Source organism: Leuciscus leuciscus (assembly GCF_965113295.1).
Source record: "Leuciscus leuciscus genome assembly, chromosome: 6".
Lineage (NCBI taxonomy): Eukaryota > Metazoa > Chordata > Actinopteri > Cypriniformes > Leuciscidae > Leuciscus > Leuciscus leuciscus.
Window position 1 is genome coordinate 12,505,841 of NC_138730.1, and position 122,847 is coordinate 12,628,687.

General features: G+C 38.6%; 3 protein-coding genes and 4 long non-coding RNA genes across 11 annotated transcripts; 3 read left to right on the forward strand and 4 right to left on the reverse strand.

Moving 5' to 3' along the window:
* Positions 1-17,927: 17,927 nt before the first annotated feature.
* On the forward strand, positions 17,928-100,499 carry rock1 (Rho-associated, coiled-coil containing protein kinase 1). 4 transcript variants are annotated; one of them, XR_014206540.1, is made up of 34 exons: positions 17,928-18,798; positions 53,353-53,434; positions 57,617-57,717; positions 60,663-60,800; positions 62,964-63,139; positions 63,232-63,316; positions 64,588-64,732; positions 68,022-68,160; positions 68,306-68,397; positions 70,831-70,990; positions 71,083-71,146; positions 71,256-71,344; positions 71,756-71,804; positions 71,979-72,114; positions 74,096-74,175; positions 74,860-75,106; positions 78,243-78,349; positions 79,532-79,682; positions 80,481-80,641; positions 80,739-80,923; positions 82,384-82,453; positions 83,763-83,866; positions 83,992-84,157; positions 84,347-84,440; positions 84,516-84,604; positions 85,085-85,276; positions 85,492-85,657; positions 90,365-90,435; positions 90,545-90,633; positions 90,766-90,844; positions 92,013-92,274; positions 94,204-94,411; positions 95,870-97,427; positions 97,878-100,499. XR_014206540.1 is itself a non-coding variant. In XM_082171882.1 (33 exons), exons 1-33 carry the CDS (start codon positions 18,700-18,702, stop codon positions 95,919-95,921), a joined length of 4,128 nt encoding a protein of 1,375 aa, XP_082028008.1. In that variant the 5' UTR covers positions 17,928-18,699; the 3' UTR covers positions 95,922-100,499. The 4 variants fall into 4 exon arrangements, 2 of the variants coding, with proteins under 2 accessions (XP_082028008.1, XP_082028009.1); XR_014206541.1 differs by having other exon boundaries at positions 97,916-100,499; XM_082171882.1 differs by having other exon boundaries at positions 95,870-100,499.
* Positions 20,481-24,809, reverse strand: LOC309500314. The gene is made up of 3 exons (XR_014206542.1): positions 23,662-24,809; positions 20,546-22,011; positions 20,481-20,495 (listed from the first exon to the last, which is right to left on the reverse strand). It is a non-coding gene; the product is annotated as an uncharacterized lncRNA (long non-coding RNA).
* On the forward strand, positions 22,152-22,535 carry LOC309500315. The gene is made up of 2 exons (XR_014206543.1): positions 22,152-22,394; positions 22,436-22,535. It is a non-coding gene; the product is annotated as an uncharacterized lncRNA (long non-coding RNA).
* Positions 33,703-38,071, reverse strand: LOC309501620. The gene is made up of 2 exons (XR_014206964.1): positions 37,598-38,071; positions 33,703-37,209 (listed from the first exon to the last, which is right to left on the reverse strand). It is a non-coding gene; the product is annotated as an uncharacterized lncRNA (long non-coding RNA).
* On the reverse strand, positions 44,701-51,796 carry LOC309500316. Its single transcript, XR_014206544.1, has 2 exons — positions 49,820-51,796; positions 44,701-49,774 (listed from the first exon to the last, which is right to left on the reverse strand). It is a non-coding gene; the product is annotated as an uncharacterized lncRNA (long non-coding RNA).
* Positions 100,500-104,455: 3,956 nt separating the features above from the next.
* On the forward strand, positions 104,456-114,608 carry eif2b5 (eukaryotic translation initiation factor 2B, subunit 5 epsilon). The gene is made up of 16 exons (XM_082173996.1): positions 104,456-104,695; positions 105,878-106,002; positions 106,091-106,276; positions 106,364-106,541; positions 108,777-108,857; positions 108,942-109,019; positions 109,097-109,409; positions 109,506-109,651; positions 111,033-111,177; positions 111,617-111,718; positions 111,814-111,921; positions 112,023-112,113; positions 112,280-112,403; positions 113,341-113,466; positions 113,552-113,662; positions 114,337-114,608. Exons 1-16 carry the CDS (start codon positions 104,555-104,557, stop codon positions 114,394-114,396), a joined length of 2,115 nt encoding a protein of 704 aa, XP_082030122.1. The 5' UTR covers positions 104,456-104,554; the 3' UTR covers positions 114,397-114,608.
* A 2-nt stretch (positions 114,609-114,610) lies between these two features.
* Positions 114,611-117,882, reverse strand: mul3 (mitochondrial E3 ubiquitin protein ligase 3). Of its 2 annotated transcripts, none has more exons than XM_082174104.1 (5): positions 117,678-117,882; positions 116,781-116,899; positions 116,445-116,532; positions 116,248-116,368; positions 114,611-115,322 (listed from the first exon to the last, which is right to left on the reverse strand). In XM_082174104.1, exons 2-5 carry the CDS (start codon positions 116,895-116,897, stop codon positions 114,839-114,841), a joined length of 810 nt encoding a protein of 269 aa, XP_082030230.1. In that variant the 5' UTR covers positions 116,898-116,899; positions 117,678-117,882; the 3' UTR covers positions 114,611-114,838. The 2 variants fall into 2 exon arrangements, with proteins under 2 accessions (XP_082030230.1, XP_082030229.1); XM_082174103.1 differs by having other exon boundaries at positions 116,781-116,904.
* Between the last annotated feature and the right edge of the window lie 4,965 nt (positions 117,883-122,847).

Genomic DNA, 122,847 nt, shown 5'->3' on the forward strand with positions numbered 1-122,847 from the left:
TCCATGTTCATATACTTCCAGCTTGTCCAGTTCCCTATCTATAAAACGACTCTGTGGGCTGAAGTCCTTCAGCTTGCAACGCAATGGCTTTCCTCCGGACAACTTACACTGCAACACTGGTCCAATGTGTGGGTCGTCTTCCTGATCTTGTCAGATTTGTGCTGGTGCCAGTGAAGCTACGACGGTGCTCTGAGGCACAAATACATCCTCAGCAGATATGGCCATTGACCATGTTGCAGTCATCTCTGACTGTAATCCTACCGACTGCACGGTAGCTCCTACTACATCATATGAGATTTCCTCTGTGAAGTCATCCAGCCCTGTCTCTGCATCTAATGGCATCCTCGATGAGAAATCAGCATCTGTGTTTTCCTTGCCTGGGCGGTACTTAATAGTAAAGTTGAAGTCAGCTAATTCTGCCACCCATCTACTTCCTGTAGCATTTAACTTAGCGGTGGACAGGACATATGTTATGGCGCTTTTCCATTACCAGTACCAGCTCAACTCGACTCGACTCGACTCAGCTCGGCTCGGCTCGGCTAGGCTCGCTTTTCGCTCCGTTTTCCATTGCAGATAGTACCTCCACAATAGTACCTGGTCGTCATAGCGATGCCGCAGGAAACTGCCGTGACTTAATCTTTTACGCGAGACGCGCGAGACACACCTGCTACCCACACACACAGGACAATGGAGGAAATCGAGTGTATGCTGTTTTTGGATGTTTTTGCTGTTTTTTTTTCAGGATACTCCGTCTGGCGCGTGCAATGATGACGCAGTGAATAGTGACGATTCTCTCTGACCAATCAGCAGTCTGCCGTGTTTTCACGTCACATTTTAGTATCGCCTCAGCTCGCCTAGAACCTCGCCGGAGGTGGTACGAAAAAAAGTACCTGGAAGCAGGTACAGGTACAACTTTTACACAGTGGAAAACCAAACAGAGCTGAGTCGAGTCGAGTCGAGGCGAGCCGAGGCGAGCTGGTACTGTGTAGTGGAAAAGCGCCATTAGTGGATTATTGTCACTGTAGACTGTGAAGAAGGGTGCTTAATAAAGGAAGTCACGGAACCCATTTATCGCCCATTTAAGAGCAAGAAATTCCAATTTACCTGAGTGGAGGTAATCGTTTTTCTCAGATTTTGTTAACGCTCGTGATCCATATGCAATTACACAGAGCTTCCCATCTTGTTGCTGATATAATACAGCTCCTCCAAGTCCCTTGTTAGAAGCGTCTGTGTGTAACACAAATGGCTTAGAAAAGTCTTGGAATGCAAGAAATGGGGGTTGAACCAGGCAATCTACCAGTTTCTCAAGAATCTGTTGATGGGAATCAGTCCATTCAATGAGTGTATGTGATGGCACTATGCTTACAATTCTCTTTCTATTGGATGTCCATTGGATTTTGGGTGCAGCTTTTGGGCACCTTTCTCCTCTGTTGCCACACTAGGCCCTTTAGTTAAATCATACAGGGGACCGACAATGCGGGAAAAGTCTTTCACGTAGTGACGATAATAACTTAATAACCCTATCACTTGTCTCAACTCACCAACTGTGCTTGGTCTCTTCTCTTTCAGAATCCTGATGTCCATTTTGTTTCCTTTGGCAGACACTATCCTTCCCTGGTAACGAATCTCAATTCTGAATAGCTCACATTTACTGGGTTTTAATATGATGCCGTACTACCTCAGTCTTTGTAACACGTTTCTGACAGCTTCAACATGACTCTGAAATGTTTTACTGAAAACAAGAGTGTTGTCTAGGTATGGAACGCAGATCTTGTCACGGAGGCCCTCTAAGCACTCCTCTATACAGCGCTGAAAAGGCTGTCAAGTGTTTGTTGTCCTTTGTCATGAACCCCTGGTGATAGGCTTTTCCTTGGTCTAATAGTGAGAACATAGTGTTGCCTCCAAGGCCATCTATCACATCCTGAACTCTAGGGATTGGCTGCCTGTCAGGGTGTGACTTGCGATTTAACTCTCTATAATCAATGCACAAGCGGAGAGAACCACATTTTTTCCTGACACACACTACCGGGGTGTGCAGAATGAGATTTCTCTATCCACCCTTGTGCTATTAGATCAAGTAAGTAATATTTCATTTCCTCAAATAAGGGCTTGTTGGGGACTGACATGTAGGTCCATGCCACTGGTTCTTGGTCTTTCAATGAAATCTTGAGCTGCAACTTTTCAATACAGCCTATGTCGCTATCACATCGGGAAAAACAGCCTGACTCTTCCCGCAGCATCTCACAAACTATCTGTCTCTTGTCTTCTTCTAGGTGGCTTATATCGATTGGGGGGGTCCCAAAGGTCTGCATCCGCTTTCTGGTCTTTAGCATGTTCAATCTAAATACTGCTTACTTCAACAGGTGAGTGTGTGTGTGAGGGTGTACTAAGTGGACACACAGACGCTGGACAGTGCCAATAGTGATTTTACCTGTCAGCATAATATCATGGGTGGTTGAATTTTGCACAATGAGGGTGATGTGGTGGTGGTGGCGCAATGGATAAGACACATGCCTTTGGTGTGAGAGACCCGGGTTCGAATCCACTGTGAGACACCAATGTGTCCCTGAGCAAGACACTTAACCCCTAGTTGCTCCAGAGGCGTGCGACCTCTGACATATATAGCAATTGTAAGTCGCTTTGGATAAAAGCGTCAGCTAAATGAATAAATGTAAATGTGTGTGGGGGGGGGGGGCTCCCTTTTTAATCTCAACTAGGGTATCACAAACTCAAGTCCATCTGGCCACTGGCCGTTGTCATCAGGCTCAAAAACTAACACAGTGTCCTCTTTCAGTGGCTTAGTTTGTACTCTGCACTTAACTTGCATAATACTGTGGCTCGGTACATTCACTCCATGACATGCTGTTCTCACAAGATATTCACTGGTACGTTCAATACTCGCTGCCTTAATGAATGCTCTGGCCATTTTTTTCTGCAGGTTAGGGAAAGCCTTAGTCACCATTGTAATTAGTCAACATTTTCAACATTTCCTTCCTTTGTTTGACTGTTGGTCACAACAAGCTCAATCACCTGAAGCCGATTATAGGGCGTGGCTGTTGGTTGCCCTTCATGACAAGCATAGGAACATGAAATTCTGCAGCACTGCCAACAAGTCTAATGGTCACTTCTACCCAACCTACATATGGCATATTTGTGCCATTAGCTTCTTCAATTTGCAAGGGGTTATCTGGGTCGACTGTCTCTGCTATGTCTCTCAATCCAATGTCTGGTAAGTTGTCAGCTTCCACATCTCATCAATAGCAGATACCTGTGAGCCGGTGTCCAAAAGCACATGAGTTCTCTGTCCCTGTCTGTAGCAGTTGACGAGACACTTCTTCCCAACCAAATTCAGGTACTGTCGAATATTTTTTCGTCACAACATTTCTCCTTTTGTCAGTGATAGTTTTGCATGAGTGTGTTTGCTGATTTCTTGGATGTGTGCGTAAGCTCTGGGTTTTTCTTTGTTCTGACCTATTTCTCTCTGTACCGCAGCTGACAATTCTATGGGACATTCTAGTCAGCTCAGCTACTCCCTGTCCCTCGGGGGCAGCCACTGTCCATTTAAATGAGCCTCTGTCAGCCCATGTCAGGTTGTCTCTGATATCTCCTGCCACCAGTACGGAAATGTTCGCCACTTCCACACCTGTAACAATGCTGGCAGTATTCTTCCCCTCGCTGCTGGCACCCAAAACACCTAAGCCTAGGACGGGGCATGGGGTATCTCTGTGGTGCAAATCTCTGCTGAAACTGGGCCGCCGCCACAACTCGCCGCGGACATGTGTCAAACCAGAATGTGAGGTTCTTAATTATACCAGCATTTAGTTTCTCCACTGACAGGAAAAGGACAGCAACCACTTCTAGAATTGATACAATTTATTTAATAATTACAATTATAAAATAGGCAACAGGATAAAAAAGTAAAGGCAACTCACTGGTCAGTTAACGCTACAGCACAATTCAACACAATTCATCAGCTTACATTCATAATCCAAATCCTGTCCTATATCAGTATATAAAATCATTAACCAAGCATAAAAATCCAGAATATAAAATGCATTGAAAGAAAATTTTGGCAGTCTTTAGTCAAATCCCAATCCACATTCAAGGTCCATTGGCCTTATATGGAAGTCTGATAGACGAGCGGGCCGCGGAAGGGGGGGCTGATTCAGATGAGGCTGTCTAGTTAGTTCGTCCCTTCACCCAGCTCTGTGATCCAATATAAGCAGCGGCAGCACTGAAGAGGAGTAAAAGCAGCCCTTAGTCTCACGCAAAATACTGGCCCAGCTCTCACACACACACATAAGTTGATAGGCAGGACAACTTTCCTTTACTTATCTCCATTAATGCGTTGTAATCTATGCCCACTGCTCGTCTGGCTGTGACTTTCTGTAATCAATCGCAGCGATCGGTGTTCCTGCCCGTAGGTTCGGCTCGTGGTGTGCGTGCATTCCCCTGCACACCTTCACTCTGCCCCACTCTCCCCTCCATTTCTTGCTTGTCTCTTCTTATCATGCAATCTGCCGCACCTGTCCTTAATCAACAATCCATTAGTCCGAGCAGCGCTGCCAATGCCGCCAATGTCAGAGAGAGAGGGAGTATTTAGGCCCACAAGGGGTGGGGGACTCTCCACAACGGGACTCTTCTGCAGGAACAGGCTGAAGTGGATTGTCGCACAGGCAATCTTCTGCAAGACGGACAATGGTAGGTATTCGCCCAGCAAATCCTCCTCAAGTTAGACAATGACAAGCAGTCGCTCCGTAGGTCCGGCTGGGAACGGACAATGACAACTAGATGCACAGCAGGGCCTTTCCCAGGCAGGCAGTGAGTAGTGGACACACCACGGCTCATCTTCAGAACAGACAACGGTAAGTATTCGCACAGCGATTACTCCTCGAGGGGAACAATGATAAGAGGACGCTCCTGAATGAAGGTAGGCAGTGGCAGAGGTAAGCGCAGCGAAGTCTCTCCAAGGCGAACCGTGGATAGTGATCACACGATAGCTCCTCTCCAGGGCAGGCAATGGTAAGTATGCGCTCAGCGAATCCTCCTCAAGGTGAACAATGACAAGAGGACGCTCCGTAGAGCCTGAATGAAGGTAGGCCGTGGCAGAGGAAAGCGCAGCGAAGTCTCTCCAAGACGGACAGTAAGTAACAGTCACACAGCAGCTACTCTTCAACTGTACCAGTATGACAAGGAGGAGACTGAATCTCTGGGTGGAAATAGTAAGCGATCTCACAGCAGGTCCTCTTCGAATAAACCAGTAGCAGTGAGAGAGAGACTGAATCTCTAGATGACAATGGTAAGTGATCTCTCAACAAGTCCTCTTCGAATAAACCAGTATGGCAGGGAAAGAGACTGAATCTCAGGACAGCAGTGGTCAACGATCTCGCAATAAATCCTCTTCAAACGTACCAGTATGGCCGGGAGGAGACTGAATCTCGGGATGGCAATGATAAGCGATCTCACAGCAGATCCTCTTCGAGTAAACCAGTATGGCAGGGAAAGAGACTGAATCTCAGGACAGCAGTGGTCAACGATCTCGAAATAAATCCTCTTCAAACGTACCAGTATGGCCGGGAGGAGACTGAATCTCGGGAGAGCAATGATAAGCGATCTCACAGCAGATCCTCTTCGAGTAAACCAGTAGCAGTGAGAGAGAGACTGAATCTCTGGATGATAATGGTAAGCGATCTCTCAACAAGTCCTCTTCGAATAAACCAGTATGGCAGGGAAGAGACTGAATCTCAGGACAGCAGTGGTCAACGATCTCACAGCAAATCCTCTTCAAACGTACCAGTATGGCCGGGAGGAGACTGAATTTCGGGAAGGCAATGATAAGCGATCTCACAGCAGATCCTCTTCGAGTAAACCAGTAGCAGTGAGAGAGAGACTGAATCTCTAGATGACAATGGTAAGCGATCTCACCATAAATCCTCTTCGGGCATACCAGTATGACGGGAAGAGACTGATTCTCTGGACAGCAGTGATGAACTGGTTCCTGTTTCGTGTACACTCAACACACAACAGTCATCAATATTACTTGACACTTCCCAACATAGACAAGGCCAGCAAGTAGGACTACGAGTGGAGGTAGAATTTAGAATCCCACACTCGTGCATGCATCCAAACACTTCACACTTTCACATGTGCTCGTTTTCCACACTAGACACTGCAATCCACGATACCTCACAGTGAGCTAAGCCTCCATTCGTCTCTTCGCCGAAATCCCCTGTGTAGCTGGGTTCAAGGTATCCAGGCTGTGTGGGAAAGGAGCGTACCACAGACACCACAAACTTCGAGAAAATCAGCCAGTATTGGGTTAGTTTCACATCTCAAATCACCCGCTTGATGCACTCCAGCCAGAACTGATTACCACAACCATCACCATTAGACATAGACCAGGCACTTAACTTCTTCTCATTCACGTAATCCTCTCTGGTGAAAGCGCGCCTCCCAGTGCTCAACTCTCTGTCAGAACTCTGTCTTGTTTCCTCGCTTTTCTCTCCCCCTGCTCTGCCCATCCCTTCCTCTCCTGAGTATGTCCTTTTTATACTCTAGCTTGGAGAGCATGCTTCCAATCAAGCTCTAACTCCTCCTCTTCAACACCTGCCGCTCCTTTCTCATTAGTCACACTGTGACACATGCACCGCCACGGTAGTCCTGTATTAGCCTGCCTTGATGAAGAGCAGTAGGGCTCTCTGTGTTCCAAGGGGCAAACTGAGGCTGAGAATTCATTGGTTGTTGGGCTGACTCACAGTCCATTTCCCTGTTGCCAGAAGAGTTCTATCCTGTAGCATGATCTGTCTTTTGGATGGTCTCTCGGATCTGCGCCATCTCGGTTTTGAGGTCTTTTAACAATTCCATATCTGCTTTGAGACCCTTTAAATCTGACAACACATCTGGGGGCAAAGTAACAGTGTGCTGCTGAGCTGTCTGTTTTCTATCTCCACTGGCATCAATAGACTGTACAATGTGCATACCTCCTGACCGCTGTGGTGTCTGCCGCCTTTTATCTTGTCTCTCTTTCTCATGCCCACATGCTACATTCAGTCTCTCTAGAAGCAACTCATCTGAGGTGGTCGGTTGCAACAGGTAGGGTTGGAGGTCACTTTTGATTTTATCACTCTGCAGACCTGTAAGTAGTGTGCATGAACATGCTCTGTACGAGTACCGGATCATACTTCATATTCGACTCTGCCTCTTGTGATGCGAACAATATTTTTTGCCTAAGGTCCATCGCTCGAATTAAATAGTTCTACGGGGTCTCCTTATTGTTCTGCACTTTGGTGGTAAGCTGTTTATAAAGCTCTGTGGCACTCCGTTCCTGATTGTGTGAACGGAGAATTCTCCTAAGTGTAGGCAGAGATAGATCACTTTTACCTTCAAGGTAGCTTTGCAGTTGCAGACCAAGTACAATGGCCCTGATAACAGCATCCACTATTTCTGCCTCTGAATACTCTCTGCTCAGGCCATTCTCAATTTGACGCTCTAAACTGGACAACGTGAGTCGGTCCTTTTGGCCCGGTTCACCAATCTGGCCTGAGATTTTATAGTCTTTTCGGCATGTGAGGCTATTTACCTGGGTTGTTGGTAGGTTTCTCTGGAACAATTCACCATCACCTCTGCTTTTCATTTCCCTTGTTGTCAATTCCTGCATTTTTTATTTCCTTTTATTGGACTGCCAATTTTAAACTCTCTAATTCTTTAATTAATTTGGATTGTTCATCTACAGTATTTTAACCTCTTCCTCTTTGGTGTTTTCACGAAAGAAAGGCAAGCCTTTGACAATGACCAATAAGCTCAACAGTTCCACCATGCCCTCATCTTCGAGTTCGGCTATTTCATCACGGTCAATATACTGACTGACATAAGAAACAAGAGAGCTTCGGCTTTTATCTGCAATCTTTTCCCTGTCAACTCCTGATATTTTCAAAAAGTCACTTACTCGCATCAACTGTTCAATAGTGAGCTGAAATAACAATCCTTTAATTTCAAATTGCAAGTTCTCAATCTCTGACTCCATTTTGGCAGATGAATAATGGGTTGGACTATGGGTTAGTGTTTTGCCTTGCCTGGTCGTTGTTGTTGCCTCCCTAGTGAATAAAGCACCTTGGGGCGGACGGGGCCACCACCACTTCCGTAGCCAACACACTGCACTGTCTACCATCTGGGTCGATTTTGGAGAATGGTCGATGTGTGGTCAGTTCCTCTGTTACAGGACACCAACCTCATTTCGAACATCCCAGCTCTCCAGCTCATCCCAGACTCCAAATGTAGTCTCCCTGAAAAGGGAAACATAGAAATATTAAAATACAGGCAGACACTTGTTGCGTTTCCCTCAGTCTCTGTATTATGAGTGGGGGAAGGGAACCGTGTGCCTGATAATAACTCTCTATGCTCGCCCCAATCCAATCATAACAATAATATTCTCTTCTCAATACCTGATACAAAAGCAGTCGTGTGTTTATTAGTCATGTTTAATCAATCAAAGCGTTTCAATCTTCTGTTTATTCAGTCACAGCGATCGTATGATGCCCATATTTCCTGGAATGACATGCGTTATCTTCTTCTGCGGCAAGGCATATTTGGAGTTTCTGCGCCAGAGTGCCCTCTGACTTTCAGACGGAGCATTTACTACTGATCACAGAGCCGTACTGCACTGACAAGCTGCGCATAAAATAATCGCAGCCTTTGCCAAATCGCGTGCGATTTAATTGTGATTTATCGCGATTATCGTGCAGCCCTATTGGTAATGTTAATTTCTTCATTACTTGATTCTTATAGATGGAGGAGGATGAAAATAAGAGAGGATGCAAATGAAGGATCACTGATTGTTTCCAAGGGTAAGGATTGGTCTGGAAATGCTGCCCAAACAAAAAAGGAAGAAAATTACCCTGAAGGACAAGCTGATAGCCTAAGTCATTGTTTTTAGATTTTTTTTTAAATCAGGCAATGGATAGCCTATAAAGTCTACCAAGCATTGTTGTTATATGATTTTTGGATAATGAATTGAACAATAAATATTTAGTACTGGGTAATTAACTGGGTAATTTGCGCTGTGATGTACTATAAAAATGACTTATTTGGCCTGATGCAGAGCAGATTGCGTTCTCCATTTTTACAGTTGCAGTCATCATGATTTGATCTGAAGTGACTCTTAGTACCACTTTTCAAATTCCATATTTTCACCATGATTAGGGGAATAAAAGCAGCCCAGGTCATAGCCCAGAGAAGCATCAGTAGAAGCATCGCAGCCCAATATCAGCAGCTCAGCCCAGCTCAGTCCAGCATCAGCACCACTGCACAGCTCAGCAGCAACCCAGCGGCCCAGCCTAGCAGTAGCAGCACAGGCCAGTAACAGCGTAGCCCAAAGCAGCATCAACACCACAGCCCAAAACAGTACCAGTAGCCTAACCCAAAGCAGTAGCAGTAGCCTAACCCAAAGCAGTAGCAGTAGCCTAACCCAAAGCAGTAGTACTCAAATAGAACAGAATTCGCCAGATTGTTGGGGAATTTCTCAATATGAATATTTCAATCAAGCATACCCATTTATCTATGTCTCTAACAAGAAGTTAGGGTGTTCCGTGTGCAAAAGTGCCACATTACTTGGTGTTTACAGACAAGGATCTCAAAGGTACACTTTTTCCAGTGAATGGCAAAACTGTAAAATGTCCCCATATGGAAGAACAAAAACCAAACAAATGGCATCACTGCGGAAGAATATACATCAACACAAGTCATCGCAAAGTCACATACAGGCAGTTGCAATACTGAAAAAGATATCAGAAAAGCAGTTAGACTCAAGTTTACTTGTGGCACAACCTCCTCTACAATGTCAGTATTCAGAACAGCTTATTACATTGCAAAACGTAATAAACCCTTCACAGATCACCCGAACTTCTTGACTTGCAAAAGGCAAATGGGGTCAACATCGGCAGAGTACATTGTTTAAACCATAGACATTAGCTGGCGGTTGGGGATGCTGTTAAGCAGTGCACAGAAATGAATAATTCAAGTTTCATGGACAAATTGTATTGTCTGTACCACCAATCCCCCAAGAATCAAAGGGAGATCAGTTCTGCCGTCTCAGAATTAGGAATTGTGGTTAAAAAGATTGGCAGAGTCCTGAGTGTGAGATGGGTGGCCTCATCACACAGAACAGTGAAGGCAGTGTGGACAATGCATGAGGCGCTTTATGCTCACTTCTGCAAAGCCAGTCATGATGCTGAACGCAGTCCAAATGAGAGATGCATGTTTCATGGTCTTGCAACAAAGCTCTCATCAGGGGACTTTATAAAGAACATGGGTCTCATGCTTGATGCTTTGGAGGAGCTTAAAGATTTATCTGAAAGTTTGCAGTCAAGGGACATATAACCCTAGACCCTAGGGTAAAACCAGTTGATCCTCAAAAAATGTATAAATCTCTGGCTGAAAGTGTGCGCTCAAGAATGGTGACTAAAAGTGAATAGTCACTTTTTGACAAAATGAATGTTCTTGTGCCAGAAGCCTGGCCATCACCGTTGGATGAGATAAGAGAGCTCTGTGACCTTTTTGACATCAGCTTTTCTGGTGTCAGAGTCAGACAGAGATTCAGAGATTTCAAAGAGCATCCAGAAATTCCTGTAACTGATGGGCTGCTAAAACTGCAGCAGGCAGTGAAATCACTTGCTGTTAGCAGTGCTGACTGTGAAAGAGGATTCTCTGAAATGAACATCACAATAACACCACTAAGAGCTCAACTAAAAATCCTCAAGGTGTCAGCACTGATGTTAATTTTTTGCTTGGGGCGTCCTGTGAATCAGTGAAATCCACAGAAATATGTAAAGAAATGGGGGCTCTTTGGGGGCTCAAGCCCCTGCCCTTTTTCAAAATTAATCAAAAGTGCCCATCTCAAACAAATATCAATGATAATATTGTGGTCAATAAAACAAAATGCATTTGATTATAATTAACATGACAATGTGTACAAAACTATAAATATTGCTATATTTCACTACTATATGGGATCATGCACAAAATATGCCATAATTTAAAGCTCAATAGGATTTGAAAACAATGACTTACAGTCATAAAACCAACTGTGAAGTGTTCATCTAGGTGTCAGGTATGATGCACACCTTTTATATTTTTGACATGCATTAAAATAAAAAGTCAAATCATACGAAATATTGCTATGTATTTCACCACTGTATAGGATGTAATTTGCTATAATATGTTCCATAACTATATTATGTCTGTGTTAAAAAATACAGACAGGATCATGGGAGAAGTTTTGTAAAGTGCTTGCTATGATTTGACTATACAACAACTGATGCCATATGACCTGGTGGAGGCAAATTCTTGGCTTACAGCCAAAAGTCTCAACAGCTTTTTGAGTAATTCACAGAGTTTCAAGTACAAATAAATATTGTTATTGACAAAACCATTTTAAAAATACAATGGTACATAAAAAAAAAAAAATATATATATATATACTTTTATATATAAAAGTACACTTCATTAGAAACATCTTAGCATCAATCTATTGCCCTATACGTGATAACCAACACAGATAATCAACATCAACTGCCTTTAGAATGACATAACCACACATGACTGAGCACAACAGACAATAGCCTACATGTATCATTGAATGAGTAAAATTATTTTGGACTTTCCTGTCCGTATCCGAGGCTTAAAGGGATAGTTCACTCAAAAATTTAAATTCTGTTATCATTTCCACTATGCAGACAATACTTAGGTATTTCTTCCAGGCTAGATACAATTTCTAAATCCAAGTGTTTAAGACATTAAAGACTGGATGACCGGTAATTTTCTTCTATTCAATTCTGATAAAAAATATTATTAATTAGACCAAAATCCTCTACACAAAAGCTTTTAACTTATCAACTTATCTTTTGAAATTCATATTTACCATGTTATAAAAACAGCATTTTTCGCACCTTAGAAACTCCTCCTGGAGGATCCACAACACTGCACATTTTGATGTCTCTCTTTTCTATCACACATGTTTGTGGTTTTGGAGTCTTTACTGAGCCTTACACTTATTAGTGAGAAATCTAAAATGTGCTGTGCTGGGGATACTCCACGACCAGGATTGGGAACCAATACCTAAACGGTCTAGCTGTTTTGTCCTTAACAGATCTCATATGCTAGCCTACAATCCATCATACTCCTTTAAGGTTACAATACTCTGCGATTTTGATAGGACCAAGGAAATCAAAGTCTACTAAAGGAGGTAGAACCGTTTCACATTTGGCTCCTAAATTCTGGAATAGCCTTCTTGAAAATAGTCGGAGCTCAGGCACACTCTCTCTATTTAAATCTAGATTAAAGACACATTTCTTTAGCCAAGCATTCCCTTAAACTTGTAATACAGTTATATCCTATTAAATAGTACCAAATTCACATGATCATCTATTTTCTGAAATGCTATGAACAGCAGCCATGCTAAATTTTCTCTTTTCATTTTCTTGCATCCCGTAGTAACTACAGATTGAGATCCAGAGTTTGGATCTTGCCTTTGCAAAGGCTTTAGACGATGCCAACACTTGTGAAGATTCCAGATAATGCCAACTTTGGATCATACAAAAATGTCAAATGTTATCCTTAAATTGTTATCATTACAAGCACAAAATGTAATCACTGACTAACATGATCGTTGTGTCTTGCTAACTGACTTTGACAGGTCTGGTTGTCTCAAAGGAAAGTAGGAAGAGGGGGCTGTATGTAGTACGTCTTTTTATTTATTGGAAATGATGAAAACAACAAAATGTGCTTTTCAGCATAGGACAAATTTCTCATGGGACACACTCACAGCGGTTCCCTAGTCCGGCTCTTTCTCTCCTCCCATGGACAGTCAGCTTTTATTCCATCTCTTCTGACTCACTGCAATTGATAACAGCTGTTAGTAATTTTTCAACAAATTCTCCCTTACCATTCACTTCCGCCACTCGGGAGATCACATTAAACAGAACTTCCGCAAAAATTTTGTGCCGACACGTTGCAAAGAAGTACTGCCTCGGGGTATTGTGTTTCATAATCCACTATACTGACGAGTACAAAGTGATGCCAACAAGCTGATCGTTCTAATGGCCTGGAGATGTTGTCCCAATTCTTTCTAAGGGGACCTCAATTAATGGGAGAGGGCACAATGGTGCTTTAGGAGTGGCCGGGGGATTCACCAGCTGACATTCACGGCTAAAAGAAACAGGCAATGAGACGATTTAGTGATTTTTGTTGCCTGAGGTGTCCAGCCATTGGATTATGTTGAGTCACCTAGAATAACATTTCCCGACGGCTCTTCTAAGAGTTGTGTTGTATCATCTTTTGTTTGTCAATCTATCCGTGATCCTAGAAAAATAGGAATAAGTGCGCGCTGTACTGCTACAATAACAGTGAAAATCTGGCCAATTAATGCCCAAGATCAGGGGGTTATTGAGGTGGAGATTAACCACTGCCTCCACTATATGCTTTTGGCCCCTAACATGAATTATGGCTATTACTAGTGGGTACCTAAGAGGGGAGAGAGGGAAATAGGAAAAGGGAAGCTCTTAAGGACTAGGGGACTTCCCCCATGAGGAGCTGGTCTGGGATGAGGAGAGGTCTCTGATGTTGGCGCTCCTCGCCCCTGAGGTGTCGACTACAGTACGAGAAAAAGAGAGGAGAGAGGAAACACTCTGGGACTCGTCAGCCTCTGAAAACACCATCACATGTTCCTCAGCCAGTCAAGTGGTGGCACTACACCCACTCTACGGTCTCCTTGGGCAGACGGGTGACAAACTGTTCCAGCACCACAAGATTGACAATGACCTCGATCCCTCGGGTCTCCACCACTAACCACCATCCACAGGGATCACAAAGATGTTGGGACAACACAAAATGGTGTTAGCTTTCTCCCAGGCTCAAGAAACAGAAGCTCTGGCAATGTTGTGAAGTGTTGTGGCCCACCACCACCAGGATGGCCCTGGAAGTTCTGGACCCGCGATCTGTGTTTTCCCGGACAGCAGCGGGATGAAGAGCACTAATCACTGTGCACTCTGCCAGCCATTTTTTCAAAAAGATCTATGAAGGCTTCAGGATCATCATGCAGGATTGTACCGCCTCTCCTCTCCCTGCTCATCCAGCTCCGTAATACCTTTTGGCCATTTGCACGACAACGATATGCTTAAAACTGTAAAGTTTTTCCTTTGAATTTTCTGCATACATACGACACCATTGTCAAAACGATCCCCATTCACACGGATCCGCGAAAATGACTGAAAACACTAAACACTATAGACTGAACACGTAATACAAATGTGCATGATGTCATCGTCTTCAGAGATTCACGTTTTAGGCTGTTTACACAGAGACTGTTTTCAAAAACTTGCACTTTGAAACCCGTTTTCAAAAGTTCACGTTATACCAACAAAGGTCTTTGCTCAAGTGATGGTGGTTACTCCATGCCAACTCACAGGAGAGAAAGCGTAGGAGTAGGAGTGTACAAACCTGTGTTTTATATAACCATATGCAAAATAATTAATGACTATCTGTATTTACAGCAGAAATAGTAGCTATTATGATTGCAATGGATGGAAGAAGTAAGGCCTAAGAGAGATGTCATTTGTTCATGATGAAAATATTGATGATAATGCTGAGAACACAAAGAATTGAAAAAAATGAAACTTTTGTTTGCTTCCTGATCATGTTGTGTGGAGGGCAATGAGAGTGAAGATTGAATCTGCCTCTTCAAGATTAAAAAATCAACCCTTTTATATCAGAGGTCTTCAACCCTGCTGGGGACCCAACAGGGTCCTGCAAAGTTTAGCTCAAACCCTAACCAGCTAATCAAGCCCTTCAGGATCGCTTGGAAATCACAGGCAGGTGAGCTAAAGCAGGTTGGAGAAGAACTTTGCAAGACAGTGGGTTTCCAGGAGCAGGGTAGAAGACCTCTGCTTTATATAATGACAAAAGGGATATCAGATTAATGTGATGTTTATAATGTTCCTGAAAACGTTGAGCATGTGTGATAGGATCTATGAGCTAGAATGAGAATGGAGTTTGCAGGGAATTTGGGGGATGGATGAGAAAATAAGGGAATCTAATCTCTCTTTATTTTTCTTAAAGTCACCATAAAATTGAAATGGACAATTCTTATTTTTTTAATATAATATTGCAGTGTTTATTTTAAATGATTTATTCATGCACATCTTTTTTTAATTCATGTGCCATCGTATTCTTTAACCAAAAAAACTTTCCCTTCCTCTACAATAACCTCAACAACTGTCGAATCAATTCCGGATGGACAAATTCAAATCCTGCCCTACATTTTTTTCTTGTTCGAGAAGCCATTTTACTCAGATATAAGTCACAATAAGTCACAATCACAGCAAGGTAGCTGTCAGATCTAATACAGTTGGCTGCTAGAGAGTTTTATGTGAGCTCTCCACTACATCATGCCAATATAGAAGTCAAACGCTCCGAACAAAAATATAATCCACTAATGTGATCTGGGACGCCATTAAAAATAAACCCTCCACAAGTGGGTGCAGAGTCGCAAATGAGCTGTTTAAAACAGAATGCTTTAAAGCAAGCATTATTTTACTCTTCCATTTGTCCTGTTGTCAGCAGACTCATGCATGTAGAGTGTAAATTTAACGGGCATCTGTATACTGTATCTAGTGTAGACAGCATCAGTGATTATAATGGGTTCTGTTTGCTTTTGTAGACTGGTGCAGCCATTAAGCGAAGGAATGCCAGTGGGTGGGGCATATGGTGCAATGATGTTTTAAGCAGTATGTATAACTATTCGTTGATGTCTGGTTCTAGAGGCAGTCTCATGCAAATGTTTTTGCCCCTGTGACATCACAGATCCCATAATATCTAAACAAACCATTTTTGAGCTTTGTTAAATAAATGCTTTGTTTATAATGTGAGGGGAATATTTTAAGCTGTGAAACTTGCAGGATGTTTTAATAGTAAAAAGACCTCTTATATGTCAAAAGATCAAGGGAAATTTGAGTATTTTCTCCTTAAAACTGCAGTGAACCAAAGAAAGTCTCAAAAATGCGGTTTGAAATCGCTGGTGTTTCTGACGTCACAAACTACCTTGTAACCAATTAGGTCAACGTGTGATCGTCAACGTGTGGACCCTCTGAGCTGCTGTGAGTGAGCGGAGGCGGGGCTCATTTGCATATTTATAGTACCACGTATACTAAATGAAGCAAGGGTGTAGAGTTACATTAAGGCATGGAGAAATCTTTTTCAAGGAAAAAACGTTTAAACGTCATTTTGGTGATCAAAGATGAGTTTTAAGGGATATAATTATTGACTACAGGGGGACTTTAAAAAACTGAATCTGTGCACGTCTTTCAATTTTAAACATCAAAATGGGCATACCACAGGTATACTTGGTCCTTTGCTGTTCAGTCTTTTTATAAATATCTTACCATTAAACTGTTCAGGTGCCAGCTTCCAGCTCTATGCAGACGATACAGTTCTTTATCACCGCCAAGTCACCGGAGCTGGCTGCTGATGTACTGTCTACATGTCACACAGTGGCTCAATCAAAATCAGTTGGTGCTAAATCTTACAAAGACAGTCTCCATGTGTTTTTCTATTAAGAATCTTTATCCAAACAAAAGATTTAAAATGAACTTACAAAATGAAAGAATTCACTCTGTTACAGAATTTAAATATCTTGGGATTGGTCCTAGATCCTCAACTTAAATTTACTAAACATATAGAAAATCTCTAAAACAATACAAGGTCATCTTAACTGTTTTAAACTAATCAGAAATTATATGCCAAACCAGGCAGCCCTGCTTTACAGTCTTTTCACATATTTCAGTATTTCATACTGCATGACAGTTTGGGCGCAAGCAGCTCCGTCTGCAACAAAACACATTGGTTCACTTTACAATCAAGCAATAAAAATGATGGATAAAAAGCCAAATACCATCACTGTCACATCCTCAAGAAATATAATATATTAAGCTTTGAAAGCTTCAGTAATTTATGTTTTCTTAAATAAATTTTCAAGTGTATTCATAATTTACCACCTGAGACATTTATTCAATTTATTACATTTTATTCAAATACGGAACAGCAAAAGAATTGCCATAACTGTACAACACCGCACTGCAGAACAAGCTTCACACAGACAGCCTTTTCTGGTAAGAGCTGTAAACTCTGAAAATTGTTACCATTTGACATTAAGACCATATCTGACTTCACTTCCAGGCTTAAGTTCACTTCCAGGCTTTAGTTGTGGCTAAAGACAAACCACAATTGTAGCCATTTTTAAATTGATTAATTTTCCTGTTTGTTTGAGTGAGTGAGTGAATAAGTTAATGTTTGAAGAAATGTGATTGTTTTATACTTATATATATACACACACACACATTTGACTTCTAAATGGCTGCTGGCCTGGTGTTATAAACCAGAGAAACAAAAAAAATAAAATAAAAAATAAAAATATATATATATACAACAGGTTACATGAACTTCACAGTACAGTGGTTAAAAATATTGTCAAAACGCACTGTTTATGTATTTGTTAATCTTGGTTAATATAGTTTAAGCATTTATTCATATTTTTTAATACAACATTGTATATTCTACTTCATGCAATGTGAGCAACGAACTATTATGTTTGTATCCATTAACTTTAAACATGATTACTATGTGTAAAAAAAAAAAAAAAAAAAAAAAAAAAAAATGCTCGTTATAAATCATGAAACATGCATGTACGATTTGAAAAGTGACCGCATTTAAACGGAAGCTTTTGTAGAGACTGGCCTGGAGCTGCTGTCCTGGCCTGGAGCTGCTGTCCTGCAAGCGGATACTACTACAACACGAGACACGACCCGCCATTGTACTCATGTGTGTGTGTGTGAGAGAGAGAGCGAGTGAGCTTCTGCGCATGCGCAGTCAGAGAGGTTTCGAAGTTGACTCTCTCCGGGGTGTTTCAACAGGAAGGCGGACATGTTGGTCAGGCAGTGGGAGAAAATCGGGCACCCAGTCTTTCTTTTTTTTTTTTTTTTATAATAACATCGATTAAAGCTTGAACTATCCTTACAGTTACAGCACAGCGGATTACATACTTTTTTTGGAAAAGTAGAAGCCGGCGTGCGGACTCGGAGATGTTTATTGCAGAAGAACCGTAAAGGATCGTTTTAACCAGGATCTTGTTTTAACTGATCGAAATTTGTAAGGCGAAGTTTTTTTTCTCGCCACTTCTCACTTTGCAGCTGTCAGACTCGTTTGGCCTGGCAGGCATTTATGGACAGAGGCCTGGAGAAACTTCATTTCATGTGGCCGCATGCTAACTCTGCAACATTTATTTTATCCCTTCTTCTTTTTGCGCGGATATGATCTGTTCGTCTGTTTTAAAAGAGCTTGTTCTCCACATATCTCCTGAAGCTAAATTAGCTTAGCGCACTATAATCTGTTGCTGCTGCTTTTGTGTTTGCCAAGTTGTCATGGACTAATCCGACTCCTTGTCTTGTTGTTGTTTTGTTTTTGAAAATGTGGCTTTTCGTCACCTCTCGGTGTTGTACACGTTTCAACGAGAGCGATAATAAGACTGTAAGACACAAAACGCTGCTTTGATCAAACTAGTGCTTGCTTTGTGAGGGCAGAGGAAGTTGGCGAGTTAATTTGCTAACCTTAGCCAGTAGACTCGCATCTCTTTCATACGTCTGAATCGGATCAGTTATGAATATGTCTGCTGGAGAAAGTTTGACAGCTCGCTTCGAGAAGATCGATGCTATGCTGAAGGATCCCAAATCGGAGATCAACACAGACTGTCTGCTGGTGAGTTCATCAGATTTATTGGAACTCTGTTGTTGCTTTTATAAGGAGTTTGTTTGCTTAATTGTTACTAAGGTAGGCACAATCTAATATAAATCTTGAAATGCATGCATACAGAACAGTACAGTACAATAATACGCTATATACGCTGTAAATATGCAAAACAGCGGAATCATGCTTAAGTTAATGACATTGCAATGCACGCGCCAGCCTGTAATCACTTGTGTACAAGTCAGACTTGGTAAGCGATGCTGAATTTAAATTTGAATATTTTTTTCTAGATTCTTACTGATTGTAACTATCTTGATTACATTTTTTTTTTCATGAATTACGATAATTACTGTATTAATTATTGCTATTTCATAGTTAGCCGTTTGAATTTGGAGTACAAACACAGTCATTGCAGGACCACTGGCCCCGGAACCAGCAGGTTCAGTTTCTTATTAAAGGAGGGAAAGTAATAGTTCATGCCTACGTTTTCAGGGTTGAACCTACAACCTTTTGGTAACCAGCAGGGTCTTTAACCACTAGGCCTCAACACCCATATTCCATGCTCAGATTTTTCAATAAACTTAAATTTGATCTGCATTTGTTCTCTGGGTTTACCCGTCATGAAATGTGCCATTTGTAAAGTGATTTCTTACATTTGAGCATCTATTTCTTTAGGAATTTCAGCCCTCCTGACTCCTGTGAGTTGACGTTGCATACTCAGGCACACTGATTGTGTGTGTTATAGTTATAGATCTTGCCTTACATTAAGAGCATTCACTGAGAGCTTCGATTATTAATAGTGACATCAATGACACTTCATATGTACTCTTTCTGTGTAGTCTCGAGTCTCACAGGCTTTGACAACCACTGTAGTAAATACAGGTCACAGGATTTCACAGTATAGTAATGTATTGAATCAGACAGCTATAAATTATATGTGTGTGTATAAATGCATATTTATACATGACTGCAGCCATTCATAACCCTTTTCGGTTGATAAATTACAAGTGTGTTTGTTTTTAAAACAGAGTTTCGTTTCGTCAACTTAAAAATGTAAGTACAATATGATTAAAGTAACAAACATTAGGCTATCTTTATGAACCATCTGGTTAAAAAAGTTCTATTCCAATAAGTGCGCCACACCTGAAGTGATCAACATGGTGTAAATGTAAAACAAATGACTTATTTGTTAAATATATTTGCAGAAAATATGCTTGAAATATGAAGGCAAATATTATACAAACTTATCTAAAACATATATACTCAGAAATAATATAAAATAAGAAAAATGCTGAATATTTCTTAGCTAACAAGTAGACATTGAGTTTTAGAGGTCAACCCAAAAAGTCAAGGCCATTCAAATTCAAAATGACTATAAGTATAACACCAGTAATAGGCCATTAGTAACAGCAAATGCTTTGTAAAAACAAAATAACAGCACCTTTCAGCCTGTCACCATCATACAAACATGAAATATTAAACATAGAGTAGTTCTTTACATGTTTTTGCATTCCATTGTGCTGCTTTTCTATAGTTTTTATGTTTGGCGGACGTGTTTGGCTGTTGCACTCGTGTCTTTTGCAGCGTCCCAACCATGAAACGCCATTTTAAAAAAGCGGCGCTCAAGTTAGAAGTTCAACTCGTGTCTAATAACTTTGCTTTTTTAGTCATCATTGCCGTGTTGTCAACATTTGTAATTGTAATGTTTGCTAACATGTATTCAAAACTGCAATTTCTCAATTTAAAAATAATAAAAGGCAAAACATTAAATTCGAATTAATTGAAAAAATCTGAAAAATCGCCATAGTAAAATCTCCAATAAAATAACAGCTGTGACAGAAAGAGCTGTTACCACACCATAGACTATATCTATGCTTATAGCAACTTGCTTTGCATTCAGGTATGCATTTTATCAGTTAATTCTGCTGTTCATGCAGCTGTTGGAGCTACAAGAAGGCTATACAGTTATATACTAGAAATGTTTTTTTGTGTGTGGTAATTATTGTTTTAGAATATAGGTCTTTGAATGGTTTTATCATATACCTCATGTTGTGGACATGTTGTAGTGCTATTTAACATGAAAACCACATGTCTGTCACTTAATCTGAACCATTTTAATATATGAAGAATTCATCTACAAAGCACTGTAAGGTAGTGTTCCATACTGGAATACCTTGAAAAATATCAATATTTTATCAATATCAGGGAAAGCTGCCATTTATACTGCCATATAGATATTTTTATTATTATCTCATTATTTTTTTTTATCATTTGGGTAATTTTGTTGGAATTGCTTTCACACAGCACAGGGAGGCTTTATTTGAAACTTTGAACTGAGTTTACAAAAAAGACAAGTAAACATGAGTAATAAAATAAGAAAAAATAAAGAAATTGCAAATGATAGCACAATTACATACAATAGAATAAATAGACAAATTAAATAAATGTGGCTTTACATTTTTCAGGTAAGTCTAACAGTAGTATTCAGGTAAGAAATACTACAGAAATTAAATAAAGTAATCAAATGTGATAGTCTCCATTGTAAAAATTATACCTATTAATGCTTGCAATTAAAGTTACAAAAGTTATTCAGTCAAAAGCCGCAAGTGATTTTCTCTTTGTCTTTTGTTCTTTGATTAGCATGACAGAAAGCAGCTGGTTTATTAGGCTGCTGTCACTTTAAGAGCTTAATATGCACAGGTTCAATTTAATGTTACACAACATGCAATTTCTTTACAATTGAACTATTAGGCTAAAAGGGAATATTTTGTATTTACCTGTGGAGTAGACATGCCACGTTATAATAATTTTCATAGCGGTGTTCAAACTGGCAATACAAGTATTAGTGTTGTACTGGTTGGATGCTAAGTTGTGATATGGGATGAGTTTCGTTGCTCAGTTGCCTACACAATGATGCAAGGCAGTTTGACTCAAAACTTATTTGAATACTTTTTTTTTAAGTAGTCAACCGATATATCGCCAAGGCCGATATGTTGGCCGATATTTGACATTTTTCAAATTTTAGCATCAGGCTGATAGGGATTCTGTTTGGCCGATGTGTCTGAAGCAGGACTTTTATTTTGACGATGCTGAGAACGCCTGAGCACACAGCGCATCCATTCTCTGTCTTCATTAGTTTATGGTCTCTGTTTAACAGTTTATTACATTATTGGATAAACAAAGAAATTAAAAGGTAGGCTATATGAAAAAGTATTAGCTTATAGCCTATAGGGCTGCAACAAACGATTATTTTGATAGTCGATTAATCTAACGATTAGAACGATTAATCGACTAATCGTCGATTATTTTGCCGACTAATCAGTACGTTTGGAACGGTTATTCAGCTTTTTCAATTAGTTAAAATACTGAGTTACACATATTCTAACTATAATATAAAAAAAAAAAAAAATCACTTCAGCTTTTGAAATGGTTGTTTTAATGAACTTTGAGCCAAACAGGTCATTCTCTTTAAGTTCCCAGATTTCTGTCCAACTCAAATCACACACAAATGCTCTCTAAGCATTGGTTAAATATTCTGTTCTCTTTCAATAGAAAAAAATAAACAAAAATTAATCAGCTGCACTACAGAAAAACTTAATCTGCAAACAGTTATTATAAGAATAAAATAAAATAAAAATTGACAATTGAGCTGACAGAGACACTCTCATTCACCTTTTAATTTACAGTATGAAAAAGTAACTGACATGATATTCTTCATAACATCTCCTTTTGTAAGTCTTCATGAATATGGAACAAAATAAAGGCAAGTGATAAGCCTGTTATACCTAACGTTAATAGTGTTACAATGATAAAAACAGCCCTGACTCCTAAGCTCGATCAAGCTTTATTCTATGCAAAAATAAATCATCGTATTACTGTAATTATATTATTATTGTTAATATTGTTGCTATTATTAGTAGTATTGCATTGTCTAATAAAGAGATTTACTGCTAGTTATTTAGCTCCAGCTGGAGAACATTCACCTCTCACCGGCTCATCTTGTTTCCTCTTTAAAGTCGGCATGAAACGGAAGTTGAGATTGTCATTTTTTCCTTGTTGTGATGTATATCCGAGTGAAACGGCTTCTGAAATTAGAAAAAAATGTAGGGCGGGGCTTGATTTCGTCCATCGGGAATTGATTGGATGGTTGGAGGTTGGGCGTTGCAAACAAAATGGAGGCAGATTTGAATGCCAGTTTACATTCAGTTGTGGAGGATTTCTCTCCACCGGACTCCCCCGCCGTTACCCTCCCATGAAGGATTTTTTATTGAGGAGCCCGGCGACGAGAACGAAGACGAGTAGCTAAATTTTCAGGCAGGAATCAGCCCATTTTTATATGAGCCTCCCGCGAAACGAGACAGACACCGATAGCCGCACCCTCATCGGCTCTGGCCGCACCCTTTCGCCATGGCACGTGACCGAAAGAGAAGAGAGGTCGTTTCGAGGGGGGAGGGAAGGGTAATGTATTTGATTAAAGATAATAAGGGTACATGAATTTAAAATTTGATTTCATGCCGACTTTAAGTGCTTTAACATGCATGTTGTGCTCCCGTGAAAAGCAAGTTACGCCTAGCATGTATTGCACACGACAGAATTCTTGGTTTGAAGTTTTGTGAAACTTTACACACCTTGCTAGTTCGGATTCGTTTGCACTCCGTCAGATCATAATTTGCGCTGTGTTTTCTTCTACCGCAATAGCATTTGTAACATTACTCTCTAGCGCTACAGCGCCGTAGCGGTCAAATCGCGATATTGCAGGCCCTTACATTAGGTCACGTGAGCTCAAACGACTACTCGACAACAAGATATTTTGTCGACAATTTTTTATTGTCGACGTTGTCGACAACGTCGACTAATCGTTTCAGCCCTAATAGCCTATAGCCTTTATATTATCAGTAATAACAAGGAAAACACTATAATACTTTCTCATTTACTGTCAACATTCAGCAAATGCATTTATAACATGTAATAAGTAAGCAATAAGCCCCACGAAGCCGTGTTTTACAGTGGATTACAGCGTCGTAGCTAACAACGGCCCTTAGCGGAGTCCACTGTAATCCACTGTAAAACACGACTTCAAGGGGCTTATTGCTTTTATAAAACGGTTACACCATACAAATATTCATTATTCATAAAATAAACACCAGCAACAAAAATATAACGTTATAACACATTTATTCCTCCGCTAAGCAATGCAGTTCCAAAGAGGTTGCTAAGCAACACATGCAGCAACAAAGAATCACAAACAGCAGTTGCGCAGTAACACTAATGTAATGCGGACACAGGTGTGTGTTTGTTGAGTCATTTACAACGGCTTCGAACGCGGCTCAACCAATCAGAATCAAGGACTGGAACTATCCGTTTTATAAACAAGTCTTTGAATATCTAATAAACATTTACAAACCTTACAGACTTAGTTGAACCCAGTTGTGAGATGTTCTGAAGTGCGCATGTGTATCCTGCATGAATGCGTGTGCTGTGTGTGTGAACTGAATGCAGACAAGAGAGTTCAGCTTCACTGGAGGCTCACGATCGACACTTTAAACCCTTGATTTCAATGCTCAGGATCCATTCAGCCACTGTCATATTCATGTCATTTTCACCGTGTGCTGTATGTAGAATTAGTGTTTATACTGAGTGCCCTGTTGGTTACAGTGTTTACTTCCTTTTATTCATATTTTTTGTCCCTGTGGTGAAACCCAAGTTTTTAATGTTGTTTATATCATGTCTATGTGGTGATTTTAATATGCTTAAAAAGTCAACACCATTGCTGCTTAAAACTGCAGTGAACCAAAGACAGTCTCTAAAATACGGTTTGAAATCGCTGGTGTTTCTGACATCACAAACTACTCTGTAACCAATCAGGTCACCGTGTGATCGTTGCTGTGAGTGAGTGGAGGCAGGGCTCATTTGCATATTCATAGAACCACGTAAACTAAATGAGGCAAGGGTGTAGAGATACATTCAAGCTATTTTAAAGCATGAAGACATTTTCTTTCAAGGAAAACCCATTTAAATGTGTAATTTTGAAAGACTACAGGGTTAAAGTCAGGGTTAAATTGATTAAAGTCCTTTAACAATTTCTTTATTTGTGAAAATACTGTAATAGGATTACAGAATCAAGAAGTTTTAATCTAAAGTATAAGTACTAATATTTAGTGATAGCCTTAGATGGAGGTTATTTTCAAGCGCTGCCACAAGCAGGTATTGTTGTTCGCTACCATGTCCTTGTTGAATACGCTAAGTATGAAATAGGGACGTGTGCAAAAAAATATATTTTTCAGTTTTCAGGTCCAATCAGATCCCAAAAGCAAACTACAAATGGTAGTAATATACACGCACACAATGCTGTTGTTAGGGCTGTTCCGACACGTCATTCCACACAAATTGACGTATTTTCATAATCAACGTCACCGATTATTTGTGTGCAATACGCATGTGTCTCACTGTTTATGTTCATCCCTAATCCCCTGTCTTGTTTCACAAAACAAGACTTACCTAGAGCAGATGCTCATGACTAGAAGTGCAGAGTAGTTTTTTACGACTGTGAACCGCGTTCTGTAACCGAACTGACACCTGCACGTTTTCAGGACTCAGAACCACATTCTCGACAAACCCGCACTGAATGAACGGAACCACCCTAAACAACTAGTTATCTGCCTCACCATATAATGGGGCTGCGACAAATGATTATTTTGATAATCGATTAATCAAATGATTATAAGAACGATTAATCGACTAATCATTGATTATTTCACCAATTAATGAGAAAGCTTTGATCGATTATTTAGCATTTTCAATTAGTTAAAATATTGAGTTGTACCTATTCTAACTAAATAAATATATCAAGGAAATCACTTCAGTGTTTGGAAGTGTCTTTTTATTGAACTTGACCAGTCTCCTTCCGGTTTTCTGTCCTCCTCGGAAATCATCAATAGTCCACTGCTACAATTACTGGTACTGTGTTTTTGAGGCTGGACATTGACACACATTTTCGTAAAAATAAGCATAAGTTTGTGATTCGATTCCGATATAGATTCAGTTTGATTCATTTGGATAAATATAAGGTACAGTACATAATTTTTCTCAAGGAAAAAAACTTTCAAAATGCTTTCAACTATACAGAGAACCCAGTCAGCTGGTACATATAATATTAAAGGTTAAAATTAACAACTTATTTGTATACAATTCCATAAAGGGCTGGGCGATATGGCTAAAAATATTATCACTATATTTTTTCCATATCATACGATATCGATATTTATCACGAATCGTGATTCACGATATTCATTTACCATTCGTGGGGAAGCAAATGCTTTCCACATACAGTATTTGTTAGACCTTTGTTCACAATTAAACTCCACAGAATTACTACTTTTAAATGTAGGGCCCCATGAAATCCATGTTATCCCCCCCTAATTCTCTTTTCATTTAATTTGTTAAAACAAAACATTGCATTTTTAATTTTGTCAAATAAGATGCTGCACAACAGAACTGCATAAATTTAAAACACGGATGAAAAAATATCTTGGCTGTATGATGTTACTTAGAAATAAAAAGATTATTATTATTACTTTGAGAAGTGCATTTTATGCTCTAAATGTAATTCTATACTCACTAGTATACTTTAGTATATTTCTGTGACATCATTTCTTGAAGTTAAACCAAACTTTTATTTTGACGGTTTGTTGTGAAGATCTTTCAGTTTTATTTTCAGTTTCAGTGTGTATTTGATGCTAGTTTTTCTCAAATGAAACGGTGAAAAGCCTGTGAAGTGACTTTCAAAGCCGTTCTGGAGATGAAGTTCATGTGTTCATGTCCTCATATATTGAGACGACAGACGCTGAAAACACTTAAAGGGTTAGTTCGCCCAAAAATGAAAATTCTGTCAGTAGTTTCTCACCCTCATGTTGTTCCAACCCCGTAAGACTTTCGTTCATCTCCGGAACACAAATTAAAATATTTTTGATGAAATCTGAGAGCTGTCTCACTCCTCCATAGGCTGCTAGGTAATTTAAACTTGCCGGCCCAGAAAGTTAGTAAAGACAATGTTTAAAATAGTCCAAGTGACTACTGTGTCTCAACCATAAGTTTATCAAGCGACGAGAATACTTTTTGTGCGCAAAAAAACAAACAAAAATAACGACTTCATTCAACTCTTCATTTCTTCTGTGTGGGCCTCTGAGTGAGTTCACGAGAGCGTCACGACGCATGCGAGTGACGTAACAAGAACTGAGAAGAACTGAGAAGATGGGTCTCGATGTAGTGTTTAAAATGGTTCTAAAGTGTGCATTTCCTGCATGTCCGAATGAGTGGCTTACCTTTCACACTTTCCCATAAATTGATCGTGAGCGTCATCTTCTCAGTTCTCGTGCATGCATCGTGGTGCTCTCGTGATTACATGAACTGTGTGTGTGTGTGTGCGTGTGAGAGAGACTGTATGGAATTGCTGTAATACCACCTATAATCTTGTGCAAATATTGCACCTCTGAAGTTGGCAAACTATGTGATCAGGATATAAAAAAAAAACATTTTCTATTCAGTTGTTTGTGCTCATGAAATAAAAGCATTCTGAGAAATCCATATTTGAGAAATCAAACAAACAATTCATGCTGGTATTAACATACTTATCAAATGTCCTGGCCAACTTTACTAAGGTTATAACTTACACTAAACTGGTGCAACTTACCTTAAAAAATAATTGATTCTCTGTAGGTTTATATTATCTATCTGTTCTATAGGGTAAATAATTTTCTGCTCTGAGATGCTTCATCACTTGGAAGTTATTATCACAGCTATCTGGGGCTTCTGCCCTTTACGTTTTTCAAACTCCCAGTAAATAAACACCACATGATGAGGGTCAACATGAATAACTCCACCGTCACGCATAAATAACTCCTGGGGTCCATATTAAATTAAATATAAAATGTAATTATGTCTAGTATTCCAACCACAATACATTATACATACTTAAATAAATTGTTACATTTAAATTATGCGATATATATCGGTTGGGTTGGGTTGGGTTGGGTTGGGTGCTTGGAACCGTACTGGAAAACATGAGGATGAAAAACTCCTTCACAGTGAATGAATGGTAATGCGGTTTCTGTAGATTAGAATCGGTGGGTTTATAAAAAGATCCTGTTAGATTGGCTGTGAATTACATGGCACAAGTGATTGATAAATTCAAATGCCTTTCAGTTGTACACATTTGTATGGGTTTACGCCTTGTGTTTGCTCTCTCGAAGAGCAAACAGAAAGAGTAGAGTCGCTTTTGTTTTATTCATCTGAAGCTTTCACCTCTGGCCAGTTTTTTCCATGTGTATCGTCTTCGCCTGTCCCCGTATCCGCCTCTAATGCTTCCTAATCCAGGGTTAGTTCGAGATATGACATGTCTAATGAAGCTGTAATGTTCAGAGCGTCTAGAACTGCGTTTACCTCAGGGCAACTGGCCGATCAAACACACTTTGTGCTCGGGAAGCTCGTGACAGTTTCTTTTCCCTGGCCTCTGCTCTGAGCGACCGGCATCAGTGTTTCCAGCGTATGTTATATTTTCCTCTGACTTTACATTCCTGGAGGAATGTGTCAGAAATTACTACTTCGACAACATTTCTCACCGCACACTGACCTAATTTTGATTTTGTGAATGTGTTTAAGTCATTGTTAGGGCCCTACCTACTCTACAAATGACATCAACTAGAACTTCATTGGAGTTGCACAAACTGCACAATAAGCAGACTATGCTTTGAGGTCTCTAGACAGATAAATATAGAACATAGTCATCTGAACATAGTCAAAGTTTAGAGTTATAGGTCATACCCTCTAATACATATAATACAGTATAAATCAGGTGCTTTTTTAGTTGTATGTTAAAGGGATAGTTCACTTTGAAATTAATTTTTGGTATGTTTTAGCTTACCTCAAGGGCATCCAAGATGTAGGTGTCTTTTTTTCCGCAGTAGTTTCAATTTTGATATTTTTAGGTCAAACCGTTCTTGTCTGTCAGTCATATAATGCAGGTCTATGGTCATTATCTCAAAACACAAGCACAGAGTCCAAGTTAAAACAATTCCCCGTCGTCCAAATTAAACAATTCCCCATCGTAAGTACACATTGATGGCCTAAGACACGAAACGAGCGGTTTGTGTGAGAAAACGAACAGTATTTATATCGTTTTTACCACTTATACGCAGCCATGTCCAAGTGATCTGATCTGACGTGTACGCAGACTGGTGCATAGATATATACACTAGATGTCGCCTTAAAGACATTCGTTCCAATGAACTGCTGTAGACAAGGCGACATCTAGTGTGTATATATCTATGCACCAGTCTGCGCACACGTCAGATCAGATCACTCGGACATGGCTGCGTATAAGTGGTAAAAACGATATAAATACTGTTCGTTTTCTCACACAAACCGCTCGTTTCGTGTCTTAGGCCATCAATGTGTACTTACGATGGGGAATTGTTTAATTTGGACGACGGGGAATTGTTTTAATTTGGACTCTGTGCTTGTGTTTTGAGATAATGACCATAGACCTGCATTATATGACTGACAGACAAGAACGGTTTGACCTAAAAATATCAAAATTGAAACTACTGCGGAAAAAAAGACACCTACATCTTGGATGCCCTTGAGGTAAGCTAAAACATACCAAAAATTAATTTCAAAGTGAACTATCCCTTTAAAAACCCCTGATATAAATAACAATTTGAGCAACAACAACAACAAAAAAGCTATAGATGAAGATTATTTATAAAATGATTGTCTTAATGCCAGAATTGAATCAGTAAGTTCAATTAGAATAGTAATAAGACACCACAATGCCAATAAGACAATGCCAATCAAATAAAATCATCATTGGTCCACTAATATAGTCCACTTGAAGGAGTGAATCAAAACAAGTGAGTGAATTTGGACACTGGAATTCGGGCTGCCGCTTGTGCATAGTTTGTGCTTTCTGCCATGGAAACTAGCATACCTTAATTAAACAATTTAATAATCATTTAAAAAGGAATTTATACCTGTATGATATTAGGCTGGTCCAGCGCGGTTTGGAAAATGGATGGATGATTGGTTGAGCTGCGGGCGCCATCTCTGCGGGCGCGACTCTCACAGTGCATTATGGGTATTCTCTAGGTGTTGAGCGTACGTCGGTTGTACACTCATTATGGGTTCATTGAGTCATTAATCTGACATTAAAGTGACTTTATGACCTTGTTTGGGACTTTTTTTTGGCATAGCAAAAACAAACCGAATTGAGTGGTGCAGGAATGACGTCACCTTGTTGGCCAACCGGCAGTTCGCATTTCACTGGTTCCCTCGAGAAAAGCCCAATAGGATTTTCCCATCGACTTTTGGATTATCGCCAAAAACAAGTTCTGTGATCAACAAAAGTTTATGATACTTGCATGTTTTGTCCATCAAGATAATTATCACAGATGAACACAACTTTGATGAATTTTGAAGCCTAAATGCAGTCGCCAGAAGTAAAAAGTTAAAGGCTCTAAACGAACCACACCGCAGTCTCACGACTTCAACGTCACCATCACTAAGCTTCCCGCAACTCTTTCAGTTTTTATCTAAAAACATTTTCCCAGAGCGTTTGTGTTAGAATAGTTTATACAAGCACAATTATAAGCATAACGCTGCTGTAAAAGAGGACTGAGTTTAACTGTTCGTCTGATGACGTTTAATCTCCTCGACTGTCTCTGTAGTCTCATTAGCCACTTCTTAGCAACCGCCTTTTTCAAGACACGTAACAGCTTCAAAAAATCACGAGTGGGGTAATACTGATGTATTTAATGCCATAGAATAAAACGTGAAATTGTCTTGAGCTTGTGTTCACACAGACCTTATTTCAGCCTTTTAACCAAAACCCCGTTCAAAAACCCACTGACTTCGGGACGATGGAACCGGAAGTGCTAAAATGTGAACTCGCTATAGCGTTTTAGCCCACACAGTGATGTCATACCTGCACCACTCAATTGTGTCTAAAATTATTTTTACTTAGTAATAACTTCTTGTTTCTGGAACGGTTGCATAAAATCAGCGTCACGTTTGTGATCATGTTGATTTTTGTTTCTATTGGAATTATCACCATCACATTTAACCAATGTGATTTTTCTTAGACTCAAACATGAAAAAATAAAAACTGGTCTACATAAAACGATCTACTCTATCAACTGATCAGTTTTAAATATTGCAAAAAGGATTGGAACAAGAGTCCGCTTCCATGAGCCTTCTCTCTCAAAGAGCTTTTGTCTTCGTTGAGCTAAAATGAATGAATTCATTAACATCAGGATAAGTCTCAACTCTGTGAAGTGGAAGCATGTCTTCAATATATCACGCAGTTCATTGACAGATGCAGGAAGTCCTGAGTAATGAGCATTCAGGAATCTTCTGATCTTTCAAACAGGAGATCCCATTTTACTGGTCCTAAAATACAGAAAGAGATCATAGAATAAGCATGCATATATATATTTTTTTTTTTAAGGAAACGTTCATTGTAATAGTAATAAGACCAAGTAATTGACAATCATGTCGACGATAAGTGATTTAAGAAAGAAAGATACTGCTTTAAGATAAGAATTTGCAATTTTCATCAATTAAAATAAGTAGTTAGATATACAAAAAAAAAAAAAAAAATCACTGCATAGTCTTCAGTGTATGAATTAAATCCACAACAATACTTATTAAATCTACAAAAGATTAATTCATTCAAGAGCTGTGAGTGATTTTCTCTTTTTCAATTGTTTTCTGGTTAACATTAAAGGGACATTTCACCCCAAAATGAAGATTCTGTCATCATTTACTCACCTTGATCTTGTTCTAAACCCAAAAGACTTTGTTTAATCTTTGAAACACATTTTTTTTTTTTAAGAAAACCGGGAGGTTTCTGCCCCTCCATTGAAAGTCCAGGTCACCAAAACATAAAAGATCCAAAAAAAGATGTGTTGTAAAACAAATCCATATGAATAGAGCGGTTAAACCCAAGTCTAGTGAAGTGATATGATCTCTTTATAGGTTGAGGATGAATAGTAATGATCTTTGAAGACAAGCTCCCAGGCCTCTGAACACGAGAGTGTTGTTTTTGCCCTTAAGAAGTTTCCATTGATAAATGAAGTCCTTTGCTCGCCCCCCTCCCTCCCGCCCCCTCCGGCCACCCAACCCACCTCTTAATAAAATTCCCAGATTATCAACAAACCTCTTGTCTTGGACCACAGGGTGGCTCCAAGTGTATGCGTGTTACAGTGCAATGCTTTATGGCCCATGTATATTCTTGTGGTTCGAGGCACAGATTTGCAGTTTGAAAAAAAAAAAAAAGTTGGTGATTCATAAATAGCAGGACTTGATCCTAGACAAGCAAAGTTTGAGTCATGTGGAAAAATGAAACTTTTGTTGGAGCAATTTTTTTTCCCCCATTCCTGAATTACGTAGTATGTCACTAACTAAATGGGCCGTTGGATGTGTCTAGATTAGGTGACAATCTTTTGACCATTTACAGAAAAATATATATGAATAATTGTTTCTAGCTCTTGAAGACTCAAACAGTTTTGACTTGTCAGTGTGAGATGCATATTCTGCAGTGTTTAGAGTTAAAGCCTCTGATCTCGTTTGCTTTTTGGTCATCCTTTGGTCCTCGCAAGGTCTTGCTTCAGTGAAAATGAAGAGCAAGGGTTTTACCTGATAGCTTTGTAATGGCATGTGAAATTGAAAATCAGGGCATAATAATTATTACTATATACAAACTAAACATCCAAAAAATTAACTGTATTTAGTATTGAGACCCTATCACATTGATGTGGACCAGAACAGGGACTGTGTGAATTTAACCAGAACCTTTTTTCATTACAGTAACAGAAATGGAGGAAGGAGGAATAATAGACCTGGCCAGAGTTTAATGTGACAAACGAAAACAAGGCTACGTTTACATGCAAACTAATAATCCATTTGATGCCTCAATTGAACTAAACAAATCCTTCCTGTAAACATCTCAGTCGGTCTTATTGCGCTTGATCTGAAAAAAATATCAATCTGACTGAGAGGTGGTGTAGAGCTTAAAATCCATTAAATGGGTGAATATTAGACACATTTGCATAAGACTGCCTGCCTCCAGAGCAAGACATTGACGTATAGTTTATACATATTGCACAATTGGTCATGCCCACTGGTGAAGAGCAAGGGTTTCTTTTAATCTTTTAATAGCTGACAACTGTCTACATGGGCTGTTGTACACATTCAAATTCCATTGTGAAGTGGCGTTTGGGACACAGACATTGAGTGAAATAAGTGCTGCATTATGGGACATTCACACAGGACATTGAATGGAACAGGAACTGGCAGTTTCATACTGACAAGCCCCACTCATTTTCTTCAGGAAAAATAAAAAGCTAGTTTGAAAAAGGAAATTATGAAACAAAGTTTATGAATCAATCCTTTTCTTTAGAATAGAAAGTGACTATTTCGCTTCACCTACCTGCCATCAAGATCACATCTAAACCACTTCTTCATTCTGAAATACATTCCATGCATTAGCTGCAGGGCTGCCAACTTTTGAGTTTAGCTTGGAGTGAGATTTTTGTTGCAACAAATATTGCATCACAATAAGTGTAATTGTGATTGTCAAAACATTTGGTAATAAGCAGAATTTTAGTGATAACATTGTACAATGACTGGTAGGATACCGTTTTTATTATTGCTTGACAAAAATTTCAAGATTTCAATTCCATTCTTGTGATTTGATTCCGATTTTGATTCAGTATTGACTACTTTGGATACATGTTTATTTTAAATTTTATTTTAAAAAAATTATCTCACCTAATGCTGTAAACATAGAGGGCCCAATCTGCTGGTATTATTAAAGGTTAAAAATAACAAATGAAATGAAATATAATGCAGTTTTTGTTATAATAACAATTATTTAATGACATAAGTAAAAATATAATAAATATGTAATATAGTGCTCAGCAAAATCTCCTCTCTAGCTATTTTTTCTATTCAATTAACATGCTATGGTCATTAAATGGCTTTCCTGAGGTAAATGTAACGTTATGTGACATAATTGTTCTCCTGCTATTATATATTGACCTCTCTCCGTGGTTGAAAAACACTAATTGGTCGATATTATGTATACTTTCGGTAAGTTGTACTGCATCTTTAAATAAAAAAGTAACAGATGATCGGTTCACGTGCACTTGAACTGAGGAGGCGCTCAGCGATCTGTCACGTCACATTTACAAGCGCCAAATGTATTTTTGTCTGAATTTCGTAATAAAATTGACGGAATCTAAGAGCTGATAATTAGTTTAATATTAAAAGTACCTCTTTGCTCCGCAATTTTTCTGTGCGTGAGAAAATGGATGTGTGGCGTGAGAGAGTGTGAAAAGTGTCAATTGCGTGAGTCTCACGCTCAATGCGTGAGAGTTGGCAGCCCTGTTAGCTGTGCTTCGCTGCACATGTGCTAGTGAGTGACATCACAGCTGAGACTTTGGCCGTTTCTCAACATTCACCCTTCTTGTGTTTGAAAGCAGGAGTCTATCAGTGGATATATTGGGGATCTGCTGGTAGACGCCTGCTTTAAAATGCTCCAGTGTGTATTGTTAAGCGCTCAGTGAAGACAACATGTTTTTGAAGCGTTGATCATTGTAGCCAATCACAGACATATATGTTGAGTGCGTGAACACAATGGCCAATCAGAGACATATTTGAGCGTGTGCTTGTGAACACAATGGCCATTAAGAGACATATATGTTGAGTGTGTGAACACAGTGACCAATCAGAGGTGTTTAAGAATCTGTTCAACAGTGCTTAAAACATAGAGGGAAATGCTGGTACCGAAGTCTGTACTTTTGACAACACTAATATAAATATTGATCAACGCACATGCATAGAGCATATCAAATGGCAAGTGGATTCAGTTAAGAGAGCAAGATGTTTCACTGAGAAAGTTTAGTCACAGAGACATTAATTTATTTACAAGATCGCCAGAAGGCAAAATGTTAGGTTCTGTATCTGTATCAGTGTTGCTGGCTTGTACAACTGTGTAAAGAAGGCTGAGTATGAGGTCATCTTAGTCCAGGCCTACACCACACAACAGATCTGGATTAGTACTTCAGTTGTCCCATGTCACTTCTGAAAAAAACAAGACTTTGTTCCAGCCATACATGGCTTTTTCTCTGAGTTTAATGTGTCATAGTGATACTAACAAAGCATGGCACTTCCTTTACACCTCTCGCTAGCAGATTTGTTTCCTCGCCCTGAGGTTGTGTTAACTGCTGAAAGACTTCCGGGCTTTCTCATGCTTTATGTCACGTAATTACTAGAGAAACACCAGTCTGTGGTTTGTCAGTGCTTGCTAAAGTAGGAGGTGAATGAGTAAGGCTGTTTCTCACTCCCAAAAACACAAAGAACTTGCGTTCTCGTGAAGACCAGTCAAGCTACCTTGAAAGAACGAAGGACACGAGGACACCAAACGCATGTTTGTGAGGACTGAGCTTGTTGCTCACATTTTAAGTTGTTAGACTGATTAAAACATTCACTTGAATTATTTTTTAAATATATTTTTATGACCATGGTTTTTAAATGTTATATACCAATCAAAAGTACTGCAGGTTTTCTGGAAGTGATGAAGTGTCTTTATCACTTTATTAAAATTATGCCAAACAAAACAACAGATGTACTCTCATCAGCCATCACACATTTGCGCTTGCTGCGGGAATCTCTTAATTGAGAACAAAAATAGTCTTAATACTTGCTGGCTTCTGCCCACAATGACTTCTGGGATTTCTGTTGGTTCGATTTGATCAAGTCCGCAATCGATGTGTCCTTATCAAAAACACATCCAGGTAATTTTGTGTGTCCTCTGTGCTTGTTTTCTTAATTACTGGATGTTGAACTTTGGTGGATGCCGGATGGTGATGATGTTTATTGAATGCACAAAGATGCAAGATCGCATAAGGGTGAATGTTGAGAAACGGCCAAAGTCTCAGCTGTGATGTCACTCACTAGCACATGTGCAGCGAAGCACAGCTAATGCATGGAATGTATTTCAGAATGAAGAAGTGGTTTAGATGTGATCTTGATGGCAGGTAGGTGAAGCGAAATAGTCACTTTCTATTCTAAAGAAAAGGATTGATTCATAAACTTTGTTTCATAATTTCCTTTTTCAAACTAGCTTTTTTTTTTTTCTGAAGAAAATGAGTGGGGCTTGTCAGTATGAAACTGCCAGTTCCTGTTCCATTCAATGTCCTGTGTGAATGTCCCATAATGCAGCACTTATTTCACTTTATACGCCAATGTCTGTGTCCCAAACGCCACTTCACAATGGAATTTGAATGTGTACTAGGCTTTCTGCGATTGTCAGTGTTTACATCACTTGCCCACCGTGGCACCGCCCCCGCTGTCGTTTAGATTTTTTTATAGTAATAAAAAACATTTATTTCAGCTAGAGAACAGACACTACAGTTAAAAATGTAACGTGTCGACTCAGTCCAGCGTAAGCCGAACGAGAGTCGCAGCGGAGATACGCAGCAGGACTCAGATTTCATTGATCACGTGACGAGAGTGAGGTGAGCTGACTGACGAGACGGTGGCAGAAGATCTGGTTTCAAATCGAAATGTAAAAGCGCTTATTTGGCAATAGTTTGGATTTAAAGGGGACCTATTATTCAAAATGCACTTTTATAAGGCGTTTGAACTCCAATGTGTGTCCGCAGTATGTGAGAACAACCAGTCTATATAAGGGTAAAAAACCACAAACTCATTGTTGAATGTGCAGCTTAAGTTGAATGTTGAGATTTGCACTGGCAGACAATAGTCACAAACCTGTATTCTGAATTTGAAGCTGCAGACAAGTAATCACTGATGTGTGAAATGCCATTCACAGAAATACTATAACAGACACAAACTTGTAGTACATAGTTGCACTTAGTCTTTCATTCACGTTCACAGTACAACCTCTATTAGGCACTTGCAACTTCTCATCTGTCACTGCAATTTCAAATCTTTGCGCCTTGACTTTTGCAACTATTATCTGATATATTTAACTGTTATATGATCTGATGCATAACTAACTTGTGCAATTGCAACGGCCGAGCAGGGGGAGAGCGTAAAGGGGTCGTTTTATTATTTGACATGAAATGGGACTTTTTTTGTACGAGACGATGTCATGACACCCGCAGTCTCGGGGACGTTCTGAAACGCTAACGTGGCTTAATGCATTAAGACAGTCATATGAAAAGACCAAACTCAGTAAACACCATACTAATAAAGCATACAGAAAAGCAGATGAGACCAGAATATGAATATAATTTTTATTTTGGGGTGATGAGTATGCTTTCTGAGGGCCAACTTTGGCAGAATAAAAAAAAGTTTGAGCAATCACTCTATACATATCTAATACTAAGTCTACTGTGTAGCCTAAGGCCCCGTTTACACGAGAACGCTCGCGGGTGAAAACGTAAAAATATTTGATCAGATGTGCCTTTCGTTTAGACGGCGACGGCGTTTTTGGGGCTTAAAAACGCAAAAAAGTGAAACCACCCTCCAGAGTGGAAATCTTAAAAACACTCCACCGTCGCGTTTCCGTCTAAACGGTAAAAACGCAAAAGTCTGCTAGACAGTGAAGGCACCGATCAGTGCTTCACATTGCCACCTAGCCGCCTGGAGTGCATACTACATTAAATTTCACACACTTTTGCGTCACCATATGCACGCAGATTTCCACCCCATAACGCTCGTCTAAACGCAGAATAGAAAGTGATCACTTTTGCGTTTTCTCTTCAGATCGTTTCCGTGTAAACGTAGCCTAAGTCTGCTGTGTGCATTGAGTGATTTAGTTGAAACTTGAGCGGTATGTTTGGTGAAGAAGGCTGATCACATGGATGTGAGGAATGGTCATAGCGCCACCAACTGGTGGCAGGAAGTGTATCACGTACAACTGGCTTAAAGGGGTCATGCCATTAACTGTTTTATTATTTTAATGTTCCTTGAGATTCACTTATATGTTCAAAAAGGTTTGGGATTTTGGATTGGCTGGAAGGCAAGTATTGAAACTGTTCAAGTAGTTTCAGTCTGTTTAATCACCATTCTAAATTGTGCTGCCCTTATTAAAACACATGCATGCTTGCACACACACACTTAACAAACCGAGATCATCATGCACACGTAGAAACATTCAGGAACACAGAAATTAATTTACTTCCCGTGGGTCCTTAAAGTCTTGAATTGACTGAATTAATTTTGATCAAATTTAAGATCATAGAAAAATCTTAAATATCTTAAAGGGATACTTCAGGATTTAGCATTAAGCTTTGTATTAGTAGAAAACCTGTAGTATTTTCGAATTACCATGCTTTCCACCCTCATATCCCCCTGAGAGGAGAGATTTATGTATTTTTTGTCTGGAAAAAATCCTCCGATGACGCAAAAATCGTCATTTTGCGTCATCGGAGGATTTTCTGGCCAGAGGTTAAAGACTACAGCCAGTAGGAGGAGCTGTTCCGCATGTTTTCAACCCGCCCATAGAGGGTGGGATCTCACTCACAGAATGTACACAGTATCAGCCGTCTTTCTTTGGAAGCTAAGCTAGCAGGCTCTTGTTCTGTGGAGAAAGCTGAATAGTAGGAGAAAGCTGAGTAAGTAGGGGTTACCATCCTCCTTTTCCCGGACATGTCCGGCGGGCGAGATCGTTCAAAATGTACGGGATTCAGCTTTTGCTTTCTGCAGTCGCCATTCATTGTTTACATGCACACCTTTTGTTTCAATCTAACTGAATTCATTCCGATTGGTGAATCTGAATGTAGTGTTTACATGAACGCTTGGTTGATGTGCGTTTTACCATTGCTAAGAAAATTCCCGCTCCTCCGTCAGAGATGCGAGACCCTTATATATTGTCTATGGCGAGACCCGACGCGTCTCAGTCATGACGCCACCGGCCTCGCGCCGTTCTCCAGCGGCCGTCAGCCTCGTCCTGCTCGCCACAGTAAACATAATGAATGAATGGCGACTGTAGAACGCAAAAGCCGAATCCCGGACATTTTGGGCGATCTCTAAATCCCTGGCAAACTCATCACGTAGGCTAGCCTTGTTGTTTTCAACTGCACACTCTTACCGGTAGGCGTGGCCTCCTAAGGCAGCGAAGCAAGTGCATTCTGGGAGTTGTTGTCTTTCATCCACATAAGCCAAAAATACATTTTCTGGCTTTTCTCAGTCTAGAAAGCTCCAAATTCAAACATTTCTTCACATTTCTTCTACTTAAATGACCTATTTTAAATACACATTCATCTTCCCAGAGGTTAAGTATCCCTTTAAACGGTAGGCTATAACAAAAGTCTTGATTATCGATGTAAGAGAGCTTAAATTTGGGTCATAATATGGCCTATATTGTGATTATTGTTGACAGACCCGAGCGTGTAGAGTATGTCAGAAACTGAACGCACATCTGTATACTGTATCAGGTGTAGACAGCGTCAGTGATTATAATGGGTGCCATTTGCTTTTGACACGATCCTCACATCCAATTTAGACAAATGTCAGCCGTTAAGCGACTGAACGCCAGTGGGCGGGGCCTATGGTGCGATGATGTGTAACTATTCGTCTATGTTTTGCATTGGAGGCAGTAATATGCAAATGTATTTTCCTGTGTGACGTCACGGCAATATCAAAACGAGCAGTTTTTGAGGTTGATCAAATAAATCCTTTGTTTATAATGAGGAGGATGTTTTATGCTCTGAAACTTTTTGGATGTTTTAATGGTACAAAGACCACTTATATGTCAAAATATCAAAGCATATCAAAGCAAATATGATTGCTCGTCATGAAATGATGCTGATTAGGCAGACTTGAGTGTTCAGAAGGTTTTCTTATGCTGAGAGATAATCAGATGTATGTGTGAAAGAAAATATCATATACTGTGTTAAAAAAAGTAAATGACAGTGCATGAGAACATTTCTCAGTCTCTGTATTCACTTGAACTCTTACACCTAGGAGCATTCAGTTGCTGTTTATTGTCAAGCACTATTTTTTTTTTTTTTTTGACGTAAGAATGGCGTTTAAAGGGTTAATCCACCCAAAAATGAAATTTCGGTCATCGTTTGTTCACCATTATGTTGTTCCAAACCTGTATGACTTTCTTTTTTCTGTGGAAAATGAAAGTTTGGATCCCAAAGTTATTCAAATATCTTCTGTTTCACATCCCTTTGTCTTCCATTTGTCCTAAAATCAGGGCTCCAGACTAACTTTTTGCCTTGGTTGCACTGGTGCGCCTAACTTTTTTATTTAGGTGCACCAGCACAAAATTTGGGTGCACCGAAAATTTTTCTCGGCTCACGTCACCTTTAACGCCACAATTTCAAGGTCACCTTTTATCACGCTCTATATACATTCATATTATGTAAATGATTTTAAACAAGAATAAGGTGTAGGTAAATAAATAAAAAATAATAAAAACATTTTTTTAAAGTGCTTCACTGAGCTGCCAAACTAACTATTTTGAGTCTCTAGCTCAGGCGCGGTATAGGCTCTACCTCCGTCTCTGAGTCGGATGCCATCTCCGACGAAAGACCAGGGCTTGGCATCTTACCAGGGACTGGGGAGAATGGTGGCTGAAGTAGCTTCATGTCTGGGCTGTTGTCGGAGCATTGACCGGGGAGTAAAGGGTTTTAACAGTATTCCTACTCTTACCGATACTGCTTATCGATCCGGTACTTTAACTGTATTCTTATCGGTTCTTTTTGTTTATATATATATATATATACACATATACACACATGTATATATATACACATACATACATATATATATATATATATATATATATATATATATATATATATACACATATACATATATATATATATATATACACATATATATATATATATATATATATATATATATATATATATATATATATATATATATACACATATACATACATATATATATATATATATATATATATATATATATATATATATATATATATATATATATATATATATATTAGTCTAAAAAGAAATCTAATAAAGTAATCAAATGTAAAATAACACTGCATAATTTTTCATAAATAGATTAATGCTTAATAAAGCTGAAGTTATTCTTTCAAGAGCTTTGTAGTGATTTTTCTCTTGTTGTTTGATTCGCAGTAATGGCGCAATCGTCCGCATGTTTACTAGACTGCGGCCCCTTTAAGACCGAGTGCAGATCTGCTACTGATCTGATGCACCATATTCTCCCAACTATTTCCATAACTACGTCCATTTAAGACATAAACTGTTTTTAGTGAATCTCCAAGCCGGTCATTTTGACATACTTTTGTGTACATTTTGATCGTTTAGACACGCACATTAAACCCAAAGTAGGCTATAATTTGCTTGTCTCGGTTTCGGTTTCGGAGCGCGTGCCGCCTTGCGAACAACATCTCTTGCGCAGATTTTGTGCTTTTAATAGCTCTTTTCATTATTTAACGCGTCTCGCAAGTTAGCAACAGTAGCTAGACTGCATTTTACAACAATCACCGATCGTGCTGATTCTGTCGTTAGGTTTGAGTTTTAGGGAGAAATGACAGTGTAATGCTGCGAAGGGAAGAAGTTGCGCTAGATAGAATGCGGCTATAGTTTTTAATGGTTTTACCTCAATATATAATTTTTTATAATCTTTGGAAGCCGAAATCTAAAATAAAATCACACTAATATCACAGACCTTAAGTGTAACCAGGCTACGTTTGAATGTTTAATTCTGTCCTCTGTCATCACTCATTAAGCGTGAGAGAAGAGTGTGAGTTCCCATGAGTGTGTGAGTTCCGTCAAAGGAGAACAAACACTTACAGTAGTTCGTGGAGAGGCAGTGGATGCGAGGACGTTAGGTGCACCGGTGCGACCTAGGAAAAATTTTAGTCGCACCCTTACAAAATTTGGTCGCATGTGCGACCAAATTGGTCGCACTCTAGAGCCCTGCTAAAATACTGAACAAAATCAGTACTCTATACTACCAATACTGCAGAAGGACTGGTAACATTTACAGTTTTACAATTTCAGTATTTAATTTTTTTTTGACAATACTAGTCAAATCAATGATTGCTGAGGTCACGAGACATTTTAAAAACTCTTTTTATTATGGCCTTGGCTTTTGACTGGTTTTTAGAAACTCTTCTCAGTCTCCATGTTTATCTTTTGATATAGCCTACAGGTTAAGGACCTGCTTGCACTGGTGCCAACACCAATTCGATAAGTGCTGCCATTCCTGTTCCACACGGACCATTGATCAGCTTTGCTCCAAACAACAGCTCAGCATGAGCTTAGAACAAATACGTTTACTCGTTGACCGGTCATGATCACGTGATCAAACTGTTTGATTTCTCCGATAAAAAACACAAATGTCTCAGTGATTTCAACTAATTTATAGCCAGATGAACCAGTGCTTACATTTTCAACACTGATGTGGAAAACAGGAGAAACATTGAGCCACAACGATCCAGTCTGTGGTTTTTTTTTTTTACCCACAAATCATCAACATTTTCCATGGATTTACTGTAGTAACACTAACTGTAACCATGGTATTGTGGCAGATGCATTGCATATTAATATAGAATTTTATTAAATATTAAGCTATAGCTGTTGTTGTGTCTTAGTTTATTTTAAATGTGTTAAGGCAACTATTTTTCATAACAAATAACCATAGAAACCATGGTTAAATTTGACTATTGTAGTTAGCTGCCTTTTGTGGTTTAACCCGTGGATCTCATGATCTACTAATAGATGATGCTCTTGAAGACCAATGGCTAATGTTAATAGGTAGTAATCTTAACTCCGTCGGTTAGAATATTGAAATTTTATCGTATAAAAATGCTAAAAAATATATTTTTTTGTTTATGAAAATAAATTTACATCTGCATCCCAAATTGAGCTCCTGTCAAAATTCTAGACAACACATGTAATATTAATAATAGGCTATTGCATGTGCGGTACCAGCGTCTGTAGAAGTCGGTGGCACGCCTCTCGAATCTTAGTCTGGAGCCCTGTAAGGCCCTCTTCACTTTCTGACTGTGGTCTCGGCTGTTTTTTCCTCTACTTTGTTGGGAGCTTGTTTGGCTGCATTCTTAAAATAGCTCTCTGACGTGTACAGTCCTGCTGAGGAATGTGACTGTGGCCATCCAGAATTCTCTCCGGCAGGATGTTATGCAAACATTCATTTCTGAACGGAGAGGTTTGTTATTACCACAGTTTGTAAAATGTTTAGAAAATGCTTGATTTTATTTTTTCAAGGTTTAAATTTGCCTGAATTTTGAAAATTGTCCTTGAAAATGCTTAAAAAAAATATTATATAGTGTCTGATTACATCTAGTGTGATTTAAAAAAATAAAAATTATTGTACGTACAAGTACTTGTGATACATTGGTGCCCAAAATCATTGAATCTGCACGTCCAGTTTTCAGTTTAATGGGGCACAGAATTGTTCATGGCATTGTTTTAATGACAGCTGATTGGAAGAGGAGAATTATAAACTATGGGTATGTCGAGGAATAGCAACACTAAAGCTATAGCTCAGAATGCCAAAAAAGAGACATTGATGTAGGGGTGCACGAATAATCAAAATAAAACTGAAATTGCAATATGGCTCAACGCGATTATCAAACTGCAAATGTGATGATAAAATGAATATGGTGCGCCGCAGGTTTCAGTGTTTTACACATTAGCAGCTCATTGTCTGCCGCTGTTTGCAATTTTACAGTTGTAATTAGAGCTGCTCTATTCTGGATGAATTGAGAATTTTTTTATTTTTTTTTAAACAAAGATCACGATTCTGAAGACAACTTAATAACAAAATAACAGTTTACTAGAGGTTCTCACAAAATGTTAATTGCTGCAGTCTATTTAAAATTTGAATGAATTAATCATTCAATGACTCATTCCTAAATACTTAACTTTTTTTCATTACTGCATGAATCAGCATTTTTGAACAAATCACTTGAATGAATGATTCAATAAAAAATACTTTGTTTAAAAGTTAGGCTACTTGCTGCCAACAATGATGTAACAATGTACATTACTTTGCATTTAGTCATTTAGCAGACGCTTTTGTCCAAAGCGACTTACAAATTAGGACTAAATTAAGCGAGTCATCGTGAAGAGGCAAAAAACAACGCAAGAAGTGCTCAAAATACGAAGTTCAGGCATTGTTCAGAGTAGCATAAGCCCGATAAGCGAGGATTTAAAGGAAAAGGAAAGAAATTCATTTTTTTTCTTTTTTATGAGGTTAAGTGCTCACGGAAGAGATGGGTTTTCAGCTGTCTTTTGAATGTTGCCAGGGATTCTGCATTCCGGATGCATATTGTAATCGATTCAATCGTTATTTGAAGTGCCATGTTACTTTCTAAAGGTGATTTACTGTATGTTATTGCTTCCGTAGCAGCAGTGTTTATTTCAGAACAATAAAGTTTCATCCTGGTTCTTCTTTCATTGACAACTGCTCTCTCTGGATCAGCAGAGCGGCAACACAAATCTGAATGTTCTGGTGTGATATTGTCGTAATTTATTAATTTAATAGACTCAGACGAATCGTTGTTAGGAATGAGATTGTGTGGGTGTTTAGATCGAGATCTTTTAACGATTAATCGTGCAGCTCTAGTTGTAATGTAAAGTTAAATTATTATTATATTAAGGATACTCTTTATTTTAAAGTGTAGGTGTCCTTGTAACAGTGTAAATATATTAATTAACAACTTGTACTTACTATATATGTGTGGTTGGCGTTAGGCTTTGGTTTAGGGTTAGTTGCATGTAATTATGCATAATTTACTGTTATGGTAACACTTTATTTTAATTAATTATAATTAATTTGTTACATTTATATAGCGCTTTTTCTGAGACCTCAAAGCGCTTTACATAGAAGGGGGGAATCTCCTCAACCTTACAGTGTCCTTGTTACATATGTAACATGTAATTACCATAGTAATAACAGTAAGTTATGCATAATTACATGCAACTAACCCTAAACCAAATCCTAATCCTACCCTAACCCTATAGTAAGTACATGTAATTGTACTTGTACTGAGTAATTACTCAGTACTTAAATATATAATTACACTGTAACAATGACACCTTAAAATAAAGTGTAACCACTGTTGGATTACTATTAAGTAGGCTACTTGTAACATGTAACAGAGACACTGTAAAATGAAGTGTAACCTTATTGAATATAGGCTAATAAAGGTATGATACAAATTTTTTACAGTAAAATATAACAATATAAAATAAAATGTGAATAAAATTCGTTCAATCTGTTCATCATATAAAGCAATCGAGTCTTTAGAAAATTTGGACTAAACTACTCAATTCATATGGATTACTAAGAACGTTAGTAAGTGTCAAAGTGGTAGTTGTGTGGACTGTCAATGAAAATATATAATTCTCTCATATTTCATTAAAATATCTTCGTTTGTGTTTCGAAGATAAACAAAAGTCTTATGGGTTTGAAACGATATGAGGTTGAGTAATTGATGACAATTTTTTATTTTCCTTTATCCTGTTCTTTTGGAACCAGGAACGGCAGCAAAGCTGAACGCCATCACAGGAATAAATTACATTTAAAAATATAAAAATAAAATAAAACATTCTTTTAACTCTTTCCTCGCCATTGACGAAAATTTCTGTCATTAATGAGAAAACACATTATGAAATAAATGTTGTTCTCCAAAACACGCTGGCCATAGGCTAATTATTGGCACACTTTTATTAAATACTTTTTGCAATCTCCTTTTGCCAAGACAACAGCTCTGAGTCTTCTCCTATAATGCCTGATGAGTTTGGAGATCAGAGACCATTCCTCCATACAGAATCTCTCCAGATCCTTCAGATTCCCAGATCCATGCTGGTGCTTCTTCTCTTCAGTTCAGCCACTCATCTTGAATTTTCTTGATTTTGAGTTTGTTTTGGATCACTGTCCTGATGGAAGATCTAACCACGGCCCATTATAAGATTTCTAGGAGAGGCCGTCAGGTTTTGATTTTTTATCTGTTGATATTTGATAGAATCCACGATACCATGTATCTGAACAAGATGTCCAGGACCTCTGGCAGAAAAATAGGCCCACAACATTAAAGATTCAGCGGTATATTAAATTGTACACATGGGGGACTTTTTATCCCTGTTTGCACAGAACCCATCTGGCGTGTTTGCTGCAAAAAAGCAATTTTTTTAGTTTGATCTGACCACAGAACCCTGTGCCGTTTGAAGTTCCAGTCGTGTCTGACAACTGAATTTGCTGGAGTTTATTTTTGGATGAGCGAGGAGGATTTTTCCTGAAACCCTCCCAAACAACATGTGGGGATGTAGGGGTTCACCCCGAGACTCAACTAATCTCTGCAATTCTCCATCTGTGATCCTTGAAGAGTCTTTGGCCACTCAATCTCTCCTCCTCACCGTGCATTAAGGCAATATAGGTACGCGTCCTCTTCCTGGCAGATTCGTCACATCTTTAGTTGATTAGAACTTCTTAATTATTGCCCTGATGGTCAAAATGGGGATTTTCAATTCTTTAGCTATTTTCTTACAGCCACTATTTCTATTCTGTGAAGCTCAACAATCTTTTGCTGCACATCAGAACTATATTCTGTGGTTTTACTCATTGTGATGGATGATTAAGGGAATTTGGCCTTTGTGTTTCCTCATATTTAAACTCCTGTGAAACAAGAAGTCATAGCTGGACAATTTCATGTTCCTAGTCACCCTGGTGTGCTAAAAAAAAAAGGTAAATATTAATGGGAATATACTTCAGAGATATTTTACTCGTAAAAAATTTTAGGGGTGCCAATAATTGTGGCCACAACTGTTTGTAAAATAACATGATGATCATATTAAACAGCAAATCAATCAAAACTGCCTAACGTTACTGAATGAAATGTCAGCCCAGGACGAGGTGTAGGACTGTGAAGCATTAGGGGTGTTGGACTCGATCTACTCCATCTGTGTTTTGATCATCGTTCTGAACCCGATCCAGATGTAGTCTTTGACAACAACTCGATTTTCTCAGCTTTTTGTTTAAAATATTGCTTTTTTTATGCACATGCATATATTTTTCACAAATTTAACTGTCGATAAAAGAAAGAGTGCATGAAAGTAGAATAAAAAGTTATTTTTGTTTAAAAGCAGAGGGTCTGTTCTGTTTTTTGACATGTTGGCGCAGGCTAGCAACATTTTTCAAAGATGCTTGTCAGGAAAGAGTTCATTTTTATCATATTTGATATTGTTACTGTTTTTACTATATTTGATTTAACAAATACAGCCTTGGTTTGCATAAGAGACTTCAAAAACATTAAAACTATATTATTTCTAACTTTTGAATTTTATGTGTATATACTGTACATACTGTATATAACGTATACATGCCCATCAACTTTTCAAGGTTAAGAAACTGCAGACTGATCTTACCAGGTTAGCAGTGGCATAAGTGACATCAACAGGATTAATCTTAATCTAGTGTAATCCTCGATGTCTAAGTCACCCGTGACTAGTTCAAGCGTGCTGTGTGATCACTCAAACCCTCAGACTCAACTGAGCCCAACCCTAATCTTCAGGCTCCTCTTTTAAAGGGGGCATGACAGTCTTTTTTATCATTTTGATATTTTCCTTGACACCCTTTGCAGGAAAACACTAAAATATGGTCTAATGTTCATTGCTGCTTATGGTGTAATGTTCATTGCTGAATTAAATGAATATTATATGTAGCACATTATTTTGTTGATTATTTCGAGATCAACAGTGGTGTTTTGTGTAGTCAGGCACAAATATTACATCACATAAAATTTACTTTAGTTGGCATCCCTGTGACACATCACTCCAGAGGGATGGACAGCTAAAAACTGCAAGAATTAAAGGGGACCTATTATGCCCCCTTTTACAAGATGTAATATAAGTCTCTGATGCGTGTTCACACAACTTCACAGAATGTGTCTGTGAAGTTTCAGCTCAAAATACCCTACAGATTATTTATTATAGCTTGACAAATTTGTCCCTCTTCGAGTGTGAGCAAAAACACGCCCTTTTTGTGCGTGTCCCTTTAAATGCAAATGAGCTGCTGTGCCCGGCCCCACTTTCCAGAAGAGGGCGGAGCCTTTACAGCTCGTGCCTCGGATACTCCGGCAACAACAAAACTGGAAAATCTCACGCAGCCAAAATGTCAGAAATGGTCAGTAGTGGTGTTGAGCCTTACATGTTCGAACCGGAGTCGGACATGATGATGGAGACACTCAGGAAGAAGTTACAACTTTTAGACTTTTCTGAATAGTTAGTGGATACATTTATGTAGTTGTTGTGGAGTTGATTCAATCATCGACTAGCATGTACCGTCATGTTAATCTAAACATCTTTTAGAAACAACTTTAGTGCAAATCCAGCATGGAACTGACCCTTGTTTGTGAAGCAGTCTGGCATAAAATGATTTGCCCAAATATATAACACTTTAACGGCTTTCTTGGACACATTTCCTTCATAAACGAAATTCAACCAGTGTGTCCTCAGTGGCTCAGATGCTATGGAGTCTATGGGGACTCTTATGCTTGTTGGTACATCCAGTAACAGAACATTTGTAATGTTTTTATTTTATTTTTGGGTGATATTTGCATATCTCCAGCTGCTACTGCGAGGAGACAAACAGCGGCTGATGTGTCTCACTCAGGGCGGGATCTATGCTAATAGGGCAGATCATCATCAGTCATGGGCGGGGCTTCTGTTAGAGTTGAGGGAAATCTGGAACTGCTCGTTTGGAGAGACTATTTATGATTTATTGGGATTATAAAAAAGGAGTGGGTGGATTTTTACCATTATAGGCTGGTTGTTTACACACATTTGTGTTGACACACACCTTATAAAAGTGAATTTTGCATAATAGGTCCCCTTTAAATGAATATCTCTGCTGAGAATCAGTCTGTGCAGTCACTCATATAAAGACTAAAACAAGCCTTAAAGGGTTAGTTCACCCAAAAATGAAGATTCTGTCAGTAATTACTCACCCTCATGTTGTTCCAACCCCGTAAGACCTTCGTTCATCTTCGGAACACAAATTAAGATATTTTTGATTAAATCTGAGAGCTATCTCACTCCTCCATAGGCTTCTAAGGGACTGAAACTTGCTGGCCCAGAAAAGTTATTAAAGAGATCGTTAATATAGTCCAAGTGACTACAGTGGCTCAATCTTAAGTTCATAAAGCGACGAGAATACTTTTTGTGCGCAAAAAAACACAAAAATAACGACTTTATTCCACTATTCATTTCCTTCTCTCTGGGCCTCGAGTTATTTCACGTAGTGTTTTAACGTAGCGCGTCTGTGTTGCACGTCACCACGTAGGCTCACTATTGGCCGACGCTGGTCATGTGGTGATGCGTGTGGCGTATAACACAGACGCGCTGCGCTTAAGCACTACGTGAAATAACTCGAGGCCCAGAGAGAAGGAAATGAATAGTGGAATAAAGTCGTTATTTTTGTGGTTTTTTTGCGCACAAAAAGTATTCTCGTCGCTTTATGAACTTAAGATTGAGCCACTGGAGTCACTTGGACTATATTAACAATCTCTTTAATAACTTTTCTGGGCCAGCAAGTTTCAGTCCCGTAGAAGCCTATGGAGGAGTGAGATAGCTCTCAGATTTAATCAAAAATATCTTAATTTGTGTTCCGAAGATGAACGAAGGTCTTACGGGGTTGAACAACATGAGGGTGAGTAATTACTGACAGAATCTTCATTTTTGGGTGAACTAACCCTTTAATCTCTGTCTCTGGACTCACTGCCAGGTCTCTGTCATAATAGTTTAATAGTTTATCATAACGATCCTTGAAATGTTCCTGAGCAGCAAATCAGCACATTAGAGTGATTTTGAGTAATGATGCTGAAAATTCAGCTTTGATCACCGGAATAAACTACATTTTATAATATACTACAATACATTTATTTAAAATTTTAATATTATTTCACAATATTACTGTTTGTACTCTATTTTTGATTCAAAATATAGGCCTATATACTGTATATATAGGCCTATATTTTAAAAGAGACCACTGCAAAATTAGCATTATATGTATATGTTTGAGTAAAATTACCATTTTTGTTGTATTCTATAAACTACTGACAACGTTTCTTCAAATAAAAAATATTGTCATTTAGAGAATGTATTTGCAGAAAATGATAACTGGTCAAAATAACAAGCTGCCATGTTTCCAGACCTCCAAAAATGCAAAGAAAACAAGTTTATATTCAACACCATACTAAAGTTTTATTTAAGGAAGAGTTCAGAAATCAATATTTGGTGGAGTGGAATAACCCTGATATCCAATCCCAGCTATCATTCATCTTGACGTGCTCTCTATCAGTCGGTCACATTACTGTTGTGTGACTTTATGCCACTCCTGGCACAAAAATTCAAGCAGCTCGGCTTTGTTTGATGGCCTGTGACTTTGTGTCTTTCCTCTTGATCGCATTCCTGAGGTTTTCAGCTGGTTTCAGGTCTGGAGATTGGGCTGGCCATGACAGGGTCTGGATCTGGTGGTCCTCCATCCTCACCTTGACTGTCCTGAGTTGGTGGCATGGAGCAAAACCCATCCTTCGAGTTGGGGCACATTGTCAGAGCAAAAGGAAGCAAGTTTTCTTCCAGGATAACCTTACATGGCTTGAGTCATGCGTCCTTCACAAAGACGTGCAACGGTTCTGCTGTGGCTTTTTTCAGATCTGTTTTTGTTGGGGAAATTGAGCAAAAATAGACCATATAGACAATATTGTCTAAAATTACTAAGTCATTTAAAGTTGTATCAGCGATACAAACATAAATGATCACATTCATCTAATCTTTCCTAACGATCCGCTAGCTGCCCGCCCCATCTGCACACAAAAACAATTGGTTTCACCAACCACTCAAAACCAAAATAAATAGTGTTCCAACCAATCACCGACAGGGGGTGGGTGTTGTGAGGTTTTGCGCTCGTGTTCTCCGACTTCGCGTGCAGCCGTGCACGAGCGCAAAACCTCACAACACCCACCCCCTGTCGGTGATTGGTTGGAACACTATTTATTTTGGTTTTGAGTGGTTGGTGAAACCAATTGTTGTTGTGTGCAGATCTATGAGCCTAGGCTGCCTACAGAGACGCGTTTTTTTGACGGCCTGCTTATGGGGCGGCAGCTAGCGGATCGTTAGGAAAGATTAGATGAATGTGATCATTTATGTTTGGGCCTGAAATCGCTGATACAACCTTTAATATGAACTTCTTTTTTACTTCGATATGTATATCACAATATAGTTATTCTTGCTTTAAATAGATTTCTTTTGTAATAGAAAAAAAAGTAGTTACAATGGAACAAAGACAAAAATGAAATAGACCTACCTAAAAAAACTTCAGGTTCTAGAAAGGCCTATAGAAATACTGCATAAATTAGAGAAAGTAATCAAATGTACAAAAAAAGACCACTGCATAGTCTTCACTGTAAAATAAATACACAGAAATAAATTATTCTTATTAAATTTACAAAAGCGATTCAGTAAAGAGCAATAAGATTGTTTGATTAACATTAATGACACATATGGCAGCAGAAATATTGCTGTCACTTTAAGACCGAATGCACTGATCTAATATATGATACACATGCGCATACACATACTGTTTATGTTCACTTAAGACATAAACGACTGTGTTTACGAGGATACTCGGGCATTTTGACTGTGTTTTTAACCGTTCAAGCCCAATAAGGCGCTAAAAAGAACTCTGTTCAGTACTCACGCTGAATGAGCAGTGGCTTTATGTGCATGCGGCGCACGTTTCAGGTGTGTGCTCTCAGAAACGGCTCTAAGACAAGAGCGCACGTACCGAAATGCGTTCTTTTGCTGTGTATTGGTATAAAATCACTTGTTTTTAACCACAAGGCTAACGTGAGCATAACTACGATAGAGACGATAGTCCTGTATCCCTACAGCTTGACAGATTTCTGCTGGTGTATTTCCCACCCCTAATACAATCAAAATCACATTGGCAAATCAATTTTGCAATACTTTGCAATGCTAATATTAGCAAAAAAGCACCCTTGCTTGTGTTATATTTCTTAATAATAAGACCAAAACACACAAGGGCATTTTTCTGCCCCCATATCTTGAATTTTGGGGTAATTCTTGGTAGTCTACATCACACAATCAAAGGGTGCTCTCTCAAGGCATGTTTTGTTTGGTTGTTGCAAAGTGAGTGACTTTTTTGTTCCATAAATGTACATTCACAGTTGATCACACATTTGCTTTTTGTATTGTCAATATGAGGAGTCACTGGAGATGGATGTGAAAGGTAATACACACATAGCCTAAGGCTGCAAGCCTGCCACATAACAATGAACCGGCACTTGCTGGTGTGTATTTAAACAACAGGTTAATCAATCAGTGTGTGATCATGCAGAATCAGATGGTTACTTTTATCAACATCTCCTGTATTACTCCTGTTTAAAATACTTTGCATTAGCTTCCTATTGAGTTTAGAACTGAGTTTAAGGTATTATTATAAGTCCCTGGTAGGCTTGACACCATCTTGTCTGATCTTCTTTCTTACCATCAGACCAATAGGCCTCTAAGCTCATCGCATACTTAACACTTGAAACTTAAGGGAAAACTTAAGGGAAAACTGCATTTTCAGCGGCAGCGCTCAGATTGTGGAATAATTTACCGTTGTGTACGATCTGCCAATTCTCTTCAGGCTTTAAATCATTGCTTAAAGGGATACTCCACTTTAAAATGAAAATTCTGTCATCATATACTCACCCTCATGTTGTTTCAAACCTATATGAATTTCTTTCTTCTGCTGAACAGAAAGGAAGATATTTAGAAGAATGTCAGTAACCAGACAGTTTCTGGTCCCATTGACTTCCATAGTATATTTTTTTTCCTACGAGTAGGAGTATATGATGACAGAATTTTCATTTTAAAGTGGAGTATCCCTTTAAGACTTATCATTTTAAAATTGGTCATGGGCTGGAGTAATTGCTGTAATAATACTTTACTATGTGTGAATTTTTATTGTTGGGTAAATTTGTGATTTAATTTTAATTTTTAATTTTTTTGTGATTTTGTTTTTATTTATTTTGCTATTTGTTTTATGTATCTATTTTTCTTTTGTGCAGCACTTTGGTCGACCCTGTCGTTATTAAATGTGCTATATAAATCAATAAAACTTAACTAACTAACAACGATTTGTGGATACAGTATAGGTGCATTGACTTTTGAATTAGAACTTCAGCTTTAATATTTGTAGTGGCTGTGCTTTGAAGATGATCAATTTCAAGACTAGTTTTTAGCATGCTTACAATGTGCTGTGCTTTATGATGTTGACAGACTGAGGTCACCTACGCTAGAGTTTCTGCTATCAGAGAACACTGCATATTCATTCATTTTCCCGCGGATGGTTCATTGATGACTTGCAAAAACATTTATCGTCTAGTCTGTGAAAGTGATAAATAATGATTATATGCAGCACAACTACCGATCTGAAGATATACAAAATGCACATTCCACTGAAGTAATCTTTGTGTTTTTTGTTTCATTTCAGGACAGTTTGGATGCTCTGGTTTATGACCTTGATTTTCCGGCCCTGAGGAAAAACAAAAGCATCGATAACTTCTTAAATAGATGTAAGTATTTAGTCTGGAGCTTGTTCTAAACCGTTGGAGGGCTGCTTAACTGCAAGCGGGGATTGTTTTTGGGTCAGTACTTTCAGTCAGACACTATTTTGTCTGTCCAAGTATTCCCTCAACAAAAGGTCTTTCGGGACTGCATGGTGGTCACCCACATGTCATTATCTCTCTCTCTCTCTCACCGTTACATTGGAGGCATAACCTTGAATGACAGTTTTTACTGCTCTAAGTAGTAAACTTGGGCCTGTAACTTTAATATAATTTGTGCTACGGACACGAACAGCATCACATATTGTGCTATTACTCTTAATAGGCTTATCTGGGATGTAGAATGTCATAGAGACACGGGTGGGTTCTTTGGACTTGGGCCAGTAACCAACCACCCGGAACAACCTAGCAACTACAATGGATCCTTTTTACATTTCCAAGTTTGGAACACAGAAGTAAACTATATTAGAGAAAATAAGAGATCATGGCAAATATAATTTTCACATTCCCATTTGCTCCAAAACAAAACGAAAAGCAACAATATTTCATTCTAGCCACTCATCTATGGGGGACCTGATCTCATTCACCATGACTGGATTGCTCACAAACACTGCCAGCAGGCGGTGAAGCGTTCAAGCCAAACAGCCAAAACCTTGACCTAAAGTCGCACAGGGTTAGTTTTTATTATATATGTATGTAAATGAATTGTTACTTTGCTTATCCTGCTTGAATAGACCGTTAATGTTACAATGTATGAAATCAATTAAATGGGTATGTCTACTGCACACTGATGACACAAGTTAGATTAACTCAACACAAAATATATTTACGTATGTAAATTTATGCAGGAAATACTAAGCATTAACATATCTAGGATTTTTTTGCAGAAATTGATTCACATAATACATTTTGCAATATAGTCTCTGTTACTATGTTGCACTCTACTATATTAAACCAATGTAACCTTTTTTGTACATTTACTATTACTTTACGAAATAAAATAATATTGTACAACACTACATAATTGCATAACCTTAGTGAATAACTATACAAGGCAAATTAGGCTGTATGCGCACTCCTTAATAGCGTACATCTGTATTCAGATTTGATAGAATGAGCACTGCTACGTTCACACTGCAGGCTGAAACGACCCAATTCCGATTTTTTTGCCCCTATGCGACCTGTATCTGATCTTTTCATGACAGTCTGAACGACACAGATCCGATCTTTTCAAATGCGACCCAGGCCACTTGGGTATGTGGTCCCAAATCCGATACATATCCGATCTTTTCAAATGCGACTTCAGTCTGAACGGCCAGGTCGCATGTATCCGACCCGCACGTCATTGATACGCGAAAAACGTCATAATCCTGCGTTGAAGTGGTTGTCGGTTTGAAAACGGACTGCACATTCGTCGAGCTGAGGTAAATCTGCCGAACGGGTCGACCTCGACGAGCCCGTTAATAAAAAAAAATTAATAAAAAAAAGCCCACGGCCATTATATATACGTTATGTTAACTTATTTGTGCTGAATCTGATATTAGATAGGTCAGCGGCTGCTGTCTGGCTCTTGTGTAACGGTCGCTGCGCGCGCTCGTGTGTGTGTGTGTGTGTGTGAGATAGAATCACAGTTAAAGTTTAGCTACTTCCGCAAACAACAAGTGACGTCGTTGACCGTTGAGTACTCTTCTGCGCATGCGGGTCACTTCTGGGTCATTTCACGTTCACACAGGAGATCACAAAAGGTGGTCTTTTTATTTAAATAAAATAAAATTTAATTGGAAATGTGAACGGCCTTGCAAAAAAATCGAATTTTTTCAAAAAATCGGAATTGAGCATTAAGCCCTGCAGTGTGAACGTAGCCTTTGACATGTGTAGGACATGCTGAGGTGTCTCGTCCTTTTGCTGATCTGATGTTGTGGTTCAAAATAATTCCTTCGTTAATAATTTGTTACACAGAACTTTATTATATTAAATATTAATCAAAAATGCTTCACACCTTCACAAAATCCACACACCATACCCAAAATCCACACATTTAACACCCTAAAGATGACATAACAGCTTATATAGTGTTTTGACCTCGACAACACAACTGCATTTTATTGCAAACTTGCTCTTAACGTCAGTTGACTTACTAAAGAAGCGCAATCGCTTGTTTGCTAAGGGTCGGGACTCCAACATTAACACACTGACAACATTGTATTCAGAATATAAAATATTTTTTGATCTCGTTGATCTCGGATGATCTCGTTTTCATGGAGACAGACGCGGTGTGCACGGAGGGGAGGGGCTGTGTGTGTGTGTGTGTGTGTGTGTGTGTGTGTGTGTGTGTGTGTGTGTGTGTGTGTGTGTGTGTGTGTGTGTGTGAGAGACACGTGAGTGACAGAGACGGAGGGAGAGCAGGGAAAGGAAATGCAGCTGAATGAATATGCTGCGTGTTTTAAATAGAGTAAAAAAAAAGAAAAAGAATAACAAAACACAGTATGTGGCGGCCGGTGTTGATTCTGTGGCGTACCGCCACGAATTAGTCTATGTGTGGGAAACACTGAGTCAGTCTTATGTTGAAATCTCGTTTTCTTGATTTACCGCGAGTACCGTTTTATCATGCCTAATGTCGATCTGTCTCACTGCCGTGTGCAACAAGTGTCTCGTATAGCAGCCGCCGAGCGAACGCACAGAGTAGCTTTATAACAACTTTCAACACACTCACATGTACCTATTATGATAAAACAGCGCTGTATTACCACACATACTCATGAAGCATCTGCGGGATAATAAAAGCTCCACTGCTCTCGAGCCGTGTGTCGCGCTCGTCTCTCATTAGCGATCGCTCCAGCGGCTCGTTTCGCTCCAGCGGCTTTTGTAACGTTAATAAATCTTTAAAACATTACATGAATCAATGAATATGATTTCTGCCCGAGTCCCGTCGTATTCTCCACCGGCTGTAGAGGCGAAGACAACAACTCCCATGATTCAGCGAAATCAAGGGATCATCAAACTACACCTTTGTTTAGAATAAACGACCTCTAGCGGCGAAATATTACATATTGTGCCTTTAAGTGCTTTTAACTTTCCTTTATGAACAATTAATTTAATTAAAAGTAAGTGGTCCAAAAATGTTTACAAATACATTAACCATAAATGTGTATCAATTCACATTATACATTTACATTTCTTTACTATTAATTAAACACTTTGTAATGAGCCACACATGCAAGTGTGCAATTGCCCTATTTGTTCAAACGTTTTCAAACTTGAACGAATCATTAAATTGAATGAATAGGATTCAAATCATATTGTTTCTCTGCTGTATTTTTAAATCTGTTGGATGCCCCTCCACCCCGTCCATGCATACTTGTGCCAAATGTGACTAAATCTGTCTGAATGTTATCTGTCCCCTAGGGAAGCAGAGCTGTTGTGTCAGATAAAGCCCTCAGTGCTACACACACACTCACCTAAATGGATTCCTTTTCACTTCCTCCTACAGCGAGGTTGTCTAATTCCTCCCTCTCTTTTGTTAATGGCTTCTTAACAATATGCAGATGCTTGTCTAAAGGCACAGCCAGAAGTGCATATGATGAAATGGTTTATCAGAGTGGAGGGGGAGATCTACAGGACTTTATAAGAACTCACTCTAGCTGCTTTTCCACCATTGTGCCGAACAATCCTTGTGGCGAAACGTGCCATTCGGCGTCGAGCTGGACCAGCTGGCAGCCGATGCTGTGTGCAAACACTGAGAGAGTGCGCTGCGATCAGTTAGTCCAGGTTTTAGGACTGTGATTTGCTCGACTGAAGCACAGAGATGATACGGCCTGTGATGCAAAACAGAAAGCAAACAGAAAGGTGGCAAGAGGTGTAGCATTAAAGGGTTCATTCACTCAAAAATGAAAATTTTGTCATTCATTTCTGACCCTCATGTCGTTCCAAACCCGTAAGACTTTCATTCATCTTCGAACACAAATGAAGAACTTTTTGATGAAATCTGAGAGATTTCTGTCCCTCCATCCATGTGACTCCAGTGGTTTAACCTCAATTTTATGAAGCGACACGAATGCTTTGTTTGTGCAAAAAACATAATTGATCACTTTATTCACAAAATATGAATCTCCAAAGCGCTTTATAAAATTGGCCCCTTGATTGCCTCTTGCAGCTCTGGGTTATATTGTGCATATGTGTGTTTGTTTCTAGATAAGGACACCATCAGCAAGATTCGGGAGCTGCGGATGAGAGCAGAGGACTATGAAGTGGTAAAGGTCATAGGAAGAGGGGCATTTGGAGAAGTACAACTGGTAAGTGTATCGCATATTGTCTTCTTTTATGCTGTTGTCACTGCTATATAGTTTTTCTGATTGCCGATATCTTAGATAGCAGGATGACTGATATGAAGCCGATATATATATATATATTTTTTTTTAATTAATTTAAAAAAAGAATCTCTAAACTAAACACTTACTTTAGATGGAAACTTCTTGATTCTGTATTCCAGTGTTTTTCACAAATAAAGAAATTGTTTGAAAAAATATGTATAAAAAGCAAGTAAACACTGTAACTAACAGAGCACTCAGTAATATGGTAAGTTTGTGCACACTAGGAATCCTTTTTTAAATAAAGACAAGGTAACACTAATTTTACTTCTAGCACACAGTGATAATGACATAAATACAACACAGTGGGCAACTGGATATAGCGCAGCCTAGTTTAAAATCAAGGGTTTAAAGTTTGTCGATCGCGCGTCTCCAGTGAAGCTGAACTCTCCTGTCAGCGCTGAATACACACGGACCGACCGCCAAACACATTCTCAGCGCCGGCAAAATAAAAGTCCCACTACCAACACATCGGCCAAACAGAAAAGTGGATATTTAAAAAAAACGTAATATCGGCTGATATATCGGACTTGTCACTGCCATTACTGGTTAGTTTTAATGCTGTCATACTGTATATACCATTACCTAGAATTACATTAAAAAAAAATTTTGTTACAACTTTTTTACCAAAAACTACCTCTCAGTTTTTTTTTACTTTTTAAAAAAACTTTTTTACATTATATATTAGTGCCGGTTTTAATTCCACATATGATATGTATTTTTTACATACTACCATACTGGATGCGTCGCTGAAACTACGTGACGCTGTTCATCATGAAGAGCTTTTACCATGGCTTTCTTATTTCATCTTGACAGACTGTCTATCATTAGAATGATTTTGGACTTTTTATGAGTTCTATTATGATAAAACTATTACAGTGACAGTTGTCAACATGCTAAACCAATTGATAGATATTGATATATATTTTTTGTGAACACAAAAAACCATTGGGGCATTTAGCCCAAAAGTGTGCATTGCTTCATATTTCTTTAGAAAGAATCATCATCAATTTCTATCGCCTGTCTTCCAGGACTTATTACCAGCGTGATCATATACCTCTGTCTTCTGATGACAAAGATTCAACATAAACATCCATGTTCTGACATGTGCAGAACACTAAACGTGAAACATGAAGCACATAAATATATGATTATGATTACATAGAGTACATTACAATAGAGAAGCTGAGCAGGTGTAGCGTTTAGCTTATTATAAAAAGTGTACATTCGCAGCGTTACACCGCCAAATGGCATGTTGGGTATTGCTAGCCAGTCAGCTAGCATAACAGTCTGTTAACAACAGCTGGGAGACGCTCAGTACATCAAATAAGTCAGGTGTTGAAAGCTGGCAGGACATGAATTTACTGGAGGCCGTGAACAAGGTGTTGAGGACACTTCAGGAGCTCACTGATGCCTTGTCTGGTGAACACTATGTTAGTGTCTCATACCTCAAACCAGTGCTCCAGCTCTTCAATGAAACCGCTCTTGCTGTGGGAGAAAATGACTCGCAGCTGAGCTGACTGAGGACATGAAGACAACCATTCTTGAATGAAAAGTGCTCAGATCCTGCAAATGTCAAAATTTACAGTATAAAACAGTATAGCGTTTTTGTTTACGCATTTTGCCCCAATACAACATCTGTGAAAAAAACTGTAAAAAAGCCCAGTTAAATTTACTGTAAAATCACTGGTAGCTGTGGTTCCCAAACATTTTTGAAAATACAATATGGTATATTCTTTATACTTGTTTGTATAAATGTGCCATGCATGTATATATTTAGTATTTAGGAAATGTTTTATTTATATATAAAATATTCATAATTATACATAAAATATATATATATATATATATATATATATATATATATATATATATATATATATATATATAATCACTTCACTTAAATGGCAATGCAAATGACCTATTAATTGTCATTTAAGTGAATTTACTTAACTTAAATATACAAGCTTTAAAAAAAAGATCATTCTAGAAGAAAATTTCAGATGGCACTTAGAGGCTTTTGCATCTGAACTCTTTATATATATATATATACACACACACACACACACATATATATATATATATATATATATATATATATATATATATATATATATATATATATATATATATATATATATATATATATATATATATACATATATATATACATACATACATACATACATACACAGTACACACATATATTATTTATTAAACACAAACTTTGATTTTGGATGCGATTAATCGTTTCACAGCCCTAATTGTTTGTACACTTGAATAACTTGAGTTTCTTAAATTTATTGAAATAATTTTTTTTGTATGTTAAGCTTTATATAAAAAAAAAACATGTTTCAAGTTTTGCTAATAAAATCAAACTTGCTTTTTTGCAGATTGTCTGCACTAATTTACTAGTGTAAATAATCACGGTACATCTGTCAGTATTTTTTACTTTTAATACTTAAGTACATTACAAATAAAGTACTTTTATACTTGTGCTCAAGTAAAATGAAAATGAGTACTTTTACAGGAGTAATATTTTATCAGGGAAGCTGTGTGTTCTTTTACTGTATTTGTGTAGTACTTCGTGCACCATTGCTCCCAGAGAAATAAGCAATTATTATATGTATAAGTAAATACCCAGTCAATGAAAGGAATAAAATACAGTGGGACTGCTAGAATCTAGATTTTTGCTCACACTGTCCAGCACTTCTACATGTGCAGTTTGTTTTTACATTTACCTTTCCGTCAGTGTGAATACAGTAGACGTCATGTGAGTGTTATATTCTATATTGTTTTCTTAGTGTGTCATAGTGAAGGTAAAGTAAATAACAAGCTCTATTCATGTTCCTTGTCTTCCTGTTCTGTAGGTTAGGCACAAAGCCACGAGGAAAGTGTACGCCATGAAGCTGCTCAGCAAGTTTGAGATGATCAAGAGGTCGGACTCTGCTTTCTTCTGGGAAGAGAGAGATATTATGGCCTTTGCCAACAGTAATTGGGTAGTACAGGTATGAATCAATTGATTAATTATGAGTATTAATCATAATCAGCTGTGTGATTTGTCTTGAATGTGGATGGATGTCTAGTTGCTCTCTAGTTAATATAAAAACAGATTTAAAATCTGAAATCATTATATTCAGGTTATGCGCAACAAACCTCAGGTCTTTTGTATGCGCTTCGTTAAATATAACGTTTTGCTCAAGATTCCTTCAAAGCAGCTACGAATGACGGAGCCGTAACCCATGTCCATCGCAGATGCAGATTGTTATCTAAAAGTTTTTTTCTTCTCCCCATTAAAATTTGGTTATTTAAGTTGAATAAAATGGCAACAATAAAAATAGCTAGCTAGGTTAGCTGATTAGCATAAAAGTGCATAGATATCGCCTTCAGTTCGCATGTCTGCTAACACTTTCTCCGACGAGCGGATAAGATGAGACCTGTTTTCCTGTTTGTTCATGTGACCCTCGGCATAAAGCTTATTGTTTTTGTTGCCATTGATCATGCTAAGTTTTTTTTTTTTTTATGCTTTCTTAGAACTTATTGTGATAACACTTTACAATAAGGTTCATTAGTTAACATTAACTACCTTAGTTAACATGAACTAAGAATGAACAATACTTCTTCAGCATTTATTAATCTTAGTTAAAGGGATAGTTCACTTTGAAATTAAATTTTGGTATGTTTTAGCTTACCTCAAGGGCATCCAAGATGTAGGTGTCTTTTTTCCCGCAGTAGTTTCAATTTTGATATTTTTAGGTCAAACCGTTCTTGTCTGTCAGTCATATAATGCAGGTCTATGGTCATTAAATCAAAACACAATTCCCCGTCGTCCAAATTAAAACAATTCCCCGTCGTCCAAATTAAACAATTCCCCATCGTAAGTAAACATTGATGGCCTAAGACACGAAACGAGCGGTTTGTGTGAGAAAACGAACAGTATTTATATCGTTTTTACCTTTTATACGCAACCATGTCGAAGTGATCTGATCTGACGTGTTCGCAGACTGGTGCATAGATATATACACACTAGATGTCGCCTTGTCTACAGCAGTTCATTGGAACGAATGTCTTTAAGGCGACATCTAGTGTATATATCTATGCACCAGTCTGCGTACACTTCAGATCAGATCACTCGGACATGTCTGTGTATAATAGGTAAAAACGATATAAATACTGTTCGTTTTCTCACACAAACCGCTCGTTTCGTGTCTTAGGCCATCAATGTGTACTTACGATGGGGAATTGTTTAATTTGGACGACGGGGAATTGTTTTAATTTGGACTCTGTGCTTGTGTTTTGATTTAATGACCATCGACCTGCATTATATGACTGACAGACAAGAACGGTTTGACCTAAAAATATCAAAATTGAAACTACTCCGGAAAAAAAGACACCTACATCTTGGATGCCCTTGAGGTAAACTAAAACATACCAAAAATTTATTTCAAAGTGAACTATCCCTTTAATATTAATTATAGCATTTACTAATACATTATTTAAGTCAAAGGTTGTATTTGTTAACATTAGTTAATGCACAGTGAACTAACATGAACAAACAATGAACAGCTGGATTTTTTTATTAACTAACATTTACTAAGATGAACTAATATAGTAACAAATGTATTGCTCATTGTTAGTTTATGTTAGTTAATACATTAACTAATGTTAACTAATGAACCTTATTGTAAAGTGTTACCCATTTTGTTGTATTCTTGAGCATGATGCTTGTATATGTATAAAATTAACACTCGCCAAGCGCCAAATGCGAGGAAAGATCAGCATATGAAATTGTGTCAGTCACAGTTGGTCGGTTATGTTTTTATGAATTCTAGCAATGCAATGTTGTGAGAACACGAACAAACGTGAACGACTCTCGGGACAGTTGATGGGCCAGTAATGCATCGTCACGAAAGTTTAAACCTCGCCACATGAAATATTCAAGCGTAAGAAGACGAGAAAGAGAGCTCAGTTACTCGCTGTGTGGGACGTTTTCTGTGCATAAACATCAGAAATCTGTGTCTGCAGAATACACGTGAATACTTAACTCTTTCACGTCGTCTTGCGCTTGAAAATGCCCATATTGGGAAGTATCCTTGTAAACAGTCAGATGTGTCTTAAGTGAACATAAACAGTTGAGATGTTTATTAATTATTCTTTTTTATGTCATCCAGCTGTTTTATGCATTCCAAGACAACCGCTACCTCTACATGGTGATGGAGTATATGCCAGGTGGAGACCTGGTCAACCTGATGAGCAACTATGATGTTCCTGAGAAGTGGGCACGTTTCTACACTGCTGAGGTTGTGCTGGCACTGGACGGCATCCACTCCATGGGCTTCATTCACAGGTCTCACGCACACATTAAACTGCACTTTTCTGGTGTGCTTGCTTGCTTGAAATTCTGAAGATAACCAATATGCGCGTTAACATTCGTCTTAGGGACGTGAAGCCTGACAACATGTTGCTCGACAAGGCAGGCCACTTGAAGCTGGCAGACTTTGGGACCTGCATGAAAATGAACAAGGTACTAGAGACGTGCGAAACTACACATTTTCATTTTCATTGTCACGTGTGCGTGTGCTTAGTGTAGAATTCCTAATCCTTTCCTAGATCTGATAACCATTGTTGTGTAATAAACGGTAACACTTTACAATAAGTCCCCGTTACTTGATGTAGGTTAAAGTATTACCTAACATTAAGTACAATGAGCATTACATTTGTTATGGTATTTGTTAGTCTTTGGTAACATTGGATTATAAAAATGCAGCTGTTCATTTTTAGTTCATGTCAGCTCAAGTCCATTAAATAATATTACAAGTTACAACTTTTGATTTTAATAATGTAGTAGAAAAGACGGCATAGAACAACAAAAACCTCGCAGGAAAACACATACATTAACTACAACATAATCAGTTATTAATATTTTGTTGATTCTCTCTTGTGTTTGCATGTTCATCATTTCTTTGTATGACAGCCTGACAAAAAATGTTGTCTGCACAATTTGCCATGTTTCATTGCGTTCTCACAAATTAAACAGTTGACTACAAGCACAACTATGCAATATGCTTAAAAATATCTTTAACTAATTTTTTATAATATTTAAATAAAGTTTGAAGATGTTAATTTTCCTATGCCGGACATCACTTCTTACTGTATGATAAAATTTCACCTGATATATTGCAAATTAAACTGTGTACGAATCTTATTTGGGAAAATGACATCAATTATAACCCCATACTTGATGTTCAATGGAAATTAAGACATTTAACAATTGAAATACAACAATTGCTTACAGGGAAAACAAAACTATTCACATTTATAACTTAACTAGACAGTTATAAAGTCAGGGGCGCTGTGTTCAGGAATCTGCATTTGACATACAGACGAAGTAAGAATAATTGTCATTCATCATATGATGTAATTAGACATTTCTTTAGCTTCTCTACTTGGGTATGACCCAAATATAACCCACCATCATAGTTATCAATACAACTGTATATAAACATTTAAAAAAAAAAGTAAATTATCCTTTGTACTGGATGAAATGGCAGCTGTCTGTCTCACAGAGACGTGAATGTTGTTTACAGCAATCCACACAATCTCTTATACCTTTAAACACCATTACTAAAAAAGATTAAAATCAAAAAACAATAATCTAAAAAATATCTACATCTAAAGCTATTCAACCTCAAAAATGAACAAGTCAGTTGGTGAATGACATCCTGAACCATTCCTACAAAGCACTGTTGTTTGAGTTCTGCCGCAGACTATATTCTGTTGTTTTCCTCCTCTCAGGATGGGATGGTACGATGTGACACAGCAGTAGGAACTCCAGACTATATTTCTCCAGAGGTACTGAAGTCGCAGGGAGGAGACGGCTACTATGGCCGAGAGTGTGACTGGTGGTCTGTGGGAGTCTTCCTCTATGAGATGCTCGTTGGTGAGTTTAGCATCAGTCTCGCATTTGCAAAAAAGCTTGCATGCATTTGCAGCTTTTGCCCACAGGTTATCAGGCGAATGTTTATTTTTCATGAGTGTTAGTCAACCTTTCTGTGCCATTGATTTGCAGTCAGTGGGTAATCTCAGAAAAACACTTTAGGTAAAATAATTAATATTCACAGGAGCAAATTTAGCTTATGTGAATATGTTTGTTATTCAGAACAAATTCAAGCAGCGTAGTAAATGTCATGTGCTTGCGTTTTACAACAGGCTACACTGTACTACACTGTATTATAGATGATTCCTTTCTTACGAAAAGTTGGTTTGATTTGCATGGGAGCATTAAAGTGGTAGTCCGTTTCCCATACATGGATTTATATGCTAAATCTCAATATTGTCACCACATCATTTCATATGTCATCACCTTTGTTTGTTTTTTGCACATGACATGCAGAAAAAAGATAGGCCAATATATTTGTCTATGAATTAAGTGGCTGAGCACTGTTTATTAATATTAAAATGTTTATTAATTAAACTTGAGGACGTTGTATTAATTTGTTTCTATTATTTAAAGGTACACTATGTAAAGGTCCACCATTTTTAGTTCAAAATTAACCGGATTTAAAGTCATTACATCATCAATCCTTCTCCCAAAACGTGTTTTTGTCTTACCCTTATTCACTATGGTCAAGGCCGCCTTAATGCACGGGCTTACCTGGGCTGAAGCCCAGGGGCCTCCCAAGTTCAGGGGCCTCCCATGTTCAGGTTTATGATGAGCTGAAAAGGTCATATTGTTTTAACTTGTCAGATTTTGTCGCTGTATGTCGCTAGTCGCTTGTGGACGTTGGTAGTGCTGTCGCTCTAATGTTATTGTTATGGTGCGTTCACACCAAACGCGAAAAGAGCGTCTGGCGCGAGTGATTTCAATGTTAAGTCTATGCAAAGACGCGTTTATGCGCGTCTAGAGGTCCCGCGGCGCGAATGAGGCGTTACGGTTCGTGTCCGCTCAGTGCCGCTAACGTCTCCGCTTTGGGGTGTCTGTTGCGAGTGTGTTTAATCGACGTTTTTTTCAACACACGGACAGTATAATCATCAGCGATGCACGCGATTACATTTAGAAATAGACAAGCTTTGTTTCCAAATGCACCAAGCAATGATCCTTTCAATTTTATAAACTTTATAAACCCAGCCAATATAATCACAATGAACACATCCAAAATAAAATCTTTAACATGTAGGCTATATAACAACTGCAAAGCGTCTAATTTGTAAACAAAATGATTTACGCACTAAATCCAGAATAAACTCACTGAGACTGTCGATAGTTTATTTTCCGTGCATCATTTTATTATATCCATGTTTGTGGTTAGTTACTGTCAAATCATATAAAACAGTGAAATCGCCCTCGAACTCTTCTGTCTCTCCTGCACTCGAGACGGTGACGGGAGCTGAGCTCCACTGAAAGGCTTCTTTCCTATTGGTTGTCGCTCGCGAAAATCGCTTCTCATTTGCATAAAGTTGAAATTTAGTTGCTGTGTGTGGTTGTTAAATAAAGTGTCTTGTGTTTATGTGCTCAGTGATATGTTAATAACAATATTAAAATTAAAAACAATATAAAAAAAAAAAACTCACTGTTGTAGGTCTCGAAAGAAACTAATGCATTATGTGATGTAGATTACCTATTACACTTTTTTTAAAATGAGACTCTATTAATCGAGGGGATGGGGGGCCTACAAAACCTCTCAGCCCCGGGGCCTAACATTAGGTTAAGGCGGCTCTGACTATGGTAAGTCTGTTATAAGTATTTATATTTTAGACCTGTCGGGATGGTTTTCGTTGGAAACTGCGTACATACATCTCGTCATATCCGTCAATAGAGAGTAGTTGCTCCGGCTACTTGGACGTGCGTTTGGTGTGGCTGAGGTTACTTGTCACAACGAGCGAGAAAGCTCTTGGGGAATCACCCGTTTTAACAAACGCCGAAACGAGGAGAGTCTGCTGGCTAAAAGAGAACACGACAGAGTTCGTAATAAAACGAGAATCAACATTGGCTTGGCTTTTCGTAGATGGCGAGATGTGATATTGTATTTTAGTGGTGAGTAAGGTGGTTTATTGAACAGATAAAGTGCCACATGTAGCTCTCAAACAGAGTTCATTGTAAAACTGTATCTAACGTGAAGGGTCATATTCATCCGTCCAGTCCCGCAGAGCCAAAGCACAACCAAAACAATATTCTTCCACAACATGCATGCAGTTTTGCTTTTTAACCGCTAGAAGGTCAAAAGTTACATAGTGTACATTTAATTAAAAAAATATAAGAAATATTTGCATGTATATATATTGTATTATATATAAATTGAAATATTTTATATATAAATAAAAATATTCTTAAATATATACATGCATGTGTGTGTATTTATATATACAAAATAATTATACACAGTACACACACATTTATTATGTGTAAACAAACTTTTATTTTGGATGTGATTAATCGCGATTAATCATTTCACAGCCCCACAAACATTAACTAAATTTAGTTTTCGTATTTAGTTCCAGTGTATATTTGAGTTTGCTCTTTGAAGAGCATTAAAGGTTAATGTTTACCTTGTGGTTTTGAACACCTAAACATAATGGCCAATCAGAGGTGTTTAAGTTATTCAGAACCCACTGCTCAGAACAGTTTCATTCGAGTTTGAGCTCAGCGACCTCTCATTATAATCAATAAAGTGCAAACTCGATGAAAACAAGAGAATAATTGTGTAGTGTAGAGATTTTGCAGAAGTGATTAACCGCTTAAGTGATTTTAAAAGGAGTGTTCTTTTCTTGATTTATGTATGAACTGGTAACTTGTGTGATTTGATTAAATAACCATGTTATAAGCCATTTGTTGGTGAATCAGAGTACATAGTGTTTGTGCAAGGACAGCTCATTAGAAAGACATGTTCTCTTATTATTCGTATTATTTTGTGGCGCAGTCTTTTCATCTCGTCACATTTCAAACTGCTTTGTTTAGAACCCTCATGTTGCAAATTACCATAGAAGTTGTCTATTAAAAGCTACACTTCTGAGCATAGATCCCTACATCAAGAGGGAAGGTCTTGGCAGAAGCACAAGAGTAGCTGTTCGTTCATTTTGGCTCCAGGTTAAATTCTTAGAAACTAAACTCAAAAGACGAAGACACAGTCCTAAGAATGCGAGATTTCCCAACAGATGGTGGGATAACAAAGCTTGGGATAGAGGAAGCATTCAGAAGAATAAGTGTTATGTGTTGTTCAATGTATCCTCAGGTGACACGCCATTCTATGCTGACTCTCTGGTGGGCACCTACAGCAAGATCATGAATCACAAGAATGCCCTGACCTTCCCCGAGGACAGCGACATCTCAAAGGATGCAAAAAACCTCATTTGTGCTTTCCTCACCGACAGGTTTGCATACAAAAAATACTTTTAAACTACAAATAATATATAGTAAGTATTTTCAGCACCGATCAGTTGCATATGAGGGATTGAACGAAAGCATGTTAACTCAAAATACACTGTGCTAATCTCATCTCATCTCATCTCTCACTAGGGAAGTGCGGTTAGGACGCAATGGAGTCGATGAAATCAAGCGACACGGTTTTTTCAAGAACGACCAGTGGGCATGGGAGAACATCAGAGAGAGTGAGTTGAGTTTCTGAACCTCAGATCTGCCAGCTTAGTCATCTTTTCAAAATTCTGACCTTTTTGATTCTTGTCATTTATCTTTGAAACCATCTACTGTATATACTATGGTATGAAAGACACTGGGGTCCAAAACAACACTGGACCACAGTGACTTTAATTATATGGACCAAAAAACAAAAACAAATTTTAAGACATTTTAAAATATCTTCTTTCATTTTCCACAGAAAAAGAAATGCACACAGGTTGAAAGAACATGAGGGTTGAGTTGAGCTCTGCAGTGAGAGAGTTTCCTTTTTCAAATGCACTCAAATCCACAATACAATCAAATAAAAAAAATGAACCATCTAGACCAGGGGTGTCAAACTCAGTTCCTTTAGGGCCACTGTCCAGTAGAGTTCAACTCCAGCCCTAAATAAAAACACCTGAACCAGCTTTCTGGATTACTAGGAACTTCCAGGCAGGTGTTTTGGAGCTGGTTGGAGATGCATTCTGCTGGACAGGAGCAGAGTTTGACATGATCTAGACACCAAGGGCCAGATTTACTAAACAAGGCAAATTAGCGTGGGAACACAATCCAATTAAAGTGCTGAAGGGAGTGGAAAGTTCTGCGCGTGATCTACTGATGACGCGCAAATTAAAGAACATTTAATGGATCATTTCCATATTGGCCAGTGCAATCTACCAAGAGCAGCGCAAATTAGCATCTGGTTTAAGGGGCTGTTTTACGTGACACCATTTTCAAATATAAACGTCAAACTTTTTATGCATTTTGGTCGTTCGTTTACACGACAACAGTGTTTTGGGTGCCTGGAAACGCGAACTTTTGAAAACGGGCTTCAAAGTGCAAGTTTTTGAAAACAGTCTCAGTGTAAACAACAAAAACGTGAATCTCTGAAGACGATGACGTCTTGCACATGCGTATTACGTGTTCAGTCTATATTGTTTCATCACCATCTAATGGCCTGGCAGCAAATACAGCGTTTTTAGTCGTTTTCGCAGATCCGTGTGAATGGGGATCGTTTTGACAATGGTGTCGTATGTACGCGGAAAACTCAAAGGAAAAACGTCTCTGTTTTAAGCATTTCGTTGTCGTGTAAACGTACCCTAAGACATGATTTTTGGGGCGGTAAATAATGGTGCAAATATCAGTGAATTGACTAGCACAGACCTTAGTAAATTACCTTGCATCATTAATTTATATACTCTCCATCCATACATTTTGCATCTGAAAGAGAAACTCTTACAAATGCATATGCAATAAGGTCAGCCACAAAAATAACCCTGTCCGTGCCTTTTCAGCACTCATTTTTGTCTTTAGTAAATCCTGACAGTAGTTTTTTAATGCCAAAAAAGGGTTTGCGCTGGTAAATCTGTTAGTAAGCTGTTTGTAAATCTGGCCACAAAAATCACTGAAGTTTGGGGGTGAGCTCCTTTAGACTTGAGTTTTAATGCAACCACCCCCCAAAACACCCTAGCAACAACACAGCAATGCACTAAAACCCCCTGGGAACCTTTAAGCAACTGCATTATAAGTCCAGGGCAAACACTCACATTTCCTTTAGAAAATATAAACACGTGTGTAGTGGAATCCATTGCGTATTGTCTAGAGTGCTTCTCTATATTAAGATTCAACGGTATCTATTCACACCAAGTGCAAATAGCCTGGCTTGTTGGCAGAGGCTATTTACACTAACTCCACCCACAATTGTCTAACTGAGCCAGACAAAATTACAAAAGAAATCCTGTTGGAGTGTGTGAAATATTCTGTACCAATATAATGATGGTTCGTCTCATGGATGTGACTATTGTGAGTGAGTCACAGTCATAGCACCACCAACTGGCAGCAGGAAGTGTTATAAACAGAACAGTCACAAATGCCACAGCCATATCACCCTGTAGCCCAAGACTGGTCGGCCACTGAAGCTAAGCAGGGCTGAGCCGGGTCAGTACCTGGATGGGAGACTCCTGGGAAAAGCAGGTTGCTGCTGAAAGAGGTGTTAGTGAGGCCAGTAGGGGGTGCTCACCCTGTGCTCTGTGTGGGTCGTAACACCCCAGTGTAGTGACGGGACACTATACTGTAACAAGCACCGTCCTTCAGATGAGACATTAAACCGAGGTCCTGACTCTCTGTGGTCATTAAAAATCCCATGGCACTTCTCGTAAAAGAGTAGGGGTGTAACCCCGGTGTCCTGGCCACATTTACTCCATTGGAATTGTATTCACCCGTTTTTAGCACTGTTATATTTTTTTCTTTTTGTAATTTTGCTGTAATTTTGGGCATGCTGTCCATCTGATTCTGAGTAGAGAAACAAATATACCAAGAACAACTGTACTGAAATTGTACCTTCCTTTCATCAGACTTTACTTTTTTCATTTGTAGCATTCTTTGTTTGTTCTCATTAAAATGTACTACTTTATTGTTGCATGTAGCGGCTGCTCCAGTGGTGCCGGAGTTAAGCAGTGACGTAGACACAAGCAACTTCGACGACATTGAGGAAGATCGAGGGGAGGAGGAGACATTCCCCATTCCTAAAGCGTTTGTAGGCAACCAGCTTCCGTTTGTGGGTTTCACCTACTACAGCAATAACCAGTGAGTACAGGCAGTTAGTGCTTAGATCCCAGGTGTTTGTGTTAGTTTGGAAAAAGTGTGAAAAAAATGATTACTTATTTACTCCCTATCAGGTTTCCTCGGGAATCAACTATAAAGAGTGACAAACGCAGCTCAACAAAGGAAGATAAGAGTCAAGTAAGAACCTCTAAACTCTTTCATTTAAAGTCTCTGTTTAAAGCACTATAATAGTGAATCTTTGTCTTAAACTGTGAGGATGATTGATTGTGTTTCTCTGATCTCTCAGTTGGAGAATCTTCAGAAGAGAATTTATCAGCTAGAAGAAAAACTTCACAGTGAGATGCAGCTGAGAGACGAGATGGAGCAGAAGTGCAGGTGATTATCTGTCTGCTTGCCCATCCACCCAAATAACCTTATCCAACCATTCATCTGTCCATCTAAACCAATCTAACACCTCATCCACACGACACAACCATTCAAAACCTCCCAAACACCTCATCCATCCATCCAGAACCAAACTCCTCATCCATCTATCCAAAACTAATTAAACACCTCATCCATCCATCCTCCCATCCAAAACCGAACACCATTTCCAAACAAATCAAACACTTCATCCATCCAGCCACAATACATCATCTACCTATCCCAAATCACCATCTTCAATCTCAAATCAAACTCTCAGCCATCCATGTGAAGATCCATCTATATCCATTCCTATATCCAAACCTAAAGTTAAATAAAAAAATCAGGCCTCTGAAATCTGTTCTTTGATTCGTTTCCCCTCAGGGTATCCAATACAAAGCTAGACAAGATAATGAAAGAGTTAGATGAGGAGGTGAGTGAAATGATTTAATCTCTAAAGCATGTATCTAAATGAATACAGAGGATGTGCATTTTGTATGCAAAGCTCCAATAGATAATTAAAGTTACATTTATTTATATCTGGTGAAACTTTTATATTATGTTCATTCTCGGTTTCTAGTCATTCTGTTGTCTTGACGTGTTTCAGAGTAACCTAAGGAAGAGTGTGGAGGCTAACATGTCTTTACTGGAGAAAGACAAGATCATGATCCAGCACCGAGCAACAGAACATCAAAGGAAGGCTGACCAGGAGGCTGAAAAACGAAGAAATCTGGAGAATGAGGGTGAGGAGGTCTCATTCTAATTTTGATAAGGCTTCAGGTTTCGCTCAATAATACATTTATATAACAAATTTAAAAAATGAGTTTAATATAACAACATAAAACAATTTTTATTCATTTGGATTTGCATTTAAAAAAATACAATTCCCAAAATGTTATAATGTATTTCTATAAAACAAAAAAATTATAACAACTGTGGAAGTAAAACAGCTATACATAACAAAAAGACTTACAGAGCAATATTATCTTTGCAAGCACAGACTGTTTTTTTAAATTCAGTCATTGTTTTGTTTTATTATTTATTTAGCTTCAAACTTATATTATAACCCTACAGATATATTCTTGTTCACAGTAATAAAAATTAAAAAATTGTTTCAAAACATCAAACATTGTCAATAAAGTATGACATGGTGAAAGAAGAAAAAGAAAAAACATGATTGCACAATTAGTAAATGTATGGCACGCTTCTTTTACCATCCTTTTTCTGTGGTGATCTTGATCCATTTCTCAATATGCATTCTTGTCTATATTTGTGAACTTGTGAAACCTCATCAGTCTCTGCCCGAGTACTTTTCCAATTCAAAGTTCACATCTAGCCAAATACAGTTCAAATCCCTGGATGTGTTTTTGCTAGGATTCATAGGTTTAATAGTTTAAAAATAAAACCCAAAAGAGGCAAGGTTGTGTTTTATATTATATTTCATTTTGTTATAAATATGTATACAGTGAAGGTGATCATAGTTTCCAAGATAAGTTTCTCAATGTAAAGAACGGACTTGCGCCCTTCGAAGACTGGTCTTGCCCAGCTACCTTGAAAGAACGAACTCGGAAGGACACGAGGATCGTTCAGCACATTTTAGGCAGTGGGACAGTACCATCCTATGCACAATAAATAAAACATAACATCACAGATGTCATAACCTAATAAAATATTTACTTATTTATCTTATGGTTATTATTGGATATTTTATTGTACATGAGTATTTGTGTAGACATTAAAATTGCCGTCGGGTATTTGCGAGCTTTCAGCGGAAATCTCTTGAGTGAGAACGAGAAGTTTAAAGCTTACAGGCACATCGTCCACCTGTGCTGATTTCTGGTGTTTTGGGTTCTATTCTCTCAAGTCTGCACTCGATGCATTCTCCATATCAAGAACACATCTTGGCACTTTAATGCATTCTCTGTACTTGATAAAAGGCCTATGACTCTTCTGCTTCTTCCTATGAGGGTGAGGATTAGGTGTGGGCTTTAGAGATAGGGGCCGGCAGGCCGCAGCCCCACTGAAACCAATCAGAAGCAGGGGAGTGAACGTTTTATGGGGAGTGACATTTTGAAACAGCACCGCACTAAAGTCCTTGCATCCTCCTGTCTTCAGGAGACCGTACTGCTTAGGGTTTTCATCATGAACTCACTGATCTTGAACTCGCAACCATGTTTTCTTCTGTAGAGCTGTTCAGCTGAAATTTAAGTTGTTTCAAAATTGACAAATTTTGCTTCATTAACAGTGTTATTTTCCTTTTTATTACTGTGAAGCTGCTTTTGAAGCAATCTGAATTGTATAAAGTGCTATAAAAATAAATGTGAATTGACTTGAGAGCTTTGGGTTTAGTGAAGGTACATTAACCCTGCTTTCTGGAGTTTACGCCCATGGCAGAACCTCTATCATTGGAAAAATGTCTACATTTTCATGGCATATTCACTCATACTGCTCAGCCTTAAAATGGCTTTTGAGTTGAGCACTGCAGTTCATTAAATGTTCTGTGGAAAACCACATCCAGCAAAGAGCAGTTTATATGTCTGATCTTTGACTATGACAGTCTGTAAATTAGCTAATGGAAACAGGACAATAGCCTTAAAATGAATATAATTCACCCAAGCACCATATAGGTTCGTATAATACACATTTCATTGCTCTGTTAACATGTTATAAGGAAAGATGAAGCATTCCCCCGCCCCGTATTAAATCCAATTTCCTTTTCTCTAGTGTCTACTTTGAAGGAGCAACTGGAAGACTTGAGGAAAATGAGTCAAAACAATGACAAGATCGCCCAGCTACAGAACCAAGTAAGCTTATCAAGAACACTTCTCAAGTTTAAATATATTAATATAAATATATAACTTTTAACAATAACTGTTTTTGGTTTTAATAACCCTCCTGTTTTTTGGGGGGTTGGGCCAGTGAATATGTTGTTAGGGCAAGTAAAACTGGGAACCAATGGCCTCACCATGGCAGTAGAAAATATATTTAGCGTTGAGCCCCGCTCCCCAAATAGCGTCGATTGACAATAAAGATTGCTGTCAAAGTGTCTGGATAAATCTCTGTCGTGTAAATGCAGACTTATAATCCTGTTGCCGCAACACTGACAAGAAAAAGAAAACAAAGACATTAAGTAGCTTCAAGCCTTTACAGTTGACTTTCTTCTATTACTGACAATGTTCTTTTTAAAGCAATGTTTGAAGGCTACATGCTAATGCTTCAATGTATTATTAACTTATAATTATATTAGCATTGATAATTGACTTTCTAATTGTATTTAATTTATGTATTTTTATTTTCATATATTTAGTTCATATAAATAGGAAGGTAAAGTGTTCCAATAGCTTTTGCTATGGTATCGAAATTGTGTAATTGTTTTGGAAGCCATTTGTGGGATGATTTCCTCAAAAAATCATCCAACAAGTGTGGCTCTGGGGTTCTTCGAAAGGTGTTTACACCACATGATAATTAAGAAACATCATCTCACACAGCTGGGGGAAGCCAACGACCTCCTGCGGGCTGAGTCAGACACGGTGGTGCGTTTGAGGAAGAGCCACACGGAGATGGGGAAGTCCATGAGCCAGCTGGAGGGAGTGAACCGTGAGCTGCAGGAGAAGAGTCGCGCTGCAGAGAGTGTCAAACAGCAGCTGGAGAAAGAGCTTCTGCAACTGCAGACCACACTGGACACCGAGAGACGCTCCTGCAGCCAGGGCTCAGAGGAGATCAGAGAACTGCAAGGTGAGAGCGGCTCACACTTTCCCCCATTTGACTCCATCAACATAGACCACAGATGAGGACACAGGCAGATTATATTAACACAATATATACATTGTGTATACAGTGCATCCGGAAGGTATTCACAGCGCTTCACTTTTTCCACAATTTCTTATGTTACAGCCTTATTCCAAAATGGATTCAATTCATTATTTTCCTCACAATTCTACAAACAATACCCCATAATGACAACGTGAAAGAAGTTTGTTTGAAATCTTTGCAAAAAAATCACATGTACGTAAGTATTCACAGCCTTTGCCATGACATTTAAAATTGAGCTCAGGTGCATCATGTTTCCACTGATCATCCCTGAGATACCTGTGGTAAATTCAGTTGAATGGACATGATTTGGAAAGGCACACACCTGTCTATATAAGGTCCCACAGTTAACAATGCATGTCTGAGCACAAACCAAGCCATGAAGTCCAAAGAATTGTCTGTAGACCTCCGAGACAGGATTGCATCGAGGCACAGATCTGGGTATGGGTGCAGAAAAATGTCTGCAGCATTGAAGGTCCCAATTGAAGGAACCACCAGGACTCTTCTTAGAGCTGGCCACTTTCGAGGGAGAAGGGCCTTGGTCAGGGAGGAGACCAAGAACCTGATGGTCACTCTGACCAAGCTCCAGTGTTTCTCTGTGGAGAGAGAAGAACCTTCCAGAAGAACAACCATCTCTGCAGCTCTCCACCAATCAGGCCTGTATGGTAGAGTGGCCAGACGGAAGCCACTCCTCGGTAAAAGGCACATGACAGCCCGCCTGGAGTTTACCAAAAGACTCTTGAAGGACTCTCAGACCATGAGAAACAAAATTCTCTGGTCTGATGAAACAAAGATAGAACTATTTGACCTGAATGGCAAGCGTCATGTCTGGAGGAAACCAGGCACCGCTCATCACCTAGCCAATACCATCCCTACAGTGAAGCATGGTGGTGGCAGCATCATGCTGTAGGATGTTTTTGAGCGGCAGGAACTGGGAGACTAGTCAGGATCGAGGGAAAGATGAATGCAGCAATGTACAGAGACATCCTTGATGAAAACCTGCTCTGGACCTCAGACTGGGGCAACGGTTCATCTTCCAACAACGACCCTAAGCACACAGCCAAGAAAACAAAGGAGGGGCAACGGGACAACTCTGTGAATGTCCTTGAGTGGCCCAGCCAGAGCCCAGACTTGAGCCCGATTGAACATCTCTGGAGAGATCTGAAAATGGCTGTCCACCAACGCTCCCCATCCAACCTGATGGAGCTTGAGAGGTTCTGCAAGGTTCTGAGGTTCTGGGCAGTCATGGCCTAGTGGTTAGGGAGTTGGACTGGTAACCCAAAGGTTGCTGGTTCGATTCCAGAACCGGTGGGAAATGACTGAGGTGCCCTTGAGCAAGGCACCTAACCCCTAATCGCTCCCCGGGCGCCACACAAAGGCTGCCCGCTGCTCTGGGTGTGTGTATCCACGTTTGCAGTGTGTGTGTTAACTACTCACTACTCTGCTCCTAATGTGTGTGCATTAACTTGGATGGGTTAAATGCAGAGGTCAAATTCCAAGTATGGCCGTACCATACTTGGCCGTAACGTGTCACTTTCACTTTCAAAGACGAATGGAAGAAACTGCCCAAAAATAGGTGTACCAGACTTGTAGCATCATACTCAAAAAGACTTGAGGCTGCAATTTGTATCAAAGGTGCTTCAACAAAGTATTGAGCAAAGTATTTTATTTTTATTTTTTTTATTTTTTTTATAAATTTGCAAAGATTTCAAACAAACTTCTTTCACATTGTCATTATGGGGTATTGTTTGTATAATACTGAGGAAAATAATGAATTGAATCCATTTTGGTGCACTGTATATTACAATATAAAAATACATTAAAAACCTGAATGTGCGATATCACAATTAATTACAGAAAAAATTCAGTATCACCACGGGAACCGTATCACTGTTTGTAGCATTCTCTCCACTTGCAGCATTTCTCTCACAGCGAGTGTCATGGCAGACGAGCAAACACCATCATTTTACAAATACCACTGTTGTTGTGTCACAGAATGTAGTTTTAAGAGTTTTTTATTTTTTATTTTAATCGAATAATCTAAAGTGCCTGCTTGAATATGTTCATTCAGCTGCATGATCAAACAGCTGAAGCCACAACCACATTCTAACTAACCACAGCGGTAACCACGGCGACAGTATCAAACATGGCGTGGTCAATTTTACCACGATTGACGGTGCGTACTTAAATAAATGAGTCCAATTGAGGCGTGAGTTCATCCATTAGGTATTTTAAATAACCAACAACGTTAAGATCTGTAACTGGTTGCAGACAGTACGCCTCGCACCCACGGCAGCTCGTAAACACAGAGTGCTGGATGAACGCAGCCGTATTAAGCACTATATATGGTACTGACAAATGACATCAGTATTCTAGTACTGTGTAAAAACTTCACTGTAATAGTCCAAATCCTTACGCTGCAGTCTCGTTGTTTTGAGGTAGGAGAACCCTGGGGTGTTTTCTTTCTTTTCAGATTCTCTTGCATAGAAGTTGTGCTGCTTCGGTAGGCCTGTGCCATTTCAGTTTTATAGAGTGTGCTGAGCACTATTTTATTCGGCCTCTGTTTAAAACATTTCCACTTACACTTTAGATCGGGCCAGATATTTTTTGTAATAACGGCTGATTTTCAGCATGCATCATTGGGGAACATGAACAGCGCGACGAATTGATGCATTCCACACAAATCGACTAATTGAATTTTCCACAGATTTATTCCAATCAACATGTAGAAACATCTCAAAGAGAAATTGGATGCACCTGAGCTAAATTTCAAACGTCATAGCAAAGGATCTAAATACTTATGTCGGTGTGATATTTCAATTTTTTCGTTTTAATACATTTACAAAGTTATCACAAATCAATTTGATAAAATTTGCATTTTAGCAAAAGGCTGCAACGAAACAATGTGAAAAAGTAAAGGTCTGAATTCTTTATTAATAAAAACATTTTCTATGGTGTGCAAATAGTGTAGATAATATTCATTTTAAAATTTCAAAACATTCCCTTTGCAACTATTGTGATAATCCAGTGGGATCTAAGTCTGTTCTTTGTCTCTTTGAAGCTCGGATCACTGGTCTACAGGAGGACAACAAGAACTTGAAGCAGAGTTGGTCTAAAGCGGAGCTGGAGAGGAAACAAGTCCAAGACAGATGTAACGTTCTTGAGAAGGTTTGCCGTTTTTATATTATTTTAAAATGAATAAAAACATTTTTAAATGCAAATTTTAAATATATTTTACATAATAATTGCAGTCTATTAGAGGCTATTAAGATATTTTTTTCATTGCGACTATTTTGATTTACTTTCCATACATTACATTATCAATTTTAAGGGTAGATATAAAATTGTCCTTATAAGGGTACAGCTCCAGTGGCAAGCTCTTTTATGCCTGAAGCTAAATTTTTTTCAAATTTTTCTGACAGTGTAGCAAAGTAAATGTAATGTTAACAAAATAATGGTCCTAAAATAGACTTAATTTTGTGTTTAACCATCCTCTTGACATGGTTTGTTGGTCAGTCAGCACTATTTTGGTAATAGACTTTGAGTTGGGAAATTCAAGACTTTCTGACATTTAAGCTGATTTGGCTATATATAACTTCTCATGGTATTTCTCTGGATAGTCTTAGAATTTTAGTGACAGTGACATGACTGCTACTCATGCTGCTGCTATTATTGCTGCCGCAGAGCAAATATGGAGACTTGCACTGCCAATACACACACAGACAATCTGCTGTGAGCATGTAAGACATGATGCTGCTGCTGCTACATAAATAGGCATACTTTAAATCCCATAGCTGGTCTAAACAAGCGGAGCTGGGGGAGATGGAGGGTCTCAGAAACTCTGATAGACCGGCTTACAGCAAACACTGAACCAGACTATTCAAATGTTGAACAAGCTCATTGACTGCAATACAGCAGAGGCCAATCAGCTTGTACCATGTAGTAAACCATGTGATTGCTTGCAGATTGTATGTAAAGGACCTATCAGCCTGCGCCTTACCGTTTCATGACTGAACTAGTCATTTTCAGCAATGCACTTAGAATGGAAACCTAGGCAGCAACGTTAGGATTTAACATTTCTCAGTGTTTGCAACTGTCTCACCATTAAAAAGTCTGTTTCAAATGTATAACCATTTTACACACAGTAGAATGAGACTGGTTTACAGTTACACTTAGAATTGCTCCGAGATAAACCGTTTTGAAGATATAGTCTCATGCCATAGTCTCACTCAAGGATAACTGAAAGTGTTTACTTGAAGAAAAATCCACCGACATACATTTTATGTATACTTCTGTGTGAAGTAACTGTGTTTTGTGTAACCGGTGTTTCTATGTTCTCTGTGTCCTCAGGAGAAGAACAGTCTGGAAATTGACCTAAACTACAAGCTGAAGACTCTCCAGCAGCGGCTAGACCAGGAATTGACCGAGCACCGCATCACGAAGGCTCAACTCACAGACAAATATGAGTCTATCGAGGAAGCCAAGTCAGCTGCTATGCACGGTATGTGTGTGTGCAAGACGCACCAATGCCATCTTACTGCGTGTCCAGAGCTGCACGGCGTCTTGTTTAGCTGCATGCCCGGACACCACCCCCTCACTCACTCGTTTCATTTGCTCCGGATGAATATTGTTGGTGTTACAGGGCTGGAATTTCGGTGTGGGATTGCGTTTATTGCGCATAATTTAACTCATTCCTGCAGATTTTGTGCTCAAACCCAAAGTGCGCGCACATAAAGCCGCCTCACATTACCTAAATTGACTTCTTTTTGCTGCTTATTGCGCTTAAACAGTCAAACAAAATGTAAAAATGCTGGTCTTGGTGAGTATTCACATAAACATAGTTATGTTTTTACTGAACGTAAACAGTTGAGAAAGAAATCGGATGTGTAACAGTATAATGGATCCGTGTGTCAGGTCTTAAAGTGACAGCAGCCTAATAAACCTGCTGCCAAATTATGAGATAATATTAAAAATATCTATGAAGCCGTTTTCCCCTTTGTATCAATGCAGTGAAAATACTGAGTGGCTAGTAACTTTGGAAAACCACTAGCCACAGTGGCTGATGAGCAAAAAATCTACAATTAAAGTTGCTCTCTCATGCATGTCCAGGGACAAAATACATTTTATTCACAAAACGTTCATAAGTCAGACTCTTTATGATACTATGCCTGATACAATTAACAGTGATACGATGAATTGCATATTTGTCAAAATTTTGAAATGCCAAATATCTACCAATATATCGATCGACTGCTCTTGTCCATGGTGTTCAGTCTTTCTCTTTCTGTTTCTCTGTCAGCGGTGGAGCAGAAGGTGTCGGAGGAGACCACTCTGCGGATGCGAGCGGAGAGCAGGGTGGTGGAGGTGGAGAAGCAGTGCTCCATGCTGGAGTTCGACCTCAAACAGTCTGTGCAGAAGATGGAGCAGCTGATGAAGCAGAAGGAGAGGCTGGAGGACGAGGTGAGTGTCAGCCCAGCAAACAGCTTGCCTTGAAAAGATTACAAACTGTTAAAGGTGTTATGAATTCAGCATCTTGCGTCTTCTCTCACCCCACCAGGTCAAGGAGCTGCGGGTGCAGTTGGAGCATGAGTCTGGGAAGCGTTCGCAGGCCCAAAACGAGCTGAAAAGCTGGACGATGGAGGCTGAACGCCTGAAAGGATCGGAGAAGCAACTCAAACAGGAGATCAACGCGGCCCTCGAGAACAAACGCTCTGTTGAGTTCCAGTTGGCACAGCTCACCAAGTAGGTTCTTTTGCTCTCTCCTGCCCTCAAAGGGTCATGAATATATATGTACATATCTACCTTTTTTAAATAAAAGACACAAAACTCATGTTCTTTGGAACTATTAGCCAGCAATAGTAAAATGATCTAGTTTCTAAACAGGGTCCAAATGATATAAATAAAAGCCTAAATTATTCTGTTCATTATATAGAGATGCACGGTATCGGTCACCGTATCGGTATCGGACGATATATTTTCATTTATATAATATATCGGCCAATATATCGGTTCCCGGCTTTCAAATATAAAGCATTATCAGTAATCGGTATCGGCCAAAATTTTCATATCAGTGCATCCCTTCAAAATTATGCAACCAATCATATCTCTTCACAAGACTTGGATTAAACCGTTCAATTAATATGGATTCTTTTTATGGTGCCTTCATGATCTTTTTGGGTCTTCTAAGTTTTGATTACCTGGACTTTAAATGAAGGGACAGAAACCTCTCATTCATTTAAAGTATCTTAATTTATGTATCGAAGATTAACCAAAGTCTTATGGGTTTGAATGACATGAAGGTGCGCAAATTCTGACAGAATTAAACATTTTGGGTGAACCATCCTTTTAACTTATTTATTTCTGAATTTTTTTTTTTTTTAGTACAAGCATTTCTATTGGTCATGTTGGACCCTAATTGTTACTGTTCTGTCCATAAATGCTTTACTGGCAACAGCTATTACATTACTGAATATTTAGAAGGCTTTTCTGTCGTAGAAAAGGCTATTATTGCAGATTATGTTTAAATCTGGCCAAAACTATTGGCTGCCAGTATTTACACGGGTGGATTAAGAATTGACCTCCGTCTGGTCAAGATCCACTGCCAGTTAATCTTTTAACTTCCCCTCTGTCGGATTGTTTCGTACCTTAAAGTCTGCATAAAATCATTAACCGATTTATATTAAACAGACTCCTATGAAAGCTTGTCTCTGCCACGGAATAAAAACATGTAAAAGAGAATAGCGACTTTTTATCTCTCAATTCTGACTTTATTTCTCGCATTGCGAGATTTTGTCAGTGCAATTATCTTTTCTGTGGCAGAAACAAGCTTCCAGAGGAAATTTATATTGGAGCAAAAAAGTCAGGATTGCGAGTTTATATCACGCAGTTCTAAGAAAATAAGTCAGAATTGTGAGTCAAAAAGACATTGCTTGGCGGAAACAAGCTTCCGTAGGTTCCTGACCTTATTGTGAGTTAATCATCATTTTACATTATTCCAAGAAAAAAAAAACTGTAATCTTTTATCAGAATATAATGACTTGGTTTATCTCTCAAATGACTTAGACAACTTGCCCTAATGTGTCAAAAGACCTAGTGGGTGGACCTGCCAGGTTTACACTCATTTCCACTTGCTTGAGCTGTGGAGTTTGGATAAATACCGTTTGTGAAGTGACTGTGATTGATGGAAGCGTGTGTTTCCTCAGGCAGTACAGAGGAAATGAGGGTCAGATGAGGGAACTTCAGGACCAGCTGGAGGCTGAACAGTATTTCTCAGTGAGTATCACAGACTGCTGAACATTTTTCATGTTTCCTTTTCCTTAATGAGCGCTTTGAGTGATCGTTCCTCGTGTGTGATCATCATCTTGCTCATTACATTATTCACTTGTGTCGTTGGCAGTTCTTGCCTCACAGAGGTAAAATACTTCCTAATCCTGATATCACATTAAAAAAAAAAAGAAACAATTTAACCATGACTCTCAACTTTAGCAATGCTTTTGTTACCTTTTCCGCATATGAAGTCCCATAAAACTTGCTGGGTTCAAGGTATGTTTCATATGTGCCAGGTTTCCATTCAAGTTGCGAATTCAATTTATGTAAAAAAAAAAATTTAAATCTTGAAAAAACTGATTGCAAAGAAAGCTACATTTCCGTTAGTATGTACAAGAGAAATGCTTCAGTATATCAATGGAAATTGTAGATACAGGAGAAGCTACCGTGGCTTCTTTTTTTAATGTAATAAAGGACTTGAGCTTTGTGCAAGCAGACAAACCAACACAATTCACAACAGAGGCAGATGCTTGTATTATATAATGTCTTCTCTGAGCAAATCATTCAGTCACAGGACTTGTTTAGGCGAAGTCGCATGATCTTTTTTGATGTGTTTCCATAATATCTTATGCACAAAAAAAACATCCACCACAAACAAATTTTTTTTTTATGTGTGTGTGTTTTTATGCAATGTCACAAAATGAGCATGAAAATACATTGATGGAAGCCTAGCTAGTAACCAATTTTCTTGAGATTAACAAATGTGTCAGTAACTAGACTAAAGCCAGACCAAGCCGACGTCAAAGAACTAGCAATGATAAAAGCTGACTGTTGTCGCCTCTTGTCGTATGCGTCTCGGTCAAAAAGCTGCGCTTGAACACAGTAAAACGACTAAAGGTGACTCTCAACTATCACATGGTTTCTGCTCCTGATTTTAAGGAAATATCTGTCTATATCAGCAGGCATCAATAGTCTATTTTTATCATTCAAAAGGGGAAACCAAAACTAAGACTGCAGAAATACAAACCATAAACAAAGCAGTGATTAAAGCCACTCTTTTGATTAACTTGGCACTAGCCTTGGCTTAGGAAGAAATTGATGGAGTTTGGCAAAGTGATATAGAAATTGAACTTGAAATTGTATACAAATTACCTAACATTTTCAATCAACAAATAATAATCGACAATGCCATGGTATAAGGCCCAGCTTAATGAGTTACGGCCATGTCAGGGTGTTATGTTCTTGTGTGTGGTCATATCATGAGAGGAAATCAGCATTGTTTATATATTCTCAAGCCATTTTTTCCTGTTTTCAGACACTCTATAAAACTCAGGTGAAGGAGCTAAAGGAGGAGATAGAGGAGAGGAATCGACAAACTCAAGACGCTCTCAAAAAAGTCCAGGACATGTACTCAGAGAAGTAAAAGTCCTCTTCATAAATTTGTAGCTTTTAGAAAAATGTTAAAGGAACTAAAGAGTGTCTTGTGACTTCGAAATGCAGTTGAACGTTCTTGTGAACTCCTCCTCCATAAATGTTTTTTGTAGGGAGTCGCTCTCTGCTCAGTTGGACCTCACCATGACGAAAGCAGAGTCGGAGCAGTTGGCCCGTGCGCTTCAGGAAGAACAGTATTTTGAACTCTCTCAGGAGAACAAGAAGGCTGTGTCACGTTACAAACTGGAGATCTCAGAGAAAGACTCCAGCATCTCACAGGTCTGTTATTAGCGAAGGACAGGCATCCTTCTCTCAATCTGACCATTTCATTGATATAGTCCGCTTGTCTTCCAGCACATTTTCAGGATTAGAACTCTATATGCCACCTGCAATTTTACTCTGTCCTTATTGTCAACTTGGTGGTTATATTAGTGGCTTTTAATTGGAGTATAATGCATTTTCGTTTAGCTGGAGGAATCCATTAAAACCCTTACCAAAGACGTGGAGATCCTCAGTAAGGAGAAGACCGAGTTGGATAAAAGGCTCCGAGCTCAAGAAGAAGGTAATCTTAATTCCAAGTGGTTAACTACAGTTTATCGTTACGCATTAACACGACTTTTCTAATGTCTTCCTGTAGAGTTTGCAGCAGAGAAGGAGGAGGTGGAAAACTCAGTAAAGGTGAACTACGAGAAGATCCTTAATATAGAAAGAACTCTGAAGATCCAGGTATGACCACCATGCAGCAACTTTGTATTTAAATAATGTATGTTCTAATAGTGAAAAAGCCAATGTTGTCATCACTATAGATCTGAATGTGTGAAAGTCGACAGAATGTGTATAATAAAAAAAAAACAGTAAAGGTATAGTTCACCCCAAAATTTTTTTTTTTATCATCAATCAACTGGATGAAATCTAAGATGACCTTCATAGCTCTGGGCTGCTGAGCTGCTGCGCTAAATGCGTTATTTTTCCTCCATAACTAATTCATCAAAGTAAAGCATTAAATCGACAGCCCTAATATTAACATCAAAATCAGTTATGTGCTTTGTCTCTATTTATGTGGTGCCTATAAAGAGCGTTCCTTATCATTCAATTATGAAGATCCATTTTAGTTAGGTTTCTGTCTGTGTAGGCAGTTTATATGACATGTCTGAAAGGAAAAGAATCTTTTGCTCTTAACTTTGACGCCTCATCATGTCCCTGCAGGCGGTGAATAAACTGGCTGAGATTATGAACCGGAAGGACATGAAGTTGGACCAGAAGAAGAGAGGCAGCACCACTGACCTGCGCAAGAAAGAGAAGGAGAATCGCAAACTGCAGCTGGAGCTGAACCAGGAGAAGGAGAAGTTCAACCACATGGCCATCAAGAACCAGAAGGAGCTCAACGAGATGCAAGCGGCAAGTTCATGTTTAATCGTTTTCACAGGGACAAGACTGATGCCAATATCAGTGGAATCTGATGATTCTCTAAATCAGTTTCAACAAGACTGTTCTAGTGAAGGATTGCCTCATGAAAATGTATTAAGTTTCATGACTGCACACTCCAGGAAGCCACATCAGCATGATAATCAGCATGAAAATCAGCATAATAATGATGATGTGTGTATTTGCAGCAATGGGCTGAGGAGTGCACGTATCGCAATGAGCTGCAGATGCAACTGGACAGCAAAGAAAGTGACATCGAGCAACTCCGCGAGAAGCTGAACGACTTGCAGCTCCGCGTGGAAAACTCCAGCGTCACCAGCCTGCAGCCGGACGAGCTGGACAGTAACATTGCTGGTAAGGGAACGTTCACAAAGCATGAATATATCTGTTATATAAATGTCAGGTAAATTAAGGAATAGAGTTTTAAGTAATTTGGTTAGTATTTGTAGTGATTGGAAAGCCCACAATAGATAATTCTGAAGCTTTGACTACATGTCTTGCTATCATCCCTGTCCATGTTTGAAAGTCTGTAAGGAATGGATTTAAAATCATTTCATTGGGGAAAAAAACACGCAGAGCAGATGAAGTGCAAAAAATAAGAAGCAAATGAACCCAAATTTCTCAATGCTCATTTGTATTTTAGCTGATTTATCTAAATCAGAATGCAACACTAGAATAGGTAACTACTAAGCAAACTTGCCTTTGTTATCATAATGCCACCGTACGGGCCTGTTCGCATCAAGTTTGGTGTGACTAAGGGTGTGTTCAAACTTGTAGTTCGATTCTCGGACCAAAAAAGAAAATTATACATTTTGCCCTGATTCGCTTGGCGTTGTTATTTTTAAGATCGAACTTAAAGATGCAAATATTGCTTTTATAATGTATATTTTGCAACGGAACTTACCGAACATCCAAAACTATGGACGCATACGTACGATTGTTTTTTTCTTTCAGCTGAGAGACTAGGGATGCACCGAAATGAACATTTTGGCCAATACCGATTACAGATAATTCTTTATATCTGAAAACCGATAAATCTAAATCCAAATTTTTTTTTAAATAATTTTTGAGGGTCTGATTACAAAAACAAACATTAAAATCCATTTCCCAAGCACACAATTATAATGTTCTCATTTCATTTTAGGTTGTCTATATAACAGATTTGTGCTGGACGTGTTGCACTTAACCGTATTTTCCTTTTTTGAAGTGATTTCAATCATATTTCAAGCAATTCAAAACCATCATGTTGAACTGAAGTGTGTCAACTGAAGGAAATAATCCATTATTTGTCGGCTTTAATATATCAGCCCAATTTTGTTATTGGGCCGATAACAGTAACATTAAAAATATACATATATCGGCTGATACCGATATGGTAGCTGAGATTTATGAACGCAACACAGACCAAAGACAGGACGTTATGTCACAAGATCGGACCTTAAAAAGGACAGAATGCTCAAGCACACCTGGTTTTTCTCATCATAGGACTTGTGTTGCTGATCACAGTTCAGTACAGGTGTTGAAACCGCGTCTCCTCGCAGCAGATCTGTGTTTGTGTGCAATGGAGGAAATCCTGGCGTTGTTTTGACTCCTTTACAGTTTTTATAAGCTCCTCACAAGTTCTCAGCTAATAAAAATACCATCATATGTCCGCACACACAACGAGCGCGTTTAGTCCAGCACACAGCATTGTTTTGGATGTTCGGCAAGTTTTGTTGTATATTTTGATACGCCATAAAAGCAGTTGGGGTTTTTTCCTTCTATATTTAGTTACAAAATGACAGTGTGAACGCTAAGCGAACCAGGACTAGATGTATCATTTTCTTTTTTGGTCCGGACCAAAAGAACCAAGAGAATCAAACTACATGTGTGAACACACCGTTAATCCCAATACCTCAAACTGAGTTTGATTTCATTCTCTGAAAGCAGTTATGACACCTATAGGCAAAAGTCATTCATATTGTTCCAACTTCCATCACTACACAGAATTGCATGTTATAACGCAAAATGAATATGAAAGCCACTGGTAAAACTCTTCTAAAACTATGAAAGTAAAATCGACAGTATAGACAAATTGAAATTTTCATTTATTACCACAATGCTGGTCAGCATTTCAGGAAAAAGACTTGGAGAGAGGGGATACTTTGGAATGCATTTTTTTTAAATAGACATGAAAAAATATGTTTTAAAAAGTGATTATGCCTGTATTCTGTTTATATTAGTCAGCCACTTCAGAAAAAAACCTTGATCTTGGCTATATTATTTGGCTTATGAATGTCATTTTGTTAGGGTATATTTATCAGGACTGTATTTATGATGTTAATTAGATTTAGCACACAAATTGTCCTTATGACTTGTAATGTTGTGATGATAGGATGAAGGTGATGATGTTCATGTTGCCAGGTGGTGTACATAATCATCATCTTCCAATGTCTGTGTTTAAAGTCTAATCTCTTGTTCTCCCTCATATATAGTCAGTTCTTCTTGCTCTCATTATCTGTGTATCTTCTATTCTTTTTCCTCTGTGAGTAACCTTAAGATTGGGATCCCGTTATGCCTGGATTGTGCTCTTGGGTGGCATTTTGTCTCTTCTCATTACTTTTTAATTTTAATGAACGCATCTTACTGAATGTCAAATGTGTTTTGGTGATACCTCAGAAATAAGCTACTCAGAGTGACTTTACAGATAGAGCAATGCTAAAATAGACCTATTCAACGAAATTGCTGAAATCAGTGAAACATATTTTGCTTATTAAAATCTTTTTAGACTAACCTACTCTGAGCACCTTTCAGAGGTGTTTTAGGTCAAGTCACACTCTTTTAATGTGTGTGTGTGTGTGTGTGTGTGTGTGTGTGTGTGTGTGTGTGTGTGTGTGTGTGTGTGTGTGTGTGTGTGTGTGTGTGTGTGTGTAATAGCTTTACTCTTTATTTTCCTATTGGCCTGGGTTAAAATACAAATATGTGAATGTGATATAGAACTTGGCGTTGCCTTCAAATTGCAAGTTATGCACAAAAGATCATATAATAATTGCAAAAGTGAAAGTTTATTCATTTAGCATGGCTTTTCCCTTCCCTTGCTCTGTAAAGTTTGAAAACCCTTAAAGTGGTCATGACATGTTTTTTTTCTTTATATTTATATATTTTAATGTGTTCCTTGGGGATCACTTACAATGTTAATAAAGGTTTTTGTGCACACAAAAAAATATATACAGTTGCAATCGAAATTATTCAAAATATTGGCAAAATATTCAGACTTTCAGCTGTTTGCAATGAACAAATCAAACAAAAGTAATTGAAATAGCTCAACACAACAAATGTTTCAAGTGGTTTGCCCAAATTCAACTGAAAATGCAACTTTTAATGACTTCTGCAGTTTCAAAATGATTCAACCCCCTGAATCGAATCCCTCTCGACAGCACACATCTGCAAAACAAGTGCTGTCTCAAGCAAACCTGATGCGACTAATCAAGGGCTTCATTAGTTACACCAGGTGTGCTTGAGCTAGAACACATGAAATATCTGAACTGGCTAGGTTTGTTGAAAACCTAGGTTTGGTCCAAAAAGTTAAGAGAAGGTATGATTGGCCTTCACAAACAAGGAACAGGATACAAAAAGATAGCAAAGACACTAAATGTCCCTAGAGACACAGTGTGAAGCATAGTTTGCGAGTTCAAAGTTAAGGAACAGTGGTTACTCTACCTGGACGGGGCAGAAAAAGGAAGCTATCAACGGCTGCAACCAGATTTCTGAGAAGGCAGGTTCAGAAAAACCCTTGAGTGACTGCAAAAACAAAACAAGCCTTTTTTGAGCTTGATAAATGCCTAGTTTATAATGAGGGCAATATCTTAAGCTCTGAAACTTGTTGGATGTTTTAATGGTAGAAAGACGTCTTATATGTCAAAAGATCAAGGAAAATTGGATCTCTCATGTCATGACCCCTTTAATTTATCCAAATGATTTAAGTTATCCAACCCTAAAATTGATCCAAAGTGACCTGAAAATTTAATTGAAAATAACATATTCCCAAAAGAATGAATCGGTCTAATCGCATTGGGAATTCCGTGTCAATACCCAGCCCTGTGAAGCACACGTGTTCCTGTATGTTGACTATGTGTACGGTTGGTTTATCTATTGCACTGGAAGCATGCTCACTACAGAATGAATGACATTAAGCATTCACACTCAGTTGTGGTCACACAGTTTTTGCATGATTTTTTAAAAACAATTCTTATGTGACCTACCTGTCTTCCTCACAACCACAGCGTGAACATATGCCTTTAAACCAGTAACATTTTAATTTAATTGCATCTTAGTTCGGTTGACATTTCCAGAAAAGGGGCAGAATTACATGCTTTGATTAAAACATTTACTTTGTAACAAACTGCTGTATTGAGCCAGTTACTAATACTGCTATAAACATCGTGATACACATTCCTGGGTTTATTATGCAATATTTCAGAAAAACATACAGATGTAGTACTGTAATAAATTAGCATCTCCTATTGGCCTATTTGTTCATGTTAATCAAGCCAGAGAGCTAGTACTGTAGCTGCTGTTGTTTTGAGCAACCGTGCCCGTTATTCCAAATAGAAATACAATTCTTTATAATTGTTAATGAAAATGTAATAATTTGGTGTTCCTCTTCCACTGACGTCACTAAGGCTGTGGTCCATGTGAGCTATTATAGTCAATATTGATTGGGTAATGAGTCAAATATCTATTTAGCCATTGTTTTCTCACATTCACAATAACATCAGGATCTGTTTAGGTATGGGACATCTCATTTTCACCATCTTACTAATCCCTGATCGATAAAATAAAGGCCTGCCCTTTTTTCCTTGTTAGTTTCACTTAACAAAACAGCATGGGATTTTACAACTACAACCCTGTGATGTGGGCAGTTGTTTTAAAGTGTACCTGGTTTACGCATGTTAGTAAAAGCCAATCGGTTTTTGTAGATTGTGTCACAACCTTGGTTTGTGTTCCCAGTTTTACAGCATGTCTATTTCTATTGCTTGTTTAAATTCTGACTTGGATATAATGGAATTTATTTGTTTTCAGAATCAAGGCTCGAAGGCTGGCTCGCAATACCTAATAGGGTTAATATAAAAAGATATGGCTGGAAAAAGCAGGTAAGACTTGCATGAAGAATTATGTATTAAACTAGTATTGTCCATGAATTTAGACGTGCATGACCTGCTCTTTCCCCCCCTTTTCAATATTTGTTTTTGTTTCGCTCAGTATGTTGTGGTGAGCAGTAAAAAGATTCTCTTTTACAATGATGAGCAAGACAAAGAGCAGTCCAATCCCTCTATGGTACTAGATATTGAGTAAGTATTCTGATGAATAACTGTCCATGGATCAGTTTATCCATGTTAACTTGCCACTTGATTCATTCGTGTATGTAAAATTGAATGATTACACTTTCTGCTAAATAACAAAAATATATTATTTCAAAACAGCAAACTTTTCCATGTACGTCCTGTCACACAAGGCGACGTTTATCGAGCTGAGACGGATGAAATTCCACGAATATTCCAGGTCAGTTATTTTTTATGTTTTGCACAGAGATTCTATTTAAAAATAGTCATGAAATTCCCTGTAATGACGTATCACTGGATCAATGCTGTGTGCATAAATAGACATATTTCAAAAACTGTGCTGGATCATGTTTGGGAAACTATTCATAAGCTGACATTTCACACTGTACTTTCCTAAAACCTCGGATAATGTCCTTATTTGCATGTGTGAAATGTCAGTGTCTTTGATTGAGCGAACACAGCACACAACCTGTTTGCAGAAAAGGCTCTAGCATTGTGCATCCTTGTATAATATATTGACGACTGTACTATCAAGTTTATACTGATTGGACTTTCCAGACTGTAAATGTCACGTTTTCAGTCACCATTTGCTGTAACATAGCCTACTTTTTATACAACACACAGCAATTCTGTGACTAACCAAAGCATGTGAATATGAGACATGTGATTGGGTGTCCTTTGCTAAGCCTCTAGCCACATCATTCTTACACCGTATCAATGCAGGGTTAACACCTCCAGAGCAGGGGTTCATAAACCCAGATAAGAAGTGTTAACCCTGCTTCTAAATTACACGTGTGAAACGTTTCTTTACCCGGAGTTCAAAGATTTAGTACAACGATGACCCGGGGTTAATTGCAGTGTGAAAAACCCTGTTGAAGATGAACAATATAAGCAGATATGTGCATCCTGTTAAGAGAATGTTGAACATGCTGCTGCATCAAATATCTAGTTAACTACAGTCCCCCATAGTATCAGTTACTGATGCAATGTCAAGTAAACCAAAATGGAAAGGGAACGTCTTCAGCTACATGCATATCCTCGATTCCCTGAGATGAAGGAACATGATATTGCGTAAGCTGGCTGCATTTCTAATTCTTGAATTTATGAGAACTGGAATTCGGCACTGCTTTATATAGGACGGAGAACCCGCATAAGTAACCAGAGACGTTTACAGTTTACAAAGAAATAAAAAATTTGTACAAAAGCCCAAATCATAAAATTAATGCGATTGGCAGGATTCTGTGTAAAAAAGCTGTAACAGTTTTTGCTTTTATAAAAAACGTGTGATACATTGCAATATGCATGTATGTTAATGTCTCAAAAATGTTTCATGACCCTCTAACTTTTACTTAAATGTACAATTTGAAAAATATGTTTTTGTTCTTCAGATACTTTATGCTAATGAGGGTGAGTGTAGGAAGGAAGCGGACATGGAGAGTGTTCCTCAGGGTGACAAGGCCAACTGCTTGCCCCACAAAGGCCATGAGTTCATCCCCACCCTCTACCATTTCCCCTCTAACTGTGAGGCGTGCTCCAAACCCCTGTGGCACGTGTTCAAGCCGCCGCCAGCCCTGGAGTGCCGCCGCTGCCACGTCAAGTGCCACAAGGACCATCTGGACAAGAAGGAGGACGTTATCGCCCCTTGCAAAGGTGAGCCACAAGCAGAAAATGCTTCTGTGTGTTTACTCTTTTATTTTTTTTTATTTTTTTTTACATTTATAAGGTTTGACTGAAACCAAGTATTGATTACAACATGCAAACATGAACTATCAACTATTTTGATATTGAGTTAAGCTCTTACTTGTTTCTTTGATTAATAAAATAAAAATGATTGAGATTTAATTATTTCCAGCACATACTGATCTTGATTTTATATATACAACAAACTTACTATTTTTCTCACACAGTGTAAATTAGTTTTATGAAGAATCTCTCTTTGCTACTGTTTATCCCATAGTTTTACAAGGTTTTTTCAATTCAGCTTTATCTTCTCCATTTGGCCCAGTCCTTAGCATCTTCTGGGCAAGGTCCACGGCCCACATATATACTGAAACACTGTCCATCCACCGTTTCTTTGGTCTTCCATGCTGTCAGTGGCCTCCCGGGTTGAAACAGAGGGCTGTTTTTGCCACAGAGCTCTTGTTACTGCTCATTCTATAGCCGTATACAATGCTTCCCGCATATTCTCCATGATCGAGGTGATTCCAAGCCTTTGAGACAGGTCAGGCCAAGTGTCCCCTGGAGCACATTCACATCCTTGGTGTGGAGGACTTGCTCGTGCTGCTTTGTTGTGGCCCAGCACTCTGCCCCATAAAGGGCCACTGAATGCACTACGGTCTTATAGATTTTGACCTGTCTCCACTCCCCGGGCATCGAGGATGGTGTCGCGAGGTATTTAAACTAGATGATCTTCTTCAAATCCTGTCCATCAATGTTGATGGTGCCATTGGTTTGGGGGGGCCAAACTCCAGGTACTCAATCTTTTGAATGTTTAGCCACATTCTGCTTTCACTAAGCTGTTGGATGTTGAAGCACAGAGCAGGTCTCCTGCAAAAGCAGTGCAATGCACAAGAGTGTCCAGCGGTGCGGTGATTGGAAGTCTGATGTCACTGTGTCTATGCAAAGGATGAACAGAAGGGGCGAGAGGGCTGAGCCTTGGTGAACACCGACAGTGATGTTGAAAGGTGGCGAAATCCCAACTGGGCATCAAACCATGCTTGTGACATTACAGTAAAGAAATTAGACCACATACACCTCAGGGATGTCATGAGATTGCAGTCCTCGCCAGATAAGGTTGCGTGAAACTCAATCAAATGCCTTTTCCAGGTCCAGGAATGCCATGTGCACCGTTCTTCTCCAGGTGCTTCTCCGTCAGCAACCAGGTGGCAAGAATAGGGCCACATCCTTTGATGAAGCCACACTGTTTGGATGTGGTGGCAGTGATGGAGGTGTTGGTCCAGTACCCGCTGAAATACCTTTTGAACAATCGAATTTGGGTGGTTGTTGCCCTTACCTTTCCTGAATGGCACAGTTGTGCTGGTTGTTCAGGTGTTGGGGGGCTTGTTCTCAGCTATGACTCGAAAGAGTACCTCAAAACTGCTGCTTCACACTCTCCAAGCATCTTCCAGATCTCAGCTGGTATGTCGCTGTGGCCAGTCTGCTTCCCATTCTACATCTCACTGGACGACTTCACCTCCATAGTTGAAATCAGTGATGCGGGTCCAAAGGTGGGCTTGATATTAGTGGTAACGTATTTCGTTTCAAATGCCGGCAAAGTAACTCAGAGTTTCGCAAGACCTGGTTGTCAGCCTCTACGATTTTCATGACGTGACCGATATCTTGGGCCGAACGGTGGCAGAACTTGACGAGGCGGGAGATGTTGTTTGCCCCTTCTGTTGCACTTCTTGTTTGATTGTTTGATTGACAGTGAATTTTACCTGTAAATGCCGATTTAAAAAAATGCAGGTAACGGGCCCTCTAATCAGAAAGTTACATTTAATCTAGAGCAAAGACTGTATTGTGAAAATGGCTAATGACAAGGCATCTCACATTAACACTTATTTTGTTCTTGTCCCTCAGTTAATTATGATGTGACATCAGCTCGAGACATGCTGCTTCTGGCCTTGTCCCAAGATGAGCAGAAGAAATGGATTGGTCATCTCGGCAAGAAGATTCCCAAGACCCCTCCTTCTACCTTCTCAAGGGCGTCTCCACGCACAATGTCCACTCGCTCCGTAGCAAACCAGTCCTTCCGCAAGAACCCCAAAAACATGCCAGGAAAGCCAAGGTAACTACAACCATACAGTGTCACAGTCACACCAATCTTAAAGCACATTATGCATTTGGAGCAGAGAATAGGATTTTCAGTGCAGCATAGTTTTAACCAGAAAGCATTCTCTCTGGATTTGATTGCAAGTCATATTTCACTCCAAAAGAAATAATAAAATGTCTTCAGGACAATAAAAAGCACACATTTCCCCCATTTCTTATTACTGTAATGTAGTGATGAAATAAAAAACATGGTGCAATAATCTTTCTGCAGCACTGGCAGATTCTGGTCGTTCCGTTTAGTAGTGATCATTCCTATGTCCTATCAAAGTGCCTTTAAGACAAGTAATTTCACTCGGCGACCATTTTGAAAAACCTCTCGGGCATGCAAGTGCAGCTCCTATCTCTTTGAATGGGGAAAAATCAAATTCTCCAAATCTGTTCGACAAGCTTACGATTAAATTTCAGATTTGAAATCACTAATGAAATCTGACAAAAACTCTCTCATAAATGTTGTTTCTAAATGCTCGATTCATGACAGAAAATTTTTTTTGTATGCTGGATCAAGCTCATGCGCATCTGACTGTTTCTATAGAAACCGGAGCTTCTAACGGAAGGCTGCAATTATTCCGCCATATTAAGCGTTGAACAATACGAGTGAGGCGTTTTGTGTTATTTTATAGTGTTTGAGGGCGGTTCTGTCCTGCCCATTTCCCCCAGCCCTCTCAAAGTGCACACCACCCCCAAACATCACTGTCTGGTGGTCGATGGCCCTTCGCCACGGCAGTGTGTTTATTTATCTTTAAAAAGGAAAAGAAAAGAAAGAAATTGCCACCATCACATCCTGTGCAGATTGTCTGTGCTATCATTAATAACAATCAAAAAGAAATAATGCTAATGCTGAGAGAAAAAGAAAAATACTGAACTCTCAGTTGATTGACATGTGCATCTTTGGTTTAAGTAAATTTGTATAAATAAATATCTCAAGTAGTTACACGGTTAAAAGGAGTGTTTAATTGTGTAAAAATGTATTGTTAAAGACCACTATTTTGGTCTTTATAAATAACTTTATTGTAGCGTTAAAAAATATGTATTTAAAATGTATTTATTTCATAGTATTTGCGGTACTGACTTTATGCTGATTTAAATTAGATTTTTGTTCTTCATTGTAGGAAATAATGGTAAATAAAATAAAACAGCTAGATAAAAAAAAAAAAAGACAAAACATTGACTTATGCTGTAGCTTAAACTCATCAGTTACGTTGTGTTTCAAACTGTTAAATAAACTTCATGCTAACATAATTCCTTATAATTTTTTTTTTTATATATACTACATTTGGGGTGAAATGTGACTGGGACATGTTTTATAAGATTGAGATTTAAAGAGCTGTAATTATTGCTAATGAAGGCCATAAGTTCCTGGCTGTAGAGGCAGGGTAGTCTCGTGACGGGCTGTTTATTTGCTGTTGTCTTGTAGCAGGGCGCAGTCCAGTCTCCATGCGGCAGACACAACATCCAGTACATGCTGACAACATCATACAGCTTCTCCACACCTTACATGTCTAATGGTGTAGTCCACTGCTCCTGTGTTTGTTCAGTGCCTTCATTCACAGCTTTAAAGGTCGAGGTTAACTGTGGACAGTTGCTCTTTAGAGGCCTGTCCTTTTCTGTTTACTCTGGGTTTTTGTTTACAAGAATGGCAAATTCTTTCTGTTACAAACTTAACCAATTAAAAGGGAATTTCCTTTATCTGGACAGAGGCTCTCTACGGTCTTGGCTTTAAAACTTGAAATTTCCCCCTATATTCTGCCATTTGTATCTTGTATCCACTGCAGGAGACAATGGGTGAAGATTGACGTCCAGCTCCCCCTCGCTGGGAGTAATGGGTGCATCTAGACCAGGGGTGTCCAGTCCTGCTCCTGTGGGCCACTGTCCTGCAGAGTTCAGCTCCAACCCCAATCAAACACACCTGAACCAGCTAATCAAAGTCTCACTAGGCATACTAGAAACTTATTGATGCAAGCTGGAGCTAAACTCTGCAGGACAGTGGCCCTACAGGACCAAGTTTGGACACCCCTGAGCTAGACGGTCCAACCACACCCATAGCCCTATCACTTAACATAACCCAACTGGTGTTGTCAAAAGTACAGACTTTGGTACCAAGTTGGTACTGATATTTGTAAAAATGTGACGATACCAGCATTTCCCTCTAGCACTTTGAGCGCTGTTGAACGGATTCTTAAACACCTCTGATTGGCCATTGCGTTCACGTGCTCAACATTTATGTCTCTGATTGGCCATTGTGTTCATGCGCTCAGATGGATTGGCTTCAATATAAGCTGTTTTTAGACTAACAAGAAAGTTTTGAGTTCTGAAACTTACAGGATGTTTTTATGACCTCTTATATGTTAAAAGATCAAGGGAATTTTGATTTCTCATTTCATGACCACTTTAAGCAAAATAATCTTTAGCCTATTATCAATTTAACCATTATGCAGCATGACGAAAATATGAAAAGTTTTCACTGATGCCCAGGCTTTTAGTCGACTAAAACTTGACTGAATGAAAACAGGGCAAGGTTGACTAAATATGATAAAAACTAAAAAGTGCATTTGACACAGGACTAAGACTAAATGTAAATAGCTGACAAAATGAACACTAGCACCAGTGCACAAAGCAAGGTCCATAAAGACATGGATGAGCGAGTTTGGTATGGAGGAACTTGACTGGCCTGCACAGAGTCCGGACCTCAACCCGGGAGGACAGCTTTGGGATGAATTAGAGCTGAGACGGCGAGCCAGGCCTTCTCGTCCAACATCAGTGCCTTACCTCACAAATGCGCTTCTAGAAGAATAGTCAAAAATTCCCATAAAACACACTCCTAAACCTTGTGGAAAGCTTTCCCAGAAGAGTTTAAGCTGTTATAGCGGTAAAGGGTGGGCCAACTCCATATTAAACCCTACCGATTAAGAATGGGATGTCATTAAAGTTCATGTGCATGTCAAGGCAGGCGTCCCAAAACTTTTGGCAATATAGTGTATGTTGACTGCGTGAACACAATATCAATGATTGTGAACACAATCAGAGACACAAATGTTGAGCACATGAACACAATGGCCAATCAGAGACACAATTGTTGAGCACATGAACACAATGGCTAATCAGAGACACAAATGTTGAGCACATGAACACAATGGCCAATCAGAGACACAAATGTTGAGCACATGAACACAATGGCCAATCAGAGACACAATTGTTGAGCACATGAAAACAATGGCCAATCAGAGACACAAATGTTGAGCACATGAACACAATGGCCAATCAGAGACACATAAGTTGAGCCTGTGAACACAATGGCCAATCAGAGACACATAAGTTGAGCCTGTGAACACAATGGCCAATCAGAGACACATATGTTGAGCCTGTGAACACAATGGCCAATCAGAGACATATGTTGAGCCTGTGAACACAATGGCCAATCAGAGACATATGTTGAGCCCGTGAACACAATGGCCAATCAGAGACATATGTTGAGCCCGTGAACACAATGGCCAATCAGAGACACATATGTTGAGCCTGTGAACACAATGGCCAATCAGAGACATATGTTGAGCCCGTGAACACAATGGCCAATCAGAGACACATATGTTGAGCCCGTGAACACAATGGCCAATCAGAGACACATATGTTGAGCCCGTGAACACAATGGCCAATCAGAGACACATATGTTGAGCCCGTGAACACAATGGCCAATCAGAGACACATATGTTGAGCCCGTGTACACAATGGCCAATCAGAGACACATATGTAGACTGCGTTAACACAATGGCCAATAAGAGGTGTTTAAGAATCTGTTTCAACACCTATCAAAATGCTAGAGGGAAATGCTGGTATCGTCACTTTTTTAAATTTCAGTACCGACTTGGTACCGAAGTCGGTATTTTTGACGATACTAAGCTTTGTGGACACCCATAATGTCCAGAGAGGGGGAACTGGATGTCGTTTTTCTGTTCTTTAAATTTCTATGATGGTAACAAAATGTCAATCACACAAAACCTGACAAAGGAAGTGATTATATTTTGCTTGAAGAAGATGAAGCTTATTTTTAGGATGTTTTTTGTATTGTCGCATAATTGACATTGAGTATCACTAAAGCTGCTTCTGTATCTGTATTGAAGACAAACATTGCAGAATATTGTTGTACTCTTACACCACTACCTGTACTGTTATACAGTGTTCAGTAACCAGCTGTTATACTAAACTCACCTATATTGCAATACATATCGTGGCCACTGTATTGTGATGACAGTCAGCTATTCTTATTACTGTAATTTAAAATAAACAATAAGAATTACCATAGAGATTTCAATATAACATCCAGATGCTTTGTAGTAATTTTAAGGATAAATGTCCTTATAATAAAAAATAATGTCATAATGCATACAAATATCTTCAGGCTGTATTTCCTTCATGCAAAATATAACTTCTAAAAGTTACTACTGTTGTTGTTGTTCTCTGGTTTCTGCAGTCAAATGTTGTGGTTTTTTGTTTGATTGACCCACGTCGAGAGATGTGTGTGAATCATATTATGATGATGACTGAAAAGTTCTGTTTAACATGGAATTTCAGTAAGAGTGATCCTACATTTAAACTTTATTTCAAACACTGGACATTTTCTTTTCTTCTTTCTTCCAGCTAACCATCTGAACCTCTGGATTAAATTGGGATTTTTGTATTTTCCTCTCTAAGAAAAAAAAAAAAAAAAAAAAAAAAGTATAAACAAAATCTGTAACAAACATGTAATTAACCTTTTTAAAGTTGCATTTCAACAACTGAAAAAAACAGACAGTAATTGGTGCTGAAATTCAGGATTTACCTACCGCAAGGCATCATGGAGACTTTTTGGCATCATCTTTTTCTGCCCTCTTCTCCCCATTTATTCCACACCATATATCCTACTGTCCAGAGGAAAGCTTTGACATCTTTTCACGGCTTGGGAAGGAAACTATAGGCTGTTCTCATGGCCATGTCTTTCTGTTTGGACTCTGAAACCTCTGGGATTGGGACTATAGCTTGGCACCATGGCAAATGGGGAAATGTGGGGAATTAACCGTAAAAGGGTCTTTTTGTTTGCAAACTATTTCCACTTTGATCCACTTTGATGCCGCCTTCTGATGGACTCTGGTTGCCTTATTCTATGCCTCAAAATGAATTGGGTTTGGTTGCAAAGTATTGGGTACTGAGAGTTTCTGAGGGGAGATTTTGAGGTTTTTTTATGGAGCATGGAAGATCATTACAGTCTATGCATAATATTATCATAATTGTCATTATCATTATTATTGTTTTTGGAGGCTCCAAGCCATAGGATACCATCAAAATGGCATCAGGAGACATAAAATGTCACAGAAACCATTGAAAATAAATTGTGTCTGTGTGTGTTCATTGGGTACATTGTTTCTGTAATATTCTTTTGTTTATCTTTTTTTTTTTTTTGTAATGTGTTGCCTTACATTTGATTCATAGATAAATGTTTCAAAAAGGAAAACATTAAGTTAACAAATGTAACTGCACTGTTTGAATTGTAATTTATTTGTAGAACTAAACATCTGTAGCGTTTGGCTCACCTAGTGCCTTTTGGATAACAATTTTACTGCCATATCTGTTTGCGCTCCTCTCCAAACAAATCTTTACTATTATCATACTTTGAAAACAAACATATCTATTACAGTGTGATTTTTACCAGAACCTAAAAGGTTTGAAACAGAGCGGACCATCTATTGCATGTCTTCAATGTTGTCAACCAAAGTTCAGAAGTTCTGCATGTAGAACCATGATGAAGGCAACATGTCCTGCTTTTTTCTTTTATAATATCAATAAAAAAGACCGTTAACATCCCCAGCTCCCCGTCAAAGCGGTTTCCGTCAGTGTACATACTCATGAATCAAGATGATGAATACCTCCTCAATAATCCAACATGGTTTTTACAAATGTGTTCAGTAAAATAAGCACTGGAACAATGATCTGTTTTGATGTGGATGTATTGCATGTTAAATTGCATTGGAGGCCGCACTGATGGATATGTGTCAATAAACATATCTTTATCTATCGCCTGAGTGTGTTTTACCTGATCTTACCGACCTGGTTTAATCGTTTCTGATGTTTTGTCAGGTGCATTTCAAATGTGAATGGCTAATAATCATCATGACATATGGGATATACTTTTTAAGAAGTTTACAGAAATTAAAAAGTTTTTTTTTTTTTTTTGTGCGTGCGTGCGTGTGTGTGAGTGAGTGAAAATCCAGTGCTGCTATAACTTACAAATGGTAACTTGAAGCCTTTTATTTGTAAGGCCCGCTATATTGGTCCAATTGCCGGTTCGCCAATACACGGGGAAGGTATCACGTGTTCGGTCCTCACTCATGCAAATTATTGGTTGATTAAATTTGTAATACATTGATCATATGTATTTACTCGTTACTTCATCTGACTCCATAAATGAAAGGTTTTAATAACATCTGTGCCTCACTAAAAGTGAGCGAATGTATGACTATTCCTTTTAACCATTAAATGAACAATGTCAAAATCAGTTAGAATAATCACATGTAACAATTTAATATTTCAGATATCAGAGATCAATTCCACAATCAATTCAAATATCTAGAACATGGTTATACATTGGTTACATGATACATCAAATAATCTTACCCAGCTTGTAGCCTACCAGAGAGAGAGAGAGACCACCTATTCAATTCCACGTCCAGCCAAGAAGAGGCCCGAGAGCCCAAGCACACCTTCCTTTATTCTCCTTTGACCAGGTGATATGGGAGATGGGGTGAGACCACCCTCAAATGGCTTCTATCCCACAGAAGGGTTGCCTTATCTGGCCTTATCTCTAAACCAGTTTTCTCTAAACTTCTTAACCTTATTTCCTTTTATTTTATCTATCTGGATATGAGATATCTGTACCACTCACTTTGAGACATTTCAAATGACACCAAAAACATAACAGTCAATGATAAACATTCACATTTTTCCTTGGGTGAATTCAGGTGATCACCTGAGCATGAGAGAGAGGGGGTGAGGGGAGAGGGAAAGAGATGTAGATTCGGATGACTCTGAGGTGAGACTTTCGTCTTGATGGTGCATGAGAGCCAGTTCAAATGGTAATCTCCAGAGAGGTCCTTTTGTCCTCTCAGGGTCTGGTCACCCCCCGAAACAGACTGTCTGGAATTTCCTAATTTATCAATTCTTACACTTTATATAGTATCATGGATAATTGTTACATACATTACAACACATACATTATAATACTTATCTATTTATTGTTGCACCAACATGACGAACTACCAGTTTGAGATGTTACAAGGAATCTACAAATAATGCATTTTATCTTCGGTTTTATATAATATATTACATTGTACATTATGGAAACCTATATAAATCAATATTAGGTTATACAATACAGGTTATATATCAAACCTGTTATTTATGTGGCATTGGGTCCCTTGGGTCATTTTGAAAAATTGAGTGTTCATCAAAGGGGATCCCAGGACTTTTCTCGCACTTGAACCATGAATACACACAAATAAAATTGAATGGATTCAAGGATTTTGTAACAAATCCTTCATTCACGGGTCAAATTGACCCCCATAGGAATGAATGAATGAATGAGGCATTTATATAGCGCTTTCATATGTACACCCAAAGCGCTTTACAATCATATCAGGGGATCTCTCCTCAACACCACCAGTGTGCAGCATCCACAGTACAACGGCGCCAGTGCGCTCACACACACCAGCTATAGGTGGAGACAGTGCGCTCACACACACACCAGCTATAGGTGGAGAGGAGAGAGAGGGATAGAGCCAGTTCAGTGGATGGGGATGATTAGGAGGCCATGATGGATAGAGACCAATGGGTGGAATGTGGCCAGGACACCGGGCTTACACCCCTACTCTTTACGAAAAGTGCCATGGGATTTTTAATGACCACAGAGAGTCAGGACCTCGGTTTAACGTCTCATCTGAAGGACGGTGCTTGTTACAATATAGTGTCCCGTCACTACACTGGGGCGTTAGCACCCACACAGAGCACAGGGTGAGCACCCCCTACTGGCCTCACTAACACCTCTTCCAGCAGCAACCTGCTTTTCCCAGGAGTCTCCCATCCAGGTACTGACCCGGTTCAGCCCTGCTTAGCTTCAGTGGCCGACCAGTCTTGGGCACAGGGTGATTTGGCTGCTGGATAGAATGCAAGGAATGCTTCAGTACACAAAGAAAAACCTAAAAAAAAAAAGCTCAAAATTCAAACTAAAAATGCTAAAATTTTACCAAATTTATTTTTATAATGTCTACATGTGTATCTGAGTGCATACTGAAGAAATTACTTTAGGACCCAGCGGAAACAACTCATTTGCTCCATATAGAGCTATAAGGCCATCTAGTGGCAAGAGCTATGAAATATAATGTTATATTATTATTTTTCCACAAGAGGTCGGCAAAGACACCCAATGTAAGATATTTTGAGCTGAATTAAAAGGGTTATGCATGAAATAGTACGTTATTTTGAATTTAAGATGAATTATGTGAGGAATGTGATGAAATTACTATTTATTTATTAGTTATTGATCAAATCTAGTAATTTAAAGGTAATTTAAAAAAATTGCATTAAAAAATAGAAAAAATATTATCAAAATGAAACAAAATAAGTTTTCTGAAAGTATAATTTTAGGGCTTCAGGTCATTTTGACCCGTGAGGGAAAGATGTGTTACAAAGTGCGAGGGAAGGATGGGGGTTAATTATATAATAGGCTAATAGCAATAGTCATGGACACATCACTGTGGCTCCTGTCTCCCTCGTCACCTCCACGGAGCCTAATTATTACCCCCACCCACGTTGAAGCTGCTACCTGATTGCCTAATCCTGTCCCGCTCAATTTGATGGATCCTTGGAAGGCAGCCTTCCTTTTGAGTCCTTCGTTCAGCTCACTTTGAAGGATGCATCAAGTGTATCATTCATGTCCTTCAATCACCCACAATCCTTTGCACAAATTCCAATTCACGAAAAATGAATATATTTACTTTTAAATTGTAACATGTTTAGATAGTTTGGCATTGTGAAATAATTTGAAACATTTGCTAATTGAATTGTCATAGCACAAAATGTAACATGATTCAAAGAGTCTTATTGCGGTACTATAATTAGTAGAATAAATAGAGTTCTCCAGATTTCATCAAAAACATCTCCATTTGTGTTCCGAAGATGAACGAAAGTGTGTCTGGGTTTGGGCCGACGTGAGGGTGAGTAATTAATGACACAATTTTCATTTTTGGGTGAACTATCCCTTTAACCTTAGGGGCAACAGGACATGGCAGACAGAATTTTTGTCCCATACTGAAACCTTAACATCACCAAGGCTATAACACTGAAAATCAAAAATAGTATGTCTTTCACAATGAAAATCACAATGTATTTTTGGTAACACTTTACAATAAGGTTCATTAGTAACATTAGCTAATGTATTAACTAACATGAACTAACCATGAGGAATACATTTGTTACTGTGTTTGTTAATCTTTGTTAACGTTGGTTTATACAAATACAGCTGTTCATTGTTTGTTCATGTTAGTTCACGGTGCATTAAGTAATGTTAACAAAATTTGAATAAAGTATTAGTAAATGTTGAATAACATTAACAAAGATTAATATTTGTTCATTATTAGTTCATGTTAACTAATGTTAACTTACGAACCTTATTGTTAAGTGTTACCGTATTTCTTTTTAAATCGATTAAATGTATCCTTGCTAAATGAAAGTATCAATTTATTCAAAAAGAAAAAATCTTAGCTTGTTGTCATTTTCGCTGAGAAAAGTAACTTGTGTCACGTGACATCGCCGTTGGTTTACGTTGCTCTTCAGCCGTAACCTGAATAATAATTTAAAACTGAGTAATGACACTGAGCAACTGTAACTATGACATTAAACTAATGTTACGCAGTTAAGGATTAAAACTGAAGCAAATTAATATTAGAAACATTATACCGACTTACTAGAGACAACTTCCGGGTCACTAAACTCAAGCTTGTTGCCGTTGTATTGCGTTTCCTTGACAGACATACACACACACACACACACACACACTGCAGACCCAGCTGACACAAACATGGCAGGCAAAGCAGGGAAACAGAATCGGCCCAGAAAGGCAGTGTCGGAGAAGGATGAAGAGGAGCAGCCGTTACAGGCTGTTCTCATAGCCGACAGCTTCAACCGCAGGTTCTTCCCCATCAGCAAAGACCAGCCGCGGGTGAGTGAAGTCAACATCACCGCGAGCACATGTGTGCGTGTGTGTGTGTGGCTCTGGGTCCAGCTCTGTCCTGCTAACTCATCACTACAGCAATACTGTACTACAAACACATTCTACAAGAAATAGATAATTGGTACAAAAAAACTTGTTGCCATATTGATAACAATGTTTGTGGACACGTGCACTACGATAATAGAAAGGGCTCTGATAATAGTATGTATTAAGCATGCAATATTTACTTTAAATTTGATTTGTTTGTTTTTTATTAAACAACTTGTCATGTACAGAAATAATTAACATGGAAACAACTAGAGACATCTTTGCATTAGAACAGAAGGATCAGTGTTTTTTTGTGTGTTTTTTTTTATGTGTGTTTTTGTCGATCATGTTGAAATACTCCTGAAAAGTATTGAATTTTTATTTTTCATAACGTATTAGAAATAAACTCTGTGAAATAGACAAAACCTAGGTTTCACCTTCAAGAAAGCTATTTTGATTCGTGTATATCAAATTTGACCAGAATAATGATGTTATTAAGAAAGTCGTTGTTATTGTTCATAACAAGTCCATAAACATTGATGTCTGTATGAATTCTATCGAAAGATAAATTATAATGATGAAAGAAATGTCAATGTTGTCATAAAATTAATATCTACAGGCTTCAGATCTGACTCTTTTTATCTTAAAATACTCCATTTAAATTTTTTAAATGGATTGCTTTGAGAATAGCAAATTTTAAATATGTGATTTTTTTTTTTGTACAAGATATTATCAAAAACATTTTCTAATAGTTTTGTTTGAGAATTTTTTTATATTATGTCATAATTGTTTTCCATTCATTGAAAGTTTCAAAAACGACATAAATTGACAATGTAATCAAGCTTTTTAATCGTTCACACAGATGCCGTTCTGTGTCCTGAAAAAAAGAGTTTGGTTAGAGAATGCGGTTGTTGTCATGTCAATATAAAAAAAGATAACAAAATAAAATAAACAGTATGTTATTTTTTCCTGCATAATTTAGATTGTGAATATGGTAATCATTTAGTAACATTAAATGTATAAAAGTCCCATGCTATTAGCAACTGATAATAACCATGGTATCACCAGATGATTTTAGATTCTGAAGAGATGTTGACACGTTGATTTCTAGACTAACTTTCCACTCTTGCGTTCTCCCATCAGGCCCTTCTGCCTCTGGCTAACGTCTCCATGATCGACTACACACTAGAGTTTCTGACATCCACTGGAGTGCAAGAGACGTTTGTCTTCTGTTGTTGGATGTCCAGCAAAATCAAGGAACACTTACAGTGAGACACTGTGACATTGTATGTTGATATTGGAGAATGTCTGTAATCCTGATGACTCAGTTTTTGTATTTGCTGTCTTGTTTTACAGAAAGTCGAAATGGTGTCGCCCCACATCTCCCAATATGGTCCACATCATCACCTCTGATCTGTACCGGTCTCTCGGAGATGTTTTAAGGGACGTGGACGCCAAATCTCTAGTCCGCTCCGACTTTCTGCTGGTTTATGGGGACGTGGTGTCCAACATTGATGTTTCCCAGGCTTTACAGGAACACAGGTGAGTGTCTTCTCTCCACAGGAAACAGCCCATCGTTTCGCATTTATATATCATTAAACCTGTGTTTTTGTTGTTGTTTTTTTAAAGACAGCGGCGCAAAATGGACAAGAACGTCTCAGTGATGACCATGATCTTCAAAGAGTCCTCGCCCGGCCACAAGACTCGCTCTGAAGACGATGACGTTATAGTGGCCATGGACAGCAAGAGCAAGCGTATTCTCCATTACCAGAGAGCTCAGGCGCTAAAGAGACTTCAGTTCCCTATGGTGAGAGGCTTTCATTCAGTGCTGCGGGTCAATCTCCTGGGCTCTCATTTATAAAACTGTGGGTAGGATCCTTACTAGAAGTGTACGTGCGGCAAAACATATTCAGACTTATAAAACCGTGCGTACGCCAGAACCTGCGCAGAATTCCCTTTATAAATCCCAGTCAGCGGAAGATTGTGCGTACATGCGTCTCCCCCGAAATAACCATATATAGAGCAACACCTAGTTTTACTGTGCAGATCCTCATCTGCATATCATTTACATATGCATATTCATCCACGTGATACCACATTTAACAGTACAAGACATAAGGAAAATGTGAGATACGGACATGCCGTCATATTACATTGCTAAAAGTTATCCTTGCCTTGTTTTTGAATAAATAAATCTAATAGTATAAAATACATTTCAGAGAAAGCTTTTCTCAATCTTTTCCACTGGCCAAATAGTATTTTTAATTTCTTTATATTTTCTAATGGAAACAGATTGGCTTTATTGTGCATTATTGATCATTATTTCTGCTATTATCATGCGCTAAGCAATCCTTGCTGTAGTTAAAACATTAAAACACAGCATTCCACAGGAAAGGTGTTCAAAAGCATCCTCTATTTCTGTCTATTAGAATATAAAATTTTGTAACTTCTCAGTCATGATTTCATGTAATTTAAGTGCTTAACTCCATTAATGAGAATGACACATTTAGATTAAATATGCATATCAGATGTAAAACATAGTTTAAATAATTATTTTATGTATTTAAACAGTTATTGTGACCATGCACTGTATTTAAAATGGTTTTCCTTCATCTGCCGTCAGTCCCTCAGCTCACCATCGGTGTCGCCAAAATGCGACGTAACTGTTATAAATGAGGCTGAAGTCTGTGATGAACATTTTCAGCTTGTATTTCTCCCACAAATAATATCAAAATACATTTTATGAAGAAAATGTGTGTGTGGCGTTCCTGTGCAGAACTGGCCAATACGAGGGGTGTTGTGGGTGTTTGTTACGCATTGTTACTCTTTTGCTTGAGTGTTGTGGTTGGTTTCTAGGGCGTTGTCAGGTAGTTGCTAATAACTGCTACAGACTGTGTGATCTCGGCAATCCTATAATATCATTACAAATCACACTGTACGACATGGATCTAATAAACGTGGTTATGGCATCTATGTTGACTGTACGATAATGACACCTATTGAATCGTAGGCTACGACGCAAGTTAGTATAGAAGAATAAAATGTCATTAGCATGCGCTAGTGGTAAACAAATAGAGAAAGATGAACTTTGGCAGTTTAGGTTTTTATGTCCGCCGAAAAACAGGAGGAAAGAGGAGAATATGCGGTCATGCCTAGTGAAAAGATGGCAACTTTGCTTGCCTATTTAGCAAATGGAGTTTGAGGTTAGTAGTTTTCAGTTTTAGCGTCATGCCATGTTGATCATTATGCCATTTCATATTCCATTTTTATTGGCTAGTCATTAGACATAGGTTGTAGTAGCAAACAATTTCTGACACTGTCAGAATATTATCACAGGCTATCTTTAGTCGTAAGACTGTGACAACGGCCATCTTTAAACCTCTTTCACTGTATGATGTACAGTAGGACCAGCGTTTAGGAGCCATTAACACTGAAATCGACCACCGATTGGCCATCTTTCGTCTGGGACAGGCAGGGGCTTCATAAGGTCTAAATGATTGCTAGGGTGTTTTGGTTGCGTACTTGCTACAAGTCTGTTAGCACTACTCCTGTTTTACTTTTGAGTTTGTGATACTCGTTCTCAATGAAAGTCGGGCAGTCCAAAAAATAAAACTATAATGTATGAATACATGCTCAGTCAGCTCGACAAGACAAGAACGGATATTGTTCAAAATTCATGTATAACTTTGATGAATGGTTTTGATCCACTTCAAATGTTGACTACTGTAGTTGTTCAATTCAGTTCACATTTATTTGTATAGCACTTTTTACAATACATATTGTTTCAAAGCACCTTTTCAGGTTTCTACGTTACAATTCAGAGTGATCTGTTATTAGAGGTAACTCTCTTAGTTATGTATCTCAGAAATGTACATAAAAAAATTACACGAGTAGCAAATTAAACAATGTATTAATTTAAGGCTCATCGAAGTAATGAATAAATGTTTGTTAACAAATGATTATGACATTTAGAAAAATTTTGAATTGGTGTATTATTGACTCTTGTTCTTTGTTGTGAAAGTTGTTCTTTCTTTTCACACAGAATATTTTCCATAGTGGAAGTGATGAATTTGAAATTAGGTTTGATCTTTTGGATTGTCACATTAGCATCTGTTCTCCACAGGTGAGTGTGGCTTTTGGTTTTTACAGCTCTGTTTTGTTTGTTTAACTCATAAACATATTGCCTGATGAATATTGTGTAACGTAGGTTGCGGAGCTTTTCACAGACAACTTTGACTACCAGACAAAAAACGACTTTGTCCGTGGGCTTCTAGTCAATGAAGAGGTATGAAACACACAATCAAATGACTTGCTTATTTAAGAATTCGTATATGATCTTATCAAGGGATTCTTTTTCCATAGATCCTGGGAAACCAGATCCACATGCATGTCACTAAAGATGGATATGGGGCTCGTGTGTCCAACCTCCTCATGTACGACACGGTCTCCTCCGACATGATCCGACGCTGGATCTATCCCATCACACCTGAGGCCAACTTTGTAGACCAAGAAGGCCAGAGCTGTACACACTCTCGACATAACGTGTACCGTGAGCCCGGGGTCAGTCTGGGTCACGGCAGCCAGATGGAGGAAAACGTGCTTATTGGCCGAAATACAGTGATTGGAGCAAACTGCACCATATCAAACACTGTGATTGGAGCAAACTGTGTCATCGGTACTGTCTTTATAGTTGAACATTTTGGAAATACCATGTGACAATGTGAAAATCTATTTGATTGACACCCTGCTAACTGCTGTTTTGTCTACTTAGGAGACAATGTGACTCTGGAAAGAGCGTACATATGGAATAAAGTCCACATAGCCAACGATGTGAAGGTCAAGCAGTCAGTTATCTGTGATTGTGTGGAGGTGAAACATGGAGTCGTTTTGAATGATCAGTGTGTGCTCGCCTACAACGTAAGAAACCACTCATTTGTTGCATTATATATATATTTAATATACACTGCCTGCCCAAAAAAAGTCGCTGTTTGGATTTAAATAGGCAAATGCTTAAGAGTGTATGACTGGATCATTATTGCTGTGCTTATTGTGTTTATAGCATGTAATATGTTTGGCAACAGTTCTTCTAACCTTAATTGATGGAGTGTGTAGCTTTTCATTTCTTGAACAACCATGTAGGAAGAACATAAATGTTGTTTCCATCAAGAGGTGCATCAATATTTGGTCCAGATCTTGTGTTGTCAGTGCAAGAGTCCAGCGCTCTGTAAAGTCTCCTCCAGCACATGCCAAACACTTTCAGTGAATTTAAGATCTGGACTTTATTCTTCATGCTCCTCACAACCATTCCTTCACAGTTTAAGCCTGACGAATCTAGACATTTTCGTCTTAGAATATGGCCATGTTGTGTTTTCATAAATGGCTATTTAAGAAATGAAAAGCTACACACTCCATCAGTTAGGGTGAGAAGAACTGTTGGCAAACATATAACATGCTATAAACAGAATAATCACAGCAATAATGATCCAGTCATAAGCCGTTTCCATTACCCTTCAAATTGCGCAAATTGAAAATACGCCCAATGGAAACCCGTCAATTTCACAAAAACTCCCATTTATCGCAAAAAAGTGTTTACGCTCGCATGAGGTGATTACTCAGGCAATTTGAAAAAGAAATATTCTGCAAAACTACAATAGAAATAGTTTTTGTGCATTTACAGTCACCTGACGTAGATGACGCGGTGTGTTTGGACAGAATACGAGACAGAGTTCTTTATTAAATTCATAAAAGACAAAAGAATTACAGGAATAATGGATTCTAAACCTCAAAGAAATGCCACAATCAAGACCTCGAAGCAGATATGAGGGAGAAACACACAGAAACACCTCATATGAGCCGCTCTCAAGTATAAGGGTCTTTCCTTGCCATTAATGAATGGATAACACGCATACGTCTCCTTTGATTAATAATAATGGGCAGTGCAGTGGCGCTGGGATATACATAAACCTACCAACGTCCGTTGCTATGATTTTTGGAATGACTTATTGCGAGAGGAAAAAATTCAGTTTTAGTCACATAACATCGGTTAATGGAAACGGCATAATTTCGCATAATCTAGAAAAAATCTCATTTGCCTATTTAAATCCAAACAGTGACTTATTTTGGCCCGGGCAGTGTATACACTTATTGAAGATAAAGGTGGTCACATTTTTAAATGAGTATCTGGTCTCTACACCTGACTTGATCCTAGTTCATTTTACAGAGGCTGAATATTCTCCATCTTGTGTGTATAAAACGAATCAGCTTTTGTCTTGTTTTCTAAGCAAATGTTGATATGCAGGTTGTGGTGGGTCCAGATATTACTCTTCAAGAAGGCACAGTTCTGTCCATGCACCATCCAGATGAAGAGGATGAGGAAGATGATGATGAGTTCTTGAGTGATGACCATGATGTTGGCTACAATAAAGACAAAATCAAACAGAAAGGTCCGTGCTCTTTTTATTTCCCTATGTGGACAGTAGACAAGTTCTGTGAAACGCTAATAACTGTGACTGTCGTTCACATTGACAGTGATTTTAAGTGCTGGAGGTCACTGGGATGATCGTAATTTGTGGGCCGTAGATTTAAAAAATCTGATGTGATTTGAATGTGTCCTTGTCATATGTTACATGTATTTATTATAACAGTCACAGTAAATTATGCATAATTACAAGCAGCTAACTCTGAACGTGCATTTTGTTAATATTACTCAGTTCTTGATACACCGTAACAAAGACACGTGAAAATAATGTGTGTTCTTATAATATTGGGGTAAAAAAAGATGTCATTCTATAATGACAAGGAACGTCATTGCCACTAAAAATGTAAAAACATTCATAAAAATGTTCGATGCGTGATTGACATGAGCAAACTGTGTTTTGTCAGTGTTTAACCCAGCAGAGGTGGGTTCAGAGGGTAAAGGATACCGATGGAAAACCAGCAGTCTTGATGACACAGAGGAAGATGAGCTTGCGGATGGCATTTGGGGTGAGAGTCTAAATAAGGACCATTTTAAATTTTGGGTGAACTTTCGTTTAAAAAAAGGGATTATGCAGGCATTGACGGTGATGTCATGTTTCCAGGCCTAGTGTTGAATCCCGACCCAGAGAGTGACAGCGAAAGTGAGGTAAGTGAGGGATCACATGACCTGGGAAGCCACACTGCGTCACCTGAATTGGATGATGTCACAGGTGAGAATTGTAAACGTGAAATACCACATTGTTGAATCTGTATGTTGCATGCATATTTTCCAGAAGTCCCAGTTTTATACCAGCCTTTCTTTTCCCCTCAGTGTTTCAGAACGAGGTTCAGGGTACGTTACAGAGAGGGTTGGATGAGAACATAGGCTGCGACAATCTGGTTCTTGAGATTAACTCACTCAAGTAAGTTAAAGTTACCAAGATCCAGTTATTTTTTAACACTTTGTTCACCCAAAAATGAAGAGATAAATTACTGATCCCGTGTTGCAAATCCAAATGCTGATAATTTCTCTATGGCACACAAGAGGAGATGCTCTGCAATAGGTTTAATGTCATTGTCACTTCTCAGGTATGCCTACAACATTACTCTGAAGGAAGTAATGCAGATCTTGATGAGAGTTGTGCTTGAGTTTCCGTTCCACCAGCAGGGGGCACATATCAGCACAGCTCAGTATTCATCACACCTGCTCCCTGTGAGTATGTGTATGTCTGTTTGATATGGACAGGGATATAATAAAATAAAATAAAAATTCTTCTGACTGAGAACTTTTTTCAGGCTGTATCACATTCCTTTAACCATCAATTTAAATACTTGTCACCAATAACATTTTAATGGAAGATCATGTTTTAAAATAGCTATTCAATTGCCTGTTTGCATCATTTCAAAGCTGTTTTTAATCTATTAAATAAACCTAATACTTTTGTGTGCAATGCTTGACACGCTTTAGTTCTACAAATTATCAGCCATTTACGCTCTGCAGACAGAAATATATATTGCGACCACGAATTAAGAATTCGTTTTCGTTAAATCTTGGCCACGCATTAAGAATTTCTTCTCGTTTTTGTTAAATTTAAGAATTTGCTCGTGTTTGTTAAATCGTGGCCTCGAACCAAATTGTTTTGGTTAAATCGTCAATGTTTCATTAAATTGTGGCTTGAATTAAGAATTCATTCTCATTTTCGTAAAATTGTAGCCACAAATTAAGAATTATTTTTGTTAAATCATGGGTTAAGAATTTGTTCCCATGTCTTAATTTGTTCCTTCATTTTACTAAATCGTGGCCATGATTAATTTGTGGCCATGATGTACATTTTTACGTTACTGCCTTTAATATTTTAAAAATTAATGTTAAATAATATAATACATTTTAAAAGTTTATGTGGGGGGGAAAGGCATGTCATATTCTTATAAGGTAGGAATTAGTTTGGGGGGCACTTTTACCACAAGCCCCTGTTAATATCCAATCTAGATCTGCACTGATCTCACACATGGCTTCTCTGCAATCCAATTCATGGAGAACTTTAATCTCTGGATGTGTATAATCTTAAATCGGATGCTTCTCCTGTACATTCAGTTATTTGACTATAGCAGAAGATACTGAAAACAGTCCCTGTGTTTTTTCCTCTCAGTTGTTAAAGAAGTGGGCGCCAGTCTTCAAGAACTATGTGAAGAGAGCTCAAGACCAGATGGACTGTCTGACTTCCATGGAGGAGGTTTTCCTTGAATGTGACACTCATTGGGCAGTTATGGTCAAAGTGAGCCGCCTCTCTTACTGCAGTCGACCACAACACACGTTCTGTCTGTCACTGGCTGATCGTGTGTTCTGTCTGTCCACTTCAGGTGCTGATGAGCATGTACCAGCTGGAGATCCTGGAGGAGGACGTCATCATGCGCTGGTTCACTCAGGGTGCCGCCTCAGAGAAGAGCCAACAGCTCCGCCAGAATCAAGGGGTGGGATTCTCTAAGCTTTATCTGCTGTAAAATTAAACTGATACTGTAGCTACTGTAAATTGATTTGTGAAAATTGCTTTCAAATTGCCGGAGAGCTGTGTGCATGAACGCAAACCAGAGCCAGAATGATGGAAAATACAATCCCAGTATCAGGCCCTAGTAATATTACTGGGATGGGATTAATCCCATGTGTGAACAGAGCCGGAGCTTCTTGACAAGTTCTTCATTAGGTGGCGCATCATTGTCTTTATGGGTAACACTTTAAGGTTCATTAGCTAATGTATTAACTAACAATGAGCAATACATTTATTGCAGTATGTATTAATCTTTTTATGTCAGTTAATAAAAATACAGCTGTTCATTGTTAGTTCATAGTGCACTAATGTTAACAAAAAACACCTTTGATTTTAATAACATATTAGTAAATGTTGAAATTAATATTAACTAAGAATAATAAATGATGATGAATTATTGTTTATTCTAAGTTCATGTTGGTAGTTAACTAATGAACCTTATTGTAAAGTGTTACTTCCTTATGAAACTATCAATGATGTGTGAATGAAAGCACAGAACATGGGAAAGATGTGAAGGCTGTGTGAATGATCAAAATCAGTGTTTCTGGTAATTGACTGGAGTCTCTGTTTGAGTTGTGCTTATGTCTCGTCTCTCCACAGCTCCTGAAGTTCATTCAGTGGCTAGAGGAGGCCGAGGAGTCTTCAGAGGAAGATGAATGAACGTAAACCATCACGAGTGACTCGTACACTTTACAAACCTACACGTCATGGTATCTTCTCCATGTGATGACTTGTTTTGCTGCCGAAAGTGAAAATTTACATGCTGTTATTTACCCTCATGCATTCTTCTTCGGAAGGTATTTTTAAGAACAAACTCATTGGACCTCATCGTCCACAACAGAATTATAGTGATTAAAGTCAACATGATCACCCGTGAGTTGTGAATCGCTTTTAATATTGGTGACACAATCAAACACAAGGTATCTGAAATATTAGATTCATATAAAAAGAGAAACGCTGATTTAAGGAGAGTTTGAATCACTTGGAGTGTACTAGGCTTGAAAAAATATTTTCACTAGCAAAACTCTGAAATAAAATCAAAGACTGTAGCATGATTTAGTTTTATAATTATGTGCATGATTTTGTTTCATATCACAGTGCGCTAGTTCTTTTTATCCTTAAGACTACTATGGATAAACCCCGCTAATAATGTAGTCCCCGTTATTCCAAACACAGCCGTCAGCCCTTTCCACATGCTAGCGCTGTTCTCGTGTCTCTGCATGAAGCTCCTGTGATCTCCGGAGATCAGGACAAAGCTGCGTCCATCTCTGGGTGTCTGTAACCTCATGATCTTATCCTGCTCCAGCACAAGCTCCCCGAATCCCGTGAGGGACGTCCCCACACGCAGCAGCTCCTCGCACTCCTCCTGGGCCACGGGCTTCTCCCCGCTCAGTTCATTCAGGACGACGTCCACCAGCCCCTCTTTGGCAGTCCTGAGGCGCTTGTGCACCTGCTCCAGGTAATCACCGGACGCCTCCAGAGGCGAGTCCACGCGCACCGAAACCTCACTGGTGTAGGACCCGGGCTGGATCAGGCTGAAGGGCACCGTGTTGGTGGTCTGCTTCTTGTTCACTTTTTTGGAGACCCTTTCGAGAAAATTTCAGACTTAGTGTGCCAGGACCTCAACAGTTACAGTATGAAGAGTAGTCACTACAGTAGTCAACATTTAAAGTGGATCAAAAGAGTTCTTCAAAGACAAGAACGGGTATTGTTCAAAATTCATGTATAACTTTGATGAAAGGTTTTGATCCACTTCAAATGTTGAAGGTCAAAATGTCAGTTTCAGTGCAGCTTCAAAGGCTCTACATGATCCCAGCTGAGGAATAAAAGTCTTATCTAGACAAACCATCGCTCATTTGATAATTTTTTTTATATTTATACACTTTTTAATCACAAATGCTCATCTTGCACGTCCACGACTTTGCGCATTACGTAATCACGTTGGAAAGGTCAGGCGGTAACCTGACGTAGGGCGAAAAACGTAATCTCATTTTCTCCTCCAACTTGAAAATAGTCCGACATCGTTTTTTTACCTTTTATTTATTTATTTCGTTAATGGCGTTTCTTAGTCTTTGCACGTTTTCTTTGTAAACACTGGGTCGGTACTTCCGCCAATGTCACACGTGACCTTTCAACGTGAATACGTAATGTGTGGCGCATCGCAGCTAGTGCAAGACGAACATTTGAGGTTAAAAAGTATATAAATGTTTATTATGTAGAGAATGAGCGATGGTTTGTCTAGATAAGACTTATTCCTCGGCTGGGATCGTGTCGAGACTTTGAAGCTAAACTTTTCAATTTGGACCTTCAACCCATTGGACCCCATTGAAGTCACTATGTGGAGAAAGATCCTGGAATGTTTTCCTCAAAAACATTAATCTATTTTTGACTGAAGAAAGAAAGACTTGAACATCTTGGATGAAGTGGGGGTGAGTAAAATATCAGGAAATATTCATTCTGAAGTGAACTAATCCTCCAAACAAGCCAAATGATTGGCAGTGAAGCATTTACCATGACTTGAGAACAGAGTTCCAGTATTTCCAGTGCTCCTGCACGGTTATCTTTTGAACGACACCATAACACCGTGGCACGTTCCTGCTGGAAATGGGCTCTCCGATGGCCTGCACCAATCCTGCAATGGAGGCAAAAGAAAGATGCATAAATGAAGACTTTTCAAAGTATGAGGTGTTGTTTAGTATTTTATCTACCTTCTACAGCAACATAATTAAGTCTGTTGTTGGACGATGCCTTCAGAATCCTGAGCAGGTGATGGTCTGCTTGAAAGTTTGGTATCTCCTGCAAAGTGGAGGAAACAGGCCAATGTTTCGACGAGCAAGCTTTTATAAAAATATTACAATTTAGCTGACTCATTCTGTTCCACTTTCAGCCAAAGTGACTTGCAGTAAACTTTCATATAAAGAGTAAACTTGAGGACATGTGTCTTCAACAAAGACACAATGATGATACTTTATGAATCAGAGCTTTTGGGATCTAAGCTACACTACAACAGTGTTTAATAGTTCTGTTATTTAGCAAGTCATTACCTTCAACTTCTGTATTTCTTGTCTTTTTTCGGAGTACAGTTTATAAAACAGTCCAGAGAAGGCAAAGCAGGATCCTGCACATATGACGGTCAGTGGGTTAAGGAGAGGGTCACTCATTTCTGCTCTGGAGAAAGACAGACAAGCTTGTCACAAATGTTTCATTGTAAAACATGGTAAACATGGTAATCCATCCACTACGGTGTTACTACATGAAACCAAATGGTTATTGTAGTTAAACTATGGTAACCACAAATTAGCCGTGTTTTTGCTATGGTATTTATATTAAAATTGGTTATAAAAATGATAATCCACCAATAAAACGTGCTTTCTAAACTTTTATTATAAATATGGTTAATTTTCGTACTTTTCTGCACACTCAATAGCAATGTGGCGGGCTCTTTTTAAAGGAGTTTTCGTGGTTTTTAAAATTATTATATATAGGTACAATTAAGTAGAGTGTTTTTTAAGGTTATTTAAAGCTGTAACGTTAGATCAAACACGGAAATAAATCCACATTCTGTCCACCTAGTTCAGTTGTTTTCACCAGTAGAATTTAGTTTTGTTTTCGGTTCATTTCACGCGATGATTGTGAACAGATTTAACACCTTGTTCGCAACAACAACAAAATCTAAATCACAATATAGTGACTTAATGTCGTGACGTCTCACTGAAACGATGCAATAACAAATGCGACATAATAAAATAACAAATACGAACCTCAGCTTAGTAAAACATGTCAAGAGTCGCTTACGATGAATCAGGAAACAACGGCTGCAATTATTCAAACTTATATACTATGAACATTAGTTTGATTATACTACATGATGTATTATATTTACTGCGATCTTGAGAATATGCTAGTTGAATGGTTTTCTCCATTAGGATTCTCCTTCTCACCTGAAGTTTATTACACAAACATTCAATGCGTCGTCTTCTGAGGTGCACTTATGAATGTGTGTGTCCACAGGAGGGCTGTGAACAAGACAAGACACTCCCACTAAAACACCAAATCCAATCGGAAGCGAGTTTCCCTTCCCTGCCCTCTGTCCTACATCTACATCTACACGCGTGATTTGTGCAGTTTCAGTCCAGCAGCCACCGAGTCACAGACCGGAAGAGCTTCTGTTCATTAACCGTTCATTTACGACACCTTAAGGCGTCATTTCCTTTTATTAGATTATCTATTTTTGCGTGGATTTTGTTTGGACTGATATTACAATATTGAACGATAATATTTGTGAATAAGGTCTGCTCTTAAGCCAATGTTATCATGACATTCCTGCACAAAGACCTCAATGTCATCCCTGAAAATTTTATTAATATCTATTAATAATAGGGCTACTACTTTGACAAATAAAAAAATTCTCATAGACTTCTCATAGCTTATATTCATAAATAATCAATACCAAACATAGAGTGACTTCATTGCAAAGCCCATTTAAAAAATCTAATCTAAAAAAAAAAGTAATCAAACTGAAAAAAACAATTCTGAACAATAAAGAAAACAAATTGAAGCTTCAATAATGAAATGAGAAAGATGTGCACATATTCAGTATTTCTAGCGGATAAACACTTAAATGATAAGTGTATGTCAAGCTTGTTCCGTTGCACGTAACACTTCCGGCCTGTAGGTCTGCACCACGGATATATAATATATAATAATATATCAGTGTGCACCTCTGGCCTGAAGCTGCTCACTGAGCCAACATGAAGTCCAGCTTCCCTTTTTGTTTTTTTAAATAGCCAATAGCGTTTGGTTTATATCACAGCTCGGCCAGAGCCGTTGAGCTCGGTAAAGCCACAGTTTCCTCCTATTCTCTAACCATTTCTCCTCCTAATCTCCTCCATATCGCTTTAAAACTGTTTTTTGGTGCGTCATTTTAAACACCTTTTACCTTATTTTAATTATTCTCAGGTTAGGTAAAGTAAGTCAAATCTGTCCTAAATAATAAGCATTTGAATTTCCATACTTACAATATTTAGATCACAGAAGACAATCTTCTGTTAAACAGAGACTTATAGCAGGCAAGCTTCTTAATTTCAATTATATATATTTTTTATTAATTACAGGTTAACTAGTTTACATAAAAGGTACTAATATATTAAATAAAAATAAATCAAAACCAAATAATTTACAAGCTTTTAACTTCATGAGGCACAATGTTGACATGAGGCATCTAACACCGGAGAGGCCGTCCTTGGTGAATCAGCGTCTGATTGGACATGTCATTCCAGCTCTTTTTAAAGGTGCTCTAAGTGATGTTGGTGACGTCACTTCTTGTTGACGTTTAAAGTATTGTCAGAGAATGTCTAATAAGGGGAGAAGTTCCACTCTCAGTAAAGTTCCGGCTTCTGAACTGGTTGCAGTTCCACTCTGGTTCCATATGAGGGCGCTCACAGGACGAGTGCAGAATGAATCGAGGTCTATGGCGATATACCCCTCAAAATCCACTTTTCTCAGGATATAATTTTTTGTCTAGTAATTTGAATGTTGTATTCGAAAGGAGATACAAAGAAATTACACATTGCTGGGTGTTAGATTTTCACTTATTTGCTTTAAAAAGTCTTTTAAAATGTCAATGACGTCATACACATCGTACGACCAGATATACTGCTTTACGGCAATCCTTCAGTCACTTTGGTGCTTTCGCGCTCTGTACTTTCTTTTCTCTCGAGGCATCGACAACACAGCTGACACAGGTAAATACACGTGCTAGATGAGTTTTTGTTTTGTTTGTTTCTGGTCCCTCTTCGGATGCCACGATGCCATCAAGCGGTATCTCTGGTCGTAATCAGTCCTTCACTGACCAATGAGCGTTCATTAGCAGAATACTAGCATGTTATGGGCAGCAACAACTCAACCTGCAAGAAATCGAAAGGACATAAGTACTCGTTCATTCAATTTTCGACCTATAACCCATGTTAAACTTGCAAAACCTACAATCAAATCTGAGATTTCTCAATGGCAATCGGGTGAAAGAGACAAATTTAGCCGTCTAGCTCCATAGACTCCCATTCATTTTGCACTCATGGGCGATCGCCCCCAGTGGAACTCTGGTGGAACTACAACCAAAATTCGTGACTTAATAGGGAGTGGGCAGGCTCTCCGTAGACAGGCTCTGGTATTGTCAAACAAAATGGAGGCTAGCTAGACCCTCCCTCCTCCTCATCCGTGCACTAACCCCCCAAACCCCACCCCCAAATCCTTCTTGTCGGTTTTGAGAGTGCCTTGGAGTTTTTCTTTTGTTTGAAATCTACTCTACCTCTTCCAAAGAGCACCTCTACCAAGATAAGTGAATCCGGGAAGCGCTCCTGATCTACATGTTTTAACCTTCTTGTCGGTTATTGGCTGGAACAGTTTGTTATGTTTCGTGGTGGGGGTTGGCCCAGTTTGTTTTTCTTGCCGTTTGTGGAGCCTGGGCTGTCTACAGAGACCGCGTTTTTTTAAAAGTGTGTTCAGGGGACAGGCAGCTAGCGGATAGTGAGGAGATGTTTGCTGTATGTGACAAAAAATGTTTTGGCCTAAAAAACGCGTGACATTGCTTAGAGCACCTTTATAGTCCATCAACTTTTTTGACATCTTCAGAAATCCCCTCCTGGAAACTCCCTAAAACTTGTTCATTGGTAATCCCCTCCTGGAACCCCCCGCCTCTTCGTCCTCCTTCTTCGGGCCTCTTCTTGTTGCATTCTGTGTCTCGTCCATAACACATAGACGGTAATGATTACATTCTTCTTCTTTCTCTTTCTCTTTGCTCTTTCTAATACATTTTCAATTTATGAATGTTTCATATGTATTCATATGTGTTTCATATGTATGTTTTTCTTTATAAACCATTTTCTCAATAAATGATTTTACAAAAACTATTGCAGTGTTTTTCTTTATAAACCATCTTCTCAATATATCAATTAACAACAACTTCTGGTGTCTTGCTTTATAACAACACTTTCATTATATAAGGTTACCATCATGGTTGACTCCAATACATAAGTGCTTCATACACAAAAAGGCATATTTATAATGGAAAAATGTGCATACACAATGGAAAGCACATTTACACTGTCTGAATCGTTCCCTATTCCCCATTAGTGCACTGTGTGCCATTAGGTGACCACCATCAAACAAACCAAATATGGGACGATTATAAGTTTGTGTGGAACAATGTGGGACGTGTTACCACTAAAACATAACCTGAAACTTATGTCTATCTAACTTAATAAAAACATTTGTATTCTGCCTTTCAGCTGATAAAAATACTTAGTTCTTTAGTACCTTCCAGAAAACACCATTACATCACAATGTAACATAACATGTCTTTATTTTACATGTCATTTAAATTCAACATCACTGAGCCCAAAGGCAGCAGGCATCATGCAGATAACTATTTTTGAAACAGTTCTGACCAAGTCCAAGTCCAACCAAAATCCAACAAAATAAACAATGAACAAATAAAATATAAAACAACATGAAATTAGATCATTGACAGTCTTATATATTAAGAATATATTACACCAAAAACTCATATTTTTATAAAGGATGTGAATTAAAACAACCACAGCAGGCAACAAGTTGATAAATTCTGTTAAATTGATATTTTAATTATAAAATGCTTTCTTAAAAAGGCAAAAGAACGAATGCACATTTTCTTAATATGATAATTAAAAACCATTAGACTGATGAAAATGCGGGACATTTTCTCAATATGCGACGTGCGGGAAAAGGGGTGAAAATGCTGTGTGGTACAACCATAGACTGTAAAAAAAATATGGACGTAGTGTCCGTGACGTCACCCGTAGGTTTCTGAAGACTGCTTTTGAACAAGGGGGAAGCTTTCAGCCGGAAACTGGAGCTTCCCCGGGGGCCGCCATTGATTAGCAGACCATTTGTCCATTATTTATTTCTAAAGAAACACGAAAATGTATAAAAGGCTCCATTACCTTGTATCTTACGTTATGGCCCCGTAGAAGCAGTTTTTGTAAAAATAGGCTAACGATTGCGTCATAACCACGCGACTCTCTGTCGCACAGTAGAGAGATTACCGTATGGACAGGAGGAGAAGCTCGCGGGCAATCGGGGGAACGTGGAGGCAAAATGACAAAATAATTCATCAGAATACTTAGAAAAAGTTGCTCCTGCTCCTAGCTCATGGACAGCTCCTACTCACACTCTCCGTCTCTGCAAGTTTCGGAAAGGGAATGATTCAGATTTCTCTTGGCACAGATACTAGAAGACAGACGGGTTGCTCACGTCACATCTACGTCGTCAAGCTCAGTTTGAGTCTGCGCAGTACGCTCAGCCATCAGGAAGTGAGTGCTTCTAATTAAATTCACTTTTCTCCGTTGAATCCAATGGGGTCGCTGTGTCCATTTCTTTTACTGTATATGTTTTTGAAGCCTTAAATGGGCGTAGCCGACCGTTGCCATCTTGACAGTGCGTCACTCCCGGATAAACGAAAATGGGCGAAAAACCTATCTACGGTAAAAGAAATTTACTTGATGTAACTTTCGATTCATGTTTGCTGATAAGAACACTGAAAACACACACACACACACACACACACAAAAGTTTACTTAAAAGTAAAAGTAAATACACACATGTGTTTCCTTGAAAGTGAAATTATTTCTATAAATCAAGTGGTCAAATGTTGAATATTGCCGCTTCATTTTCCATTCTGTCTCGTGGCTGGTCATTGCGTGTGATTCGACAACAACCCTCTCTCTCTCCCCTCTAAAAACAACTCAAAGACTATAAGTATAAATCGATGTACTTTATGTTTGACAAAACATCCCATGTTTCAGTTGTGACTGAACATTTTCGGTAGTGACAGTAATGTTCTCTTTCATCATCTCGTGTTCGAGATCCACCTATGGGAAGGGCATCCGTACCTGACCTCTGCAGAAGCATCCAATTGCACCAAGTCTGGCTAGACAGACAAGAAGCGCGCAGCCAATGCCAGGTGAGGCCACACCCCCTTACCTACGGGCATATAACAGCTGGGCGCGCTGCTATTCCTCAGTTGACATTCGCTTCTCGCGATCTCTGCATCTCACAGCTCGGTTGATTTACACT

Coding starts and splice junctions, on each gene's coding strand:
- rock1 (XM_082171882.1), top strand. CDS start 18,700: ATGAATATGTCTGCTGGAGAAAGTTTGACAGCTCGCTTCGAGAAGATC. Junction 57,718..60,662: donor CATTTGGAGAAGTACAACTG/GTAAGTGTATCG, acceptor CCTGTTCTGTAG/GTTAGGCACAAAGCCACGAG. Junction 84,441..84,515: donor GCTCCGAGCTCAAGAAGAAG/GTAATCTTAATT, acceptor GTCTTCCTGTAG/AGTTTGCAGCAGAGAAGGAG.
- eif2b5 (XM_082173996.1), top strand. CDS start 104,555: ATGGCAGGCAAAGCAGGGAAACAGAATCGGCCCAGAAAGGCAGTGTCG. Junction 106,277..106,363: donor CAGGCTTTACAGGAACACAG/GTGAGTGTCTTC, acceptor GTTTTTTTAAAG/ACAGCGGCGCAAAATGGACA. Junction 111,922..112,022: donor TGAATTGGATGATGTCACAG/GTGAGAATTGTA, acceptor TTTTCCCCTCAG/TGTTTCAGAACGAGGTTCAG.
- mul3 (XM_082174104.1), bottom strand. CDS start 116,897: ATGAGTGACCCTCTCCTTAACCCACTGACCGTCATATGTGCAGGATCC. Junction 116,369..116,444: donor TAATTATGTTGCTGTAGAAG/GTAGATAAAATA, acceptor CCTCCATTGCAG/GATTGGTGCAGGCCATCGGA. Junction 115,323..116,247: donor AACTCTGTTCTCAAGTCATG/GTAAATGCTTCA, acceptor TTTTCTCGAAAG/GGTCTCCAAAAAAGTGAACA.